At 40.0% G+C, this 105,573-nt stretch overlaps 1 protein-coding gene across 1 annotated transcript; it reads right to left on the bottom strand.

The window, feature by feature from the left end:
- Positions 1-16,196: 16,196 nt before the first annotated feature.
- On the bottom strand, positions 16,197-88,396 carry cdk13 (cyclin dependent kinase 13). Its single transcript, XM_060822856.1, has 14 exons — positions 87,086-88,396; positions 84,459-85,097; positions 70,930-71,103; positions 65,557-65,696; positions 61,886-62,056; positions 60,486-60,675; positions 55,183-55,239; positions 51,514-51,615; positions 50,054-50,131; positions 48,318-48,434; positions 45,377-45,508; positions 42,837-43,036; positions 22,009-22,470; positions 16,197-19,438 (listed from the first exon to the last, which is right to left on the bottom strand). The coding sequence occupies exons 1-14, from the start codon at positions 88,108-88,110 to the stop codon at positions 18,564-18,566; spliced, it is 4,362 nt and encodes a 1,453-aa protein (XP_060678839.1). The 5' UTR covers positions 88,111-88,396; the 3' UTR covers positions 16,197-18,563.
- Positions 88,397-105,573: the final 17,177 nt, after the last annotated feature.

The following is a 105,573-nucleotide window of genomic DNA, read 5'->3' as shown; positions in this document are numbered from 1 at the left end:
GAGAGAGAGACTGGGGGGAGAGAGAGAATGTGGGGGAGAGAGAGAATGGGGAGAGAGAGAGATTGGGGGGAGAGAGAGAATGTGGGGGAGAGAGAGAGATTGGGGGAAGAGAGAGAATGGGAGGGAGAGTGATAATGGGGGGGAGAGAATGGGGGGTGGGGGAGAGAGAGAATGGGGGTGGGGGAGAGAGAGAGAATGGGGTGGGGGGGATAGAGAATGGGGTTGGGGGAGGGAGAGAGTATGGGGTAGAGAGAAAGAATTGGGGGGTGAGAGAGAGAAAATGGGGGCAAGACAGAATGGGGGGTAGAGAGGGAGAGAATGGGGGGGAGAGAGGGAGAGAGAATGGCGGGGAGGGAGAGAGAGAATGGGTTTGGGGGAAGATAAGAGAGAATGGGGTTGGGGGGAGAGAGATTGGGGGGAGAGAGAGAATGGAGAGAGAGAGAATGGGGATGGGGAGAAAGAATGGGGTGGAGAGAGAGAGAATGGGGTGGAGAGAGAGAGAATGGGGGGAAGAGAGAGAGAATGGGGGGAAGAGAGAGAGAATGGGGGGAGAGAGAGAATGGGGTGGAGAGAGAGAGAATGGGGTTGGGGGAGAGAGAGAATGGGGTTGGGGGAGAGAGAGAATGGGGGAAAGAGAGAGAATGGCGGGGAGAGAGAGAATGATAGAACAGCTTGTAGGGCTGAATGGCCGACTCCTGTTCCTGTTCCTGTTCCTTATGAGGTTGGGGTGGGTGAGAGGATGAGGGGAGGGAGGTGATGGTGGGATGATTTCTGCATATTTAAACCCAGGACTCAGTTCCAGCACACTCTCCAGATCTGTGTCCTTTATTGCAAACTGTCTTCTCACTGTTGTTCTTACTAAAGTGTATCACCTTGCAGTTTCACACACTAATTGCATGTGTCACATGTAATAGCCTTTTATGATTGTCATGCTGCGGAATTTTTATATTATTATCATCACTTTCAAATATGACAATTTATGTTCTGGTTCCACCTAGTGGTTCGTCCTCCATTTATCAGCTACGCAATGCTGCTCAAATTAATGCATGAACAGTATAAATAAACACGAAGAGACTATATACACATCTACAGAACATCAGGATGTTCCAAAGCATTTTATAGTCAACTTTCATTTGTTTCACATAGATTTTGTATTTTATTGTAGAAAACATGGCAGCCAATTTTCACATAGCAAATTACAACAGACAGCAGTGCAGTAAGGCTTGATGTTCACACATGGATCAATATTGACCTGGACACAGGGTACTTGCCTGACTTTCTTTGGAGTAGACATGTGGTGTCTTTTATGTCCAGAGAGAAAGTAAAGACTGCAGATGCTGGAAAAGCACAGCTGGTCAGGCAGCATCCGAGGAGAAGAATTGACTTTGAATGTAAGCCGTTTATCAGGAATGTCGACCCAAGGAAGAAAATTGCCTCCCTTGGTGCTTCATTCCAAGTGTAATACATACCTTTTACTGCATACATTTAATAACAAGCATACCACCTCGGTGCTAAGGGTCTTTTGGCACAGATGTAATGTCCCTGTCGCTGGGCTAGAAGGTCCAGGTTCAATGCTGAGTCTAAGGTTCTGTTCAGTGTAAAGTGACAGAGGGTAGAGTATGGATCAGTCTTAAGAAGAAGCAGCACTTGTCTAACATATGTAGGTGCAGTTTATTGTGAGATAGCTGTAGGTACAAATAATAATAATTATTTAGTTATAAGTACAATGATTACGGGCCAGAGATGACAGATCTGTCTTTATCAAGACCTCATGCTAAACTGACTGATTCTCAACCTAAAGACTGCATATACTGTCATTACTTTAGTTGGAGCTCAATTTCAAGATTGAATCATTCAGAATCAGTAGAGTACACCACAATTCTTACAATTGTTTTTGGAGAAAATTTCATGCCATGTGGCAGTGTTCTGTATCTGAGATACCACTGAATCTCTCAACCCTTAGAAGTGTTAAACAAATCCAACTTAATAATAGTGTAAGGACTATATATACGATTTGAAATATCGACTGTAAAATGGAAGATTGCAAAGATTGAACTTTTTAAAATTTCAAGCAAAATAACGGTCTGGTCTTCATTTATTGGTTCCAATTTTTGGAGAAGCTGAATTTGATACTTAAGTGAGACTAGCTGCACCAGGTGCTTTCACATTGAAAGAAAAACCTGCCCAAAGATAAAATTAAGATCCTTAGGGAAGTAATTTTTCTTAAAGGATTTAAAAATTCATTCCTTCCATGAGCAAGAACTTATGTAGAAATGACGAAGTTGTTACTGCAAGATAAGTCACAGAAATGCTGCTGATGATGACAAATTAAAACCCTTTGTCCATCTGGGCTGCTAATCCAGTAACTTCACCATGCCACTGCCACCTCATCTGTGTTAGACTATGTTTCTGTGTTCTCTGAACAGCTCACAGAAGCCTGCAGCATATCTCAAACAGACTATTTAAAATAGTCAGGAAACAATAGATCGACATGCATGCCAAATCCCCAAAATTTTAACAAGGGGGTGAGGTGTTGTTATAACTGCTTTTACAAAGTGAACCATTGAAAGCAGAGTTCGGGGGATTGCTTATAGGGTAGTCAAAAGAATAGGTAAAGTAAATGATCTAACAAACATCCTAGATCTCTGAAAAAAAATACATTAAATAGATACGTTGAAGTTTTATCATTGTTGGGGTCATAGAGTTCTACGGCACAGCAACAGACCCTTCTGTCCAATTCATCCACGCCAACAAGATTTCCTAAATTAATCTAATCCCATTTTCCAACATTTGGTCTATATTCTTCCAAATACTTCTTATTCATGTACTTATCCAAATATCTCTAACGTTCATCAGCCATCTTCTCTGGAAGTTCATTCCACATTCAAACCATTCAGTAAAATAAATTGCCCCTTATGTCTTTTTTAATCATTCTTCTCTCACCTTAAAAGTATATCCCCGGTCTTGAAATCCCCAACCCAACCAAAAAAAACACTTGTCATTCACCTTATTTAGTCTCCTCACGATTTTATAAACCTCTGTAACGTCCTACACTCCAGTGAAAAAGTCCCAGCCTCTCCTTCTAACTCAAACCCTCCATTCCTGACAACATCCTGGTAAATCTTTTCTGAACCCTCTTTAGTTTAATAATATTCTTCATATAACGGGGTGACCAGAACTCTGTACTCCAGAAGAGGCCTCGCCAACATCCTGTACAAACCTCAAATGACTTTGCATTCCAATACTCAAATGTCTGAGCAATAAAGTCAAGCATGCTAAATGCCGCCTTAACCACCCTATCTACATGAGACACAAACTTCAAAGAATTATGAATATAAACCCCGATGTCTTTGTTCTATAGCACTAACCAAGGCCCTATTTTTAATTGGGTAAGCTCTGCTCTTGTTTGTTTTACCAAAGCGCAATACCGCACATTTACCCAAATTAAAATTCATCTGCCACTCCTCAGCCCATTGACTCAATTGATCAAGATCTCTTTGTAATCTTAGATGCTCTTCTTCACTATCGACTATAGCACAAATTTTGGTGTGATCCACAACCTTACTGACCCATGCCTTCTATATTGTCATCTAAATCATTTACATAAATAACAAATGAAAGTGGACTAGCAACGATCCCTGTGGAACACCACCAGTACAGGCCACCAGTCTGATAAACAACTCTCCACCACCACGTTCAGTCTCCTGCCATTAAGCTAATTTTGTATCCAATTGGCAAGCTCACTCTGAATCCCATGTGATCTAACTTTACTAATCATCTATCCTGCACAAGCGTTGTCAAAGGGTTTACTAAAGTCCAAGTAAACAACTTCCACTGCTCTGCCCTCATCAATTTTCTTGGTTACTTCCTCAAATGATTCAATCAAATTTGTGAGACACAATTTCCTTCACAGAAAACCATGTTATTCCTAGCCTCTCCAAGTGCATATAAATTCTGTCTTTCAGAATTACCTCTAACAACTTACCCATCACCGAAGTCAGACTCATGTCTATAGTTCCCAGCGTCTCCTTATATCCCTTCTTAAATAAAGACACATTAGCCACTCTCCAGTCATTCAGCACCTTACCCATTGTTATAGATAACCCAAATATTTCTGCAAGGGCCCCCATAATTTCCTCCCTAACCTCTCGCAATGTCCTGAGATACTCTAGATCAGGTCCTGCAGATATATCCACTTTTATATTTTTGAAGACCTCCAGGATGTCCTCTTCTGTAATGTGAAATGTTTTCAAAACATCATTTATTTCGAGTTCTCTAGCCTCTACTTCTTTCTCTACAGTCAAAACTGACATGAAATATTTATATCTCTCCCATCTCCTGAGGTTCAACACAAAGTAAACCTCTTTGATCATTAAGGGGCCCAAAACCTTCTCTAGTTGGTCTCTTCCTTTTAATGTTTTTGTGGAATCTCTTTACATTATCCTTAACCTTATCTGCCGAGGCTATCTCACATCACCTCTTAGCCTTCCTGTTCTCCCTCTTAAGACTGTCCCAACACTTATACTGTTCAACAGATTCAATTGAACCCAACTGTCTATAATTCTTTTTCATTCTTGACTAGACTCTCAATATCTTTATTCATCCACTGTTCTCTAATCCTACCAGATTTATCTTTAATTCCAACAAGAACATAATTACTCTGAACTCGTTATCACGCTTTTGAAAGCCTTCCACTTATCCAAACTCCTTTTACCTGTGAACAGTCTACTCCAATCAACGTTTGAAAGATTTTCTCATACCATTAAAATTTGTCTTATTCCTATTAAAACCTTTTAACATTTATGGAAGGCTTCTCCTTTTCCATAACTATTTTAAAATTAATAGAATTATGATCCTTAGCTTCAAAGTGTTCCCCTATCACTTCAGTCACTTGCCCTGCCTTAATATCCAAGAGAAGGTTGAGTTTTGCTCCTTCTCTAGTAGGAACATTATATATTGATATAGAACATTTTCTTGAATGAATTTAACGAATTCTTCACCATGTAAACCTTTTACACTATGATAGCCCCCATTAATCTTTGGAAAATTAAAATCACCTATTATAACATTATTATTCTTACATATATCTGACATTTCTCTACATATTTGTTCCTCAATTTCCTTCCGAGTATAGGAGGGCCTACAGTACAATCTCATCAAGGTAATTATTTTTCTTACTTCCAATTTCAATTCATTTTCACTGGATTAATGTTTTTAGAAATATCTTCTTTAGTTATAGCTGTACTGTTGTCCTTCATCAAAAACACCATTCCTCCTGTCTTTTTCCACCCTTTCTATTCTACCAATAACCTCTAAAGCCCAGAACATCGAGCTACTAGGCCTGCCCATTCCTCAGCCATGTTTCTGCAATAGTTAAGAAGTCCCAACCCCATGTTCCCAAACATGCCAGCAGCCTTACCTGTAAGACCCCTTGCATTCGAATAAATGCAGTTTAATTCTTCAGAGTTATCTCATTCTCTGACTTGCTCTTATTTGTCTTTTCCAATCAAATGTTTATTTTTCGCATTAAGAACCATCTTCATCTAACTTTCCATTTATCTGACTGATACTTCAATGTAATCACTTCTCTAACTCTATTAGGCATCTAAATCTGTGTCTCATATGCCCTCAATGACGTCAAGCACTTGGAACAACCAGGTCTGTTTAGGAAATTACAGTCAGCTAATTTGGTTATAAGCATTGCAAACAGTGCATTTGTAAAGCCATAACCAGCCTACTTAGTGTATACAGTACGGCAAAGACAAGTGCTGCCAAGCATAGCAAACATACAAGCATTCATGGAATTCAAGCTCCTAAAAGTAACAGGAACCTATTAGATTTTTTTGAGAATACGTGGGGTTTATCTCTTTTGTACCAGATTTAACCACTGTACCTGCTCTACTGAAAGACTAAAAAGGCGGCAAATTAGTGTGGTCAAGGCAGTGCCAGACAGAAGTTAAAAGCTATGTTTATAAATGAACTAATGCTGACCAAATTAAATTTCACTAAGCCCCTTATGGTGGCTATTGATGCTCATGATTCCGTCACAATAGGAGTATCAGCCATAGCGAAGCCAGTAGGATAATTTTCTAGAAAACTAAATTGACACTGGAAGAGACACTATTGTGAAAAAAGAAATCCTAAAGGTCGTTACTGACTCTTAATCATTTTAAAGTATATATCTATCATGGCTACAGAGAGATGTTGATGTATACTGATCATAATTAATCTTTATGTAAAAAAAAATCAGAATACCAGACTATTTTGATGGAGTTTACTATTACAGCCTTATCGTTGTTTTCACAACCGTGTGAAAAATCTTTACAATGTAATCCCCAAAGTTTTATGAAGAATGTAACTTTGTTTGAAAGCCCTAAGTAACTAAGAAAGGAATCAGAGATAATTGTGTAGGTTATACATAAACAGTAAAGAAAAATGACTGTATGAATGTATCTTTATATATAGTCCACATTCTACAATGAAATGCATTTTTAAAATTATTCCATTTTTCCCAAGAGTGAAGGTGTTACAAAGTTGCTTTATATTTAATATTGCTTGGAAGACCTAAGTGTTGATGGATTGTTGAGAAAGGAATTGATTTCAAGTTTTGTGGACAAAATGTTTTCTTTAAAAGAGGCAAATAAAGTTCACGGTGGAGATTTTCTTTTGAAAAAACAAGACAAGAGAAATTGCATGATTCACGATAATTTACTTACTTTGCGATAGACGCTGCTGGGTACAGGTTTTGAATAGTGACTGTTTCTAGGACAGTTTTAAATGAAAACAGAGCCAAAAAAAGTCAGCGGGTCTGGCATCATCTGTGGAGGGGGAAAACAGAGTTAATATTTTGACGCCAGTATGACTTTTCTTTGGAACTGGAAAACTTATGAAGACAAGTCATACTGGACTTGAAATATTAACTCAATTTCTTCCTTCACAGATGATGTTAGACCCACAGAATGTCTGCAGAGCTTCTCTTTCTATTTCAAATTTCCAGCATCTGTTATATTTTGCTTTGATTTGGGATTCTTGTTCCATTCAGATATGTTGGAGAAAAGTCTGCTAAGAAAACGGAGTTTGAGGCTCAGGCTGATTTGGAGGAAAGCTTGTTATAAAAACCCTCTGCATTGGTTCAGGGTGAAACCAATATGTTTTCTTGAAACAGCAATTGAACAAATGCTGTTTCCTGACTATTTCCTGAGCAAGCTGTAACTGCAAGGCTTCAGAGTCAACCATACATGATTAAAGACGATCATGTACCATTATGTGACAGAAACTGGCACTAAAACATCCTATGCCTTTTGTTTTGCCCTCAAGAATAATCCATTCATTTGATTGTTTTATTTTTCAGAAGGCCTATCTCTGTCAAGAAATCCATTTATTTCTTTCTCATTTCTTCAACTGTTTGTGTGTTTTGGCAATATTTAGAGGGTTAAGAATTTATACTTCTTTATTATTGGCTGTGTATATTAACCACTTATTGCATCTTTTGAATAAGTTTTGTTTTCATAATAAATCCATAATTGTATTTATTAAGAAACCTGTTTAACAGATTTCTGTGCATAAATACCTTAATGATAAAAAGATTTAATTGATCACCTTAGTAAGTGGAAAATGTACTTTTACATTACAATCCATGGAGTAGTGAATCCAAAGCCATAACATTTTACTGTTTTTCATTATCACTAGTAAGAGTTCACTGTACAACTTTAGCTATCACTCTGAAAACAGTTTTAATATGCCTTTCTTTTGCAGTTAAAGTATTTGACATTTCTGTACTAAAACACCTGTAGCATGTCATTGCCATTCAAGCATTAAACCGTTTTTATTCACTCTCCTTTGAATTGGTCTCTGCATTTTAGACTTGATGAAGGCCTTCCAACTAAACAGAAGCTGTACTAGTTACTTTCACAGGACAAAACTCATTTTTGTATTTGATGTTTTTACATGGAAAGAGCAACCTTATATATTAGCTTAAATGTTGTTCAGTAATTTCAAATTGGTCCTTATGTCCACCAACACCTACAAAGTTCAAGAGAAAATGAAGACTGCGATGCTGGAGATCAGAATCAAAAAATGTGCTGGAAAAGCACAGTCGGTCAGGCAGTATTCGAGGAGCAGGAGAGTCGACATTTCTAACATAAGCTGATGAAGAGCATTCCTGATGAGCAGCTTATGCTCGAAGCGTCAACTCTCCCGCTCTTCAGATGCTGTCTGACCAGCATGGCACTTTTTGATATACAGAGATCAATCTTGTAATCTATGGATGAAAGAACGTGTTGAAGTTGCAATTTCGCAATAAATTGTTCAGTGCCATGGTACTCACATGGTACTGCTTCACCTTTCTAATTTATGATTCCAAATTTGTAGTTCTTTGCTCTCCTCCTAGCAGCTTAGGAATGACATGTTCCTCTAACTTAGGGAAGTTTGTTTTGTATAAAAAAATGACACCACCATCTTTTCAGAGAGAAAAACAGTTTGTTAGCATACCATACACTTCTGGGTCAATGTCCAATAGGAAAATGCTTTCTTGAACTCAGAACTTTCTTTATTCTCAGTTTTGACCTGTTCAATTTCACTTTTAAATTTCAAAATATTATTAGCTCTGAAAAACATATCTATTTTATTAAAGTACAAAGTAAGTAATTCTCAAGCTTTTCAAATGTTCCAAGCTTAATATATTTGTATAGGTTCAACCATATTGCCAATTTGCAAATTCCACAGTAACACAATAGACAGTTTATTGAAGTTATCAGTGATACAGATTCTCATGTATACAGGTCTGAGGACAATGAAATTCATATATGAACATTCATAATAAAATAATCAATCAATTAATTTAAGTAGGATAGACTCGCCATAAGCCTGTCTTGTCCATGATTGAAAATATCCTCTTTAACCAAACAAGGTATTAGCCAGGAACATCTTAGGGCTCTGCAGCAATCTTTCAACCATGAAGATAGTTCCAGGCACTTACATACTCTCCGACAGCTAGTACTCCCAAATAAACTTGTTGGACTATAACCTGGTGCTGTGAATTTTAACATCATACTCTATGACAACTGCTAAAGTCAATAGAAAATCCCAATTTTCTTCTGCTATTCTTGAGTTATAGTCTCCTTCTTTGGATTCCAGTTCCATGGAATCAGTGTCAGAGTCTGCTGACTTGAAGGAATATGAACGCATAGTGAAGTGAATGGTGAGGGTCTATGCATTCCATCTGAAATTAACACCACCCTAACTCTAACAAGCAGGATACTGGGAGTTGGCTGCTCCTGTTCCTTGCAGTCACTGCCTACATTTGTGGTCTTCCATGGCTTCGACAATGGGATAGACACTGGGTTACATTAATAAAGATGAAGAACACCAGTTTTTGTCACTTTAAGGAATATTTTCGGTGCTTATCACTGCATTATTAGCTTAATACATAGCACATGACACAGTCCCACTTGAAATGACTGTATCACTATCACATCCTGCTCTAACCCTACACTGGAAAACCTTGTTCAGCTTGCTTCCAATTTCCACCGTTCTCTCACATTCTATCTCTTGACTGTTAGCTTTCCTTTGTGGACCTCTTTCTCCATTTCTGAGACTAGGCTATGAACTAATATCCCTTATAATGCTACTAACACAAAAGCAACCTCAACTAAAGTTCTGCATTCTCTACTTTCTGTAAGGACTCAGTCTATTCTCACAGCTTTTCTGTTTATTGCACTTATCCTAATAATATAAATTTACACAACGTCAATTGTGATATGCTTTCCTTTACTGAGTATTCACCTCCCTACTCCACCATGATTAATAGCATGTTTGATTGAGTCTAAATCATTTTCTGTTCTCCTTTTCTCTCCAACCTAGAAACATGATTTGGATGTGAACATAGGAGGTATGGTTAGTAAGTTTGCAGATGACACCAAAATTGGAGGTGTATTGGATAGTGAAGAGGATTACCTCAGAGTATAATGGGACCATAATCAGATGGGCCATTGGGTCAAGGAGTGGCAGAGGGAGTTTAATTTAGATAAATGTGAGGTGCTACATATTGGAAAGGCAAATCAGGGCAGGAATTATACACTTAATGGTAAAGTCCTGGGGAATGTTGCTAAACAAAGAGAACGTGGAGTGCAGGTTCATAGTTCCTTGAAAGTGGAGTCTCAGATAGGATAGTGAAGGCGGTGTTTGGTATGCTTTCCTTTATCGGTCAGAGCATTGAGTATACTAGTTGGGAGGTCATGTTGTGACTGTACATGGCATTGGTCATGCCATTTTTGGAATTGTGTGCAATTCTGCTCTCCTTCCTATGGGAAGGCTGTTGCAAAACTTGAAAAGGTTCAGAAAAGATTTACAAAGATGTAGCCAGGGTTGGAGAGTTTGAGCTATAGTGAGAGGCTGAAAAGACCGGCTGCTTTCCCTGGAGTGTCGGAGGCTGAGGGATGATTTTACAGGTTTATAAAATCATGAGGGGCATAGATAGGGTAAATAGATGATGTCTTCTCCCTGGGGTGGGGGAGAGCATAGGTTTAAGGTGAGAGGGAAAACATTTAAGGGGCTACTTTTTCACACAGAGGGTGGTGAGTGTATAGAATGAGCCGCCATAAACAGTGCTGGAGATTGCTACGATTACAACATTCAAGACATCTGGTTGGGTGTATAAATAGGAAGGGCTTCGAGAAATATGGGCCAAGTGCTAGTAAATGGGACTAGATTAATTTAGGATATCTGGTCGACATGAAGTGGTTGGAGTGAAGGGTGCGTTTCCTTGCTATACATCTCTATGACAAGCTTCCTCTTGTCCTAATTGTCCATCCAATTAACTTCTGTATTTATATTTCTGCCACTTCCAGGCGGATATCACCACCACACTCCTCTTTCTCCTTCCCTTTCAACATTCAAAAATAACTTACCACTGTGATCCATTCCTCAGTTACTCCCAACTATTAGCCTTTTCCTTTCTTTGTTACCTTTTCATTCAAGTGCTGGAGATGCAAAGTCTTCTTTTAGCTCTTTGCCCCACAACACCCAAGGCCTCAAACAATTTCTTCCAGGTGAAGCAACAACTTTAGTGTACACATTTCAATTAAGCAGATTGTATTTGTTGCTTACAACACAGTTCACCCTAAACTGAGAAAGCAAAATTCAGATTGAATGGCTGCTTTGCAAACCATTTCTCCTCAACCACAAGTACATCTGCCAAGGTTCCAATATCAGTCATTTTAATTCTCCACCTTGCTCCCTCTTTGACCCCTTTGTCCTTGTTCTATAGCATTGAAGCTCAATGTAGGCTTGGGTGATAGAAATTCACCTTTCAAATAGGCACTTCAGGACCTTCTGAACTCCATATTGTTTTCAACAATTTCAGATTATAATAATTGATTCCCACTCTATTTCCTTCTGTTTGCATGCTGAGTAGTCTTAATCTTGTTTGCTTTTGGATGGCAGGTGTTCTTTACCATCTCATTCATATCTCATCTGAACATATTTTTTGTTCTTTACATTCCCATTAGTATTCCTTTTGGCTCTTAATCACCAACTCTTTGGTTATTTACTGTTACTAATTTTCAAACCTCTCACAAACGTATCCTTTTGTTCTTTTCATACCCTATCCTATTTGACCTGTTTAAAACTGATTGACCTATGACAGTTTTACCTTTTCCCAGTTCTGATGAGAGGTCATTGCCTGAAGTATTAAGTTCGTGTTTCTCTCTCTGTAAACATTGCCAGATGAGTATTTTCATTTTCCATTTTTCTTCCTGTTCTGTACTGATTCCCCTTGTTCTGTAAGCAGGTGAAAAATCAACTATCATAGCAATATTTCACCAGTGAGGGGGTGGGGGCAGGAGTTTGGGAAGAGGAAGAAACAGAGAGGAGTAAAATAGCAGCACTTTAAATTAAAATAATTTCCACAGCCCATGTCCTCTTACAATATACATTCCAGCTTGCCAAGTCCTTAAATTAGTTTGAGTAAACTTACAAGATCATTTATATCACACATATGACTAAATTATTTATCATAGATGGAGAAAATAAGACGTTAAATCATTGGAGCACACTGAAAAGTATATTCAGAAAAGCTATGTAAAAAAAGGTCTTTAACTCCTACTCACTACTTTGTATTAGACATTTGTCCAGCAGTGTGATTACTTTCCATTGAATTCTATGGGTCTTGCCAAAATGTAGAAATTTCTGAATTTTCAATCCAACACATTGCAATATGAGTGTGAAATCCAGATACACCATGTCAAGAGGTTGGTGGCTGAAGTGAAAGTATCTGATTAAAGGAAGCCCTCGCATAGAAAAAAATACTTAGTTAGACTGAGGTATTATCTTTGGAGAACCATAGAAATGTACAGTACTGTGCAGAACTGGATCTCAACCTATTATGTTTGTGTCAGCGATTTGTTAAAGTCAACCTTGAAGGTAGCAAGATAGAAAAATAGGGTAGTTAAGGCAATATACAAGACATTTGGCTTTACCGGGTGTGACTTGATAAGCTCAGGACGCTTTCTTTAAAGCGGAAGACAGCTGAGAGGGGACCAGATTGAGATGAATAAGGTCATGAGGGACCTGGACAAGTTGGATATGGGAATTTGGAATACACTGTCTGGGAGGGTAGTTGAGGCAGGAAACCACACAACCTTTAAAAAGTACTTGGGTGAGCACTTGAAATGTCGTAAAGGAGATGGGCCAAATGCTGGGAAGTGGGACCAGTGCAGATTTAGACTAGTTTTTGTCAGACCAGATGAAATGGGAGGAATGGTGTCTTCTGTACTGTACAATACTATGATTAAATTAATCCCACTTATCTGCTATATTCCTTTATCTTCTACTTCAAGTATTGATCTACTCTTCCCTTAAATAATTCTGGAATCTCTGCCTCAAATATTTCATTACAGCACTCTGTAATCAAAAGCCTTTGTAACATCTCTCTTCATTCTTACTTTAAATTGATAGATTAGATTAGATTAGATTACTTACAGTGTGGAAACAGGCCCTTCGGCCCAACAAGTCCACACCGACCCGCCGGAGCGCAACCCACCCATACCCCTACATTTACCCCTTACCTAGCACTACGGGCAATTTAGCATGGCCAATTCACCTTACCCGCACATCTTTGGACTGTGGGAGGAAACCAGAGCACCCGGAGGAGACCCACGCAGACACAGGGAGAATGTGCAAACTCCACACAGTCAGTCGCCTGAGTCGGGAATTGAACCCGGGTCTCAGGCGCTGTGAGACAGCAGTGCTAACCACTGTGCCACCGTGCCACCCGTAGCTTCTGGTCACAAATAGTACAGCCAAATTTATCATTCTTTCCTTTAAAGACTTTCAGATTTGGTTTTATTTCCTTTCAGCCTTGTCGGTTCTAGTGGAAGCAGTTGCAGGGTCTCAAATTTCTCCTTAAAACTATAGATCAGCAGACATTAAAACAAAAGTATGGTCTGCCGCAACAAACGAAGGTAATATTTGAGAAACTCAACAGGTCTCACAGCAACTGTGAAGAGAGTTAACAATTCAAGTCTAGTATGACTTCTTCAGTTCTATTTCACTGTCTGTGGCTTCCATTTTACAGTACAAGAATCAAGATTAACCTACTCCTTGTTTACCTTCAATACAATATTCGACATAACGTTTCATCTGCCACTAGTTTGTTGACTTATTTCCCCAGTTGGGGGTTAGCCAGCTCAATGGGCTAGAAAACTAACTTACATTGGGGTGACTCCAGCAGTACAGGTTCAATTCTTGTACTGGCTAAAGATATGAAGAAACAGCCTTCTCAAACTCACCCAAGGTGTATTTCACAGGTTAAATAAACCACAAGTTGTCTTCTTTCCCAAGGTCATTACAGTTCTTTGTTGGTGCAATGCTTCACTTTCATATTATTAACAACTTTGAGCACAATGCTTTCCTGGCTCATGCGTAAATCATACATAGATAAGTTGCCATTCAGCTCATCTTGTCTTACCATCCAACTGAAATGCAATCCTGCACTTTTTAAATTTCTCAGTCCATAATTCTGTACTGGTTATGGATTGCTCTGATAAGGGAAAATGTATCTAAATTTTCTATCTAAGCCACTCAATTTTAGATCCTTCAACTACATCTCCCTTCAGCTGCCTCAGTTCCAAAGAAATAATAAAACAGCCAAATCAACCTTTGCTCACAGCTTTACTTCTCAGTTCTGTAAAAACCATAAATCTCCTTCTTACCCTAGACGTAATAATATTTTTATGGTTTGAATTACACTAGCACAATTATAGTATAATTCACCTCCTTTTATACACTAAACTTTTAAAGACCACTTTACCTATTTGATGTTCCTACCTTCAGGGATCTCTGAACATGCACTTGCTGGTCACACTTTTCTGCATTACCGCTCTGAATTCCAGTTACCAAGTCTGTCAAAATCATTTTGCAGTCCATAATTTTTGTTTTATCAACTACACAGCCTGTTTTCATATGAACTATAAATTGCTTAATTGGACCCTCTAAATCATTTGCTAGAAAAGCGCAGCAGGTCAGGCAGCATCCAAGGAGCAGGAGAATTGATGTTTCAGGCATGAGCCCTTCTTCAGGATTTCCTGAAGGGCCCATGCCCGAAATGTCGATTCTCCTGTTCCTTGGATGCTGCCTGACCTGCTGCGCTTTTCCAGCAACACATTTTCAGCTCTGATCTCCAGCATCTGCAGTCCTCACTTTCTCCCCTCTAAATCATTGACATACATCCTGATCAGCAGAGGACTTAGCAATGAACCCTTTGGAAAACCACTAGAAACAACTTCAGTAACAAAAAAAGGATGTGAACTTGCTATCTAACACAACTACTTAAGGATATTTGCGACTTTCCCTGGGAAAATTAAAAACACATGGGACCTAATTAGCCTGCCATGTAGGCTACATCAAAAGCCTTGCTAGAATCCATACAATGTGAACGAGTTACCTCCTCAAAAATAAAATCCAAGTCAATCAGACAAGACCAACCTTTAACAAATTGTGCCTTTCCAGATAATTGTCTAATTTGCCAACTGCTGAGGCTAAGCTGATTGGTGTAATTACTCAGTGTATCCCTCCCATTTTAACTATCACTACAACATTAGCAGTTCACTAGTCTTCTAGCACACCTGTAAAGAGAGGATTAGAACATGGTGATCAGACCCTCTCGCTCTTTCCTCGAATATCTTTGCAGCTATGATCCATTTCCCCTAGGCTTGATGCATATTCACTTTCATAGAAATTATTAAACCCCATAATGTTTCCTTCCTAGGGTTATTTCATATTCCTCAATTATCTCACATGAAAACTGACAAAAAAATCAAACTCCATGCCCAAAATTGCCTCTATATCCAAATTACCTCTTGGTTTATAATTGGCCCTGTCAAGAGTGATCCTCTTGCTCATTTTAAAAACGTCACTAGGTTTTTCTGGATTTACTTGTTAATAATTTTTCACGCCCTTTCACTGCTCTTTTAATTTCTTTAACTTTACCCCTGCACTGCCTGTACTCCAGACTTCCTTCAATGTCTATTTCTTGGCATCTGATACAAGCTCCTCTTTTCGGCCTTTTTCTAAAACTGTCTCCTGGCATACTTTTATCCTTTTTTTCAACAATAAATAAATACTAAAACTTCTGATTCACTATCACTAAAACGTTCCACATTAACACTCTATTCATAAGTCCATTGTCAATCCTTAAAAAGCCTGAACTTAAAAAAAATGCTTTGTGATCCGGTAACTGGACAACACTTACTGAACATCCGTGTGGCTGCAGAGCTTTTAGTTCCCCAGCGCTTTCCACATGGCACTGTCTCGTTCAATTATAGCTGACACACCCAACTAATCAGCACCCCTTCTTCCCACAGCATAGATTGTTGTGATGGTTTGAAATGTGGTATTGTTAACATTTATCCTGGTGTATGTAAAACAAAATAAATAAACATCAATAAAACCTTTCCCGAGTATATAAAAATGTGTTCAGGAAAACTGGATTTAAACTGCTGGCTATTATTTAGCTCAATATTCTGCAGGCAGACATGCTCAGGGAGAATCCATTCCAACGTAAATAGGGATTATAGACAAACAAGGCTCTGCAGAAATTAATCTCCATCTTTATTTACAGATCCATACAAAATTACAATGCCAGAATTCAATCTTTTAACAAATTATGTGAAACTCTTTGAAAAGGCCATAGTATTCATAAAACATATTACAGTATAAATAGATCTTTTTTGAATTCTTCTCAAGTGGAGATGAAGGAGGTCAACAGAAAAACATCTTGAAAATTTGAAAATTAAACAATTGATTTGGGTTGGGAAAGCAAACATTTTACACCTGGGTATGAATTAAAATATGAATGTGTCAATTTATCCCCGAGTATATTACAATTTTGGAATGATTTCTAACCTGTACCTTCTATGCACAACAGTGAAAAATTAAAAAAAAACAGGTCTCAATTTATACAAGTGTAACAAGGTTTCCTATACAAGATAGCATTATTTCATAAGCCAATGTAAATGTCCTGTAACGGTTGGGCACCTGAGATCTTTTATCTTACTGTAAGCAGAAAATGGAGTACAAAATAAATTTGAAATGGACATTTATTATTTCAGACTACAACTGGATCATAACAGGATTGTGTGTCAGTGGGGAAAATAATGCTTCAAGAACTTGCATACATTTCTTGAAAATCTCCAATTCAGCTAACAATTCACTCCCACTGAAAGGTAACATCCTCGTGTATGTGAAACAGCACTGAGATCAACAGGGTTATAAATTTATGCCAGGTGAGTGCATGGTTGGAAATTAGGTACATAAAAATTGACTTAGTTGACGTATTTGCCAAATACGTCACTTGGCATGCGTAAAGTGTTATATTTGGCATTAATTTTCACTGTATAGTCATGGGCATGCTTTTTCTGCTATTGAACCAATACAAAGTATGTAAATTTGTAAAGTCAAGCACGCCAGTAAAACACAGCAGACAGCTCACTGTATTAATGGTAAGAGCTGACTGGCAAAGTTTGACTGACCAAATAGACTATATTTGGCAGATCACTGAATGAGGGCTGGGGCATTTTGTCCCACAACCATCCTGCCCACGAAAAATGTACTAACCTCCACATACAATTGTGCATTTGCATGTAAACTAACTCAAGTTCTTAACAATTCAAATATGTGGGAAACTTCAACACAAAGCATTAAACTCTCTTATGACCCAAGAGCAAAACAAAAGTTCTGAGATGAAAAGCCCATTTCTTATTGGATTATTAGAACAGAATTACTTCCATCTTTTTCTGGCTGAAGGATGGTTTAAAAAAATGCCGAGAATAAGTATAAACTGTACAAATCAATTTTTCCATTGCCTCAGACTACTTTAGATTATAATGGATAATGAATACCTTTAAATCAGCAAATTCTCACAACTCCTTTAAAAACAGCTTCAGTGCAACTGAAGTGGGTTTATGGTCTTGGTTTAAGATTGAATTACAAAGCCCTTATTCCTTCGAGGTATTAGGCCTCTCATGTGTAAAACTTTGCTTCATATTAGAACTACCAATACAAATTACATTGCCATATTTTGTGATGAAGGAAGTACCTTGTTCCACAATTGTGGGGATAAGTTCACCAATGCACATAGATTAAAGATGTCCACTTTTCCAGACACCATTATGTAATGCAAGTTATTTATGATAATAGGCAAAAATAAACTACCGAAATGAATGAATTGAAAGACCCATGAAAAATACTGAAGTAACCAGGCGTTGCTGCTTTTTATTTTTCCATTTCTCATTTTAGTAAGAATTGTCCGATAAAAGTAGAACTACAAAACAAGGCAACAATTCAGTTAGCATGGACTTTACTCAAAACTTCTGATGACCTTTTTTCTTAAAAAAGGACTGCATACCTGCTGTCCTTGTATAAAGAGGGTAAATCAAATTGATGTTTTTAGCTCAGATACAATGTGAATTAATCACATATTCCTCAATAACACCAAGCTTAAGAACTGACAGTTACCTGCCAATAAGATTTTTTTTTTAAAAAAAAAGCACACTACTTAAGAGCCTTGCAGAGTCTAGCAGCTCACAGATAGTAGACAGTTGGTCCAAACTCATAAAAGCACTTAATGTACAGAATTCTTGCCAACCTTATGATCATGGTCTTGCTAGGTTTTTAGCCACAAAGTACCTCAACAGTCAGCCAGCCGAGAAAAACCATTCTCTTAAAAACTATTATACAAACGGGTCTAACCGGTCAAAAGGGAAAAAGTGATGTACAATCATAAAAATAATCTTTTAAAAAACAGAACTGTAGAACAGAGGAGGAAGAAAAATATTGCAGTTCATGAGAGAAGCCTAGTGTTTTCTTCATTACTCCCCCACATGTACAAATCGGTTTTGTAATGGAATACTTCAAATTTGTCAAATCTAATAACTTTTGTATTTGTATTCAAATGTACATTTTACATTTTTAAAAAATCCCTGGTACAAACCACAACTACATAGAAGACTTCCCAGCTGTTTATCAGTGTATCATTCATGTATATTTTATAAAGTCTGGTTTGTATATCAATATGGTAAACCTCTGCCTCTTCCTCCTATGGTTGATGTGCTAATCCGCCCACTGTAGGCATGAGAATAACCTGCTCCACGCCCAGGGGATCCCCAGTTCTGTCCGTGAAGATGGCCACTGGTGGCTAGGTTCTCTTGTCTGTTGGCAACATACCCATAATTCTGCAGTTTTGTGGCAAGAGGCACATTTGCACTGTTAGTACTTTCAGATAGTGCTGCTGGATTACTTCCACTGCTGCTCAGCAGGGGCAAAGCACCACGGCTGTACTCAAATCTGTGGTCTTTGTCTCCTGTAAACTGCATAGCACTGCTGCTGAGATAACTAATCCCTTCTCCATAACCTGTCACTGAGCTAGAAAAGGCATCTGAGTAACCAGAATGCAAATGTGCACTACTAGCAAGAGATGACGGAGCACTGAATGTAGACGACACATTATCCAGAAGTGAGTGACTGGGAGCATCCGCACTACCCAGGAAGGTGCCCCTTCCCCCACTGCTGCCAAGTCTGCTGGAATACCCATCAGTATTGAAGTTATTAGATGAGCAGGATGTCCCAAATCCATCCCCATACTCTGTAGCGGTTCTAAGGTTACTTGCTCGATAGTCAAGAGACGTCTGTCCCAGTTCCTGGGCTTGATGATGAGCTAAAAGCTCTAAAAGGGCTGCCTTCACTCCTGCAGTTGGATCACTTGTTGAGCAAGGAATGGCACTGTGTTGTTCCTCTGTCTGAAAGCTTCCATCTGTTGAAGCAGGTGGTGGCTCTGGCGGCTCTGGTGGTCTCTGGTCTGGGGGCAGGATTCGAGGTTGTTCATGTACAGGCGACTGGTCTGGGATGCTAAGATCCGACTGTCTAGTAGAGTCATCGTTGAAATCTGAAATCACATACATTAGAATTTTGAACATCATATGACATATATATATATATATATAAAACTGGGACTGACTGAACAGCTGTTTCAAAGAGCAAGCACAAGCATAATGGGTCAAATAGTCTCCTGTACTTTATGATTGTGTGACTGATTTTTTGAATAAAATGTGCTTTCAATATGTTCACTGTACTACTTATACTCAACCTTACATTTTTGTCAGAAAGCCTTTTGGTTACTGAACAGAATAAACTATATTCCTTAAGAACATCTCACTAAAGATTCAGACACTAGTCAACACCTCCAGGAGCCATAGAGTCAAATATTCTTAAAACTCTCAAACGTGACTAAGTCAGCAAGCAGCAATTTGATCCGGTGCACTTCCAAATACAATCAAAATCATTCGGTCCAATTGCGGCACGGTGGCACTCACAGCGCCTGCGACCCAGGTTCAATTCCCGACTCAGGCGACTGACTGTGTGGAGTTTGCACGTTCTCCCAGTGTCTGCGTGGGTTTCCTCCGGGTGCTACGGTTTCCTCCCACAGTCCAAAGATGTGCGGGTCAGGTGAATTGGCCATGCTCAATTGCCCATAGTGTTAGGTAAGGGGTAAATGTAGGGGTAAGGGTGAGTTGCGCTTCGGTGGGTCGGTGTGGACTTGTTGGGCCAAAGGGCCTATTTCCACACTGTAAGTAATCTAATCAAATTACATATATTGATGGATCTAATCAGTTTGGGTGATCCTCATCAGAGCTAAACAGACTGCAATAAAATGTAGTTAACCAAAGAACAAGTTTGAAAAAGTTTTTGTCAGAAGTCTTAAGCATTTTTTTTATTCTTTCATTGGAAGGTGGAATTACATGCAATGCGAGTTTTTTTTTCTGCACATCTAATTACCTTTGAAAAGATGGTGGTAAGACAGCTTCTAGAATTAATGCAGTCCATCTGGAATGCATATACTCTTAATACTGCTTAGAAGGGTGTTCCAGGATTCACCACAATAGTGAGAAAAGAATGTCATAACTCCAAGTCACGATGGTGCATGGTTTAGAAGATAGCAGGGCAAAGTACCACAGCTGTACTCAAATCTGTGGTCTCTGTTTCCTATAAACTGCATAGCAGTATTCCCACATGTCTGCTGCCTTGGTCCTTCTGGGTGGTAGAGGTTTTGGATTTGGTAAGTACTGTCAAAGACTTCAATATATTGCGCAATACATCTTGAAGATGGTGCACACATTTGCCACTGCATGTTGGTGGTGCAGAGTCAACAAGCAAAAGTTGCATTGATTTTCAGCAACTGGATAGCACTGAACTGCTTGAATGTTGCAGGAATCCCACTCGTCCAGGCAAGGGAGGAGTACTCCATCATTCCTGACGTGAGTAGTGTTCTCTCTAAGCCATGCAGCCATGCACACCAATGCCATTCCTAGCATCGATTTCAACTGGTTTTGAAAGGTGCTGCCATATAGGCCTCAGAGGTCTGTAGCAATGTAAAAAACAGTACATAGGACTTGTGCTTTGTAGATGATGATCAAGCTTTGGGCAGTCAGGTAATAGAGTTAAATCCCTGAAAATTGCCAGCCCCTGACACGCTCTTGTAGCCACAGTATTTATGTGGCTGGTTCAAAATGTATCTGGTCACTGATAAACTCCAGGGCATTGACACTGGAAAATCAGCATTAGCAATCCCACTGGATGCCGGAGTGATCATGAGATTCTCATTTATTGGAAATAATCACAGTCTGGCACTTGAATGGTATAAACGTTAGTTGCCACTCATCAGCTCTAACCTAAAAGCTGTCCAGGTCTTATTGTACTTTGACTGCTTCAGAATCTGATGGAGTGAGAGTGGTATGAGACATTCTGCAAATATCAGTGAGCATCTGCACTTCTGACCTTAACATGGAAAGGAAGTGATGAAACAGCTGAGGATGGTGGGGCCTAGGACAACACTCTATAGAACTTCTGTAGCAATGTCCTGGGAATGAATACTTGGCTTCAACAATCAATCATTCTCCTTTGTGCCAGATATGACTCCAATATGTGGAAAATCTCTCTTGCTATCTCTGATCTTTTTGATTTCAATTTTGTCTGGGGCCCTTGGTATAACACGGGGTCAAATGCCTCAATGTCAAGGGCAGTAACATTCAGCTTTGCTATTGCCCAATTGGGACACTATTCCCTGATGGGTACATACTGTACTGATCTATGTGGACCAGTAAGGTGCCTCACATTACACGTTCTCATTCTGACAACAGGAATCCTACCATTTGGTCTCCACTTAAAAGTGTAAAAACTGACAAAATTCTTGAAGCTATTATCAGCAACCTCATTAAAAAATGTTTATGCAAGGATTGGATTGAGTTCAGCCGTGGTACTTCACAAGATCATGTGAATTTTACTGATTAATCTTGCATATTAAGAATGGAAACATGGGATAAGGATCAGAGCAAGGAGGAAAGAATAAATCTGCAGGAGGACAGGTTGTGTAAAATGTGGAAGAGAACTACCACAATCATTAGTAAATTATCTAAAATGAATAAATCAAAATTGAAAAGTGGTTACATGCAGACATACCAAGTATAGCAGCAACAGGCTCAGGAGGATCGAGAGGTTCTGGTGGTTGAGCGGGTAGCTCAATTTCAGTAGCAGTGCTCTCTGCCTCTGCAACAACTTCTTTTTCTTTCGGCTGTGGTGTCTTAATCAGCTGAGCTAGTAAAACAGCAAGTGTGCTCTGGATGGCAGCCTGAGTAGCATCAGGCTCACCTTTCAGTGCTGGCTGAGTCACAGGTGGTGGGGGCTGAACTGTCAAAGATGTTGGTACTTGTGGCTTCTCTACTTCTTGCTGCTGCTTAGCAGCTGCTGCCAGGACTCCAGCTGGAAGGTTAACTGTACTGAGTTGCTGCTGGGTCTCAGGATTCACTTTAATATTCAGTATTTGAGCAAGGTGTGCTAGGCTGAGACTGTTTTTGGATCTCAACAAATTCAGCAGAATTGCCAGGTCATTCTGGTTTAGTGGCTGTCCAGTGCATTTACTCCCTGCAGAACAATAATATAAAAGCTCATTAACTCCCCAAATGAAAAAGCTCTAACAGCAATGAATTAAACCCTCACAAAAGATTAGAAATCTACAAATATGTCAAGCACTTTAATAAATATGGCAAACATAATTATGGCAAAAGTTAAATATTGTAAATATAAGTATATATGACAACCATATTGGGTAATAATGCAAAGCATGTCAGATAATTATGATAAGCACAATGGATAACAATGTTAAGTGCAATATGTAAATATGGAAATCACAATCATGGACAATAGCAAACACTGGCACTCAGAAATAGGTATTCAGCAGTAAATTACTAGTGGGAACACATGAAAGAGGGTAACCTTCAGCCTGGTATCATGTTGTAAAGGATTACATGACTTTTGGGGTGGGGCGGAGGGGGACAGTGGTGACAGTTTGAACAGCAGGGTGGACAAACACAGAATTAGGGACACATAGCCAAGTTCTAATTCTGTAATAAGGCTCTCAGAATACTGACTGACATGACTGACTTAGAAATTACAGAATTACTTGAAAATCAAATAAAATATTGGATGGTTTAAATTAGATTGGGAATGCAAATTTGATAATGCTGGTGCACTGGAGGTGCAACCACTGTTGATGTACTGTGCCCAGTTCTTGTGGTTCTGTTCACCGAGCTGGGAATTTGAGTTGCAGACATTTCGTCCCCTGTCTCGATGACATCCTCAGTGCTTGGGAGCCTCCTGTGAAGCGCTTCTGTGATCTTTCCTCCAGCATTTGTAGTGGTTTGAATCTGCCGCTTCCGGTTGTCAGTTCCACCTGTCCGCTGCAGTGGTCAGTATATTGGGTCCAGCGACAGCTGGAACTGACAACCAGAAGCGGCAGATTTAAACCACTACAAATGCTGGAGGAAAGATCACAGAAGTGCTTCACAGGAGGCTCCCAAGCATCGAGGATGTCACCTAGACAGGGGACGAAACGTCTGCTACACAAATTCCCAGCTCGGCGAACAGAACCACAACAACGAGCTACAAATCTTCTCACAAACTTTGTGCTCAGTTCTGGTTTCCCTGTTATAGAGAGGATTTTATTAAACTAGGGAGGGTACAAAGAGATTTACCAGGATGTTGGCATGAATGGAAAGTTTGAGTTATGATGAGAGGCTGGATAAACTAGGACATTTTCCCCTGGAGTGCAAGAGGATGAGAGGTGATCTTATAAGTGTTTGTAGAGCAAAAAGGGTGAATCACAGGTGTCTTTTTCTTAGGGTGTGAGATTTCAATACCGGGGACACATTTTTAAGGTGAGAAGGGAAGGATTTAAAAAAAGACAACGAGGGGCATTTTCAAACATGGGTACAGTTATAACAATTAAAAGATACTTCGATAAGTACATGAATAAGAAATGCTTGGAGGGATATGGTCCAAGCGCAGGCAGGTGGGACTAGTTTAGTTGGCGATCATGGTTAGCATGGCCTGATCAGGATCTGTTTCCATGCTGTATGACTCTATGCTGTACCGATAATGGAGAACATGCATTAAAACAGTCTTGTACATTTAATATTCCTCAGAAGAAAACATACAGGAAAATAGGGACAGAAAAGAGACAGGCAGAAACTTAACATAGAAATGTTATATCTTGAAGAATTAAAAAATAGAATCTATTCAATTGGAGGAGGATTCAAGTAGGTAAAATGTCATTTGGCATGCATTAGAGGTCAAACAGTGGTAAGGCAATAGAAGAGATATATAGGAAATTCATTGAGGAATCGAGTTAACTGGAGGCTCAAACTACACCAATATTAAATGGAGAAGTCATTGTATAAAGGGCAGAGAGAGGAAGTCCTTAAGTACCTCAGACAAACCTCTTTGCTCAATGAGGAAGGATATCCAGTTCTGTTGACTGAAGTGAATCATGTGGAGAATATTTCAGGAAAGGAGCTCAGGAAGTGATATAATACTATTAGATACAGAGTAGTTATGAAGGACAGAAAGCAATAGAACGAGTGGCCTTTTAAAAGAGATAGTATGGGCATAGCTTGGATATATTCGCAGGGGGAAAAAAGGTGATCAATCAAAATTAGAGCTCTCTGGATAATTTGATGTTGTGGGGTGGGGAATTGTGTATAGAGGAGAAAGTGGTCAGCTTGATATCACAAGGGAGATTCAGACTTCATATTACAAACAGAGAGAAGTAGAAAAAAATAATTAAATAATTATAAGGAAGAATAGAAAATATAAAGAGTACAAAAGGTCTTCTATAAACACAAAAAGTGTGTAAGGACTTTCATAGGATTGTGCGGCTAATTATGACCTAAAATATGTATGAATGCCAGAGGAAGTGGTGGAGGCTGGTACAATTGCAACACTTAAGAGGCATTTGGATGGGTATATGAATAGGAAGGATTTGGAGGGATATGGGCCGGGTGCTGGCAGGTGGGACTAGATTGGGTTGGGATATCTGGTCGGCATGGATGGGGGGTTGGACCGAAGGGTCTGTTTCCATGCTATACATCTCTATGACTGAGGTTTAACCAAAATGGCCTTTGTCAAAAAGTGAAGTAAGGAACTTCGCCAGGATACTGGATTGAGTACAAAATAGACGATCTGTTGGACAGGCTGCCAGTGAAGAGTCACACTGTTCGGATGAGGGTACGTCCTAGGTTGCCAAGAGGAAGTTAGTGTTATGATCCCTGAAAGGACCGTTAACACAAAAGAGAAATTCAAAATCCCTGTTATTCATGAAAGGAATTAAGCCACAAGATTCCACTGCTTAAACAAACAAAAGCCAAACACAGTAAACACTACTATCTAATCTTTCAACGGCTTAAGTTATTTACAATAAAAAAAGTTAAAACTGAAATCCTCAATTTGATTTTTCCCCCACAAAGTCATACATCATGAATAGGCCCTCTGTCCAACTTATCCATGCTGACCAAGTTTTCTAAACTGAACTAGTGCTATTTGCCTGCATTTGGTCTATATCTGTCCAAACCTTTCCTATCCATGTACCTGTCCAAATGTCATTTAAATGTTGCAACAGCTCATTCTGTACACGCACCACCCTCTGCATGAAGACGTTGGCCCTCAGGTTCCTTTTAAATCTTTCTCCTCTCACCTTAAGCCTATGCCTTCCACTTTTGGACTCCCCTATCCTGGAGAAAGAACTTGGCTATTCACCTTATCTAAGCCCCTCATAATTTTATATACTTCTATAGGGTCACGTCTCAGTCTCCAACGCCCCAGGGGAAAAGGTCCCAGCCTATCCAGCCTCTCCTTATAACTCAAATGTTCCAGTCTGGTCAACATCGCCATAAATCATTTTTGCATCCTTTCCAGTTTAATAAAATCCTTTGCATAGCAAGGCAACTAGAATTGTAAGCAGTACACCAAATACGTCTGAGAACTCAATTCAGGATTAGGTGGGATACCATTGATTGCATAAATACAGAGGAACCTCAATTATCCGAACAACACTCTTGAATATCTCTTTTGTTCAGATAATCGAATGTCGCCAAGTATCTTGACCACGCGATCTCGTTCAGATAATCTACGTTCGAATAATCAAGGTTACTCTGTACATTAAAAGGAGACAGAAATATTTTAAAATTTATTAATGTACATCTATATTGATTGCTAAGTCTTCAATTCCTTATTAACATTGGCAAGTGCAATAATCCTGGAATAAATAATTATTCAATTAAAAATTAACTTCCAGTTATTAAACAGGGCTACTTTATTCAATTCAAACACCATGTTTGGGAAGTGAGCAGAATCGTTCCTCCAAAAATTACATTAAAATTATACTAACCATCCACTGTATGCTCCCTTGCCATTGGCAACCTTTGCAAACTTTGATCTTCCACCCATCCCAACATTCCGCAACCATCATCACCATCTTTGCCCATCCCAATTCCAGCCTCCAGTCAAGCTAAATCTCATTATCCAATATTCCAATTCTTCTGCATTATCAGCCTCTCTTCTGATCATCACAAACCTGTCAACCCTGTTAAGCTCTCTCTTCACCCATCAGCAACTCAACTAATCACCAGATTCCAGCTGTAGCTGGGGATGCCTATTAGGTGCCTGCACGTGGTGATAGTTAGGTCTGAGGTCCAATATAATGGGCAGTTCAAGTTTATCCATTCAGGGATGGGGATCATTCTTGTGCACCTAGCTTTGATGGGTTTCAATTTCTAGGTCAATGCAAGTGCTAATTCACTACTGAATAATGTTGAGACATATTTGTAGGCTACATGAAAAGTCAGCTATCATTGGAACCTGTTAAGCTCAGGGGCAACCACAATCTCTGTAGACAAGATTTTAAGATAAAGACCTGTCCACAAACAGAAAATGTAACTTTCCCTTCCAAAGAAAGAACTGAAATGCCTACTGACAATTCCCCCAAAAATCTTTACAGTTTTCCGCTACCACCTTCTGTAGTGAGTGACAAATAATTCTTGACTTCAACCTCCAATGCAACGTAACCCACCATCTCTCCTCTTAGCTCATTACCCAAGGTTCTCTCTCAATCTCTCCCACAAAATGCACAGTTGATTACCTTGCCATATTATGTTTCCCCTATTTCCTTAGCTTCAATTAGGGATTAGGTCAAATTGCCGGGAATAGATATACTCACAACCACATCAATTACACACCAGTCCGTGACAGCGAAGAGGTTTATCTTAGATTTCAGCAGGATCTGAACCAGATGGGCCAATGGGCTAAGAAGTGGCAAATGGAGTTTAATTCAGATAAATGCAAGGTGCTGCATTTTGGAAAAGCAAATCTTAGCAGGAATTATACACTTAATGGTAAGGTCCTAGGGAGTGTTACTGAACAAAGAGACCTTGGAGTTCAGGTTCATAGCTCCTTGAAAGTGGAGTCGCAGGTAGATAGGATAGTGAAGATGACGTTTGGTATGCTTTCCTTTATTTATCAGAGTATTGAGTACAGGAATTGGGAGGTCATGTTGTGGCTGTACAGGATATTGGTTAGGCCACTGTTGGAATATTGCGTGCAATTCTGGTCTCCTTCCTATTGGAAGGATGTTGTGAAACTTGAAAGGGTTCAGAAAAGATTTACAAGGATGTTGCCAGAGTTGGAGAATCTGAGCTACAGGGAGAGGCTGAACAGGCTGGGGCTGTTTTCCCTGCAGCGTCGGAGGCTGAGGGGTGACCTTATAGAGGTTTACAAAATCATGGATAGGATAAATAGGCAAAGTCTTTTCCGTGGGGTCAGGGAGTCCAGAACTAGAGGGCATAGGTTTAGGGTGAAAGGGGAAAGATATGAGAGAGACCTGAGGGTCAACTTTTTCATGCAGAGGGTGGTACGTGTATGCCTGAAGTTGTGGTGAAGGCTGGTACAATTACAACATTTAAGAGGCATTTGGATGGGTATATGAATAGAAGGGTTTTGAAGGATATGGGCCAGGTGCTGGCAGGTGGGACTAGATTGGGTTGGGATATCTGGTCGGCATGGACGGGTTGGACCGAAGGGAAGGGTCTGTTTCCCTGCTGTACATCTCTATGAATCTGTGACAAAGCAGCTTGGTTCACCAGTTCTACTGCCAATGGACACCATATTCACAATGACATAAGGTGGCTATAAAAATGTAGATTCATAAATATTTATTAGATTAGATTACTTACAGTGTGGAAACAGGCCCTTCGGCCCAACAAGTCCACACCGACCCGCCGAAGTGCATCCCACCCATACCCCTACATATACCCCTTACCTAACACTACGGGCAATTTAGCATGGTCAATTCACCTGACCCGCACATCTTTGGACTGTGGGAGGAAACCGGAGCACCCGGAGGAAACCCACGCAGACACGGGGAGAACGTGCAAGCTCCACACAGTCAGTCGCCTGAGGCAGGAATTGAACCCAGGTCCCTGGCACTGTGAGGCAGCAGTGCTAACCACTGTGCCACCGTGCCGCCCAAAAGTATCTTGGAAAAATACTCAAGAGTTACTACAGCAGAATCTTCTCTGAATGTTCCATCATCAAAAACAAAGGATTAGACAAAAGCAGCATGGAAACACCTTTACCAGCAATTTCCTTGCAATGCCACTTCATAACTTAACTTTGATATGTTTTATGTTTTGCTTATTCCTGTTCAATCCAGGTGTACATATTTTAATTTAATTTGATCAGACATGTTATAACACAATTCTGGAGCAGGTGGGACCTGACCTCAGCATCATGACTCAAAGCACTGCTACAAAATCAAGGAGAAAAGCTACACCATCTTTTCGGGGCAACTCAATTATAATAAATGCAGCCTTGTCCATCTCACTTATGACCAGATAATTGTTTTGAATAAAACAGAATGGCATGGGTCTAGAGAATGGTGGAGGAATTGAATCCAAATAAAATATAATCTAATTACAAGGACTCAAATGAAATACATGAAACATGTAAAACACTGGGAAGCAAGTAACTAAATCCTCCCCTTCTAAAGTTACCAAATCAGATGGAAGGAGAAACTCGGAAATTTTGTGTTTTTTTATAAATTTTAAAGAAGTATGCTAGCTAATAATTTCTATTTTAGCAATTAAATGCAGGTTCACAATTCAGGTTCGGATAATATTTCAGTGAAAATCGATCATGGTTTTATAAAACAAAAAAAAAGTGCTTTCTACATATGAAATAGTAGAAATTATATAGTTTTTTACATTCTGATTTCTAAGTACCTGAAGCCAAAGGCGGTAACTCTACAGAGTCTACCATCTTCCCTCCCTTCCTCTTCCCAGACTTCAACTTCAAATTGTCCACAATGAAACTGGAATTTGTTCCATAAATTTCCAGGATCAAGTCTTTTAACTAATCAGGTTCTTGAAAGCTATCCATTTTCTTTTGACCAATTATGAAATCTAAGTTATCTTCTACGGTCTGAAATTTTTCAGCTCAAACCTGAACTTCATTCTCAATTCCTGTACAGCAAGTTAAATGGAAAATTAGAAACATCATTGGTTTCTAATAGCGCTGTTTTCCCAGATCATAGCTGTTCTGTGCAAATTCTTTTCTGTCTTCTACAAGCCGACTACACACAGAATGCAAATTGACTAGTTATCTTTTTCTGCAAGATTTCTCCTACATCTGTTTCTCAATCGCCAAGTGAAGGACACCTTCTGGCCTCTTTAGCCCTCATGCTTTGCCACTAAACCAAGCACAAGCTTGAGGCCACATTCTGCATAAACTACTGACCGTTTACTTTTGTAAGCACCCATGGACACATTTAAATTCAACCCAAAAGAGCCTATTTTCGAGGCAACACGGTATACTTCAGGACACTCCAAACAGAAATAAGAACTATCTTACCTTAAAAAAAAGTCCTTCTTGATTATGCCCATACGAATAATTTCTTTCTTCAATGGAGTTTATGACCCTTTCTCCAAACTTGCCAGCCCCACCATGGAAGTTCCTCATGTACCAACTGCTATTGGATTATTTATGCAGTTCCCAGATGGAAACAAGCTATTTCTTTCATCGAGTAAAATATACACTGTACTCCCACACTTTGCAGCTAGTTATGATAGGAACTACTTTGAGTAGATTTGTTGTTACCAACCCTTCATCCAACAGAGATATATGGGGGCTTATTAAGTGAAGGATTAACCACAACATGTCTTCAGAAAACGAAGCACATAATGGAGTGAAAACTAGGTATATCATGTGGTTCTAAATTGTACAATCAATTAACAACCAAAGTAAAACTGACTAACACCTCCCAGAAAGTCATTTAAAATTATCAGGCAGGACTATTTCAAAGATCTCTAGTTTCAGGCCATTTTGTGGCTTATACAACACACATCTTCGGGTTCCATTCCAGACTGAGGGATGGGTTATCCATTAGTTAAAAACTTTTCTCACTTCTTGCATCATTAAATATACTTATAAACTGCAATTACATTGAGTCAGTTTACCAGTTGCCTCAACCAAGTGTTTTCTTCTAATTTATATTTAATTTTTAATCTTAAACGTAAAAATTATAACTTTTAGCTTTAAGAATGTATCTCCAGTACACAAGAATTGTGGAACCAGATATTCACAGTAAGAAATTGCACACCTGTTGAAATCTTCCAATTCTTAAACTGGGATGAATATCTAGAGGACTGGAAAAATGCAAAGGTTACATACTTGATCGAAAAAGTAGAGCAAAATAACTGACTAAATGCACTTTTTTTTAAAAAAAATGAGACAAGAGGACAAGTGAAGGCAGTGCTGTTTTATGTGGATTTTCAAAATGTTTGATAAATAAGGTTAGTGCAAAATTGAAGACCATGGGAAAAAGGAATAGCTGCAAGAACATATAAAGGGCTGAGGCTCTTATGACACAGTGGTAGCATCTCTATCAAGGCTGTCAATGGCTCAGTTATCATTTTTCATATCTTGAATCAGTATTTGCTGATTCATTGTCTGAAAGACTGCAATTTAAATCTTTGGATGTCTCCAGTCCAGAAGATAGCAGATATTGAATTATTGAAAACATTCTAGTTATATTTACTTTTGATTAGTAACGTAATCAAGGAACCAAGACTATAGCCTAATACCAGAGATGTCGGGTAGATTTTCTTTTACAAAATTTATGCGAGGATTTAATAGGCCCCATAAAAATGGAGCGAGGAAGGAGTAGCACCAGAAATGGCAGAGTTTAGGATCTAATTGGATTACTTCTGTTCTTCCATGCAATTTTAATTTTCTTGGAAGAATCTAATAGACATGCTGCACAGCCTGTAAGAATGTATTTCTAAACCAGTGAATATTCAAAAAATCCAGTCAATTGTACATGTTACAGTTTACGGTCATCTGCCAATGACGATGGTAGTTTCTCACTACAGGAACGTACGTAATAGTTACGGATTTGTGCATAGGTTTCCTTGTACTACAAATTTTAGGTATTTGGCTTGTGTTTAAGCGGGTTAAGTAAATAAATAGTTAACTGCTGGATTGTGTTTTCATAGAGATGATTACATTAATGGAACAAGTTGGGTATAAATGAAAATGTCACGTGCTAGGGAGAGATAATATGTTTATGAAACGAGACTTTTAGAGGCAAAAGGTGGAGTGTTCGAACAATCCAGCATTATTAAATTGAAATTAGAACAGTTTAATTGATTCTGTGCAATGCAGTTTAACAATGAGACAGTAAAAGGCCCACTTGAAATGACTTATTTCCGCATATTATTAATCACGTCCCTTAAATGCTGATTGCAATTAAGTTAACAAATAATTTACATTCCACATTGATTGCATCCTTAAATTTTGTTATCGTAGTTCAAGATGTAGCTATTGATTGCACATTGATAGTCTTTGACATAATTGTGAGTGGCACATTGATCACATCAATTGCTATCAACTGTGCAAGTTGACTACTTTTACCAAATATAGAAGAGGAAATCATGGATACGAACATTCTAGGGAGGGGAAAAAAAGGTTCTCCAAAAAAAAAAGGTGCAGAGGAGGAGGAGGAGGAAGTTATGCATGAGAAGAAAAACAGTCAGACTATACCAGACCAAAAGTTGTGGCGATCTGTGTCCAAGCTGCTCTGGAGTGCAAAGAGCCTCATACTCGTGTAAATTATCGTTTGGTTGTCAAATACTACTTTATCACTTAATAAATCCTCTTAATTTGTTATACTGTCAACCTTTTGTCTCGTCAGGAGTTCGACTACAAATTCAAGTAATTTACAGAATTTTATCTGCATAATGATTTCATTTTTAAAGTAGACACAAACCAATTAATCATACAGAGTACCATGAAAATATTAGTCTGTATTCATTACAAATGCAAAGAAATAAATTAGCATAAAACTAAACCTAGTGCCTCTTGCAACCCACCACACAGAAGCCATTTAAATGATACAATTTGCTTTTGCAATACACACATAATACTTTAATTCTTTAATGACTGCATTTAAAGAACATATGAACTGAAGGCTTAAGCCATTTGTCTTCACAGGCCACAAGAGTTCAAGTCTAGCTTCTATTTAATATGCAAATATCAAGCTATTAATACTCTCAAAATTGTAAAATGAAAAAGCCTATGATAAAATGATAAAAGTGGTACAACAACTTTTGTGAAGTGTTCGAGAACAAGGGATACAACTTCAAATTAGAACCAGGCTATTCAAATTAAATCAGGAAACAGCTTTTCTCAAAGAAAAGAGTTAGTCTGGAACACTCCTGTAATAAAAAGTATTAAAAAGCAAGAGATTTTTAATGGGCAATTGCATCAATTCATAAAAATCAACAACAGGTAAATGAAATTAAAAGGTCAAATCTGCTATTAAGAGTGGAACAGAATCAACAGGTTGATTCAAGTCCTCCTAGGAGCTCTGATACAGGATACATCTTCCAATGGAGCATTAAAAATAGACCTTGGAATTCTTCATACCAACATGACTCTAACAGGATTAACAGCAAGAAATATAGATTGTTCCACTATAACGCGCATTTCATCAACACAAACTGGATAAAATGTGATTGATGAAGTGTGGACACTGTTTGGATAATGTGAACTTTCTACAGAATGAATATAGTGACTTTCGATAGTAATCCTCTACAGCAGTTTTCCATAGCATTGCTTTCTATAGTGTGAGGTTGCAAAGGAACACAACTGCCGCATTATAGCAGAACAACCTGTAATGAGCAAATCAGTTAGAGATCCACAGGCCACAACTGTAGTTTAAAGACCCCTTGTAGACAAGAAAATAATCACACAATGCGGTTCACATGTTTTAGTGATGGAAGTTGCAATTTCGTCACCACAGCACCAATTTCTAACAAGGCACACAAACAGGTAACAGCCTCCCAACTATCCGCAAATAAACTACATCAGAATGTACATATCATAGAATATAGCCTGGAAACAAGACTTAACTCATCTTAACCTTCTCTTTGATAGCTTTTGAGAGCTAACAGTCACACTGTAGATTTCCTCCTTCAAATACTTTTTCAACCACCTTATTAAAGGTTAGTCCTGTTATAATCCCAGCTCAATGCCCAAAAGTGTTTTTTTTGTTAATTGTTTAATGTGGGTCACTGAATATATTCACAATAGATTGCCATTGAACTTTTAAGGAAAAGGTTCAATGAATGCAAAAGACAAAAAAAAAAACACTATATCGGTATAAAACAGTCTTACAAATATCAGAAATAACGGTTCAATTCTTTTACCCTCAACAATAACCTTACAAACACAAACTTCCAAAGGGTCAGCTTAATTCTACTGAAAAGCTTATTGTTGTGTGAACAAACTTCTGCATTCAATTGATAAGAACTTCTTTAGTTAATGTCTCCAAGAAAAAGCTTGTTTAATAAAAAAAAATTGCTAACACTGCTCTCATTTCTTAACATGAGCTCAAACTTTTCTTCCATCAATTAACCATTCTGGAGCTTTTCTCCTACTAACTTCTAAGCCACTCAAGACATATTTTCACTTGCATGACTGTTTTGAAGCATGGAAAGTAGGGTCAGAAGTAGGCCATTTGATCCGGCTCTGCTGTTCAATATAATCAATGGTTGATCATCCAACTCAGTACCCTGTTCCTGGTTCCCCTCCAGAGCTTTTGATCCCTTTAGTCCCAACTGCTATATCTAATTCTTAGTTGAAAACATTTAATGTTTTAACCTCAAACACTTTCTGTGGCAGAAAATTCCACAGGCTCACCACTCTCTGGGTGAAGAAATTTCTCCACATTTCAGTCCCAAACGGCCTATCCCATTTCCTTAGAATGTGACCCAAGTTCTGGACACCCTGGTGACAGAGAACATGCCCCCTGCATTTAGCCAGTCTAGCTCCATTAGAATTTATGGGTTTCGGTGTGATTTCCCTTCATTCTTCGAAATTCCGGTGAATATAGTCCTAAACAATCCAATCCTTCTTCATATGTCAATGCTACCATGCCAAACATCAGTCTGGTAAATCTTTGCTGCTCTCCCTCTGTAGCCAGAACATTCTTCTGAGAAGGTCAAACTGCACACAATGTTCCAGGTGGGGTCTCACCAAGGCCCTGTACCAAGACATCCCTGCTCCTGTATTTGAATCCTTTCAATGTGAAGGCCAAGATTAGCCTTCTTCAGCTGCATTATTACTTCAATTCAAGGACACCCAGGTCACATTACACCTCCTTTTTCCCAATTTATTTGTTTTTGCTATCAAAGCGGATAACCTCACATTTATCCTCATTATACATAATCTGCCAGTCATTCATTTGCCCACTCAATTTGTCCAAATCACACAGAAGCGTCTCTACATTCTCCTCTCCATACACGCTCCCACACAGCTTTGCATTGTGTTAAGTTTGGAGCCAGCTAAACTGTACCACTGATGTTTCAGATTCTTCTCTCTCAGAACGACCAATCACCCTGAAAGAAATCTGCATATGCATTAACTTTCTGGATAGTTCTTTTTCTCCTTAAAATGAAACTTGTTTTGTTTCTGTCTTCTGGTGTTACAGAAGACACTTCAGCTAGGCAATGGTCCAATATTTTTCCTCACTTGTACACTTGTTTTCTAAGGCACTGAACTATTCACCTCGGGATTTTTAAATGCTTCACTTAAAAGCATGTAAAACAATTTTTGGAAAACATGGCACCATTCACAGAAGTCAAAATGAAACTAAAATGGTCTTATTGAGCATACACAATATAGAAATACAAAACAAACTTGTAGCTTCAGGTGATAATACCCACTTTAGAACCCAAGAGTATTACATATATTGGATCATACCTCCCAGTTTAATTTTTTCATGTTGCTCTGATTCTTCTGTCAATTATTGTAAATCAGTGTCTTCTTGTTTCCAATTATTCTGCGAGTAGAATTTATTTATTGGATCCAAACCTTGAACAACGCTATCAAGTCATCCCATAACTGCCTCTGCTCTGTCAAGAGCAAATAGAGATTCCCCAGTCTCTCAGTGTAACCAAAGTCTGTCACTTCTGGTACACAGTCTAACAATCCTGGTCTGCACTCAGTCTCATTTAGTTTCAACATGCTTCCAAAAGCATGATTGCAGGATTCCATCATAAAATACTTTAGCTGGACTCAAGCACTGTTTTAAAAATAATTCCCTCATTTTTATACACTGTATCGTTATCTCTAAAGTGAAGCTTATTGTGTGCATCTATAGCAGCCTTCTCAATTTGTTATTTAATCTTCAAAATATATGTGTGAATATATATTCTCAAGTCTCTTATCTACAAGAAACTCAGAATTTAGTCTAAGTTGGTTCTCAATCCTATTACCAAAATTAATAGCTTCACACAAAATTTCATCTGTTCCCTGAAAACCGGTTGCTACTGTATTCTTACAATTTATTATATTTACAAGTTTCATACCAGCTACAACTCTGAAGTTATGCACTATCTAAATCCAAGTCATTATTAAAAAGTGTGTAATGGTCCAGTGGTCAATCATTTCGCCAATGCCCTTGATTCACACGGACCCGAGTTTTGACCATGTGGTATTTTATCGAATGTTTTTTGGAAGTCCATTTTTGAAATATCAGCTACATTGCCTTCAACCACTGCATTCCATCATTTCAAACAGGTTAATTAAGACTGTTAAATAAATTTGCTTTTAATAAGTCTGTGCTGCTTTCACTTCGTAACCCATATCTTTCCAGGTGACTTTGCCTTTTCCTGACCTCTCCATTCATATTAGATTGCCTGAACTGCAGTTTTCAAGCTTATACTCACTTCTTTGTGCACAGGCTTAAAGTTTAAGCAAAGAATTATACTTTACCATCAGACATAACAAACCTGTGCGTTCTCAATGGCAATGCCTCGATCTATTACAGTTAATTTGCCAACTAATCAGCATTGTTTGTATATATAGCATAAATGTTGTTTTCCCCTTAAAGTGGCATTCTTGCACATTACCCTGATGAGTGCAAGATGAAAAGATTTTTCATCTTTTTTCACCGTGGGCAGCACGGTGGCATAGTGGTTAGCACTGCTGCCTCACAGCGCCAGAGACCCGGGTTCAATTCCCGACTCAGGCGACTGACTGTGTGGAGTTTGCACATTCTCCCCGTGTCTGCATGGGTTTTCTCCGGGTGCTCCGGTTTCCTCCCACATTCTAAAGATGTGCAGGTCAGGTGAATTGGCCATGCTAAATTGCCCGTAGTGTTAGGTAAAGTGGTAAATGTAGGGGAATGGATGGGTTGCACTTCGGCGGGTCGGTGTGGACATGTTGAGCCGAAAGGCCAGTTTTCATACTAAGTAATCTAATCTGATCACTGGTCTTCTCTCCCCCCGCTGTTAGTGACCTATAATAGACCCACTACAGTGTATTATGTCCTTTAATGTTACTTAAACAGTTAAGGATTCAGTCACTGCTTGAGCACAAAAAAATTGAGGAATTTTCAAAGGATGAGCAGGAAAGTTTTCTAGATTCTACTCTAATATTCTTTCTTCAATCAACATCATTAAACAATAATTATCTGATCATTTAGTTTTTTTGAAGATCTTGCTGTTAATAACAGTGACTAAATTACAAAAGCAACAATATGACAACTTATTTTATACCTCACTTTTAGGTAGACTGAACATCGTTCTATAAACATGGTTCCAGGAATCATCCCACAATACTTTAGCCAGACTCAACCAGACTTTTATAAATATATTCATTAGTATTAATTCCCTTAGTTCTAATATTATACCTCTATTTGTAAAGTGAAGGATACCACATACAGCCTTTTCAATTTGTCCTTTAATCTTCAAGATTTGTGAATATGCATTCATAGATCTATCATAAATTTCAGAACTATTCAACCTCCAAATTTAAGATCCTTTAGATCCATTTATAAGGCCTTTTCCTCAGTGACATGAATCACATTGCTTCTCAACAATTCCTTAATAATCACATTTTTAATTTCTTTCTTTGCTACAGTCATTGAACTTGTCATATGCTTTTTTCCCCACATGTACCAAATCCTGTTTGGTTGTTGGTTTGCTCATGAGCTGGCGGATTGTCATGGCAAGCAAACTAACAAACGCATCCACAACCAAATTACACATTTTTGCAAAACCCTTACAAATCCTGTTTCTTCATTACCCTTAAGCTTAACTTATCAGCATACATAGCCTTTAAATTCACAAAATCAAAAATTCTAAAATTATCATTGCATTCATGACTTCATTCCTTTCATATCTCAAAAGGATGCTTTCCTCCAAATCTGGTCTGTTGCATACCCTACACACACTGCATCCTAGCAAGGGCAGTCATGTTTGCAACCATCTAAGCTTTACTTTTCTTCCTTATCCTTTCTTTTCCCCTCCCCCAATTGCCAGCTGTGGCTCAATTTGTAGCACTCTCACTTGAGTAAAGTGGTTGGGGTCTCAAGTTCCATTAAAGACATCTCAACATTTAAAAAAAATTAGATGAGTACTTTAATGCAATACTGAAAGAGGTCTGGTGGAAGGTCAGATACAATTTCAAACTCAGGCTTGCCTGCTCCCTCAAGTGGTCAAAAAATGTTTATTCCTCAAGCAACCTGGCTAAACATTTGGTTGTCACCACATTTCAGGCAGTAAGTTATGCAACAAATACCAGCATTTCTGGACATCCCAATGTCAGGAAAAATATTGTATGAATCAAAGTTCCTTCTTAATGCTCCTGCACTGTATCCTAGATCATTTTTCAATCTTAAAAAGAAAACAATTTTACTTCTGAATTTTCTATTCTGTACACTAAAATCAATCAAGGTAAAGAATGATCTCTCCTCCACTTCCCAGTGTTTGACTCTCCAATATCTCCCACATGATCAACATATGAGGCAAGGATTTGGTAGCTACTGCTTCAAAAGGATCTAACAGAGCACTTCTGAAAAGAATTTCTCTCTCTTAGCAAACACCAAAGTTGCCCATGGAATTATCCTTGGTATCCTAATTGTTCCTCATTGTATAACTGTCCGTTAATGACATCACCCACAGGTACATGGCTACATTCCAGATTTGATCAAGGCTTTCATGGGAAGCGACCATCATGAGCAAGACTAACACTTGCTCCCAACCCAGAGTTGCTCAAGGTGATGGTGAACTGCCTTCCACATCTGGTGGGGCAAATCAGTGCTGTTGTACCTTCATTTCTCAAACATATAATCATTACCATATTAACTGAATGGAGTCATATGAGAAACATAACTTCATCAGGATTAACTAAAGGTAATATTCTTGGCCCCACCAAAACATTTGTTTTGCTACCACTGGTACTTCGTTTGACTCAGAGCTGTGCAAATTCTTTCAAACATCAAGATTGCATATTTTCACATCAAAGCCTGCCTCCATTCTACTGTAGTCCATTGCCAGTGAAGCTTTTGCCACTTCCTAATCCAATAATTCCAATGCTTCAATTAACAGCCTGCATAATTCTAGTACATCAAAATGCACTGTTCATTACCTGTTCTGCAGTAAGTTCTGTTCAGGAATGACTTTTACCATCACAGAAGGTGAATAATTTATTGAAAACATAGAACACATTTTCTCCATGGTTTTAAGTCCTCACAGACTTCACTCTGTCCTGCTACTAATATCACATACATACTTGTCATTTTTCCTGTTCACTATCTTCTGACTCTGGCTTTCATGTCACATAATACCTCCTCCTACCCAGTGCTTCATGAATGATAGCATGTCATCGTCTAAGTGGATATTACCTCTTTTAATCTAAATCCCTAACTCTACTTTTGTCCTCAATTAAAATTCATCTCAAATCTCATTTGTTACATTTCAAGATTTTTTTGATTATGCTTCCCAGAAAGGATTACAAAAAAGCTATTTTTTTTTCCTTAGAATGCGATGTATATTTCAGGTTTTAAGAGATCACAATGAAGGATTCTTAATCTGATGAATAGGAAGTAATTTTCTTTAGGCACTAAACAAAACATGGTTTGTTAGTCAGTGTGGATTGTCACAAAAAACTCTAATCCCTACTTGCGTAACAAGATAGAAAGAAATGATGTTGCATCTGCTAGAAAAGATGCTATGTTTGGAAAGGCCAGAAAAAGCAGCTCTTGATCAGAATTCAGAGCAGTCAATTTAACAAGACAAGTTACTGAAGAACGCAGTATAATATTTTCATTATTTTTAAGTCACTGAATAAAAATTATTTGTACAGACTGAATATGGTGAATTTGATCATAGCCACTGCTCCAGATATCCATGTCAAGGTGACGTAAAACACTTCAAAGACTCATCCAAGGCAAAGGACAAATTATATCACGTGGTAGAATTCCATATTGCAATTGGGCTCGGAGAAAATAAGCTGTTCTTGAATGTCCTGCTGAACTTATTGGCAACTACCTTTTTTTTAGTCCTAGTTATGATCACCACTCGGCAAATGAAAATATCTTTCATCATCTTAAATGATCCCTCAAGGTCATTGCTCAAATCTTCTCTAGAAAAGAGAAAATAAGTCAGCTTGTTCAATATTTCATCACAGGTATAAAGTCTCAGCTCTGGGACATTCTTGGTAAATATCTTTTATACCCTCTCCAGTACCTAGATAATAACTTGACAATATGGAGACCAGAGCTGTTTATAATAATGTGCTCCAAACAAATTTTAATCTTGCTGCTTCTCAATTTTATCCTTTTCGAGAGCCATTTTATTTTAAAGTGGCATTATTAACCTACATTGCTACTGCTACTGATTGAAGTCTCTGGAACCCTGAATCCTTCTCCCTTAGATTCACATTTTCCAAGTATTAAATGACTTCCTTAATCATTTCCCCCCGCTTCCCTCTTTGTGAGGTGTTACACTGAACCTCCTTTGAAATTAAGTAGCCAGCCTGCAAGTATATTATGCTTGTTTACATTCTTGAAAGAATTTGAAACAGTTAAAGCACAATCTTCCATTTTTGAAACCTGTGCTGACTACTCATTATATTTTCAGTTTCTTGATGTTTTCTACTACATCTTTGAATAAAGATCCACTACTTTTCCTTCCTTTTCTTATAGAACTGGTCTATAATTTCTTAGACTTATTCTATGGATAATAGTAGCGATGCCAAAGAATGTTGTTCCAGACCCAGTTTTTCCCATGAGCTTAATAATGGATCATTGAATGGCAAATGACGACATTGGTAAAAACGTGAGCTTTCACACCAGTAATCTTAGGGAATTATAAAACCCTGATATATAACTACTTTTTACATTTTTATAAATTTTTACATTTAAATGTGCAACTAACACTCATCAGCATAATGCAAGTATGGGGTAAAATACAGAAAGTGTGTCCAAACTGTAAAGCATCTATAAAATTGCTGTGGTGAATAGAAATTTCAGTCAGAAATGCTGTTTCTACAGGGACCCATTTTAAAAGCTGGCATAAACCCATGTTTAAAAGCTACATACACAACTATGGCCTCCATCAGTATGTTCACTGCTACAAATTTTCAACTTGAGTTTCATATTGGGCAAAAAAGTTCTATTACAAGGTAGCAGATTAGGTGTGCATACTTCTTCCTGAAGTTTGGGCTCAACAGTTTATACTGCTTCTAACACTAATTATGGGAAAATAACTCAAATTTCATCTGTTAACATGGTCAATACAATGATAAAAATATAATGGTAAATTTATGCCAGAATCTAAAAGTTTTGTACACTTCAAATTCACAAAAAACAGACTTTATTTTTACCATTTATTTGAATATAGCACATGTTCTAACACAGAACCAGCACAACTATGGATATCAACAAAAATACCAAAACTGTTAGCAAAAGTGAATGCAGTGGACTACATGACTGACCCTAACAATATGAAATCAAAACTAAGATCTAAACTTGAATCTACAGGACATATGCCTTATGTCACCATAATTAAAAAAAAACTAAGCAGTTTATTGGAATTCTGGCCCATGCATTGTGTAATGTAGTCAGCACACCACTTAAACAAGAATAGCAGCATAATTGGAATGACCTGCAGTCTAGCTCAAATGCAACAAGCAAAACGATGTCCTGTCACGTTTTAACTAGATTTTGCTGGATGCGCACTGGAAAAACAGATCCATACAATAATCTTTAGTGGAATTTATGAAAATGATAGCCTTTATGTCAGTACTTGCAGTACAAGTGCATCAGTTGCATGTTGTGTCCTGACATCTCAAGAAAAATGCAGCAAATGCTTTATAATTCTGGCTCAAATTAAAATAATGTTCCTGTTTACCCACCAGACATCCAGAGAGGAGTTGAAAATGCAAACTGGAATCCAAATAAGCGTACAGCTTCCTGTATTATTGAGTGGTCAAATTAGCAGGTCAAAATCTTTACTGACAGTGATTGCAAAACAGGTCTTAAAAGAGTCTCTTGACCGCGCAAGAATACTGGTTTTGTGAAATATCACTGCAAGATCAAATAATAAAGAAAGTGATTGAATGCATCCTCCACGCATACTGTGTTACTCTGTATAAAACAAACTGTATGCCTAAATCCCCCCCAGAAACTAACATTTTTAGGTATAATTGAGTAAATGTGTTATTAGATGACAGAGGATGTCAAGTGAACATTACAGTTCTTCTCTTAATACTGCAAGGGATTTTTAATGCACACATGAACACAGAAGAGACCTTTATCTAATGTCTGATTCAAAAGATAGGACTTCTAACAATGTAGCATTCTCTTATGTTGGCCCAGATGTGTGTTCAAGTCCTGAAGTGGGGTACAGTTTCTACTTACAACTTTTTGACTTACGATATGACAGCATTACCAAGTTAAATCAAGCAAAATAAATTACAAAGACACATGGAGTCACATAGAGAGGTTAGTTTATACATCCAAAAAGCTGAGGATTAACATGACTCATGAAGGAAAGCTCAACCCCAAGGAGAGAATTGAATCACTTGCAATGAAACAAGGCAGGAACTATGAAAGGGCTAAACAAAAAAGGTGCAAATGAAATAAATGGAAGACACTTACATAAATACCCATGAAACAGAGACAGGGATAGGGACAGCGGCAGGGCGGGAGGCACAGAGCAAGAACGCGAGAGAACAGACACAGACAAGGCCAGAGTGTGTGTGGTGATTTTTTTTGGGGGGCGGCGGAGAGGAGGAGAGAGGAGGAGGAATACCTTGCTTAAGAGGAAATTCATCCAGTCATGAGGCACTGAATTTGTTCAACATTTGACTTGAGAAACCGTTTGACTTGGATACAATTTGTATGTACCAGTGATTTTTTTTTCCACTGTCTACCACCAGTGTTGTTTAGACCACAGTATGCTTTATTTGAAAAATTCTACAGACTAAGTTGAGTTTGGTGTACAGAATGTGGAGACACACTGAAGATACATTTACACACCAGGCCCTTTTATTATTGGACATGAGACAACAGAAAATGGGAGAAGCCAACAGAAAGCAGAGTTATCACTGACCTATTCCTATACTGGAATTGCCCTGAGTTTTATGTTGAGAAAGCTGCAAGCCTTGAGGTGTGTTGCTCCTGCTGTCATCCATGCCTAAAGCAGAATCCTTACGAGGAACTTTAGGTGCTGCATCATCACTAATTCCAGACTGTTTCTGTCTTCGCCGCTTTTTGCTCCATAATTCATGGCAATCTTGCCAATGTGGTAGGCTGCAAAAAGGCAACATTCTTACAGTTAGCACAATAAACACTGGCAGTTACATGTGTTCTTCATCAGCCTTGTTCAAATTTCTGTAATCGGAGATTGCTGATCCTAACTAATACTGCTTCAGGCACTTAGCCCCACTACAAATCTCTTGCTTATAATGGAGATACAAAATAACTCTTTCCAAAAAAATGCTTACTATATCTATAAAGCATATTTTGCTTCGTAGAGGAGGCAATAGGAACAGGTTTAAGGTGATCAATTCATGACAGTGGAGACAAAGGTACTGATTCGGACCTGTACTAATATATTCAAAGTTGCAGCAAAGCAACTTCAATTGCAGACAGAGATAGATAATAAAAATACAGTTTTAAAAATGGATTTGATGCCTTTCAAAGAAAACAGGTGCAACAAGTTGAATTGATCTACTGGACTGGTTTGTCCATAATCCCTTTGGAGAAATCAACATTAGAGTTTCTAGACATTTGCTTGCCTCTAATACCACCAATAGTTAGTTATTTGGTTGGGTAGCTTGGGTTGTGGACCACATTCTATCTGCCTGCCCCAAAGTGGGGAGAAAAATATTAAGAAAGGGAGTACCATATGCAAAGACAGGTGTACTTTCAAAAGGAAGGTACTAATTGTCCTTTCACTGTTTTTTCCAGGAACTATGACCATTTCTCTACCACTCTACAATCCGCATATTCACAACAGAAGGGAAAGAAATCAGAGGTCAACAAACTGTCGATTGGGAAGAAAATTTAGATCAGAACAGGGAGCAGCAGTAGACAGCCCCTGACCAAAGTTCTGTCTATACCAACTATTTGCCTGCTTAACACACTACAAATTCAACACTTAATAAAAAAAGTGTCAAAAATAAAACCATAGAAAGGTTTTCACAAAACAGAATTTAGCCATTTAGTCCATGCCTGCAATGACTCAATAAACCAAATCACCAATGCTAATCCCACTTAGCAGCGTTTGGTCTGGAGCCTGGCAGATTATAGCCTTTCAGGTACAGATCCAGATTCCTTTTAGATGAGTTGACACATTCAGGCTCCACCACCAAACTGGGCAGTGAATTCTTGACAGCCATTATCCTTTAAGTGAAAACATTTGTATCATTTCTGCATTAATCCTTTCGCTAATCATCTTAAATCTGCACCCTCTGCTAACTGATTTTGCTGCTAGGGAAAACATGCCTTCTCTCTGAACTGCATCAAAGTTCTTCATTACTTTGTACACCTCAGTCTCCTCTGCTCTACGGATAGGCGAGGGTTGTTATCCTATCTTTCTGCATAACTGTGATTTTCAAGATCCAACAACATTCTTCTAAATCTCCCATACTTTCTCTAGAGCGATTATGGTCCTTCCTGTAATATGGTGACTAAAACTACACTCAAAACTCCAGTTGTGGCCTTACTAGTGTCTTGTAGTTCAAGGATTACATTCCTAATTTTGCCCAATAAAGGAAAACATTCCAAATGCCTCTTTTAACAACTTATCCATTTATCCTACCATCTTAAGGAATCTTTGGACAGGCACTTTTATGGTCTCTCATTTCCTTTTATCTCACTCAATAGCCTCTTGTTCACTGTGTAATCCCTTGCTTAGTTTGCCTCCCACAAATGCAAAAGCTCCTACTTCTTCAGATTAAATTTGATTTGCCACTTTTCTGACCACATAAAATCTTTCTCCAATCGATAATCATCCTCTTCCTGATCATCTATCAGGCCAGTTTTTGTGTTCCCTGCAAATTTTCCAATTATGTCTCCTACATTTAAGTGTAAATAAGCCCTGATACTAAACCAATTTTGGATTCAACTCGCCATATTCACTGCATCCCATGACTTTAATTTTTCTGACTAGTCTTCCGTGTCAAATGCCTAATTAAAATCCATGTCGACCAATTGCATTACAATACTAAATGAAACCATGCTGAGTATTCCTGATTGATCTATGGCTGTTCATTTAACAGTTAATCCTTTCTTTCAATATTGACTTAAGTAATTTTCTCCACCATTGACGTCGGACCGACCAGTCTATAGTTATTTAGCCTATCCCTTGCACCTTCTTTAAATAATGCTGGCAGAACTCCAGTCCACTGGTATCTCATAAGGATTGGAAAATGATCCTCAGAGCAGCTGTTAGTTCCTCCCTGGCTTCCTTTAGCAGCCAACTAAGTTGCAGTGTCGAGTAGGTTGAATGAATCAGAGCACTTCTCAACTGGCATTTACTGCACTGGAGTGGTAAAAATTGATACAAACTAGATAGGCCTTTTTTTTCCATCTTAGAAATTCTCAAATAATACTATTAACGTGCTTAGCATTTTGATGGCAACTTACTCGGGTGGAGGCATTTTTGTAGGATCCACTTCTCTCAGGAAATCAGACTGAAGGGCATGTTCAGCAGTGCAGCGTTTACTGGGATCCAAAGCTAACATGTGATCAAAGAGATCCAGAGCAGTTGCTGGAATACTGGAAAAAACACAATTGCAAGTGGAAAAGTAACCCAAACCTCAATCTTCAGAAATCTCAGACCCAAACACACAGCTTATATGTATATTACTGATTCTACTGGAAACAAAAGCACAAAGGGTGGTACCTCCCAACTTATGAAAGCACCAAAAAAAAAATAAAAACACGTGGATACACTATGCTCGTGGGTAATTAAATAGGATTCAAACTCTCCTTTGAAAGGATGAATCTTAACAACAAGCACCAGGAATGCATCCACACTAATTAAACCAGAGGATTTCACACAAAAGAACAAAAATGTTAAGGGAGCTTAAAAGGTGACAACTTATGGCATTCAGTGCAATGATCAGGTATTTGTGCAGGTAATCTTTCTCTGATATAAAAAGAGAAAGGGATGAGAAGGTTGCACGGCTGGCAGCCTTATTGAGGCAGAAACAGAGCTAATGCTTAATTTCAGTATGACTCTTCTATGGAACTGAAAGGAGCTGGGAAATAATTGTTTTACATTAGTGACAGAGGGGAGAAGTGAAACAGATGATGGCCATACCCATTGCAAAGACAAAAGCAATGATAGTAAAGGAGTGAGATTTGGAAAACGGGTGAAAACACGAGCTGTAAAAAAGTGTCCACTCTGCTGAAGGCACAGCCAGCAATTCACAATCAAGGCATGGCCAGGGGAGGTTGGCGCATGTAAAAAAAAGTGGTATACAGAGCTCATATTCTGAAATTGTGGAATTCAATACAGCAGTACAATACATCAGTGAAGTACTAAGCAGAAAATATGGCTCTATTCTTCTAACTTGTGCTGATTTCATTGGAATAATATAGTCATCCCCAAGACGGAAATCTCAATGAGAGCAAATGGGAATTATTGAAATGACAAGCACATAGAAGGCCTGGGTTATTCTTATGTTAGAGCAGAGATGTTTCATAATGCAGTCACCCAATTTCTACTAATTGAAAGTATAAGTAGAATGCTACTACACTGGATCACGCATTTGGGGGCCTGGTCAGCCAGGAGGGTGAAGATGAGTGGTCAAGTGTTATACCTCTTCTGATTGCAAGGCAAGTGCCATGGGTGAGTGAGAAAGTCTTGGAAGCGATGGGAGAGTGAACCAGTGTCACAGAGGGTGATACTGCAAAATGCAGATAATAGAGAGAGATGAGTAAGATATGTTTAGTAGTGGTATACTGAAGTTGGCTGAAATAGCAGAAAATGATCCTTTGACTACAGAGACTAGTGCAGAAAGGGATAGGGGTAGGGCAAAAGTGCATGAGATAGGTCAGGCCCTGTCGAGGACCCTGTTACCCATGGTGGTGGGAAAACAGAAAAATCCTCAGTTGAGGATAAAAGAGAACATGTCAGAGACACCACAGTAGAAGCTGGCATCATTGGAACAATGTAATAGAAAGGGGCAAAAGAGAATGGGAACCTGGCAGGAAGCAAGTTAACAGCAAATACAAGATAACTGTGAAGGGTGTGATTTTGCAATGAATTATTCATGAAAAGCATAGCCCAAAAAACAGCAGAAAGAAGTGTCAGAGATGGACCAAGTGGAAGGAGGATTGAAATTGGAAGAAAACTGATTAACTTTTTCAATTCCAGGCAAAAACAGGAAGTAGTTTTGCTGACATTATCAATATAATAGACAAATATTTGTGGGCACATTTCCCCCCCCCCACACCATGGTGAAGAGGTGGCAGCTAGGGTCCAAACTCATGTAAAGCTTTCAAAAGAACCACAACTAGAATTAAGATAGTAAGAATGATGTTCAAGGTAGGAACAGGCTGAAATGATAAGTCTGCCAGACTTGTGGATTTTGGGAAGGAGGTAATAGCAGATAGAGTTGGATTAGGAGACAATGAGGTGGGAAAATATTTAGAGGAGACGAGATCAGTGACAATCCTGGAAACAACATCTTATAATTCAGGGATAGGGTCGTAAGCCCAGTGAAGACAGGAGGAAGTGCCTAAAATTTAGTGCTCAGTTTCTGCAAGGTAGAACAATCACTGTCTTTTAGATTAGTCAAGAACATGTATGAACTGAATTGATTATAGGTTTGAGGATATTTAACCATCTTCTCAACTGGAAATAAATCAGACTTTAATTTCTAAAATAAATCTAATCTGGATTAGAATCAGTCTCCTGCTAAGGGGAAATGGAAAAAATGGAATGAAAAACATTTGTTTCCAAAGTTCTGGTCTCATTTTACCTTGCAGGCTGGATTTTCTCTCAGATTCACTAAAAACCTAACCAAGCTTCCTAATTAAGTGAGCAATATTAAGTCCTTCCTTATATCACTAGAGTTAGTCTCTAAAACACAACAGGAAATTGGCATCTGTTATTTCATCCACACTACCTCTTCAAATCTGCTATAATCACATTTCTCTAGCCTATTCCATATCTTTACATTTCTGCCTTTCAAAATACTTAACCCACCCCTTATAAACAATATCGGTTACATTTTAAACAGCTACCTGTGGCAAACCAATCCATATTTCAGGAAATTTTAAGGAATATCTAACTTGCCTCTTCAGTCTTCTAATATCCCTCAATCTAACCACCTTCATCACAGATTCACCATCTCATTGAAACTATTACTATCTATCCTTTAAATCCTTCTATAATTTTGAAGCTTTCTAGAAGATCTTTCCTTAAGCCACTTAAACCTTTCTTAAGCAATAATTTTTACTTCTGATACCTAATTCAAGGTGGTTCTCTTAGGTGCACAGTGGAATGAACAGGATTAACAAAGACTGCACCAATAATCTCCCAGATTCCGAAGTGTGTCTTCAGTAGTATACTTACAAAGAATATTCTTCTCTTAATCTTCTGCGATACTGTTTCTTTGGTTTCATGGTATGGAAATAAGGTAGTTTAATCACGTCAGGCCACACTGCTGGACACGGGCTACCACAGATTCGGCTATTGGAAAAATATGAAACAAGTTGAACACTAACAACTGTTTTTCTGTAGGTGGTATTATTTTCATATTAGGTTTCCCAACCTTGGCTTATCTAAAGTTTGCATTTGTATTTAAATCCCAAGTACCACTTCACCAACATTAAGAAACCAACAAGTATAACATGGCTGGCAAAAACTTTTCCATTTTGTCTTGGTAAGATAAAGTCTTACATGCCCAGGAGGTTTAAATTAAAGTGCCTGTGATCTAGTTGACAAGACCCTAACTTACAAGTTGTGGCCATTGAAGAACTAGACTGTGAACCACAATGCCTACAAATGTCAGGTGCGTTACGTAGCTTAACAGTGAAAAAGAGATCCCTTTGAGCAGAAACTAAACTGTGGTCTCATTATGTTGTTTTGAATGGCTGCATGGCAAATAATTGGTTGTGATGTAATTTGTTGTGCCCCAGCTATATTGTTACTAAATGACATTTCCACTTAATTCTCCTCACCAGAAGGAGCAGATCAACAGCTCAAACCAAAGAAACCAACAGATGGGAATTAGAGACCAATAAGAGGTGACATACATACTACCTCAGCCATGAACATGGCTCATTTAGAGCGATTTGCTTGGCCAATAATTTAATAGTCAGCCACATTTCCCACAGGTGAATATTCACTATTTGTTTTGAACATGACCAAGTGGTGTGGTTGACAATATGCAGCCTACCACCACCTTCTCAATGCAACTGGTGACAGGGAATTAGGCAATTGTCACTAAAAACTCTGATTGGTGTTGAGACATGATTATTGCTCAACTCTTTTTTGGGGAATTGTAAAATTTAATGTGTTGGGTTACCTTGCTCTGAATAATGTTGAAAATATGTCCTACCCATATCTGACAAATTCATTTATTAACATGATGGTAATTTGATAAACTATCATGCTTTGGTACATTTTAGCTGTAAGCATGTGCAATTGTATGGATTACAGCTTTTGGAAATGTTTGAAATCACACAGACTCATATATAAAGAACATGCAAGGACTGAGCAGGACATTTTCACAGGCACTTTAAGATTCTCATGAAATTGTGTGTTACAAAGTTTACATATGGTAGGTGTGTACTGCAGATGAGAAGTGCTAGTTTGGTTTCAGCAAATTTGGGAGCATTCATATTGAAACTGAATATTTAAACTAATGTTAACTGAAATTTTAAGATAGATATTTAAGCGAAATGGCGAGACAACTCCAGCAAGGAACTAACAATTTGACTTTTGCAGCTGTATTTTAATGTACTACAGGGGCTAATGCAAACTCATCCAGGACATGGTTATCCATGCATAAATATACCATCATAAAGGTTATGCCTCAGCTGTAGAAGGATGCTCAAGCTGTTAACAGTTTTAGCGGTATTCTCATTCTGGTATTTATTCACCAACAAGTACAAACAGAAGAAATCAGGAATCAAGAAATATAAGTGAACCGGAGCTCAAAGGTTACCATATAGGACGGTGCATAATGCAGAGCAAGCGAATTTCTTTTTAAAATGGCAGATATTAATTTGGAGTATTAACACTGATTGCAAATCTGAACACAAATTCTGAATATTAAAGGACATTTTAATAACAAGAGCACCTACCTGATCAACTCCAATTGAGCAAGTTCTTGATTTGCTTGGAAGATAGGCTTTTTAGTAAAAAGCTCGCCCAAAATACATCTGTATGAAATAAAATATTAGCTTTAAGAACCTACATGCATACCAGTGTTGAGTATCGACATGCAGAGTTGTTTATGAGATGACAGAACACTTCCTTCTGATTTCTTTTCTGACAGCCAATGCAGTGATTGTAATGAGGTAAACCAGGTGACTCTCATAATGAGCTTCCCTGATTGGATCAGGTTAACAGGCCCAGTAAGGGAGTTCTCCTGCTGACATATCAGCAGGGGTTCTACTCACTCTCAGAGCTGGAAGGGTCAGCGTCACGTATTATGCACATGTAAAGGGTGACTTGGTGACAGTGGCAACAAGAGTGGCACTAATGGTGTTACCATGCAAAATTGCCTACTAGCTGAAGCTCAACTGGATTTTAAACAGGCACTGCAAGTGACATTCTCATGAGAAAGTGTGGTGAGTGCAGTTTATGAGTTACAGGGTATACTAATGGAATTGGACACCCTCGCCAAACTGAGTGTGAGAAACATCACTTGAATGAAGACAATTGCACCGCCTCAATTGAGACATATCCTAGTTCAGCCCACAGCAAGAACCCAAAACAAAACCAAGCCTTGGCCGAACAGTTAAAAATTTTCTTGAGCATCCAAAAAGGCAGGCCACTGTAGTTGCTGTTGGAATGTGGGTTCTAGACAGCAAGGGAGTAATAGGCCTGAATTTAGTAAGAGAACTCAGACTTGTATCCAGGAGAGAGCACACTCTAAAGTCTACCTGTAGTTGGTTTGGAACAGAAATTGCTTAGCAACATCCAAATCAAAGCCAATCAAATTGAATGTCTGGTTAAATGGTCACCCAGTTCATAGTGGAACTAGTCTTGACCGAAATTCACTCCAACCCTCATGCTTGCATATGACCTCAGGCGGGGGGAGGGGAAGAGAGGATGCGGGGGGGAGAGGAAGGAGAGCGGAGGGGGGAGAGAGCGCGGAGGGGGGAGAGGGGGGGGAAGGTCAAGGGGAGGGGGGAGGGGAAGGTGAAGGGGAGGGGGAGGCGGGGAGAACAGGAGAGGCGGGGGGGGGGAGGTGGAGGATAAAATCTAGTACATGTTGCCAGTATCCAAGGCACAGTTGGTGGAACTAGGCAGAGTGCAAAAATACGCTGGAGAAGCTACAAGAAGAATGGGCTCTTTGAGTGGTGAAGATGTAGTGATTGGAACAGTGTCAGCCAACTGAATCTCTCAAAATAAGTTCCCTTATTGGGCTGTTAATCTGGTCAAATCAGGGAGTCCTAGTTGATAGGTATAAACCTGGGTATCAGGTGTTCTACTCATCAGTGCTAACTGGATCAGCATCATGTAAATAAAAGATTACTTGTTGATGGCATAAAGGCTTTTGTGCAGCTATTTCAGCCAACATGTACAAATCACTTACCCACAACTCCACACATCTATAGCTGGCGTATATCGCTCCTCTCCAAGCAAGAGTTCAGGTGGCCGATACCAGAGAGTAATAACCTTATTGGTGTATGGTCGACTAAAATAGTAATCAGAAAATATAAAAGAAGAATTAATGTCTCAAAATTTTAATAAATTGTGAATTAAGCACAACAGATGAAGGTTATAATGACAGAGAGAAATACATCCAATTCATGGCCAAAAAGGAAACTTTTCTGTTACCAGGACCTCTCAGCCACAATAAAATAAACCCACATTTGCTTCTTCCTCTTCCGCCCGTATTTCTGTAACCTCTTGTGTCTTTACGAACAGTGGTTGTTTCAACTTCCATCTGACATTTCACTGTTTCCCACCAGAAACCAAGGTTAAAACTATTAAGACTATTTCTTACAAGGATGAGTTTACACTTTCCAGTTCCCACAATTTTAAACTCCATAAAAATTCCAAATTCACTCAACATTAATACTGGCCCAACATCTAGACAGGACTTTCCACCTTGCGCTTTAACTGGGCTCAGAAGAGGGCTCCTCATATCCAGTAAACATTTTCTCTTTTGTGCATGCATAGCAGTTCCACTGATCTCACTTGTTTCAGTGTCTGCTTTATTTCCATTATTACTTTGAACTGTAGTCAATTTCCATTTTTAGTTCCATCAAATGTAGTTTTCTACATTATCCCCATTCTTGCATTTCCTTCAAATGTTTAAACGCAGAGGCACTTATAGTGTACTGTATACTGTCTCCTACTCGAAAACCATTTTCTCGTGGGGATCTTAGATTTTTAAAACTCAACAGTGACAATATGTAATCATAACTGCTCAATATGCTTCATCCTTCTTTTAAACTTGATTGTATCCTGCATTAAGAACCTTAACATTTTGCCTTGGTTTCTCAATTGGAAAACGTGTACAGCAAACCTTTTATTAACCGGAACCTACGAGGCCAGGAGTGTACCATTTGATCAAATATTCCAGTTGATCAAGAGGTCCACATAATCAATGTAAAAACACACACGGAGTAATAGAAACTTAATGTTCGGGGTATACACGCCTCCTTCCTACTGAAGGGCTCCTGCCCGAAACATCAATTCTTCTGTCCCCCAGTTGCTGCCTGACCTGCTGTGCATTTCCGGCACCACTCAAATCTTGAGTGTATACACATCAATGTTATACTTTATTTACCGCAAAAGCCACTTAAATAATCATGCAACTTTGTTTTAAATGACACTTAACAACAGAGAATCTATTCAATTGCACCCTCGACTAACTGCTCAGACATCTGAGAGATCACGGTAATACAGCAAACTTTCAATATTTGGAGGATGTAATTTTGGCTGGTTAATGGAGAATGGTGGTTCATAGGTTCCAGTTAAAACAAAGTTTGCTGTATTAATTTCTTTTCTTGCAAATACAATTTAGGATATATGTAACCAGTGAAAATTCCACTCTGAATGAAAGGAATACTGAAAACAATGGGCAGGCGAAAGAAAGCACATCATATCCACTTTGCTCAACATAATACTGGTAAATGATTTAGATATGGTGAAAATCTACAATTGCAGAAGGAAAAGTATAGACAAGTACATCGTCACCAATATTGCTCCAAATATGATGAGCAACTTGGTAACTACCTGATAGACAGCAGGAGGCTGGAAGAATACAGCAAGCTGCTGTGGAAGGACTGCCAAGAGGTGGAGAAGTCAACGTTTTGGGTATAACCCTCCTTCAGGGCTGGGGGAAAGAGTGTAAAGGAAGCTGTACATAGGGGCGGGTAAGGGATAGGTGAACACAGGTATAGGTTAGTCAATGGGAGGAATGAATCTGGTTGGTAGTTAGAAGGAAGCGTCAGAGGATTGGAAGGGAGAGGAAGGGTTGATATTGGAGAACTCAATGTTGAGTCTTCTGGGCTGTCACTATAGAAGATGAGGTATTGTTCCTCCAATTTACAGTCTGATTTGCTGTGGCATTAGAGGCGGCCAAGGATGGTCATGTCGGAGAGGGTATGGGAAGGAGAATTAAAATGGGCAATGACTGGCAGGTCAGCTCGGTCCCTACAGGCTCGATGAAACGTGCCCTAAATTTACATTTGGTCTCCTCGATGTACAGAACATCAGATACAGTAAACTAGGTTGGAGGAGAGGCAGGTAAACCTTTGTCTCACCTGGAAGGATTGACTGGGGCCCTGGATGGAGGTGGGGGGGTTGGTGTGCCAGCAGGGTTTTGCAATAAATTGCAGATTTATTGAAATCTCTTTTGAGTGGACACTGCTTGCAACTTTAATCCAGAACCATTTTTGATTTGGATTCTGGAACAATATGAAGTAGGATTCCCCAAAGAGCGCTGCCCCATACAGATGAGACGTGGAGTACAAATTCTGTGCACACGAATCATGATATATAAGTTTAATAGGGACCAATCAACCTTATTGGCACTTTTTAAAAAATCTTGCCTGGAGCAGATGATACTTTTCTCCCCGTCTTATAAATACTCAGACTGCTAAAGAGAACTAGGCGCATGGTAGAGCCAGTCTTGCATAGAACTCTTTTCTAGACAGATCAGAGACCTTTGAGTCCCCCTTTTATGCCAGCTAATCCAGTCTCATATTTTTTTCCTCATGTATTGCTTTCTTCAGACTTCCCCTGTACTTTCTACCTTCAGCTCGGTTCTCGTAATTTATTATGAACCTGATTTTATCACTTTCCACAAACTGTAAGATGAAATATTTTATATTGCTATATTTTTATAGGGTAAACGAAACACTCAAATCTGATATCAAGTTAAAAGAAATGTGTTAACTTTCTAGTTAAAAATAGCTTCCACATGTTGGCAATCCTGCTACCCAAACCTCCAATTAATCATCTATCCCACTCTGACCATCCTGGATATTGTGAACCATTCCTCCTGCTGTCACTCCAATTGAGAGCCTTGGCTGTCTCAAACTCCTGTTCCTACCACCTGATTGACCCATTCACTCTTCTGCTCCCAATTCACTCTGTCACTGAGCCCTACACTCGCCAAATTTCCCATGCCCCACCTCTCTCAATCAACTCTTCCCTTGCGGGCAAGGACTCAGCAGCAGAAAGAGGAAGATGGTACAACTTCAGTTTGATTCACAGAAGTTTATTTAAATAAAAAGTAATTACAGCCAACCCAATCTCTGCATCTTTAGGACATGAATTTTCATAACCCCCGAAGTTTCAGCTTCAGGTGAGATCTGAATCTAGAACAGAAACAAAAGCTCTGGAAAGGGAAATAATAAGCAAGAGAGTTGAACAAGAAGCGACAAGTGGGTGAGTCAGGAGTCTTAAGTTGAAGGATCACCAGCAAGAGCGTGAGTATGGTGCAATAGAGACCACAGGTTGAAAGGTCAGCAATACTAGATTGGTTAAGCAGGAAAGAGTGCTCCAAAATGGCAAACAGGTCATGCATCCCTTCATCAGACCTGGCAGGAAATGCTTTTAAAGTTAATCTTGCAATACTGAACAGGCAGAACCCATGAACTTGTTGACATCCAATCAAAAAGTTAAAAGGGAATTACTGCACACATCAATCACGTTGACAGATGAAACATGTTGGAGGGTCACATCCTGGAGAAGGTTCAAGCATTTTAAAGACAGTATGAAATGTTCAACTTAATAATATACAAACCTTTCCTCGGAATTGTACAGTCGAGCCAGTCCAAAGTCAGCAAGTTTTATCTGTCCCCTGGTGATAGAGAAAATTACATGTAATTCATGATACTTTTAAATCAACCTTTGGTCAGTTTAACAACATCTCTGGAATATGGTATGAGTACAATATCTTCAATACATCAACCATGCAACTCCATCATTAGGCAAATTATTTAACATTTTATAATCTAACTGTATAAGTTTAATACTACTCGGAAATACATTAAGGAAAGACAATAAAAATTATAGTCCTAGATACTGTAGAGTTTAGCGTGATCAGCATCTCTCGAAATCAGAATGATGAATGCACAATTAAAAGCCAAATTTAACAGATTTGGAGGAATCAAGGACATTTGATTGCATTTTAACAACTGATGCACTTAATGAACCATAACCATAGTAAGATCCTGATCTTTTAAATTGAGGCAAGCAAGCACAGAAGTAATTCCCCATCCAACTCTGTTTTGATTTAATCCCTGCCCTCCCCTTCACTGTGTGATCATGCAGCATTGCCCTGTGTGAAGGGCACTGCTTGTCACTGGCCACTTGGGTGTTTCTTTTCTTCCTGGTGGTGGAAATTGAATAAAGATTCCTACACCTCGTGTCTTTCATGGTGTCTCACACCTGCACACACACACAATGTGGGTGCTGGGGAAAAAGAAAACAAAAGCACAGAAATAATGCAGGAGCAATAAGTTCAAGAGAAAGGGAGGGGGGGGAGAAGGTAGAGATGAAGGAGGTAACCATTTCTTAGCTTGATGAAAGGAAGAGGGGGAAAAAGAATCACATAGACCAGTACACAGGCTAAAACGACAGTCAAACATACAAATTGCACTAGATATGTAAACAAAATTATTGGCTTTCACAAAGTGCTGAATATATCCCTTACAGAATATATTTCTTAACATACTTGATAAACAGGAAAATTCTTGGAAGATATGGACATCACATATCTTAATTCATCTCAGGGTACAGATATTCAGATAGAACAAAAGCCAGAGAATGACCCAGATTTAATGTTTCTAAAGTCACAGCTGTCAATCATACAATTAAATAAAGGATAATGGTGCAAATTAGTGAAAAGCAGCTACACATATGGATGCTCACATAACATCTGGTTTGCAAAGCATATCAATGGCTTGAACATGCAAATTTAAGTAACACCCAAAGTAAATCTGGCATAGTCCTATTCTAACCTAGAACTGTCAAAAACGCTTCTATTTTAACTAACGATTTCAGTTTTTTGAAGAAGTAACGAGGAGGATTGATGAGGGAACAGCGGCGGACGTGATCTACATGAACATCAGTAAGACATTCACCAAGGTTCCTCTTGGTGGACTGGTTAGTTAGATCACATGGAATAGAGGAAGAACTAGCCATTCAGGTACAGACTCAAAAGGTAGGAGACAGAGGGTCTGCTTTTCAGACTGGAAGACTGTGGCCAGTGGCTTGTTACAAGGATTGGTATTTTTCGTCATTTATATAAATGATTTGGATGTGAAAATAAGAGGTATAATTAGTCTGTTTGCAGATGACACCAAAATTGGAGATGCAGTGGATAGCAAAGGCGGCTACCTCAGAATGTCATGGGATCTTGATCACATGGACTAATAGGCTGAGGAATGGCAGATGGAGTTTAATTCAGCTAAATGTGCCAAATCTATTCATGCCAATGTTTTATGCTCATTTGAACCTCTTAAGATCTTTCCTCATTTGCATTTAAACCGTAACTTCCTGCTCAGTTCTCTTTCAAATGCTTGTACTTCTCCTTAAATGTAACCACAGTAGGGCACCAGAGAATATTTTCTCAGGGGGCTCCTCTTGAGATTTTCACTGGTGATTGGACAAGAGCTCCTTTTCATTTACTTTATGCTACTTAATGGGCAGGGGGGGGGGTTCCTCTCTAATCTGTTGCTCTTCAGAATGAATTTTTCCAGGCATTGTGGGGCGGTTGTGTGTACTTTTGAGCTGCGCTATTCACTTCACAGTTAATTTGTGTAGTACAGACAAGTTTGTCTCACTTTGGGTAATGAGGTTTCTTCTGGAGTTCGAGGATAACTAGTATAACAGCATATGGAATAACAGCAGGAGTAGGCCCTCAAGCCTGCATGCCATTCAACAAGATGACAGCTGATCTGACCTCTTTTGTGTCAGCTAATCAGAGCCTTCAACACTTTGACATTTCAAAAATCTACCTTCTCTTTAAATACTTTCAGTGAGATCTCTTCTCCACAACTCTGAGGTAATGAATTCCTGACATTAACTATTCTCCAGGAAAATAAATTCCTTTAGATCACTGTTTTAAACAAGTGTTCCCTTATTCTGCAACTATGTTCCCTAACTTAAGTATCCCCTGCTAGTGGAAACATCTTCTCAACATTTATCATGTCTTGCAGAATTGTTCATGCTTCAATAAGATCACACCTGACACTCCAAATTCTAGTGAATAAAGGCCTAAGCTATTTCACCATTGTTGATAAGTCAGCATCATCTTCCCAGAAACCAGCTAGTGGATGTCTTGAATTTAGGGGCCAAAACTGTACCCAGTGTTCCAGGTGTGGACTCACCAAAACCTGTACAAATGTAACAAAACTTTGCCTATTTCTAGAAGTTGCGTATGAGGCCACAGTCTGCAATGGAACATATTTGCTCTCCATCACAAAGACAGAGTTACTACATGCAGCTTAAGGGTAACCATTCCACACAAGTGTGGTTAGCTGTGGAGGCAGACCTGGGTACAGTTAGTACAGCCCATTCTATACCACACTCTGGTCATCTAGTTAATTCAGCGAAGCAACCCTCATGGAAAATTAGGGACATGCATTAAGTACCAGCTTTGCTAAGAATGCCCACCATATCAAAGGGAAGAGGAAATAAAAGCTGCAGTACTGTGGCTTTGCACAGTGCTTATGAAATGGATTGTCGAATTAGTTGTCAGTTATTTAATTTTCTCCCAGTCAGCAAGCCATGCTCAGTGATCTTGGACATTTTCTGCCAAGAGAGAACAATGTACAAGTTGAAATAGTGCATCATACATGTTCCGCATTATGCTTCCCTTGAGGTAATAACTTACAAAAGATTTACTAAATATAAAAGAGACAGAATACATGATATTTTTACATAATTACTCACCACAGTACATTTAGATTGACCAAGTTCCATCTAGTGGCAGAAGGTGACTGGTACAGGTAGCACCAAATCCAAGGACTACACAGACCGAACAATTCCTACTACTAAATTGATTAGAAGTTCAGATTGGCGGCCAGGAGAAGAAACATGCTGAAGAAACAACCCCAGGGTCTAAGCTTAGAATGAAGGATAAGAGGCAAAAATCGGATGAAAAGCCTCTGCGAGACGAGGCCAGGGAGCAATGCCTGTAGCAGGGGAAGAGGTACTGCATCTGAGGGTTGAGTGCTGCTGCAAAAGGTGATATTCACACTCAGAATAGGCCAGAGAAGGAAGTGCATGGCAAGCAATGCTGAAATGAAACTGGCAATTTTAAATGGATATGTTGACTATTTTATTAGCAGCATTAAAGGGAAAGAACGTCAACCAAGTCAATGTTAACCAGGAACCTATTGTAAGCCTCTGCCATAACTATCAGGAGCAGGAGGCAGAGGTCAGAAAAACATTTCAAAGGGCAGTACGTCAGAATCAAAAAGTTGGAGTTTTTCCAAAAGAGAAAATGTTCTCATTACTGTTAATAAAACATATGGAAAATGAACACAAAATACTTACTATAATCAACTATTACTAATAAATATTCACTGGACTGATATCTTTCATTGCTGGATTCAGTCCAGGGAGCTAAAAATCACACAGCACCAGCTTATAGTCCAACAAGTTTAACTGGAAGCACACTAGCTTTCGGAGCGCCGCTCTGCCACCAGATGAAGGAGAGGCGCTCCGAAAACTAGTGTGCTTCCAATTAAACCTGTTGAATTATAACTTGGTGTTGTGAGATTTTTAACTTTATACACCCAGTCCAACACCGGCATCTCCAAATCAGTCCAGAGAGGTTTAACGACCAAACAAGTAAGATGAAATCATTGAAATGAGGATATAATCCTGTTGGTTGATAAATGCTGAAACAACTTCAGTAAACTGGAGTAAGCAAGTGAGGATCATTGTCACAAAGCAAACAAGAAAGGTTTATGTTAAACCTTTATGTTGAACAATAAAAACGATCAGACACAAACACAAGATCACCTACGTAACCTGAACAACTGGAACCTTCATGGTTTGAGAAGGACTAAATCCTGCCCATCAGCCTCCCTTAAGTCACAGGCTAAATGGACTGTGCAAAACCTCAATGTGGTATATAGGAATTTCTATGTTTTCATGAAGTTCTAAAGGAAAGACTGCTAAGCAAACTCCAAATGGTGGGACTCAAGATAAAAGCCTAAAAACGGATAAGAAATTGGCTGACACAAAGTAAGCAGCTGATATTTGTTAGTAGAGTGAAACAATATCGGAGAAACCTGAGGGGCAAGTTTTTTTTTAAAATACAGAATGGTACGAGTCTGAAATGCACTGCCAGGGGTGGTGGTTGAGGCAGATATGATGGGGTGCTTAAGGGACTGTTAGATAAGCACATAAATATGCAAGGAATGGAGGGATATCGACCAAGGACAGGCAAAAGGAATCAGTTTAATTTGGTGTCATGTTCAGCACAACGCCCTAGGTTGAAGGGCTTGTTCCTGTGCTGTGCAATTCTATATTCTTCTTGTTTCTAATTTACATCAGAGATTTAAAAATTCAAAGACAAATTGGCCAGATTTGCAAACTAAAGCCCAGAGAAATCAATCAAGCTCAATGAGGCACCTGATGCCCCCTCCACCCCATCCGCAGCAAAATCAGCTACATCAGAAAGTGATACACTAAGAGCAGTATTTTAGGAGCAGGGGCTCAATTTGGACAGTGAAATGGGCGACTGCATTTAGATGAATAAGAAAGTAATACGCAATGGCAACACTAAACTATGGTTTGAAATACAGATGCCTTAAAGATAAAATGAGAAAGCACAGCAGATTTCTGTAACTTAATGAAGTGAGTCTACCTCCACCAGGTCCACATTGCATTTTTCTTCTTGCACTTCAAAAGTGTCATCTTGTTGGTTATGACAACCTGTCAAGAAGCACTTGGCTTCAAAATCAAAACACGTACACAAGGCTTCAAAATTGAACCAAAGAATCTCCAAATTCTAAGCAATTTCAATTTATATGCATTTCTCATTCTAAGAGCACATTAGCCAAGTTGTCTTTTTGATTGTGGTAGTACCTGTTATTAAGTAAAATGTTGGAACATTTGATGTCTCGATGCAAAAAGTTCTTCTTGTGGCAGTAGTCCAGACCTTCCATTAGTTGCCTCATGAAGGATTTGATATGGTTTTCAGTGAAATGCACTAATCCCGATTCCAAGAGTCCCATTAAGTCATGGTCCATATATTCAAACACTAAATAAAATGCACCTATGAGAGACAGATAAAAAAAATCATAAAGTAACAAAATCAGATAAACTACCTGCTAAAATGTCAACTTTTTAGGATATCAAGGGGCATAAAGTTCAGATACAGCCTAAACATATTCACACAAATGGAGACATAGGGCAGTAAACACAATGGATGATTAAAGATATAGAAAAAGTGATACAGAAAAAGATGTTTCAAAATTTATGCCCAAGCTGAAAACAATAAGTTCAAGCAACCGGAAAAGAGACAACAAGCGTCACAAGAACAGGTTACTGTATAACGTAAAACAGAATGCAAAGCCTCACAGTAAATTGGTCCAATGTATCAGTGCATTCATTCAGAACAATTGGAACTTACGAATGAATGCAGGCTAATGAAATAGGGTCAATATCTTACTGGATTTAAAAAAAAATGGATTTAAGGACAGAAAGCAAACAAACAGTCATGATAGCTGGTTCCCCCATAGATGATTCATTTAGGGTACTGGCTAAATATAGTAAGTTTCAAGAATGCATGTACTCATGATAGATGATTATTTTTCAGACTGGAGGGTAGTGGATGGAAACACTGAGGGTCGGGATTAGTCCTCTGCACTTTCTTTTGTTGTTTAAAAATGACTTTAAATGTAGAATAAGGTTTCAAATACTTGCCAAATATATCAAAACATAAGAATGGCAAACAGTGAAGATGAAAGGAATTGTTAACAAGTAGCTACAGGAAAAGTTAACAAAATGGGCAGACAAGGAGTGGGAAATCGAGAGGGAGATTTGATAGAGTTTACAAGATTATACCAGCTTTAAATAAGATAGGCAAGGAAAAACTCTTTGCCTTTCATAACAATAGGAGGAACGAGGGGCACAGATTTAGGATTTTGGGAAAGGATTGCTGGGAAAATACAAAGAAGTATTTTTATGCAACAAGTGTGTGCTCTAGAACACTCAGTTCACAAGAGTAGAGATATTGAAGCAACTTTTAATGATGTAAAAGGACATTAGACAGAATTCAGAGAAGATAATCGTCCAGGGCCATGTGGATCAAGTGAAGGAATGGGATTGGCTTGATCGTTCCATATGGAGCACAAACGTCCTCCTTATGTTGTGTACGGGTGAGTGATGGTGCTGGATTCAGTGTTAAGATGGTGTTTGAACCATCTGTACCAAACAGTTCTCCCAAATATTTCCAAATCCTAAATGCCAACCACCCCAGATACCTTTATCTTTTTTAAAATCCAATGCATCTTCCTTATCCGTTACAATCTCCTTCATGTTTATAATGCTCGAATGCTGCAACTGCCTTAGTATCTTAATCTCTCGGATAGCAGTTATAGGGAAGCCCTCCTTTTCATTATCCAAGCGAACTTTTTTTAAAGCAACCATGTCACCTAAAAACAAATGTATATTTAGAAAATAATCTACAACACTTCAGCACATTCGCAAAGAATCAAGTTATTTTCTGACAAATTGAGAATTGGTGAGCAAATATCCAACGTATGCAAAAACGCTAACTTTTAATGTAATATTGCCCCATACAACAATGTATTGCTCTTAAAGATTTATTTCATTTTTTGTTACACTTTGTTATTGCCCCCATTAAAGTATGCGAAAAGAAAATGCAATGTATCTAGAGTTATTGTCCTAGACTTAACCTGAAACCTGTAAGTTTTAATTCAATGATGTAGAGTTGTCATGCTGAATCTAGCATTTTGCTAATTTATGGGCTGGACCAAGATAGAATTACAATACAAGCTGCCCAATTGCTGTAAAAATCCAACTGGTCCATCAGTTTTCGAAAAGGCGCTCTGCTATGATCATCAAAACCTTCATGCATCAGGAAGGCTAATGGAATGTTGGGCCCACTTTGATGGGGTTTGGAATACATGAATAGGAAAGACTTACTGCAACTGTACAAGATATTGGTGAGATTACATCTGAAGACAGAGTACAGTACTTTTGTCCCCTTATTTAAGGGGAGACATTATTTCATTGGAGGCAGTTTAGAGAAGATTCACGAGAATGATAACAACCAAAAGAATCACGGATGCCGGAAATCTGAAGAAAACAGAAATTGCTGGAAAGATTCAGCTGCTCTGGCAGCATCTGTGGAGAGAAATCAGAGTTAAAGTTTCGGGTCCAGTGACCCTTCTTCACATCACTAGATCCGAAGTGCTAACTCTATTTTTCTCCACAGACATTGCTAGACCTACTAAGCTTTTCCAGCAATTTTTTTTTTGTTCAGTTGAATTATATCTGCATAAGTGGGATTGCCTTCAGAGTTGGTACCCTACTCAATGGAAGGTGATCTCATCGAAAAAAATCACAGATTCTTCAGGGGCTGAACAGGGTAAATGCTGGGATGCTGTTCACCTCATAGAAAAATCTAGGAGTAGATTGTATAATCTCAGAAAAAGGGGTACCAATTTAGATTGAAATGCAGAAGAATTTCTTCTGAGGGGTGAGTCTTTGGAATTCCTTGCCACAGAGAGCTGTGGGAGCAAAGTCCTTGTGTGTATTTAAGGTTAAGATAGATTCTTGATCAGTAGGGGAATCAAAGGTTATGAAGAGGAGACCAAAGTGGACATAAGGAATGTTAGATCAGCCATGATCATATTGAATGGCTGAGAGGGCTCAAGGGACCAAATGGTCTTGAGCTGTTTCAGTTTCTTATAGTTTTACAGTCTCTGCAGAATTGTGATATATCACTGACGTTCAATTACCTCTGTCCTACAGAGTAAATAGTAAATTATGTTACTACTAATAGTTTCAACATTTTAAAAACAAACATTTTTAAACCATCTATTAATTCTCTCAGTTTAGTGTACCCTACATGTCAAGATGCCAAAGATTAAAATTGCATACTGTTAATTGATTCACCCTACCAAGATCAAAGGAATTAGTTTTTGTCTTAACAGTAACATTCAAACTAGAGAGTCAAGTGCAGGAATGGAGTCCATTCCAGACAGAGCCCTGGTTATCAGAGGCTGAAACAATGTCTAAATACCGGGTTGTATGCACCCTTGCATGGAGTGAACGGAGACTTGATGATACAAGTTCCACCTGAGCCAGAGAAAGCAAAAAAACTGGCTCAGCCAGCAAACATATTTTGTTCCAGTTACAAAGCATATCAACATATTTTCTTCCAACAGAAATTACATGCATAAAATTGCAGTAATATTACCTCTTAAAGAAAATCAAAATCCCTCCTGTCAGCAAAAATTGACAAATTGAATCCTGTCTTTGGTCACAGATCTTAAAATCAGGGCCAAAGCACTGAGGCAGGTGAATGGGTGACACCAAGGAATCCAATTGTTTCTTGCAAATTAAACAAATTATTAAAAACTGCCAGTTTTGAATCCTTCTATCCATTTGTGTTTTGCCCTGGGACTGAAGCTAGCTCAAGCCTCAAAACAGGTAAAGAGGGATAAAAAAACCATCATGTTAAAAATGCTTAATTTAAGTTAACATACACATTGTCATAATAGAACTACTTGGTTGTGTTCAGTGCTAAAACCTATGTATAAAAAATAAATGCTTATCCAGAGAAGACAGTAAAGCAGACAATATGAAAAAATGACTATAGGGATGACTGTAGACTGAATAATGCTTCCATATATCGTACACTTAGCAAGGAGAGAAATAAATCAAAGGTGACCACATGCAATGTAAAATTCAAGGTATCCTACAATTATTTCCTTCCACATCCCTTCAACTGTCAGGTGTTATATTATTCCTATTCAGCAGACACAAAGCATCAAGAGGAGATGAGGAAATTGTTCAAATAAAATCACTGAGCTAGTAATCTAGAGGTCAGGGTATCGGAGGATAAGCTCAAATTCCACCATGCAGGAAATGGAACCTGAATTCAATTAAACAAAACAATTTAAAAATCTGATATTTAAGTGACCAGTAATGATCACACAGACATGATCAATTTCCATCTGATTTATTAACGTTCTTTAGGGAAGGAAATCTGTTGTCCTCATTTGATCTGAACTACATGTAATTTAGAGGAAGAAAGCGAGGACTGCAGATGCTGGAGATCAGAGTCGAGTGTGTGATGCTGGAAAAACACAGCAGGTCAGGCAGCATCCAAGGAGCAGGAGAATGGACGTTTCGGACATAAGCCCTTCATCCTGCTCCTCGGATGCCATCTGGCCTGCTGTGCTTTTCCAGCACCGCACTCTCGGCTCACTACATGCAAATGAGACACAGCAATGGGGTTGACTCTGAACTGCCCTCTGAAATGCTCCAGCAAGGCGCTTAGTTCAAGGGCAATTCACGATGCGTAACAAATATTGGCTTTGCAAGTGCATCCAACATTGCATGGTAATAAAATTCTGTAAAAATAAAAAAATATTTTTTAAAAGGTTATACAATAAGAAATACAAAGTCTAAAATATCAGATATTGGAGGATGTGAAATAGAGGCACTCTTGTCTGCCTCGCGCTGGAAAATACTTGCAACTTTAACTCATTCAGGTCTGAACAAAAATACAAAACACTTGTACAGTGAAAATGCAAACTAATGTAGTAAATGTAATATTCACACCCGCTGAATTCTTTCTTCATAGTTCTTTAAATTGTAAAACAGTGTAACTTAACACCGCAGCAAATTTCTAGGTTGGGAACAGGACCTGACTTTTACTGTGACATTTTGACGAAATTTGCCTGCTGCAAGATGGAATTGGTAAAGGTCTCAGAACAATGTTACAAGTTACTCTTCTGACCATGGAAGGGGTGACTCAAATATAAGAATGATCAAGGAAGGAGAGAACTGTAGGAATTTACTGAGAGAATAACAAAATTATCTTTACTTCAAATTAACACATTTATAAAAATTAATTTTGCGTTTCACTGAATGAAACACGCAAAGAATATAATTTTACCAGCATCTTTATCCTTAGCTTTGTAGACTTGTCCATAAGTTCCTTCACCAATTATTCCAATAATGTCGAACTTGTCGACACAGCGTTTACCCCAATCAATTTCTGCTATTACAGTCTCACCATGCCGAGGGCCACAGATTCTATAAATAAAACGTTTCAGTTACAAACTTCAAAAAGCATAAGCAAAAGAATCGGAGTGAACAATAATGATGCAATTCAGTTCAATACAATGAGCTAATTGACACAGAACAGCATTTAAATAACAACTAGTTATGTGACACCATTCAGCAGATCTCTGAAGGATCTTGTGCCTTCCAAGAAACTTAGCAACAAACTCAACACCCCCTGGATCACATCTCACACATTTGTCAATATTTGCTTCAGAGAGCATTTCCCTGTCCAAGGGAAGCTCTATCAAACTGTTGTCATTTGAAATAGTTGAAAGAAAGTTGCTCTTTTCATATTTGCTTTTCTTGGGTCTTCTCCGCAAATGGCTGAGAATGATAGGCAGCAATATAAAGATGATAACTCATGACAGGTGGAAGAAACAGATTTATCTGTGTGAAGGTACGTGGTTAAGCAGACTAGAGAGGACCACCAATTCTGGGACATAATGAGAAGGAATGCAGATAATGATATCTGGGGGTAGGTCTAAGGGTTTCTTCAGTTTTAGAAAAAGAGGCAGTCTTCAAGCTCAGTGATCCTGGCTTTATCCAGCATGGTTAAATCTCCCATACCCAACACACAGATCAAATGCATTTGCTTGTCTCAAGCTAAAAGGCCAGGAGAAACAGCTGATCTTCCAAACATTTGGTTTTTCACACAAGTTCTCACAACTTTGTGGACAACAGCACCATTTTTGTCAGAAGTACAGTAAAATAGTTTGATACAGCACTGCTCTCCGCCCTCAGTATTGCGGATTCTTCATCTAACTTGACTGGAAATGGCAACACATCAATCTAGTATATCCTTGAGAACAGTGACGGTGAGTGCTCATTTTCTTTCTTACCTATCAGTGGATCAGCTGTTCCAAACAGTAGCCATAATCAAAAAAGGAGAATTCCACTGACCAGTTGAGATGAGAAAGTCACTAACATTTAGGTATGTAATTGGAATACTCAGCTCTAAACAATACATTATCGAGCCAAAGGGATCAGTGAAGCACTCAGTACTTTTAACACGAAGGTCATTCTAATTACTGATTTTTGAAATGCTTTGAATGATTTCTATGATATGCACCAATATAATCTTTCATACCTTATTTAACCTTTGTAAATACCTGCTCATGTTAATGTTGAATTGACTGCCACACTAGATGAATGATTGCTCATTTCTTAGATGCAACCTCTAAGCTTAAAATGGCTTGAACGCTGAAATGCTAAATTATTTTTGTGGGCGGCACGGTGGCACAGTGGTTAGCACTGCTGCCTCACAGCGCCTGTAGACCCGGGTTCAATTCCCGACTCAGGCGACTGACTGTGTGGAGTTTGCACGTTCTCCCCGTGTCTGCGTGGGTTTCCTCCGGGTGATCCGGTTTCCTCCCACAGTCACAAAGATGTGCGGGTCAGGTGAATTGGCTGTGCTAAATTGCCCGTAGTGTTAGGTAAGGGGTAAATGTAGGGGTATGGGTGGGTTGCGCTTCGGCGGGTCGGTGTGGACTTGTTGGGCCGAAGGGCCTGTTTCCACACTGTAAGTCTAATCTAATCTAATCTAATCTAATTAGCTCAAAGATCTGTATTCTACTTATGTTAAAATTACAGCCAAAATGTGCAAGTAAAAATATAATTTCAAGAAATCCTAAACCTTTATACCAAAGAAAACATGGAAAACAAATTAATTTAAAAAGGAGAGACATGGCTCTGCAACAGTAGATGAATGTGCTCACTAAGAATTGATACTGAAGCAGACAACTGAAATATATTGGACAAATGAGGAACTTGTGAGCATATTGCACATCCAGAAGTGGAAAGACACCATGGAGCGCTCATGGAATTCTGAGCAATAAACAAATTCCCAGATAATTAAGGTAGATATGAGGAAACAGACAGAAGAAATGACTTAAAGCAAAACAACTTGGAAGTGAAGAAAGAAATCTCACCACGGAAGCTATTCACTCAATTTATTTGATAGAATTTGAATGACAGTAAATCAGAAAGGGCATTACGTCTGAAAATACAAACGTGCATCAGAACTTAGACGGTACTATATTATTTTCCTATTTTTGATTCTTGATTCTACTATCATGGTAATTTAACATCTAATTATGAAGGAATTCAGAAGAATCATCAGTAACTTCCTAAAAACAAAACTTTCACACTTCAGAAGGTGAAAAGCACCAAATAAGTCTGGGAAACATGAGTGCTGAGTAACAAATGCAGAAATGCCCAGATTCCAAGAATGAAATAAAACACTGGCATACATGGACACAAGTATGAAATCAATCAAGGATGCCAAGTAAGTTAATAGACTAATTACTTTTGAACAGTGGCTTGTTTCTTGGGAACATTCTCACTGGAGCAGAGGCAGACCTAGGGTAGAGAGCAAACCCTATACGGCCTGATGTAAATGTGTTATTGAGAACACAATTCAAAAACTTGCATTTTGTTTATGGACAAACTTTACACTTGCACACCTGATCAATTTATTTCGCTGTGGACATACCACAAGATCACAATGCTTGTGATCTTGTGGTATGTCCACAGTGCACTAATTTGGCTGGATTTGGTCTTTAGAAAGCTGCTACAAATTAGGTTGCATAAATTGTATTATTCAAAACTCCAAGTAGGTCATTCAGGATTCCATTATAAAGAGGAAGAAAAAGGGCATGATGAGATATGAAATATCATACAATACCTACAGGCTACATGCAGTCATCATTTACAACAGGTTTTGTTAATACAGAAGTTGGATGCTAACCAATGTGGCAGTGGCTAAATGACTGTAGAATTCACGTTGACAAACTTTTCCCCTTCTGTTTTATTTTCTTCTTTTCTCCTTTTGCAAGATGTTTTATTAGCAAGGTCAGCACCTCTAGCTCATTTATATTTGTAATCGATGTGATGATGAGTTACCTTCTTGAATTGCTGTGGTGAATCTGATGCACGTTCACCCACAGTGCTGTTAAGCAGGGCAATTCCAGAACTTTGACCCAATCGTTGTGAAAGATCAACAAGTACTCCAACACACTCCCACTGTTTTCTGGTGGATGGACAGGCATTTTTTCTTAATCATTTGTGGGATCTAGGCATTGCTGGCATGGTAACATTTATTGACCATCCCTAACTGTCCTTGAGGTGGTGGTGGTAAGCTACCTTCTTGATCTACCGCCGTCCACCTGCTGTGGGTTGGCCCATAATGCCATTAGGGAGGGTCAAGAAGTGAGTCACTCACCACAGTATTGTTAGTCTCTGCTTGCTCTTGTCAGGTGAGTTATTCACCACAGAATTCCCAGGTTCTGACCAATTCTTGCATTATGGACGAATCCAGTTAAGTGTCTGGTTAACGATAAACCTGATATGTTCACAACCATTGAATGCAATAGGGAAATGGTCAGATTCTCTCTTTGATGATTATAGGCTGGCACGAACACTGCATTCATCCAGGCCTTGCTGCAGTACCCAAGTAGTCCAATGCCTCAAACCTTGACAATCATGGTTGCTTGTTCAATTTGACATCAAAAGTTTATTTGACAATCCTTTGAACTGAAAATATTGTTTGAAAGGCATCACGATTTGTGTACCCTCAGTTGACTGCAGCCACAAGTGTTTGGACATTCAGGACAGGAATTTCCTTCAGGAAAAGCTTTCTGCTCCCTCTCCTTTTGTCTTTTTTGGGTCAGTCTCCAAATATATTCAGCTAGATGGATGAGAAAGCTACATGGTACAATTTACTGCAAGTTCCTCAAATACCAATGAGTTCCTTTTCAATAATATCTTCTGAGACCCCTTCAAATATTTACTTCCGAGAAATTCAATACCATCCTTGAGCTGTGGTCAAGAACAGGATCTCAACCAAATTACATTGCGTGCGCATGTAATATGCATATCAGCTGAACTTGATAATGCGTGATAATGGTTGTGGAGAAATTGTTGGCGAGGATTGTGGAATTCACTTGCCTTACAGAATGAAGCAAAAACATCTCAGGTGGAAACGCTCCAATGCTCACAGGTGCTTGCCAGGTGACTTGAGTCTCACTCCCGTTATCAAAAAATGATGGTTAAGAAGAGGCTGAAAGGCTCTGCCCTGTTTTGGAGTTTTCAGTCGTCAAGAATTCAGCAGCACAATTGTACACAGCTGTGCTGGCCCAAATGATTCTGTGAATCTCATTTTTGAGGGTGACTAAATGAGAAAGGTAGGTGCCAAGATATAGGAAGTAATATCCAAGTCTCTCCATCACTAACAATAACTGGTAGGTGCTTGAGGATTTCTGGACTTGCTAGTAGAGAGTTCAGCTCTTGCTGATATTGTGAATGGTCAGAATCTCACTTGCACGGGGGCCACAAATGCAGTTCATATATAAGTGGTGGATAGGTTGAAGGGTCGCCTTGGCTCTTAGCCTATTGAGATTGAAAAGCTTCAAGCTTACTCACAACTTACTGGAAAGGACTTCACAAACAGGCTGCAATATGTGAAGAAAGCTGGTGCAATCACACAGCCTTGCATGGCAATCCAGATGAAGGGACCGTCTTCTGGATTAGAGATGCTGAAAAAGCCAGCAGTTCAGACAGCATCGAGGTACTGCTCCTTGGATGCTGCCTGAACTGCTGTGCTTTTCCAGCACTTCTAATCCAGAATCTGGTTTCCAGGATCTGCAGTCATTGTTTTTACCTAGTTGAAGGGACTGTCTCCAAACCACTACAAAGGGTTGTTGCAACTATACAGCAATGTTTGAGGTCTATGCAAAATATATCCCTTTCCTTGGATTTCTTTAATTTCGAAGACGACGTTTGTAGTTCTCCTACATGGTCAAAAGACAGATTGGGTCTCTGGAAGCATGCCTTCACTGATCAGTAGGAGGCAGTGCAGAAGAAACAAGTCACTACAGGCAATGCAAAAGATCTACTAGTGGACGAGATGAAAGGAATGTCAGAAAAATTAAATCAGTTCTCCCAAACACAATTCGTAAGTTTAATTCCTGAGAATTGGAGAGAGAATACATGATATAAAAATAAAGAGACCATTATCCCTGGTGCATAGAAAAATATAGATCTCAAAAGCAGCACACAAAAGAAAACTATCTTATCTAAATTTCTAGGGCACTTTCAAAATGTTCATTTTCACACACATACAGATGCCATGCTACAAGTACTTGGAAACATCTACCATAATGTGGAAAAGGCTGATCTTTAGCATCTCACAAATATTTGTACTCACTTGGGTCGCTTTTTAATCTGTGACACAACAGGTGCTTTCTTTTCTTCAGGAGTTTTAGGAGATGGCAGATCAGACCCTGGAAGTTCAGGTGGCAATGGAAGGTCTGTTAGTAAGTGCCGGGTCTTCCGTTCAGGATCCTTCTTTATGTTCTTTGTTATAAAGCCATCCTTTGGACTGTAATTAGAAAACACAGACTCAAGAGAAGAGAATCAAATGTTACTATAATGTTTCCCCATTCAAATAAAACCTGGAAAAATCAAGGTCAACAAGTTCTTCAGAATGAGATAGGGTCATTCAAAAAGATCTTTCCCTTTGACTTCAGTGTATCACTTAAAGTGCCTGTTTAGCACTGTTGCAATCATAAATTCAAGTCTTGTCAGCCATTCATTAAACATGAATTTTGCTTTTTTTTTCCCCACAATTTACCCGAGCCAAAGAAACACAAATTGACAAACGTTAGCGATAGGGCAGATGAAATCACAATATGTACAAATGTGGTCTAGAGAAAGTGAATTGCTTAAGTAGCTCTATAACTGGCAATCCAGAAGTGCAACAGTTCAAAATAACCCACTTAGACTGGCTTGGACGGAGGGTAGATTAACTGACAAAATAGAGAAGGAATAAACAGATCATTTTTGAGTTTATATTCCTTTAGTAGAAATCAGTTATTCACAATCAAATCAGTTAATTTGATGAAGTTGAGTAGCCAGCATCCAAGTTTGCTGGTAAAACAAATTCAGGTTGGAACGCAAGCTGTTGTTCGGAAAAGTCCAAAATAGAGAGTCACAGCTGCAGCGTAAAGGATCTGCTGCTGTGAAAAATTTTCATTACAAAAGGACAATAAAGTTTATAATTCTCTATCACAAATAAAATGTACACTTGATTATCAAGGGTATTTAATACAGTCATACTGCATGGAAACAGATCCTTCGGGCCAAGGCATCCATGCGGACTAGACATCCTAAACTGATCTAGTCCCACTTTCCACCATTTGGCCCCATATCCCTTTAAACCTTTTCTATCCATGTACCCATCCAGATGCCTTTTAAATGTCCTTTATACCATTTTCTTCAATCTATCTCCCCCTTTGGTTCTTTATCCTGTTGCCCTCAATTCCATGTCCACTGAGCACACACCGTCCTGCCATTGGGAAATTTTCCTTCTTCATTGAATCAAACAAAACCATCGGCCCCAATCTTCCACACTCCTGGGAGAATGTTACCAGTTTCTCCTTGCAAGTGAAGAGGAAGAGTACCTCTGTACAAAGGGCAAATTCACTAAAACACGCCGCTTTCTCAAAATCTATTCCCCTCTCAGCTCGAAGGGACCATATTTCCCATAGGGCATGCCAAGCCGCGGGCAAATAGCAACTGTGACTGAATGGCTAATGCGGGCAAACGGCCATTTGATATACTAGTCTTGTGTCTCTTCTCAGAACTGCTTTCAACACATTCACTTGCTTCCTTAAATAAAGAAGCCAATACCATAAAATACTCAAGATGCCATTTCAAGACGATTTGGGTTATGTTTGTCACACGAGAGAGCAATCTTTCCACATGCAACTGACTGCCATATTTCCCAAGTTCCAACAGCATCATCACTTCAAAACAACGGACGTCTGCGACATGCTCCCAGGCATACTAGATAGATCGACAGAATTTTGGATAAGACAGTTATGGACATAGAAAAAATGCAGGAAGATGCAGCTGAGGTAGAAGGTCATCCATGTCAAACTGAAGGGATAGGTCAATACGCCTCAATTCACCAAGGCTCCAAGTTCTGAAATCCTCTCAATTTCCTCTGTTAAGATCCAATATAAGCCTAATATTTTTGAACAAAGGTTGCTCACCCTGCCAAAAATCTCCTTTGGTTGGACACTCATTTTCAGATTATATTCTACAGCATTGTGGACCTTTTAGGAAGTAGCAATGTAAAAGCATGTTTTTGTTTGTTTTCTTTTGGAGGGCTGTTAGTCTATCAAAATCCATGCATACAGCCTAGCCAACCCTGGATAATAATCAGGAAATTAGAAACTGTTAAGTTGGAGATGATTAAAAACACATTGCAGCCTGCTTGCAGAAAACCTATGCCACTTAGTGAGATGTCAACTTCAATTGAAATAGAAATTGCTGGTGCAACAATCCCGTTTCTTAATATGGCATGAGAAGACCAATGCATTCAGTAGTTAAATTTGAAAGCTAGTTAGTTTGTGTCAATTATTTTTGTATTCTGTTTGCAATTAATGGCGCTATGTATATCATAGCGCCCCCACGGATAATATTGTGAAGAGGGCTTGCTAAAAGCAGCAAATATACCATTGCATACAGAAGTACCTTTTAATCCATCCACTCAAATTTTGACATAACGATTTAAGCAAGAATTTTTAAAAAAATTTATTATAGTAATGGTCAAAAATTCTGAACAGCTAACTGGTCAGCAATCACGAGACAGCACAGCAAAATTAAAAATTCTCTTTGGTATCAAATGAGTCAGTGTTTCGCAATTTGTCCTGCACTGGTCTTCAGTACATCCATCAACTGGTAGTTCAAAAAAGCCCTATCCTGATGCCTTCACTTTGCTCTCCAATTGCCTGGACTTATTCAGCGTAATTAGAATTAGGTAAGGGAGGATGCCAAGCCCATCAAATAAACCCTAACTTAACGGATCAAATAAAAAGCCAAACCTGATCAAATAGCCCCTAACCTTAATCCCGGCACAGCAGTCAGTAAACTCCTAAAGGACTAGGGTGGCCAAATTTTCACAAGTCCAAGACTTTCTCTAAGCTAGGGGTGAATATATCAGGATAGGCAGGAATGTGGAGTAATTAGATCAACTGTGATGTTAATGAATGGTAGAGCAGGCAAATGGTCTACTCCTGTTCCTAACTCCTATGCTCATTTGGGATACACTGAGAAACCAGAGTAAGGTGGTGCATCCAGCTCAAAGTTTGCCAACTCTGGCTGAATACTTTCCAGGAGGAGGCATCATCATATGAACTTCTATATTCAATGGGCCATCCTAGCTTCTGATTGGGCAGACCACCACATAGGAAGATCCAGCTCTAGATGTAGCTGCTCAATGGACACAGTCTGTTCAGTGAATCAGAGGAAGAGTGATTCCTGTTTATGGGCCACATCAGCAGTCTCTTTATATAGTGCATTGAGCATTTGGGTTGGGAGATCATGTTACAGCTTTACAGGACATTGGTTAAGCCACTTTTGGAATACTGCATGCAATTCTGTTCTACCTACTAGAGGAAGAATGCCATGAAACTTGAACGGATGCAGAAAGGATTTACATAGATGTTGCCAGAGTTGGAAGGTTTGAGCTATACGGAGAGTCTGAATAGGCTGGGGCTATTTTCCCTGGAGCATCAGAGGCTGAGGGGGGACTTTACAGGAGGTTTATAAAATCACAAGGGGCATGAATAGGGTGGACAGACAAGGTCTTTTCCCAAAGGTGGGCAGTCCAAAAACTAGAGGGCATAGGTTTAAGGTGAGCGGGGAAAGGTTTAAAACGTTCATACAGAAGGTGGTAATTGAATAGGCTGCTAGATGAAGTGGTGAAGGCTGGTACAATTATAATGTTTAAAAGGCATCTGGACAGGTATATGAATATGAAGAGTTGGGAGGATATGGGCCAAATACTCGCAAATCCATTTAGGATATCTGGTCGTCATGGACAAGTTGGACCAAAGGGTCTGTTTTCATGCTGCATATCTCTATGACTCTTATTACTTATTGCTTTGACTAGATGCCCCCCAATGATCCCTGCCCTATTAGCAATTCCAGGGCTAAGCACAGTCAGACAGGAAAACTTAAAATGGAAGCAAATTGCCTTCCATATTCAATGTCGCTCCACTCTCAGCAGACAGTGTAAGTCTTTAATTAATCTTGAGATGCTAAACATCTTGCTAGTGACAACATAGGACACTTAGAGTGCTGTTGCATTCTTGCTTACCCATCATTTATCTTTTGTTTGAAAGAAATCTCATGGTAAAACTTAGAAAACAGAATGTTTGTTCTCAAAAAAAAGTAGCTTGTCTGTTTGCTTTGTTTCATGCTATCCTGAGCAAGAACTCCAGTAAAACACAATCAAGTTTTCATCAAAACAAGAAAATATGAATCCTGAATTCATTCAGGAAGATTCGTGTATTTCCTACTTTGCTTTTGGCTGGATCTATTTCCCCAAGATCAACAGTCTCAATTTTATGCTTCAAATAACTGTTCATTCATATTTACATGACACTAAATTTCACATTCATGGAGATGAAATCTGCATTTCAAGTCAGTCATATGACTAAACACGATTATCTCAAAATTTAGACGGAGCCATTTAATTTCTGGCTTTCATCCAGGTTTCTTGATTTGTTTAGATTTAAAACAAACCCACAAATGCAGAAATATAAAAGAGGAATTTGGCTATGATTTCTTTCCCCACAGCTCACCATTCACATCAAGCCATTATCATGGATGTCTACAGCGTAGAAGTCCTTTGACCTAGCGAGTTTCTGACAAAAACAAGCACCTAACTACTCAATCCCATTTCCCACCACTTAGCTCATAGCCCTTGTATGCCTTGGCACCACAAGTACGCTATTATATTAAAAACATGAGCAGGCTCATATGTTCTTTACATCAGTTCACATTTGCAGAGTATGGTACACTCATACATACCAGTTTTAGCCATCAGCAACTTCTAATTTCTAAACTTGCAATTTGATAGTCTATTGTCATTTAGAACATTGCCAAAGTTGAAAACAAACAACATTATGGGTCAAATCCGTGAAGGGATTTCCAAAACAATATCATGGCTAGAGAAATCATCCTTTTGTTACATATAATTTTACAAGAAATATTCTCATCATCTGCAAGATACACTGATCGAGAGGTTGAATCAGTGGCAAAATGACAATGACTACTGTTGAGTTGAAAGAATGTGTCAGTGAAAGATCAAACCATCTCCATCACAAACACTTTAACTCATTCAATCCTCAACCAAGTGCAAGATCATTTAATGGGAATAACCCAGCATGGAGCTGCACGAATGCCACCAAGCCAATTACATTTGAGAATTCACACAGAGAGCCAAGCATTAACATGAAAATCACTTCAAAACATTTTGCAGTGCAAGATAAAATCACTTGCAACGTATGCAAGGGACAATGATAGAACCTGGAATATAATAAAAATCTAATGTATGGATCTAAAGTCTTTTAAAACGTCAGTACTTAATAATTATGGAGTCATTTAACACTTACACACAATATTTTTCAAGACATATGTTTACCCACAACAGTCATTAAACTGCTGTTAAAAATCCTCGTGAACAACCTGTAACTTTTTGTGGGATGTGACACATCAAAAGCTGACTGCACAGCCACCCAACCCCAAATCAACAACCAAGACATGGAAGATATTGTGTTAATCCACCTGTGCGCTAAATCCTCAAGTTACACTGTTTCTACAAACAACATGACTAAACAGACAAGTGGACCCCAAGAATAAATCAACTACTTGTAAAGATCCAACGCTGGGCTTGTGAAGTACAACATAAACTATAGTCGCAGTTGACATTACAGTTGTGCATAACAGACTTCCAAGTCTAGCTAAGAACAAAGATATTCCTCTCGACGTCCAAGTTGATACTGCCAACTCAAGAGTTTGATTTATGAAGTCATCTTCAATCTCATTTATTTTGGTTATAGCCAAACAGAGCTGATACAACAAGCTACATCTGATAATGCCCAGCAGCAACAACTCAAGGAGGTTATTGGCAGGTAGCCCAAACATGCTCAAGAAGTGCCTGATCAAGCAGATAAATTCTGGTCAGAGGTGAACTAGCACTGTCTTGGAATGTAATTTTCAAAGACAAACAAGTGATTATGCCATGAGATCTACATTAAGATGGGCTTGGACATCTTCATACAGGGCATATAGAAACAGAAAAAAACATTTGTCACATGGTTTTACCAATTCACCCAGCATCAACATGTATATGCATTAATTGATAATAGGTCTAGGCTTATTTTCCTATTCAATAAGATCATAACTAATCTGCTGGTTTCACATTCTCACCAAACCCCAGTAACATTAGATTCTTATCAGGCAAAGCAACTGAGCTACTTCAGTCTTAAAAATATTTAAATGATTCTGGTTTCACAAGAGTCTGATGCAGTGTTCCAAAGTCACACAACCCTCTGAGACAAACAACAACTACATTTACTATTTTCCAGTCCGATGGACTTTTCCTGAATCTGAGAACTTTTGGAAAATTAACACCAATATATCTATAATCTCAATAGTCACCTCTTTTATGATCTTATGAAGAAGTCATCAAGATCTGAGAGGAGCCCACAGCTTCTTTGGTTTTGCTTTGTTTCATATCATTTCCCAAGTAACTATAACTTCATGGAGTTCCTCTTCTCATTCCACTTGACGTATAGTTATCATTGGAAATTTTTTTGTCCACTACAGTGGCGACAAAAGCAAATTATGTATTTATTTTGTCCGTTTCCTCATTCTCAGTGTCTACGGGATCAAAATACCTAAACAATGTATGATTTTTTTTAAAAAGGGGGAATAAATATCCCACCCATCCTTTGGTATATCCTAACTTATAAATTGAAAATGTACATCTCAACCACCGCCAGACATAATTTAAACCAAATTATAATTAGAGGGAAAAAAAGAGCTCCAACCGGACTTCCTCCATTTCTTTTACAGAATGATAAACACATACCTAAACAACACTATTTATACCTACTACAATTGTTCAAATATAGTTAGTTTGACCACAAAGTCACTTTCCTTCTCCAACGTGTCAAAGAGATGCATGGATCCATCTCAGGTGACCCGAAGCACCGCCAGATATGTCAGAGTAGAGGACCGAATCCCAAGCTCCCTCAGTCTTCTCTCAACTCCCTCCTTATACCGGTAATGATGGAACCGCACCAGGAGAGGACAAGGTCGAAGATGACGACCCAGACCCAATCTCCACGCTGCGACTCGATGAGCTCTATCTTCAATCCTCTCATGCCAGCCTCCAAGTCAAGGAATTTCGGAAGCCAGTCCTCACGAGTCCACGGGCCACTCACCTACCTCAGGCAGACCGATGATCAAATGTTTTTTCTCCTGCCCCATTCTCAAAATCATCCACTTGTAACACAAATTACGGACCTACGTCTCCAGGGCTTGGATCCTATCCTTGGATGAACTGGCGTCAGCTTCCACCACTGTGACCCTGTGCTCCACCTCATCCATCCTCTTCTCCAGCTTGCAGGATGTACTGTTCCCATGTATCTGCTCCACTTGGCCTTCTAGATGGATGTGGTCATGGGTTTGGAGAATTTCTGCAGTGCGTCATGTAGATAGCACACACTGCTGCTACTGAGCATTGGTGGTGGAGGGAATGGCTGCCTGTGGAAGTGGTACTGCTTTGTCCTGGATGTTGACAAGCTTCTTGAGTGCTATTGGAGCTGCATCCATCCATGCGAGTGGGAGACATTTCAACATATCCCTGACCTGTGAAGGTGGGATACTTGCTCCAATATCCTAGTCTGACCTGCTGTTGTAGCCATTGTTTATGTGGTGACCTCAGAGTTCTCATAAATGGTGAATATTGTGTAATCATCTGTGAACACCCATTTCTAATCTCATGATGGAGGAAGGTCATCGATATAGCAGCTGAAGATGGTTGGACCTAGGACACTATTCTGAGGAACTGCTGCACAGATGTCCAGGAATTGAGATGACTGGCTCCAACAATCACAAACATCTTAGGTGCTAGGTATGACTCCAACCTGCAGAAGGTTGGTCCTTGATCCCCATTGATTCCAGTTTTGCTAGGGTTTCTTGATGGCACACTCAGTTGAATCCAATCTTGAGGTCAAGGGCTGTCACTTTCACCGCACCTATGGAATTATTTTGTCCATGTTTGAACCAAGGCTGCAAATGAGGTTGAGTGCCCCCTGCAGAACCCAAATGGAGTGTAACCGAGCAGGTACTGCTTGACAGCACTGTTAATAACATCTTCCATAGCTTTACTGATAATTGAGAGTAGACTGATGGGACAGTATTAGAGGCGTTGGATTTATCTGGCGGGGGGAATACCAGAGGAGGCCGAGATGGATCATCTGCCCGGCACTTCTGGCTGAAGGTTGCTGTGAATGTTTGCACCTTATCTTCTGCACTGATGTGTTGGGTTCTTCCTTCATTGAGGATGAGGATATTTGTGGAGCCTATTCCTCCAGTGAGTTGTTTAACTGCCCACCACTCATCACAACCGACTATGGCAGAAAAAGAGATTAGATCTCAATTGTTAGTGGTGGGATTGCTTAGCTCTATTTATCACTTGCTACTTATGCTGTTTGGCATGCAAGTAACCTGATTTGGTAGGTTCACCAGGTTGCCCCATTTTTAAATATGCTCAACTGCACTCTCCATTGAATCTGTTTGATCCTTAGGTTGATAGTAATTATGCCAGAACATGGGGTTACTGGCATAACCCAATGGTCTGGCATAAATTGTTGTAAAATTTTTTAAAAATCAACTTTTAGCACTTCACAATGTGTTAATATTCAAAGAGTTCAGTGTTGAGCTCAGCTATTTCCAGTGTTAGAATCAAGCATTCCAAGATCAGACACAACACCAGAGGATAGAGGATATCCACAAAGACACAACCTGGCCAGAGCCTCAATTTGGATTTTCCTCCATTCTAGCTTTCTCCAAAGAGTTATTTTGGAGTATACTTCCAAGTACTTGAGGTTCTTCAGTCAAGATCTCCATACAGCCATTATTCATATTTAGGTTCAAAAAACGATCAATGGCAAGGCAGTCACAGCCAGTGGGCGTTGGAAAGAATCAAAACCCGGTCTTGGTGAAAATTCTCTCTTCATAATCTAGACCACTGAATAAGTAATTGGCAGAGATCTCTTCGTACCTGCTCACATATGCCTCACTGGCACACCAGATGGCGTATTTATTCCTTAAGCTGCTAGAAGCGATTTAATATCCTATTTATAGATAAATTAATGATATCTGTCCTGGCTGTAAGCAAGAAAACCCAGCTTTACATTATGTACATGGAAAAACTAGACAACTGACAAAAAAGATTAAGTTTTTTGTTATTAACATGGACAAACCACTGTACCCAAATATCCAAGAAACAGTTCAACTTTGGAGGATCACTTTTGGAAAAATAAGATACCCAAATAAAATCAGATTGAAAATCTTTATTCAACATTTACATTTCCCCCACTTAACCAAGCCTGACACTTCCCCACTTTGAAGAGGATACAAAGAATTGCTCAAAGAATTTGCAAAAATCTACTGGGCTCTTCACTGCAGCAATGTGCTTAAAGCCATGAGTCTGTGCACAAGCTTCTGTCAGATGTTTAGAGGCATAATCTTTGAAAGTAATACCAACTCCTAAGGAGTCCTAGCATGAACGTTCAAGGGTTCTGGGATTCTATCCAGAATGTTCATATTCAGGCTACCAGCCAATCAAAATCTGTCTCAACAATGTCCAACTAGCATGTTAGCACTTAATGCTAAGCAGTACTGAAAGATACAAACGTGTAGCAGTGAGATTTGGACAGGTTGAGTGAGTGGAATTAGGGTACTGAACTATAATGATCAGCAATATTCAAACTAAATGATAAAGCAGGCTCCAGGGGTCAAATGGCCTACTCTTTCTCTCATCTATGTTTCCATGTTACATTACAAATACATTATAGCAGCTGAAATCAATTTTTAACCACATTATCTAAACCAAATCTAGTCCATATCACAACAGAATTTAACCCAAAAAAAGCTTAAATATACAAGTAGGAATAATTCCTGAGTCTCGAAAATTGAGAACTACAGAATAAAGTACACATCATTTCAATCTTGATGTTTCTTTGACTGGGTTTACAGAGGGCATGTCCAACATATCTAACTGCATTGCTTGTTACATTTAAGTCTGCAGCAGAACAGCTTTGATGATCAAATACAACATATTGTAAACAAGTTGAAGCAGCATTGCGAAATTCTCTCTGGATTAGAATACCACATTGTCCAAGTCAAAACAACCAGGCGTGTAAACTACACTTGAACATTTAAAAAAATTAAGATGTTTTGGGGCGAACAAATGATTGGGGAAAATAAACTTCCCAAATCAAAATCCATAGAATCAGAGATGCACAGCACAGAAACAGACCCCTTGGTCCACTTCTCCATGCCAACCAGATATCCTTAATCTGATCTAATCCCATTTGCCAGCACTTGGCCCTAACTAGATGCCTTTTAAATGCAGCAATTGTACCAGCCTTCACCACTTCCTCTGGTAACTCATCCCATACACACACCACCCTCTGCATGAAAAATTTGTCCCTTTTAAATCTTCCCCTTCTCACCCTAAATTTATACCCTCTAGTTCTGGACTCCCCCATCCTAGCGAAAATACCGTTTCCATACCCCTATAAACTTCTATAAGGTCATCCCTTAGCCTCCAGAGAAAACAGCCCAGCCTATTCAGCCTCTCCCTATAGCTCAATACCTGGCTACATCCTTGTAAATCTTTGCTGCACTTTTTCACGTGTCACAACATCCTACCTATTGGGGTGGGGGGAGGGAGGAGAAGAGAACAGTACAGCACGCAATATTCCAAAAGTGGACTAACCAGTGTCCTGTACAATCACAACTTGCCCTCCCAATTCCTGTACTCCATACTCTGACCAATAAAGGAAAGCATACCAAACGCCTTCTTCACTATCCTATCTACCTGCAACTCCACTTTCAAGGAGCTATGAACCTGCACCCCAAGGTCCCCTAGGACCTTAATATTAAGTGTATAATTCCTGATCTGATTCCCCTTTTCCAAAAGGCAGCACCCAACATTTATCTAAATTAAACTCTATCTGCCACTCCTCAGCCCATTAGCCCATCTGATCAAGATCCCATTGTAATTTGAGGTAACCTTCTTCGCTGTTTGCTTCACCTCCAATTTTGGTGTCATCTGCAAAACTTACTAACTATACCTCTTCTACTCATATCCAAATCATCGATATAAATGATGAAAAGTAGCGGATCCAGCACCAATCTTTATGGCACACCACTGGTCACAGGCTTCCAATCTGAAAAGCAACTGTCCATCACCAGCCTGTCTTCTACATTTGAGCCAGTCCTGCATCCAAATGGCTAGTTCTCCCAATATTCCATGAGACCGAGCTTTGCTAATCAGTATTCCATGGGGAACATGTCGAACACCTTACTGAAGTCCATATTGATCACGTCCACTGCTCTGCCCTCAATCAATCCTCTTTATTACTACTTCAAAAAACTCAATCAAGTACGTGAGACATGATTTCTCATGCCAGTAGAAAGCGAGGACTGCAGATGCTGGAGATCAAAGTTGAGAGAGTGTTGTGCTGGGAAAGCATAGCAGGTCAGACAGTATCCAAGGTGCAGGAGAATCGACATTTCAGGCATAAGCCCTTCATCAGGATTCCTGGTGAAGGACTTGTGCCCAAAATGTCGATTCTCCTGCTCCTCAGATGCTGCCTGACCTGCTGTGCTTTTCCAGCATCACACCCTCAACTATGATCTCCCATGCACAAAGCCATGCTATCCATAACCATTCCTTGCCTTTCCAAATACCTGTAAATCCTGTCCCTCAGGATTTCCTCCAACAATTTGCTCACCACTGATGTCAGGCTCACCAGTCTATAATTCCATGGGTTTTTTTCAAAAATAGTTAGCCAATCACCAGTCTTCTAGCACCTCACCTGTGACTAGGGATGATACAAACATTTCAGCAAATGGCCCAGCAATCACTTCCCTAGCTTCCCCAGAGTTCTAAGGTATATCCGATCAGGTCCTGGGGATTTATCCACTTTTATGTGTTTCAAGACATCCTGCACCACCCCCTCCTCCTCTGTCATATGGATATTTTTCAAGACATTACCATCTATTTCCTGTCTCCTCCTCCACAGTAAACACTGATGCAAAACACTCGTTTAGTAACTCTCCCATCTCCTGCAGCGCCACACATAAGCTGCCTTGCTGATCTTTGAGGGGCCCTATTCTCTCCCTTAATGTATTGTAAAAACTGTTTGGATTCTCCTTAACCCTATTTGCAAAACTATGTCCCCTTTTTGCCAACCTGATTTCCCTCTTAAGTAAACTATGATTTCATTAAAATCTTTACTCAATGTTTTCACTACACCCACTTCCACCCCAGTGCCATGAAATCTTCTCAAAAAGTACCAGCAACTTCTTGACAAAGCAAATTACTGCAGATGCTGGAGAAAATGCTGGAAAATCTCAGCAGGTCTGGCAGCATCTGTAAGGAGAGAAAAGAGCTGACATTTCGAGTCAAGCAACTTCTTGATGCCTCTCTGCAACACCACTGAATACAGTTATCAGATTATGCTCAAGCCATTCCAAAAGGCTTTTTGTCCAATATCTGGAGGCCAAAGCATTGCAAAAATAGGATCTGTCCATTGGGTGTCCCCAGAATGCATGTCAGAGCTTCAATTCAGAATAGCACACGACTTGGAAAAAGGGAACCAAACTAAAGTTTGGCAATGACTGGATTTGACAACGACTACTTAATAGCAGCATAGCCGATTAAAGTTACCAAAACAAAATCTTATAACAGACGTTACATACAAACATCAGCCAGTAAATTGCTTTGAAATATTACATATTAATGTTTAATATTTTCAAAAAGAGTTCACATCTTTATGTTCACAGCCTAATGCAGTATAATTTCCTGCATGGAGGTACAAGAGGTGCTTCTACATCAACAGCTGTGGGAACGACAGAAAGCATAAAAAGATGGGGCTCACAAAGGCCAGAGTCCAGAGCAACACACAGCAAGGGCTTAGAGCTGCAGGTAGATGGTATGCACCAGAGACAGCTGCTAAACAAGCAGAATTTTCAACAGACAGGCACAAACAAGGTCTGAAACCAGCTGATGAGCACACACCAGCGACACTAGAGGTCAGGAAATCACGTATGCACGAACGGATTCAGTGCAAGTCAGGTATGCCTATTTCTGTCACCTGGATCAAGTATCAGTGTTTCTATTAACATGTGCAAATAGATGGCCTCTGCATTGAACTAATTTTCAACAATGTTGGCAAAGCATAATTCCAACATAGAAATAGGAAAATTTTTCAGAAACTATTTAAAATTCACCCTTGAACCAACATCACCAAATCTGATCAAATAGTCATTTAATTGTTTTATTGAGTGACTAAGCTGTGAATAAATTAAGTACATTTGTTTAGTGTTTCACTTTTGACATAAATTTGCTTGGACCACTTCTGAAAGTGCTGAAGAAATAAAATGTTTACATAAATGCAAGTCCTTGTTCCTTCTTAGAATTTTAAAAACTTTAACTTCAAAAACAGCGTTCACAAAGAGCTGCTCTCTTATTAGAACAATGAAGCCTCAAAAGTTACATCAATTCTTCATCACTTCATGTCCCAACTTCTCCAAAATCTCATAAGCGAATGCTCCATCAGGTTTTGCAACACTCACCTGCTCACTTCTTCGTGTCCCTCTTTAGTCAGCACTGGGAGCAGAGGTAGCGATGGCAGAGCTGATGTTTGTAGACTCGGGTTCTTCTCTCTCTCCTTTGCAGCTTCATTTGGCACAGTTTGTTTGAGTTTTTCTTTTGGCGTGATTAATTCTTTCAACGGTTGGGCTTTGGGGATTTTTGATCCCATGTTCATTGGTGTCGCTTCTTTTTTTTCTGTGTTTGAGTCAAGATCTATTTTCACCTCCTGAGTAGTCACCTTGACTTTAGGTTTCTCACTTTTAACTGATACCTGGATCCCAGTATCTAATGGGGAAACTGTCACTCGCTCAGACTTGAGCTTATTTGCCTCTCTTGTATCCTTTGTTTGAGATGTATGGGCTGTCGTCGTTGAGCTAGCATTGCTACTTGCCTTGGCAGTAGTCACAGTAAGTGCATTTGAAGTTTTTGCATTATTTTTAGCAGCCTCAACAGCTCTAGCTTTTTTGTGCTTACTCAGCTCAGCTGCAAGACTGGTTTTATAAGTTAAACTGTTTGGTGAAATGCTTGATTGCCGGCTACGAGATCGTGATACACGGTGCTTGCTGCGGGATCTTGATCGTCTAGAATGATACGGACTTCTGCTCCGTGACTTAGGCCTCCTAAAAGTATAAATCGTACCATCAGTATAAGTTTAACAAATACAATTAATAATTATAACGCAAAGAAAAAAAAGCATGTAATTTGAATGTAAAAAAATCTGAATCATTCAAAGTGCATCCATCATTAATAAGAACTGAATAAGGTCATTCCTTGCAGCAATAAATGTGAATTATTAAATATTGGAATGGAGCCTCACACACACATGGCAAGATGGTAAGTTTTAAAATATTAAACGTGAATCTGAAGCACAACTTTCACAAGCAATTAAAATTTACGATATTTGCCTTTAGCTGCGACGTCCAAACATTTAAATCATTTGATGGGATGTGGGCATTGCTGGTTAGGCCAGTATTAATAGCCAAGAGACAGAGAGGTGGTGATGAGCTAACTTCTTGAATCACTCAAATCCAAGGAGTACAGGTACACCCACAATGATAGTAAGAAAGAAGTTCCTGGATTTTGACCCAAAAACAGTGATGTCAGTTAGGATGGTCTGTGGTTTGGGGGAAGATATTGCAGACTTGTTGACTTGTTTATTGTTTTGCCCTCTGACATTCTTTTTCTGGCATCTAAGTAGAAAAATGATTGCACATCTCATAATGATGTACTGAATTAATTATTTGTTCAGATATAGAAGAATATAAACTTTTCAGAGAATTTAGCCCAATCAGCTAATGTGAGAAACCACTTTTCAATATAAACAGAACAAATGCACATGGGATTTGTTTAGAAATGGCATCATGAGTTGGTGCAGACATGGTGGCTGATGGGCCTGTACCTGTGCTATATTGTTCTGAACTGATTTTACAGGTATCAAAACAATCGGCAGCAAATTACTTCCAGAACCAGAGCTCTTGAAGTACAAAAACCTTATTTAGTTCTTATATTCTTTACTTGCTATTTAGTCATGTACGAATTTCATGGGTTGAATTGTTTCAAAAATATTTCTTCATTCTTAAATACTGACATATAACTCCAAATTCAGAACAACAAGATACATTTCTATCAGCAGCATGAGATTTTTACAAATTAATGTTAATGATAGATGGTTCTCAAAAGTTACACTCATCCAATAGAGCTCAGGAATTACTATCAGAAACCATGGACAAATCAGAAATCTAGCAGTACCCAAAAATGACAGAACATTCATGTAAAGCCTCACTCCTTCTTACATGCTCATCACTATATCGACTGGCAGTAGCTTAAGCTTCCATTTGATATTTAATAATACATTGTGAAATAGATCATAAAAACAAATCATCAGCTACAGGTAGCCTAACAAACAAATATTCAATACCATAACCACACCAATTTCATTCCATAAATGTATCAAGTACTTGATTATACACAGGCTACCAAAAAGCTAGAGTTGAAGTTTCAAAATACTTCCAAGTGTTATACCAAAATGGAAAGACGACTTCTTTTTACCAACAGTCAAGAGCTGATAGAGAATTAAGAACTGAATAGTCAAACAAGCTTAATGAGAGCAATTTCACTACAGTACTGAATATCACACTCTCTCAAATATTGTTAAATAAAAACACAAGTGCAAAATTATTACTGATAGAAAGCCCAGTGTTCAAATCATTTGCAAATTTGTTTGTCACAAAATATGGCTTTCTAAAGACTTTTGAAAATTAAGATATACATCCACTATGTAATACTCCAAACATTTTATACAAATCAACTATGAGTAATATTACTTTACACATAACATTGTCTATTCAACATTTACAGTAATGTTTGGCAGAAACATTATGAATTTTGCGTAACGTATTACAATATCTTTCAAATTTTAAGACATTTGATACATTTTTTCTTTACAATATTCGATGTTTCATTTACATACTTCAGACTTATACATAAGAAACATATACACACAGGATATAGTTCAGATTGATTTTAAGATATATTTTCAGAAATGTAATAACATGATAATAATGGAAGATGTACAGAAGATGCACAGAGAGACTGACAGTGGTCTTACCTGAGCTCCGGGCTCCGGCTGTAAGGACTGGACGAGCGTCGCCGACTGCTAGTGGAGTAGGGAGCGGGGGAAAGACCGCCATAATCGTAGGGGCTAAGATGCCGGGAGAAGCTGGGAGAGCGGCGGCGTGAAGTCGGGTAAGGGCTGGGAGAACGTCCAGTGTAGCCGGCGTGTAAAGCCGACTCCCGCGAGCTGTATAGCGGCTTGAAAGCGAAGAGCGGCGGCGGCGGGCTGTACAGCTCGAAGGTAGGGGGCCTGCTGGGGCTGTGGCCGGAGGCGGCCCCGTAAGCTTGCGGGTAACACGGGACAGACGTACTATACGGACTCTGCTCCCGGTAAGGCGGACTGCGGGGCCCAGGCGAGGCCGAGGTGCGGTAGGCCCGCGGAGCCTCCCAGTCGGCCTCCCGGTAGGCCCGCGGCGGAGGCTCTCTGTAAGCCGCGGGCGTCTCTTTGTCAGTGCGGTGCGAGCCACGGCCTCCCCGGGCCTCCTTGTCGCCTGGGGCCGGCTGCTCGGCCGCCGCCCCGGCTTTGTTCCGGCTCCGGCTCTTGCCCTTGGCCCTGCCGTCCGCCCTGGAGCGGGAGCTCTCTTTGCCCTTGTCCCGTCGCCGCCTCTCCTTGTCACGGGAGCGCTCGGCCCGGCGCCCAGCCGAAGACGCGGGGCTGAATCCGAAATTCTCCGAGTGAGAGCTCACGTCCTCGTACTCGACCAGGCCGCGGAGTGAGAGCGGCAGAGCCGAGGAGCCCGCAGCCGAGCAGGCGGCCGCGGCGGAGACCGGGTACTTGCCGTCCCTCCGCTGGGCCCGGCTCTCAGCCGAGCGCTTCCTGCGGCGTTTCCTACGCCGCGAATTCGAGGAAGGGCGAGAGGGAGCGGAGGAGGCGGCGGCGGCGACCACGGCGGCGGCCGTTGCGCAACGGCCTTTCTCCCGGGCCTGGGTTTGGGCCGGAGCCGGGCCACTCTGGCTCGGGTGTCTCCTCCCGCTGGGGCTGCGACCCCGGCTCCCGCCGTGCGTATCCGAACTCGGCATTGACTTCCGCGACTCCCCCCGACCCCTCCTGGTCCGGAGCCGCTCACTCCATCCGCTCGGAGCAGCCGCACATTCCACTCTTCAGATCCGGAGGCGAGCGGAGTGGGGATTAATAGCCTCGGGGTGAAAAGGAGAGTGGGAGCTGGGCCTACGCTTCGGGCCTGCCGCCTCTCGGAGTTAGTGCCGCGGGCTCTACTCTACTCTCTCTCTCTCCGCCGCTTTTTCTTTCTAACAGCGTCGGCTCGTCCCCGACCCCGCAGCGCGTGCGCGCGCGCAACACACGCCGCTTCTGCGCCGACTCACAAAATGGCCACCTCCCGGAGCCAGCCAGCGACTGGGATTGACCTTCCTGCGGGTTCACTTCCGGGGCGTCCTCTCCCTGTGACCCAGCGGCGAGCCAGGGAGGGAGGTGGAATGGACCTTTTCATTGATTCCAGATGCACGTGTAAAACTTAGATGAGACACATGCGGCTGAAAAATGATTCTACTTTTATTGGATAAAGTAGATTAACAGCACGACATTGGATGATGAAAACAAATATTTATGGTGTTTCTCTTCTCCAGCTCTTTACACCATCCAGCCATTTACACTACAGATGCGAGCCTTCTATCCCACCAGCACAGATCAAGCTGGACAGACCCTTACGTTCAACTCGTCCACGCAGACCAAATATCCTAAATTTATCTAGTTCAACTTACCACCATTGCGCCCATATCTCTCAGCATCCTTCCTATACATAAACCCATCCTACGCCATCTACTTTTTGACTCGCCTACCCCAGGGAAAAAGATCGTGGCACTTCACCCTACCTACGCCCTTCATGATTTTATAAACCTCAATAAAGTCATCACCGAGCCTCTACCTCTATTCCAAGGAAAACAGTCCCACCCTATTCAGCCTCTCCCCATAGCTCAAAGCCCCTGAACCGGGCAACATCCTTGTTAATCTTTTCTGAACCCTTTAAGTTTCAGACAACCCTATATTTCTTCATACGTATTTATCTTCCCCTTAAAAGCTATGCTAGTTAGCTAACAGTAGTACCCACAAATTCCCACATTTCCCTATTTGAAACCACCTGTTAAACAATAAAATTTGTTGAACCAGTTAAATAAAGGCAAAGTACTGCAAATGCTGGAGGTGGAAAACATAAATTGGGTCTTTAAGCAGCTGTAGAAAGACAGTTAATATTGAATCTAGCGTGACACTACTTTGTCACAGTTTAGTCAAATATGTTCATTCAAAGTAGTTGCAAAGTATTTTAGCATGAGACTTTGCACTCTCCAGTTAGCAATGTCCTTTTTCATTATCTTGCTCTAGAGGGTCCAGCTCATGAGATTAAGCACATAAAACAACTGCAAGAAGAAATGAACTAATTTCTCCTGATTCTCAGTCATAAATGATACTTAACAGCCTATAATACCCCATCCTTCAACACAGTTGATGACACCCAACAAATTCGAATGGTTCTCCTACCAGCTGAATCCCAAAAATCCATTCCGGGCTCCCTCCTATTTCTAATTTTGAATAATGTCGCTAGGGAAACACGTAGAAGTACATTCAGCATGCACGCTGATGACAGAAAGTTCCATTTAATCATAACTTCTTTCTTGACTGCTCCTGCTTGTCTGAAATCCAGTACTAGATGAACAGAAATTTAATCCAATTAAAGTAATCAATAAATGGTAGAGATAATGTGATGAAAATGAAATACAGAAAATACTGGAAAGGTTGGCTGGGGTTACCTGGTCAGGTGGCTGGTCTCTCAGGTTGCTTAAGGAAGTGGTGGTAGCAGAAGACCAATCAACCAAATTAAAAATACATGGACCTTACGTTTTCAGACATATTGAGCCCTAAGCATCAGATTTCCCTCTTTCATCCAGCATCTATTGCTGCTACTGTTCACAAGTGGTCAGAAGAGTGAATGTTGAAGGTGACTGAGTAAGTGTGATCAAATAGCCTCTATTGTCTTGAATAGTATTGAGCCAAGTGTTAAGTCACATTCACCCAATCAAGGGGACATTATTGTATCATATTCCTGACTTGCAACTTCTAGATCGTAGTCAGGCTTTGGGAGTCACAAAGTGAGTTAATTCCCAGCTTCTGACCTGCTATTGTAGCTGCAAAAGTTTAACAGCTGTTCCATTCCAGTTTCTGATCAATGAGATTCATTATATGTCATGGGGAGACAATTATTGCCTGAACTTTTGTCTGATACAACTCTAAGGCTATGCTACCTATATATGCTAACATTCCTTAGGTGTTTTCTAATCCCAATGCAGATAGAAATAATTACAACTGACCAGAGATCCTTCTCCAAATCCTCATGATGCCCTAACCACTCTACTGAAGTGCACCAAAGTTGATTAGTCATTAGTATATACTCCAGTGAAATGTCTTTAACTATGACAGAACTATTCTTCCTGGCTAAAATTTACTAGGTTCACTTTAGTGTGTTTGTACACTTTAGAGACAAACACAAGCCTCAATCCAACTTCATTTTCATATTAACCCTTCAGTTTACAATACAGTACATAGTCATATACCATTGTAATTGCTCAAGTTATCAAGTACCATTTTCATCCAAAAATAACGTTTCTTTTGCAACTACTTTAAACAGCACCTTACTTAAATGGAACAGTAGCCACAGGCACATGTTGAATTTTGACTTGGGCTGCAGTTGAAATTTGTTACATAAAATAGTTGCTGTTGAGTTCATCCCCCTTGTAGTCACATAAATAAAGGTTCATACTTCACAATTGGAAATATCCTACTTGTTGCTGAGCCTTAAGGTGCTATTAGCACCTTTTATTTGACAGTTACATTTTGCCATAAAGTAAAGAGAGAAACTCTGCCAAGAAAATAAAAGTATCTGTGAGTGAGAATTTACTGCATCAAGTTAAAAAAAAAGTTGGAAAGCCAAGGACATGCTTAACTTTTCACAATGACAACTGGCTGTTGTGAGCTGTGAATCTTCTGCCAAATCCAAATAATTGTTGATCGAAGGAATTGGGGCACAAATCTATTGAAAAAATTATTAGTGCATTGAATCTGCAGGCCTGACACATTGTGATCAGAACAGATAGTAATGCAATCATTCTGCAAGATTATCTGCAGCTAATAATACCAATAGAATTCAAGAACAGATATTTCAAATGCAGGAGAGAGGCTAAGGATAGAAAAAAGACGTCTAAGGGGAAGCATCTGAAAAAGATGGCAGGCTGCAAAATGTTCTTCAAACATATTAATAATAAAAGGTTAACCAAAGATAGAGTAGGACACAAGGAACAAGCAGGGTAAACTAAATAAAAACTGAAAGAACTGTGGATGCTGTAAATCAGAAATAGAAGGTGCTGGAAAAGCTCAACAGAGACAAAAACAAACCTACAGATGTTGGAATCCAGGATGTTGGACAAGCAGGAGGAGCAGCAGCAAGCCTGGCAGCATCAGGAGGTGGTTAAGTCAACATTTCAGGTGTAACCCTTCTTCAGGGCTACGAGTGGGTGTAAGGGGAGCTGCAGATCAAGGGAGGGTAGGGGAGGGTTTTGGATAGGGAGAGGGGCAAAGTGGTGAGGTAGTAATAGGTGAACACAGGTAGAGGGTATGGTCTGGTTGGTCGAAGGTGGGGAATGAATCAGTTGGTAGCCAGAAGGAAGGGTCAGTCAGAGGGAGGGGGACGGTGGTTATTTGAAATTGGAGAACTCCATGTTGAGTCCTCAGGGCTCAAAAGCTCAGCAGGTCTGGCAGCATTTGTGAAGAGAACTCACAGTTAATGTTTTAGGTCCAGTGACCCTTAGAATTCATGGTAGCTAGGAAAAGGTCAGTTTATATGCAGCAGATAGGGTGGAAGAGGGGGTAAAGAGTAATTGATAGGTGGAGATAGAGTCCAAAGAGAGAGAGAGAGATTAGATTAGATGACTTAGTGTGGAAACAGGCCTTGCAGCCCAACAAAGTCCTCACCAACCAGCCGAAGCGCAACCCACCCAGACCTATTCCCCCAACACTACGAACAATTTAGCATGGCCAATTCACTTAATCTGCACATTTTTGGATTGTGGGAGGAAACCGGAGCACCTGGAGGAAACCCGGCAGACACGGGGAGAACGTGCCAACTCCACACAGAGAGTCACCTGAGGCGGGAATTGAACCCGGGTCTCTGGAGCTGTGAAGCAGCAGGGCTAACCACTGTGCCACCGTGCCGCCCACATGGCATTACCTAACAACAGGTAATGTGTAATTGCAGACTTAGTGATAACAAGGCCTGATGTGTGATTGGGGGCTAGGACATGGGGGAGTTCAGACCCTAAAATTATTGAGTTCAATATTGAGTCCAGAAGGCTGCAAGGTCCCCAAGTGGAAAATGTTCCTCCAGCTTGCACTGAACTTTGCTGTAGCACTGCAGCAAACCCAAGACAGCTATTGGCCAGGGAACAATTCCTGAAGGGGGGTTACACCCGAAATGTTGACTTCTCTACATCCTGACGCTACCTGGCTTGCTGTGGTCTTCCAGCTTGTCTACTTTGGTGGGTCAAAGTGGATACAGAACTGGCTCAAAGGTGGAAGACAGAGGGTGATGATGGAGGGTTGCTTTTCAGACTGGAGGCCTGTAACCAGTGGAGTGCCACAAAGATCGGTGCTGGGTCCTCTACTTTTTTGTCATTTACATAAATGATTTGGATGTGAACATAAGAGGTACAGTTAGTAAGTTTGCAGATGACACCAAAATTGGAGGTATAGTAGACAGCGAAGAGGGTTACCTCAGATTATAACAAGATCTGGGCCATATGGGCCAATGGGCTGAGAAGTGGCAGATGGAGTTTAATTCAGATAAATGCGAGGTGCTGCACTTTGGCAAAGCAAATCTTAGCAGGACTTATACACTTAATGGTAAGTTCCTAGGGAGTGTTGCTGAACAAAGAGACCTCAGAGTGCAGGTTCATAGCTCCTTGAAATTGGATTCGCAGGGAGACAGGATAGTGAAATCAGTGTTTGGTATGCTTTCCTTTATCAGAGTATAGAGTACAGGAGTTGGGAGATCATGTTGCGACTGTACAGGATATTGGTTAGGCCACTGTTGGAATATTGCGTGCAGTTCTGGTCTCCTTCCTATTGGAAAGATGTTGTGAAACTTGAAAGGGTTCAGAAAAGATTTACAAGGATGCTGCCAGGGTTGGAGGATCTGAGCTATAGGGAGAGGCTGAACAGGCTGGGGCTGTTTTCCCTGGAGTGTCAGAGGCTGAGGGGTGACCTTATAGTGGTTTACAAAATTATGAGGGGCATGGATAGGGTAAATAGACAAAATATTTTCCCTGGGGTCGGGGAGTCCAGAACTAGAGGGCATAGGTTTAGGGTGAGAGGGGGTAGATATACAAGAGACCTAAGGGGCAACTTTTTCACACAGGGAGTGGTATGTGTATGAAATGAGCTGCCAGAGGAAGTGGTGGAGGCTGATACAATTGCAACATTTAAGAGGCATTTGGATGGATATATGAATAGGAAGGGTTTGGAGGGATATGGGCCAGGTGCTGGCAGGTGGGACTAGATTGGGTTGGGATGTCTGGTCGGCATGGACGGGTTAGACCGAAGGGTCTGTTTCCATGCTGTACATCTCTGACTCTATGGCAACTGGAAGTTCAGGGTCTATTTTGTGGGCAGGATGTAGATGTTCTGCAATGCAGTCACCAAGTCTATGCTTTGATTCCCCACTGTAGAGGAGATCACATTGTGAGCAACGAATGCCATAGACTAGATTGTGATATGTGCAGGTAAAGTGCTGCTTCATCTGGAAGGTATGTTTGCACCCTTGGATACTGAAGAGGGAGTAGATAAATGGGCAGGTGTTACACATTCGGCAGTTGCAGGGGAAGGTGCTGTTGGGGAGGGGGACACAAACTCCTCACTGAAGCAAAGAATATAGCAGAGTTACTAACTGAATACTTTGCCTGTCTTTATCAAATTAGGAGATGGTGACAAGACATAACTGAAAAGTTGGATGTTAAGCAACTGAGTAGTATAGCGATAGATAACGAGATGGTTAAAAAGGCTGGCAACATTCCAAGTAGATAAGTCACCAGGCCTGATATGCATTCTAGATTGGTAAGGTGGTGGTAAGGGAGCAAATTGCGGAGCCACTAACAGAAATTTTCCTGGCCCCTCTGAGCACAGGAGTAGTCCTGAGAAGACTGATGATGACAAATGTGACGCTGTCTTTTAAGAAAGGGCCAAAAGGATAACCCAGGCAGTTACAGAACTGTCAGCTTGATATCAATGATAGGGAAACTATTTCAATGGCAGCAACACCAAGACAAGCCAGACACAGCTCCCAGGCACCGAGGCGCAGGTCCTGGGCTGACTTCTCCGGTCCAGTGTCATAGGCTGAGCAAAGACACCCAATGCGTGCTAGGCCCAGATGCCTGAAGGAGCAAAAACATTGGTGAACGGGATGGCAGAGGATTCTGACTATTGATGACTGGCAGCAGAGCCTGGGGGAGCATCGGATGGGGAACAGGAACCCACACATCCTTCATGGCTACATGACTACAGCTCAGATACAGCAGTCTCGGTTGTGGCAATGGCAGGCAGGTAACAAGACCATAGAGCCGGTTAAGGAGACTCCTGATGATGGCGAGCAGCAACCTGAGGAGCAGTGCAAGAGGAACAAGAAGAGGAGTGAAAGATGAAATCTATTGTAGAAAATCTTGCATTATATTCAGTATTTTAAGGCTGCGCTGGAGCATATAACACACAAAGAAAACACTTCATTATATATTTTTATATACTGTCCATGCTCAATAAATCTGAATGTAACCTAAATCTAATCTATATTTGAGAAAAATAAGTTAATACTAGACAGTCGACATGGCTTTGTCAAGGACAGGTCATGTCTGATCAATTTAATTGACTTGATTTCTCAATTGTCACATGTATCGTTTTACAAAAGGTATAGTGCTGCCACTCTCCAGTGCAATCTTAAAACAGAAAAAAAACCCAAAACTTGGACTATAAAGGTAGTAAAATGAAGAAATAAAGAAATTGTCCAACTTTACAGTCATTCTTAATGAGTGCTCTGCCATGGGCCTGGTGGTCAGGCACAAGTCCCCTTCATCACGTCACCAATCTTCAGTGCCATCTTGCCTCTGATGATGCCCTCGCCTCAGAGTCCTCATTGGACCTCGCCAACGCAACAGGATACTGCACGAGCCCAAACTCAACTCTGCCATCACCATGAGTCTGCTTCAGGCCTATCACACCAAAGCTGCTACTGTGATCTTGTACAGGGCCAAGCTTGCCTCCATGAGTTTATGGTGGAAGCAGATGCTGCTGTGAACCCAAACCTACTTCTGCAGTAACAGCCATGAGTCGGTGCTAGGAATGTCTCGTCAATGGAGAATCTGCCAAGAATCCAAACTGTCTGCCACAGCCATGAATCCATGCTGCTGGGCCCTCTTGCCACTACCATCACCATGACCCAAACTCTTCATTAAAAAGTATGTAACATAAAATAGAAAAGAAAAAAAAAGAAAAACAAAGGAACAAAAAGAAAAGCAGACAGAGTGGTGAGCCAAAGGCTCAGAAGCCCTACTCCATAATCATTTTACTGGAAGTTCTTTGACGAGGTGACACAGGCAGTAGACAAGGGTAGTGCTGTGGATGTTACATATTTGGGCTTTCAGAAAACAGTTGATAAGATGCCACATGGCAGGCAAGTCAGAAAATTCCAAATATTTCAAATGGACATATGACAATGTGGATTGTAAGTTGGCTAAATGGTAGGAAACAGAGTAGGTATAGACGACTCAAATTGAAAGTGATGGACCCCAGGGAATGATGTTGCAACCCTAACTTTTTCTGATTTATATAAACATTTTGCAGATTGGTGTTGAGGGCAAAATCTCTTAAATTTGCAGATGATACTAAGCTAAAGAGAATAGCAGATTGTGAGGACGATGCTGAGTGACTTCAGAGAGACATTGACAAATTGGCCAAATGAGTGTACAGGAACAGAGGGACTTTGTGGTTTGAAAGCATACCTCTGAAGGCAGGCCAGGCAAGTTGAAAAAGTTATTAAGACTTAGAGAATCCTTGGATTATAAATAGAAGCAGAGAGGATAAAAACAAAGAAGTGATGCTACACATCTACAAATCATTGATCACACTATATTTGGAATATTTATGTTCAGTTCTGAGTATGGTACTTAAAGGAGGATGTTAAAGCCCTGGAAAGACTTACTAGAATGATAGAGTGAGGGATTTTAGATACAAGGAGGAGAAAATGAGGACTGCAGGAAATCAGATTTGAGAGTGTGGTTCTGGAAAAGCACAGCAGGTCAGGCAGTTTCTGAGAGCAGGAGAATCGACATTTCGGGCGTAATTCTTTCATCAGGAATTTTAGATACAAGGAAAGATAAGAGAAACTGGACGCATTCTTCCTGAAGAGGAGAAGATTAAGAGATGACCTTATCGAGGTGTTTAAAATTATGAACAATTTTGGCAGGGTAGAGAAGAATATTCTGTTTCCACTAGTTGGCATGTCAGTAACTAAGGGTTACAATTGCAAGATTGTTGGCAAGACAGCTAGTGGTGAGATAACAAAAAATGTCTTTACTCAGTTGTTAGGATTTGGAATATGCTGCCTCGGAGAGTGATGGAGACACATTCCATTGGAGGTTTCAAAAGAGAGCAAGATATATATTTGAAAGCAATTAATTTAGAGGGCAAGATGAATGAAAGAATGAGACTAGCCAGGTAGCTCTTGGGGAGCTGGTACAGACACAATGGGCCAAATAGCCTCCTTCTGCATTGTAAAATTCTACAATTCTAAAAGCAGTGCTGTTTGAAATCCTCTGGTGCTTAGCAAACATTATTTCAAGGTATCACCAACCAGGTCATACCCTCTACCTGTCTTCACCTATCCCCACTTCACCACCCTTTCTCCGCCACCCCCAGTCCTGAAGGAGGGTTACACTCAAAGCTTCAACTTCTCCATCTCCTGATGCTGCCTGGCTTGCTGTGTTCTTCCAGTCTCCTGCCTATCTATTCAGGACATTGGTTAGGCCACTGTTGGAATATTGTGGGCAATTCTGGTCTCCTTCCTACTGGAAAAATGTTGAGTAGCTTGAAAGGGTTCAGAAAAGATTTACAAGGATGTTGCCAGTGTTGAAGGATATAAGCTATCGGGAGAGGCTGAATAGGCTAGGGCTGTTTTCCCTGGAGCATCGGAGGCTGAGGGGTGACCTTATTGAGGTTTATAAAATTATGAGGGGTATGGATAGGGTAAATGGACAAGGCCTTTTCCCTGGGGTGGAGAGTCCAGAACTAGAGGTCATAGGTTTAGGGTGAGAGGGGAAGATATAAAAGGGACCTAAGGGGCAACATTTTCACACAGAGGGTGGTACGTATATGGAATGAGCTGCCAGAGAAAGAGGTGGAGGCTGGTACAATTGCACCATTTAAAAGGCATCTGGATGTGTATATGAATAGGAAGGGTTTGGAAGGACATAGGCCAAGATTAGGTTAGGATATCAGGTCAGCATGGATAAGTTGGACCAAAAGGCCTGTTTCCATGCTGTACATCTCTATGATTATATACGCAGATCCAAGAAGCTAAACTCTCAAACCTTAAAAGATATCTTTGCCCAAACAGCATCCGAGGAGCAGGAAGATCGACATTTCGGACAAAAGATTCCTGATGAAGGGTTTTTGTCTGAAACATCGATTTTCCTGCTCCTCGGATGCTGCCTGACCTGCTGTGACTTTGCCAGCACCACTCTAATCTAGACTCTGATCTCCAGTGTCTGCAGTCTTCACTTTTGCCTCTCTCACGAATCAGTCTGGTGAACCTTTGCTGGACTCCCTCAATAGCAATAATGTCCTTCCTCGGACAAGGAGCCCAAAACTATACATACACAATACTCAAGGTGTGGCCTCACCAAGACCTTGTATAACTGCCGTAAGACATCTTTACTCAGATTTCAAATTCTTGCTCTATGAAGGCCAGCATGCCATGAGCTTTCTCACTGCCTGCCACACCTACATGCCACCCTTCAACAACTGTTCAACTATGACACCCAGGTCTCTTTACACATTACCTTTTCCTAAACTGCCACAATTCAAATAAAAACCTTCCTACCTTATTTTTGTGACCAAAGTGGATAACCTCACATTTATCCAAATCAAATTGCATTGGCCACGTATTTGCCCACTCAGCCAGTCTGTTCAAGTCACCCTGCAGCCTTTTACCATCCTCCTCACAGCACACACTGCCACCCAGCTTAGTGTCATCTGCAAATTTGGAGATTTTGCATTCGATTCCTTCATCCAAATTTTTAATGTATATCGTGAACAGCTGAAGTCCCAGCACTGAACCCTGTGGCACCCCACTCGTCACTGGTTGCCACTCTGCAAAAGTCCTATTTATTCCAATTCTCTGCTTCCTGTCTGCCAACAAGTTCTCTATCCACGTCAATACATTACCTCCAATACCACGAACTTTAATTTTCCTTTCTAATCTCGCGTGGAATCTTGTCAAAAGCCTTTGGAAATTCAGATACACAACATCTGATTCACCAATGTCTATTCTACTGGTCACATCCTCAAAAAATTCCAGAAGATTTGTCAGGCATAATTTCCCTTTCATGAATCCATGCTGACTAAGACCAATTCTGACCCCGCTTTCCAAATGCTTAGTTATTGCATCCTTAACGGTGTCTGCGTGGGTTTCCTCCGGGTGCTCCGGTTTCCTCCCACAGTCCAAAGATGTGCAGGTCAGGTGAATTGGCCATGCGAAATTGCCCAAAGCGATAGGTGCATTAGTTGGAGGGTAGTGGGTCTGGGTGAATTACTCATTGGAGGGTCAGTGTGGACTGGTTGGGCCGAAGGGCCTGTTTCCACACTGTGGGGAATCTAATCTAATCTTATGATCAACTCCAGCATTTTCCCCACTACCAGACTAACCAGCCTATAATTCCTTCATTTTCTCTCTCCTTCCTTTCTTACAGAATGGAGTCACATTAACTACCCTCCAGTCTGTGAGAACTCTTCCAGAGTCTACTGAATGCTGGAAAATGATCACCAACACTTCTCGCTATTTCTAGGGCCACTTAAGTGCTCTCGGATGCAAAGCATCAGACTCTAAGGACTTAGTATTGGGGAAATTGAGATTGAAACTATTTCCTGACTAATAAGGATTTCCTTCAGTTCCTTCTTCATGTTTTAACCTCACATTTCCTGAAGGTTATTTGTGTCCTCCTTAGTGAAGGCAGATCCAAAATATTTGTTAACTGGTCTGCCATCTCTGTTGTTTATTATGAATTCACCTGATTCTAACTACAAGGGATCTACACATGACTTCCCCGGTTGTCGTCTTCTCTTCACATAACTATAGAATTGGTGAAGAGCTCCTCAATCAAAGTGAAATTGCACAAAACACTACATAGGACAAACAGGAAGACAGCTAACGATCCGCATCCATGAACACCAACTAGCCACGAAACGACACGACCAGCTATCCTTAGTAGCCACACACTCAGATGACAAGCAACATGAATTCAACTGGGACAACACTACTATTATAGGACAAGCCAAACAGAGAACAGCCAGGGAATTCCTACAGGTATGACATTCATCCACAGATTCAATCAATAAGCACATTGACCTGGACCCAATATACTGGCCACTGCAGCGGACAGCTGGAACTGACAACCAGAAGCGGCAGATATAAATCACTATAAATGCCGGAGGAAACATCACAGAAGCACTTCACAGGAGGCTCTCAAGCACTAAGGATGTCACCTAGACAGGGGACGAAACGTCTGCAACACAAATTCCCAGCTCGGCGAACAGAACCACCACATCCTGGCACTAGCAGCCAACCCAGCTAATAGCTCACTTGTCTGTTGAAAATTGTAGAGTTTTTTTGGCAATCTGCGGCAAGTTTGGTCAGTAATGAGCAGTGGTTGTTGCTTGCTTTACAATAATTCTTGCAAGTTCAGTGCATTCTACTACAGATCTGTATTTGTGCCTTTGACCTAAGTACATAATAATGTGTCTATACATTGATGATCCAGAAAAGAGATGAACACAAGCCTCCAAAGAATGGTTACTGTTTTGATTCAAACATATATCTGGGTCACAATAATCATGAAAAGTAAGAAGTGATAATAAGCAAGTAGCGAGCAACTCATAAAAAGTGGCGAGAGTGAGGATTTTAACAAATAGGAAGGAAAGAGTAGAATGTAATGATTTCCAATAGGGTACAAAAGAACTTCTACAGAGGTCGTCATTACAGCAAGTTCTTTTGACAAACAAGTCATCACCTCATTCTTTACTGCTATAATCCGGTCATACAGCTCATAAAAAAGGCATCTTTTATTCCATACAGATCTTTGACACAAACTGGGATTTCTCACAAGGACACATGTTCAGTTTAGATAATACAAATTCAGAATGTTAGTTTTGCTCAAAACTGAGCTAAGATATAGTTTTAGCGAGAGACTAGGGCACTCAAATGTAAACAGAATTAAAATGTGTTAGTTAATGGAGAAAGAATCATTCCATGCTAATGTGAATATCAGATATTCATTTGCTTATTAAAAACAAGAATGGAGAAGTTTTAAAAATCACTTCCATTTTTCAAAAGGAACACACAATGGATTCTGGGTAATCCAAGATGGAAGATGGGAAAAATTTCTGGCTGTAAAAGCTGCTCCTTTTTTTGAGGTATTTTAGGTGTTGGAGGTGATTTCCTCGAATTCCAGGAGCAGCAATTACTGTTTTACATGCTGTTGCATTGTTTTGGAACTTTGGAAAGAAAAAGTCAGAACAGCAGCACTTTAAAAGGGAGACGAGCAGACAAAGAAAGTACATGGTGAGGACAGTGGAGGAGAGAGAGAGAGAGAACCTGCACAGTTACCGCCTTTACTGTTTGAATTCGTGTATCGCCGGACATTGGAGTGCACCTAGAAAAATTAACAAAGTGAAATTCACAACTATTCTTGGAGGAACCATTGGTCGAAGTTCACAGCACAGAATCAGATAAGTTAATTGTTGTTTTAAGTCTATCCAAGAGAAAGGCTGCAGTAGTGAGTATAGTGGATTCTTTTTTGATTATAGGTTTTTGGAGATAAGTCTCTTGATTAATCTTAAAATATAAGCCATAGCTATTAATTTAACCTGGGGCAGTGTTTGCAGAGGAATAAGACGGTGTTATTTTCTGGGTCTGTAGATTGTGAAGGAGCAATAATGGCCTTTGCAGTGATATGTACTTCTCGTCAGATGTGGGAGTTTTAAGAGAGTTTAAGGGTTACTGCGGATTATATCTGTCTTAATTGCTGTTGGATGCGGAATCTTATCAGATTGAATGGATCTGTTGGAGAGACAGATAGAAGCAATGAGGAATTTGCAACAGCAACAGTATGTGATGGATGGCAGTTATAGGAAGGGGGGAAAGGTCTTAAATACAGTCACATAGATGGGTTAACTCCAGGAAGGGTGAGAGAGGTCGGTTCCTAGGGTAGGAGTCTTTTGCGGATATACCCAATTCAAACAGGTATGCTGTTCTGGAAAATGTAGGGGGTGATGGATACTCAGGGGAAGGTAGCACGAACAGCCAAGTTTCTGGTATTGAGACTGGCTCTAATGCAAGGAAGGATATGTCGGCTTCCAAGAGATTAATTGTGTTAGGGGATTCTGTAGTCAGAGGTACAGACAGATGTTTCTGTGGCCAGCAGAGAAAAAACAGAATGGTGTGTTGTTTCCCTGGTGTCAGGATCAAGGATGTCTCAGAGAGGGTGCAGAGTGTTCTCATGAGGGAGGTCATTGTCCACATTGGAACCAACGACATTGAAAGGGAAAAGGTTGAGACTCTGAGAAGGGAGATTACAGAGATTTAGGCAGAAATTGAAAAAGGAGGTCCTCAAGGGTAGTAATATCTGGATTACTCCCAGTGCTATGAGCTAGTGAGGGCAGGAATTGGAGGATAGAGTAGATGAATGCATGGCTGAGGAGCTGGTGTATGGGAGAAGGATTCACATTTTTGGATCATTGCAATCTCTTTTGGGGTAGAAGTGACCTGTACAAGGAGGACGGTTTGCACCTAAATTGGAAGGGGACTAATATACTGGCAGGGAAATTTGCTAGAACTGCTTGGGAGGATTTAAACTAGTAAAGGGGTGGGGAGACCCAGGGAGATAGTGAGAAAAGAGATCGATCTGAGATGGGTACAGCTGAGAACAGAAGTGAGTCAAACAGTCAGGGCAGGCAGGGACAAGGTAGGACTAATAAATTAAACTGCATTTATCTCAATGCAAGGGGCCTAACGGTGAAGGCAGATGAACTCAGGGAATGGTTAGGAACATGGGACTGGGATATCATAGCAATTACGGAAACATGGGTCAGAGATGGGCAGGCCTGGCAGCTTAATGTTCCAGGATGCAAATGCTACAGGAAGGATAGAAAGGGAGGCAAGAGAGGAGGGAAAGTGGCATTTTTGATAAGTGATAGCATTACAGTTGTGCTGAGGGAGAATATTCCCGGAAATACATGCAGGGAAGTTATTTGGGTGGAACTGAAAAATAAGAAAGGGATGATCAGCGCCTGAGACCCAGGTTCATTTCCCGACTCAGGCGACTGACTGTGTGGAGTTTGCACGTTCTCCCCGTGTCAGCGTGGGTTTCCTCCGGGTGCTCCGGTTTCCTCCCACAGTCCAAAAATGTGCAGGTCAGGTGAATTGGCCATGCTAAATTGCCCGTAGTGTTAGGTAAGTGGTAAATGTAGGGGTATGGGTGGGTTTCGCTTCGGCGGGTCGGTGTGGACTTGTTGGGCCGAAGGGCCTGTTTCCACACTGTAAGTCTAATCTAATCTAATCACCTTATTGGGTTTGTATTATAGACCCCCCCCCACCCCCACCCCCCAATAGTCAGAGGGAAATTGAGAAACAAACTTGTAAGGTGATCTCAGCTATCTGTAAGAATAATAGGGTAGTTATGGTAGGAGATTTTAACTTTCCAAACATGACTGGAACTGCCATAGTATTAAAGTTTTAGATGGAGAGGAATTTCTTAAGTGTGTACAAGACCATTTTCGGATTCAGTATGTGGATGTACCTACTAGAGAAGGTGCAAAACTTGACCTACTCTTGCGAAATAAGGCAGGGCAGGTGACTGAGGTGTCAGTGGGGGAGCACCTTGGGGCCAGCGACCATAATTCTATTCATTTTAAAATAGTGATGGAAAAGGATAGACCAGATCTAAAAGTTGAATTCTAAATTCTAAATCTAAGTTCTAAATTGGAGAAAGGCAAGAACGTTCAAAAGTTGATTGGAGGCAGATGTTCGCAGGTAAAGGGACGGCTGGAAAATGGGAAGCCTTCAGAAATGAGATAACAAGAATCCAGAGAAAGTATCTTCCTGTTAGGGTGAAAGGGAAGGCTTGTAGGTATAGGGAATGCTGGATGACTAAAGAAATTGAGGGTTTGGTTAAGAAAAAGAAGGAAGCATATGTCAGGTACAGACAGGACAGATCGAATGAATCCTGAGAAGCCTATGAAGAAAGGAGGAGTATACTTAAGAGGGAAATCAGGAGGGCAAAACGGGGACATGAGATAGCTTTGGCAAATAGAATTAAGGAGAATCCAAAGGGTATTCACAAATATATTAAGGACAAAAGGGTAACTAGGGAGAGATTAGGGCCCCTCAAAGATCAGTAAGGAGGCCTTTGTGTGGAGCCACAGAAAATGGGGGAGATACTACATGAATATTTTGCATCAGTATTTACTGTGGAAAAGGATATGGAAGATATAGACTGTAGGGAAATAGATGGTGACATCTTGCAAAATGTCCAGATTACAGAGGAGGAAGTGCTGGATGTCTTGAAATGGTTAAAAGTGGATAAATCTCCAGGACCTGATGAGGTGTACCCGAGAACTCTGTGGGAAGCTGGAGAAGTGATTCCTGGGCCTCTTGCTGAGATATTTGTATCATCGATAGTCACAGGTGAGGTGCCGGAAGACTGGAGGCTGGCAAACATGGTGCCACTGTTTAAGAAGGGCGGTAAAAGACAAGCCAGGGAACTATAGACCGGTGAGCCTGACCTCAGTGGTGGGCAAGTTGTTGGAGGGAATTCTGAGGGACAGGATGTCCATGTACTTGGAAAGGCAAGGACTAATTAGGGATAGTCAACATGTCTTTGTGCGTGGGAATCAAGTCTCACAAACTTGATTGAGTTTTTTGAGGAAGTAGCAAAGAAGATTGATGAGGGCAGAGCAGTATATGTGATCTATATGGATTTCAGTAAGGCGTTCGACAAGGTTCCCCATGGGAGTCTGATTAGCAAGGTTAGATCTCATGGAATACAGGCAGAACTAGCCATTTGGATACAGAACTGGCTCAAAGGTAGAAGACAGAGGGTGGTGGTGGAGGGTTGTTTTTCAGACTGGAGGCCTGTGACCAGTGGAGTGCTACAAGGATCGGTGCTGGGCCCTCTACTTTTTGTCATTTACATAAATGATTTGGATGTGAGCATAAGAGATACAGTTAGTAAGTTTGCAGATGACACCAAAATTGGAGGGGTAGTGGACAGCAAAGAGGGTTACCTCAGATTACAACAGGATCTGGACCAGATGGGCCAATGGGCTGAGAAGTGGCAGATGGAGTTTAATTCAGATGAATGCGAGGTGCTGCATTTTGGAAAAGCAAATCTTAATATTAAGTGTATAAGTCCTGCTAAGGTCCTAGGGAGTGTTGCTGAACAAAAAGCCTTGGAGTACAGGTTCATAGCTCCTTGAAAGTGGAGTCCAGGTAGATAGGATAGTGAAGGTGGTGTTTGGTATGCTTTCCTTTATTGGTCCGAGTATTGAGTACAGGAGTTGGGAGGTCATGTTGTGGCTGTACAGGATATTGGTTAGGCCACTGTTAGAATATTGCGTGCAATTCTGGTCTCCTTCCTATTGGAAAGATGTCGTGAAACGTGAAAGGGTTCAGAAAATATTTACAAGGATGCTGCCAGGGTTGGAGGATCTGAGCTACAGGGAGAGGCTGAACAGGCTGGGGCTGTTTTCCCTGGAGCATCGGAGGCTGAGGGGTGACCTTAGAGGTTTACAAAATTATGAAGGGCATGGATAGGATAAATAGACAAAGTCCTGGGGCCGGGGAGTCCAGAACTAGAGGGCATAGGTTTAGGGTGAGAGGGGAAAGATATAAAAGAGACCTAAGGGGCAACTGTTTCACACAGAGGGTGGTACATGTATGGAATGAACTGCCACAGGAAGTGGTGGAAGCCGGTACAATTGCAGCATTTAAAAGGCATTTGGATGGGTATATGAATAGGAAGGGTTTGGAGGGATATAGGATGGGTTGGGATATCTGGTCGGCATGGACGGGTTGGACTGAAGGGTCTGTTTCCATGCTGTGCATCTGACTCTATACCACTGCCTGTTCTACAAATATTTGAGTATTAAGTACCTTAAAATAT

This window comes from Hemiscyllium ocellatum, chromosome 4 (assembly GCF_020745735.1).
Source record: "Hemiscyllium ocellatum isolate sHemOce1 chromosome 4, sHemOce1.pat.X.cur, whole genome shotgun sequence".
Lineage (NCBI taxonomy): Eukaryota > Metazoa > Chordata > Chondrichthyes > Orectolobiformes > Hemiscylliidae > Hemiscyllium > Hemiscyllium ocellatum.
The sequence above is the reverse complement of the archived record's forward strand: the minus strand, read 5'-3'. Positions and strand labels throughout refer to the sequence as shown.

Coding starts and splice junctions, on each gene's coding strand:
- cdk13 (XM_060822856.1), bottom strand. CDS start 88,110: ATGCCGAGTTCGGATACGCACGGCGGGAGCCGGGGTCGCAGCCCCAGC. Junction 48,435..50,053: donor GCTCAATTGGAGTTGATCAG/GTAGGTGCTCTT, acceptor TTTTTCCAATAG/CCGAATCTGTGGTAGCCCGT. Junction 45,509..48,317: donor TTAAGAGAAGAATATTCTTT/GTAAGTATACTA, acceptor TGTTTTTTCCAG/TATTCCAGCAACTGCTCTGG.